The sequence below is a fragment of the Paramormyrops kingsleyae genome, chromosome 3 (genome assembly GCF_048594095.1).
Source record: "Paramormyrops kingsleyae isolate MSU_618 chromosome 3, PKINGS_0.4, whole genome shotgun sequence".
Lineage (NCBI taxonomy): Eukaryota > Metazoa > Chordata > Actinopteri > Osteoglossiformes > Mormyridae > Paramormyrops > Paramormyrops kingsleyae.
The window spans coordinates 12,468,334-12,578,158 of record NC_132799.1 but is presented as its reverse complement, the minus strand read 5'-3'; the positions used below and the strand labels follow the sequence as shown (position 1 = coordinate 12,578,158).

The 109,825-nt window shown below is 44.7% G+C and overlaps 7 protein-coding genes and 1 long non-coding RNA gene across 24 annotated transcripts; 4 read left to right on the top strand and 4 right to left on the bottom strand.

The window, feature by feature from the left end:
• Positions 1–774: 774 nt before the first annotated feature.
• Positions 775–16,420, bottom strand: rrp12 (ribosomal RNA processing 12 homolog). The gene is made up of 34 exons (XM_023824123.2): positions 15,917–16,420; positions 15,065–15,288; positions 14,890–14,973; positions 13,952–14,028; positions 13,719–13,824; positions 13,500–13,616; positions 13,220–13,358; positions 12,993–13,120; positions 11,757–11,855; positions 11,532–11,623; positions 11,321–11,432; positions 11,126–11,244; positions 10,443–10,557; positions 10,159–10,301; positions 9,896–10,017; positions 9,749–9,813; positions 9,450–9,612; positions 9,135–9,289; positions 8,947–9,014; positions 8,752–8,845; positions 8,512–8,670; positions 8,343–8,423; positions 8,127–8,232; positions 7,916–8,023; positions 4,520–4,677; positions 4,327–4,418; positions 3,957–4,115; positions 3,685–3,851; positions 3,236–3,346; positions 3,086–3,135; positions 2,799–2,871; positions 2,612–2,679; positions 2,404–2,486; positions 775–1,679 (listed from the first exon to the last, which is right to left on the bottom strand). Exons 1-34 carry the CDS (start codon positions 16,053–16,055, stop codon positions 1,577–1,579), a joined length of 3,879 nt encoding a protein of 1,292 aa, XP_023679891.2. The 5' UTR covers positions 16,056–16,420; the 3' UTR covers positions 775–1,576.
• Positions 16,421–16,629: 209 nt separating this feature from the next.
• LOC111850347 (ubiquitin domain-containing protein 1-like) lies at positions 16,630–24,499 on the bottom strand. 4 transcript variants are annotated; one of them, XM_023824134.2, is made up of 4 exons: positions 24,357–24,499; positions 23,667–23,798; positions 19,123–19,350; positions 16,630–18,544 (listed from the first exon to the last, which is right to left on the bottom strand). In XM_023824134.2, exons 2-4 carry the CDS (start codon positions 23,740–23,742, stop codon positions 18,162–18,164), a joined length of 687 nt encoding a protein of 228 aa, XP_023679902.1. In that variant the 5' UTR covers positions 23,743–23,798; positions 24,357–24,499; the 3' UTR covers positions 16,630–18,161. The 4 variants fall into 4 exon arrangements, with proteins under 4 accessions (XP_023679902.1, XP_072565727.1, XP_023679903.1 ...); XM_072709626.1 differs by lacking the exons at positions 23,667–23,798; positions 24,357–24,499 and adding an exon at positions 21,958–22,165; XM_023824135.2 differs by lacking the exons at positions 23,667–23,798; positions 24,357–24,499 and adding an exon at positions 21,727–21,938.
• On the top strand, positions 24,071–25,566 carry LOC140588180 (uncharacterized). The gene is made up of 3 exons (XR_011989481.1): positions 24,071–24,258; positions 24,422–24,549; positions 25,521–25,566. It is a non-coding gene; the product is annotated as an uncharacterized lncRNA (long non-coding RNA).
• A 1,493-nt stretch (positions 25,567–27,059) lies between these two features.
• zdhhc16a (zDHHC palmitoyltransferase 16a) lies at positions 27,060–35,358 on the bottom strand. 8 transcript variants are annotated; one of them, XM_023824128.1, is made up of 14 exons: positions 35,259–35,357; positions 34,998–35,053; positions 33,592–33,671; positions 32,867–32,941; positions 32,526–32,771; positions 32,254–32,448; positions 31,792–31,880; positions 31,632–31,660; positions 30,990–31,123; positions 30,461–30,556; positions 29,209–29,294; positions 28,893–29,016; positions 27,678–27,748; positions 27,060–27,598 (listed from the first exon to the last, which is right to left on the bottom strand). In XM_023824128.1, exons 5-14 carry the CDS (start codon positions 32,730–32,732, stop codon positions 27,496–27,498), a joined length of 1,134 nt encoding a protein of 377 aa, XP_023679896.1. In that variant the 5' UTR covers positions 32,733–32,771; positions 32,867–32,941; positions 33,592–33,671; positions 34,998–35,053; positions 35,259–35,357; the 3' UTR covers positions 27,060–27,495. The 8 variants fall into 8 exon arrangements, with proteins under 8 accessions (XP_023679896.1, XP_072565724.1, XP_023679900.1 ...); XM_072709623.1 differs by having other exon boundaries at positions 35,179–35,306; XM_023824132.2 differs by lacking the exon at positions 33,592–33,671 and having other exon boundaries at positions 32,867–32,904; positions 35,259–35,358.
• Positions 35,359–45,298: 9,940 nt separating this feature from the next.
• On the top strand, positions 45,299–47,375 carry LOC111850340 (uncharacterized). Of its 4 annotated transcripts, XM_023824113.1 has the most exons (8): positions 45,299–45,952; positions 46,311–46,381; positions 46,455–46,574; positions 46,697–46,752; positions 46,829–46,882; positions 46,955–47,020; positions 47,132–47,251; positions 47,344–47,375. In XM_023824113.1, the coding sequence occupies exons 1-8, from the start codon at positions 45,714–45,716 to the stop codon at positions 47,359–47,361; spliced, it is 744 nt and encodes a 247-aa protein (XP_023679881.1). In that variant the 5' UTR covers positions 45,299–45,713; the 3' UTR covers positions 47,362–47,375. The 4 variants fall into 4 exon arrangements, 2 of the variants coding, with proteins under 2 accessions (XP_023679881.1, XP_023679882.1); XR_011989480.1 differs by having other exon boundaries at positions 46,455–46,571; positions 46,958–47,020; positions 47,132–47,375; XM_023824114.2 differs by having other exon boundaries at positions 46,455–46,571; positions 47,132–47,375.
• LOC111850339 (phosphoglycerate mutase 1-like) lies at positions 47,367–55,261 on the bottom strand. Of its 4 annotated transcripts, none has more exons than XM_023824110.2 (5): positions 54,976–55,261; positions 53,869–54,143; positions 51,246–51,426; positions 50,948–51,143; positions 47,367–47,684 (listed from the first exon to the last, which is right to left on the bottom strand). In XM_023824110.2, exons 1-4 carry the CDS (start codon positions 55,112–55,114, stop codon positions 50,974–50,976), a joined length of 765 nt encoding a protein of 254 aa, XP_023679878.1. In that variant the 5' UTR covers positions 55,115–55,261; the 3' UTR covers positions 47,367–47,684; positions 50,948–50,973. The 4 variants fall into 4 exon arrangements, with proteins under 4 accessions (XP_023679878.1, XP_072565723.1, XP_023679879.1 ...); XM_072709622.1 differs by lacking the exon at positions 47,367–47,684 and adding an exon at positions 49,196–50,168; XM_023824111.2 differs by lacking the exon at positions 47,367–47,684 and adding an exon at positions 49,196–49,399.
• A 917-nt stretch (positions 55,262–56,178) lies between these two features.
• On the top strand, positions 56,179–62,858 carry LOC111850338 (phosphatidylinositol 4-kinase type 2-alpha). Its single transcript, XM_023824109.2, has 9 exons — positions 56,179–56,746; positions 58,209–58,409; positions 58,495–58,626; positions 58,742–58,895; positions 59,022–59,083; positions 59,345–59,444; positions 60,650–60,783; positions 60,915–60,974; positions 61,067–62,858. Exons 1-9 carry the CDS (start codon positions 56,408–56,410, stop codon positions 61,226–61,228), a joined length of 1,344 nt encoding a protein of 447 aa, XP_023679877.1. The 5' UTR covers positions 56,179–56,407; the 3' UTR covers positions 61,229–62,858.
• A 4,228-nt stretch (positions 62,859–67,086) lies between these two features.
• On the top strand, positions 67,087–68,655 carry LOC111850342 (MARVEL domain-containing protein 1-like). The gene has a single exon (XM_023824118.2). The coding sequence runs from the start codon at positions 67,513–67,515 to the stop codon at positions 68,035–68,037; it is 525 nt and encodes a 174-aa protein (XP_023679886.1). The 5' UTR covers positions 67,087–67,512; the 3' UTR covers positions 68,038–68,655.
• The last annotated feature ends 41,170 nt before the right edge of the window (positions 68,656–109,825 follow it).

The window sequence follows — 109,825 nt, the reverse complement described above, 5'->3', positions numbered from 1 at the left end:
GAAACTGAAACATGGTGTATGAGGTTGTCAATGAGTACTGGACTAGGACAAAAATCTGTCTGATAATTTAGCTATTAACTGGAAGAATACAAACTGGAGACGGATCTCCTAATACAGACGGATTAGCATCTGTGCCACATCCAGGACCATTCAGTGTAGCAGTCTGGTCGTTCTAATGCATACTGACAGGTACCCAGCCCCTTTGTTCCCTCTGATAATCATCGATCCTCCTCTGAATGCCTTAAACACTCCATGCCTGAATAGGTTCACATTTAAATGTGCTAGCAAGATCAGGGTATTGGGATAACCTTTAGGTCAGCTGTTCAAACCCAGATATGGGGACTCTTAAGCCAATCAGTTCTCTAATTAGTAATCTAATTAGAGAGCTGCAGTGAAAACCTGCATACTCAGCGGCCCTTTCTGGATAAGATTACCTCCCCTTGATCTAACGGGTCAAAATCAAAACAAGGTGCATTGCAATGTCTGACACCCAGCAAACTACAGCATATAAAATACAGGTATCCATTGACTTCCGCATTTGGAACCAGGACCACTTGTTGCAAGTCAATTTGGACATATCTCGTTATACAAGAGAGGCAAGACATTAAGGACAGTACTGTAATATATACACAGTACTGAAATAATAATGTACATATTAAACCACAACACTTAATAAAAAGAGACTGCACTTAAATTTCACAAAAAAATACAGCACAGATTGCACTAAAATCAAAAGATGCATGTGGTAGCAAACAGTGGGAGCTGAGGAAGAAGCAGTGGTGAAATACTTTATTGTACAATACAGCAAGTTTATTTTATATAATGAAATAGCACAGTACAGGTGCTTTATCTGTATGCTGTCTGCTTATAGTAGCTGTGCATTGTATATACATCACTGCATTCATACTGCATTACGAGCTTGATAAGGACAGTGGGTCATTATATGGCTGGCAGTCCTGCCCATTTTCCTGCACCTGTTACACTAAGTGATACACCCACTAATGTCCTATTACGTCCACTTTCAGGCATCTCTTGATCAGTGTATATTATTTAGACCTTGGACATAAATGCGATTGGACATTACTCGATAGGATGGATTAAGCCAACGGATACCTATATAAATATATACACTTACACTAATTATCTAATCCTGTGCAAGCCTGGAAAACATTAACCATCTACGTAAGTATTGCACATTGTGTAGAGAGTGTCCAATCTATATTAAAGCCAACTCGAAAGAAGTCAGACTTCAGTAAAGACTGTAAATTGGCAGCTGTAACATAAGCCGTAAATAATTACCAGATGAGTCATCCCCTTTCGGCAACATTTATTGATGTTCTTTCATGACACACAGAAGCTTTTTTTCAACTGTCAGCATCCGATCCAAACTGGATTCCCATTTCCTTCCTGTGGGATCCCACAGAAGACGGGCTGACCATCAGTCAACATGCCTTCAGCCGTGCAGGACAGGACCCTGTCCAGACCAAACCTCACGGTGCTGGTGTTGATAAAAATGTAAGGAACATGCAGCTGCAGCTCACACACAAACACACAGTCCACAGGGTCCAGAAAAAGGTCAGGCCTTCTTCTTCTTCTTCAGCTGACTCCGCCCAGACCGCGCCCCCTTCTGGGCACCTCGCACTATGCCTTTGAACTGGCCCTGCAGCTTGGCCCGTTTCCTGTCAAGAAGACCTCTGTCAATATGAGCACACAAGACCCACCCAGCCATAGAATACCACCAACCACAAACCCCAAACCTTGGGTGGCAGGTGAAGCCTGCTGGAAGAATTATAGGGATGAGCAAATGAAGCTTCATGAATGGTTTGCTGCATTTTTTGACCCCACTAGATGGTGCTCTTGGTTTGCTTTAGGGCAGGGGTCTCAAACTCCAGTCCTGGGGGGCCGCAGCCCTGTGTAGCTTAGTTCTTTCCCTGTTCCACCACAAATGATTCCGCTCAAAAGCTGTCTGGTAATTAGCACAAGGAGTTGAATCAGGTGTGTTAAATGAAGGTGAACCAAAAACTGTGTAGGGCTCCGGCCCCCCAGGACTGGAGTTTGAGACCCCTGCTTTAGGGCATGCTTTTATCCATTTATGAACACAGAGCACCATTTAGTGGGGTCAGAAAATACAGCAAATGGTTCATGAAGCTTCATTTGCACATCACTAGAGGATTACATTTTGCACCTAATCCAAAGACTGTGGATAAATTGCCTGCAAAAGCTTAGAAACACAACATTCTCCATGTGCCTCCCACAACAGTCAGAAACAACTTCAACACCTTCAATTCATAGCCTAACTGACAGCTGCCAAACTTTGAAACAGTTCAAAGTTTATTTATTTACTTTACTGAAACCAGAAAATCCTTAAACGTTGAGGCCAACATGGACAGGCGTCCATCATACCTGCGGTTCAGCTGGGCCTTTTTCAGAGGGACGTACGCATAGGGGTCACACTTGCCCTTCTTCGTGACGTCGCCTTTAGCTTTCTGAAACACGCCAAACACAAACTGTAAGATAAATGCAAGGGACACTGCTGTCCAGTGAAAACACTGAAGCTACCATCCAGGACCAGCAAATGGGGTTAGAGGACAGCAAACACCTCCAGTCTCACCTTGGCTTTGTACTCCCTGCCAAAGTTGTCCTTCCCAGATAAAGGTCGGTGGATCCCTGAGCCACCAGCTAAAAACGAGACCGTAAAACAAATGAGGGTCGAGCACAATGGATGCAAAAGAAACACTGACAGAGGAAGAGAGCAGCCAGAATGGGCCGGTAGCTGCCAGTTTGGTGGTTGTGTTTACCTTTATACTTCAGCTGCGGTTCCATTTCCTCATCAACGTCACCACTGCGAAATATCCTTTTCTGGGTCTTTTTCTGAAAAGAGTGAAGGACACGGACCTGAATACTGTCAGTGGCCATTTGTGCCACTCTGGGCTCTGCACCACACCTCTGCAGCCAAACAGCCCTTAAATGTTTATATCTTGTTAGTAGCATTAACAGGAAGTTGGGTGTACAACTCATTTATCCAGCATTACATATTTTTTGGCTTGCAAGTGGATTTTGGTGCCTCAGTGGTTTGCCGACTTACACTCTTGACCCCAGCTTCCTGCAGAATATCCTCCATTTCTCCATCACCACCTGCGGATGTGCATTTCACAGTCTGAGCAACTATGTTTCACAAACATGGCTGTGGTCTTTGCCATTGTTTACAGATTTACTTATAGAATCATGCAGTTACCATTCTTTTTATCACCATCATCCTCCTCTTCCTGAATGATCAGGCGTCCGTCTGATGTTGTTTTGAAGCCATGTTTGATCTTGGGGGCTTTTTGCAAATCTGGGTTTGTAGCTAAACCAAAAATGTAAAAGGCACAATCAGACAACATGTTTCAGATCAGAATAAAAACAACAGTGTAAATGCCAAAAACATATGTCAAAGGGTCTTAAATGTAAGCTCTGATTATTTGGTCTCCCCCTGATCTGTAGGTAAAAGCTAGACTAGATGGAGCTCTGTGTTCATAAAAGGGCTCAACGCAAACAAAGAGCTCCATCTAGTGGGGTCAAAAAATACAGCAAATGGTTCATGAAGCTTCATTTGCCCATCACTAGTAAAGGCCACCTCACAACAGTACTGCTGTTTTGTAAACAGGGGCTATGGCCCCTAGTGGCTGCACTAGGCATCCATACCTAGCACTCTCTGGGAGACTTTGGGATCCAGGAAGTTGAGGGGTTCGTCACCCTCGCCCTCCTTCAGCCAGGCCTGGCCTTTCTGCCTGACATTCTTTTTCTGTCCCTTCTTGGGCTTCTCATCCTCAGAATCCTCAGAGTCCGACTCTGCGAGAATCTCTTCAATGCTGAAGACGACATTAAGGCAGCATCCAGGTCAGATGATGGCCACGCCCATCAGTGAGTTAGCCCCGCCTCCATCACGTAGAGGTTCCGCCCCGTTTTGAACCAACCTCTCCCCTTTGGCCCGGGGTGTGTCCTCCTCACTGTCTGACCCCTCCTCCTCAGCCTTCTGCAGCAGTCGCCTCCTCTTAACCCGGGCCTCCGCCTTGCGTATGTTGGCCAGCACCTTGTGGTGCTCCACAGGCAACATGCTCCTCACCAGCTCGTACCTGAGCACAAACGCAAACACACACAGCTTCAGAGACCCCGCGGCATGCAGTGCTACTGATCACAGCACAAAACTTTCCAGACCAGTAAGACTAAAGAGCAGTAGTAGTGTAGGATACCAGCAGGGTCATGGCTACCTGTCTGCTATTCAGAACAGGAGTTTCTAATATAGTCCTTTTCTACAGCATCAGATGATGTGTCCTGTAACTTTACCCAAACTTGCGGATGAATTTGGTGAAAATGTTCTTTAGCTTCGTCCGGAAATGACGCCTGGTGTCGTCCTTGATGTTCCCAATTGCCTCCATCTGATAAGGTTGGAGAAGAAACAGCATGAGCCTGGTGGCCCTGGCACTGTGTGTGTGTGTGTGTGTGTGTGTGTGTGTCTCTGCCAGAGGGAGTGTCTTACCATAGTGGGCACGTGGCTGGCCAGGACCTTGACATCCATGATGAAGAGGATGACCTTGATGAAGCCCAGCGCTGCCTTCACTATCTCCCGGGTCCTGGAACCGAGCAGCAGGCAGACGTTGTGAAGCAGCTCCTCCATGACAGATACCTCCATGTTACCTGTGGAGCAGAGAACAGCCATTACACAGGATCTGGGCAGACGAGGACAGACAGACAGGACACAGGCAGGCAGAGAGACAGGACACAGGCAGGCAGAGAGACAGGACACAGGCAGGCAGGGAGACAGGACACAGGCAGGCAGAGAGACAGGACACAGGCAGGCAGGGAGACAGGACACAGGCAGGCAGGGAGACAGGACACAGGCAGGCAGAGAGACAGGACACAGGCAGGCAGAGAGACAGGACACAGGCAGGCAGGGAGACAGGACACAGGCAGGCAGGGAGACAGGACACAGGCAGGCAGAGAGACAGGACACAGGCAGGCAGGGAGACAGGACACAGGCAGGCAGGGAGACAGGACACAGGCAGGCAGAGAGACAGGACACAGGCAGGCAGAGAGACAGGACACAGGCAGGCAGGGAGACAGGACACAGGCAGGCAGGGAGACAGGACACAGGCAGGCAGAGAGACAGGACACAGGCAGGCAGAGAGACAGGACACAGGCAGGCAGGGAGACAGGACACAGGCAGGCAGGGAGACAGGACACAGGCAGGCAGGGAGACAGGACACAGGCAGGCAGAGAGACAGGACACAGGCAGGCAGGGAGACAGGACACAGGCAGGCAGGGAGACAGGACACAGGCAGGCAGAGAGACAGGACACAGGCAGGCAGAGAGACAGGACACAGGCAAGCAAAGAGACAGGACACAGGCAGGCAGAGAGACAGGACACAGGCAGGCAGAGAGACAGGACACAGGTAAGCAGAGAGACAGGACACAGGCAGGCAAAGAGACAGGACACAGGCAGGCAGAGAGACAGGACACAGGCAGGCAGAGAGACAGGACACAGGCAGGCAGAGAGACAGGACACAGGCAGGCAGAGAGACAGGACACAGGCAGGCAGAGAGACAGGACACAGGCAGGCAGAGAGACAGGACACAGGCAAGCAAAGAGACAGGACACAGGCAGGCAGAGAGACAGGACACAGGCAGGCAGAGAGACAGGACACAGGCAGGCAGAGAGACAGGACACAGGCAGGCAGAGAGACAGGACACAGGCAGGCAGAGAGACAGGACACAGGCAGGCAGAGAGACAGGACACAGGCAAGCAAAGAGACAGGACACAGGCAGGCAGAGAGACAGGACACAGGCAGGCAGAGAGACAGGACACAGGCAGGCAGAGAGACAGGACACAGGCAGGCAGAGAGACAGGACACAGGCAGGCAGAGAGACAGGACACAGGCAAGCAAAGAGACAGGACACAGGCAGGCAGAGAGACAGGACACAGGCAGGCAGAGAGACAGGACACAGGCAGGCAGAGAGACAGGACACAGGCAGGCAGAGACAGGACACAGGCAGGCAGAGAGACAGGACACAGGCAGGCAGAGAGACAGGACACAGGCAAGCAAAGAGACAGGACACAGGCAGGCAGAGAGACAGGACACAGGCAGGCAGAGAGACAGGACACAGGCAGGCAGAGAGACAGGACACAGGCAGGCAGGGAGACAGGACACAGGCAGGCAGAGAGACAGGACACAGGTAAGCAGAGAGACAGGACACAGGCAGGCAGAGAGACAGGACACAGGCAGGCAGAGAGACAGGACACAGGTAAGCAGGGAGACAGGACACAGGCAGGCAGAGAGACAGGACACAGGCAGGCAGAGAGACAGGACACAGGCAAGCAAAGAGACAGGACACAGGCAGGCAGAGAGACAGGACACAGGCAGGCAGAGAGACAGGACACAGGCAAGCAAAGAGACAGGACACAGGCAAGCAAAGAGACAGGACACAGGCAGGCAGAGAGACAGGACACAGGCAAGCAAAGAGACAGGACACAGGCAAGCAAAGAGACAGGACACAGGCAGGCAGAGAGACAGGACACAGGCAAGCAAAGAGACAGGACACAGGCAGGCAGAGAGACAGGACACAGGCAGGCAGAGAGACAGGACACAGGCAGGCAGAGAGACAGGACACAGGCAGGCAGGGAGACAGGACACAGGCAGGCAGAGAGACAGGACACAGGTAAGCAGAGAGACAGGACACAGGCAGGCAGAGAGACAGGACACAGGCAAGCAAAGAGACAGGACACAGGCAAGCAAAGAGACAGGACACAGGCAGGCAGAGAGACAGGACACAGGCAAGCAAAGAGACAGGACACAGGCAGGCAGAGAGACAGGACACAGGCAGGCAGAGAGACAGGACACAGGCAGGCAGAGAGACAGGACACAGGCAGGCAGAGAGACAGGACACAGGCAGGCAGAGAGACAGGACACAGGCAGGCAGAGAGACAGGACACAGGCAAGCAAAGAGACAGGACACAGGCAGGCAGAGAGACAGGACACAGGCAGGCAGAGAGACAGGACACAGGCAGGCAGAGAGACAGGACACAGGCAGGCAGGGAGACAGGACACAGGCAGGCAGAGAGACAGGACACAGGTAAGCAGAGAGACAGGACACAGGCAGGCAGAGAGACAGGACACAGGCAGGCAGAGAGACAGGACACAGGCAGGCAGAGAGACAGGACACAGGCAGGCAGGGAGACAGGACACAGGCAGGCAGAGAGACAGGACACAGGTAAGCAGAGAGACAGGACACAGGCAGGCAGAGAGACAGGACACAGGCAGGCAGAGAGACAGGACACAGGTAAGCAGGGAGACAGGACACAGGCAGGCAGAGAGACAGGACACAGGCAGGCAGAGAGACAGGACACAGGCAGGCAGGGAGACAGGACACAGGCAGGCAGAGAGACAGGACACAGGTAAGCAGAGAGACAGGACACAGGCAGGCAGAGAGACAGGACACAGGCAGGCAGAGAGACAGGACACAGGTAAGCAGGGAGACAGGACACAGGCAGGCAGAGAGACAGGACACAGGCAGGCAGAGAGACAGGACACAGGCAGGCAGGGAGACAGGACACAGGCAGGCAGAGAGACAGGACACAGGTAAGCAGAGAGACAGGACACAGGCAGGCAGAGAGACAGGACACAGGCAGGCAGAGAGACAGGACACAGGTAAGCAGAGAGACAGGACACAGGCAGGCAGAGAGACAGGACACAGGCAGGCAGAGAGACAGGACACAGGCAGGCAGAGAGACAGGACACAGGTAAGCAGAGAGACAGGACACAGGCAGGCAGAGAGACAGGACACAGGCAGGCAGAGAGACAGGAAACTGGCACAGACAGGCCGACAAAAGTGTCCCCCCTCCCTGACCACACAGCTACCCCACACTGTGCCCCCCTTACCATTAAACTCAAACACCAGTCGGGTCAGTGCCAGGACTGTGCAGCTGATCATGGTGACTGATCCTGTCAGGCCAGCGTAGACCAGACCCAGGTACTGCTGTATGGCCTCTGGGAGGGAAGCAGGCAGGGCAGAGAAACACGTCACATGACCTCATGTCAGCCAATACATACTGCAGCCTCACCGAGATGAGCCAGCACCATGCTGTTGTACCTTTAGAAGTATCGCAGAACTTAATGAAGAGCCGGCCGATCTCCACCAGCAGAGTGTAGGCATTCTTACGGGCCCCAACTGATACCTCCTTGGTGCAGATGATGACCTGAACAAAGGAGGACACAGAGTGGTGACTGATACAGCTGATATTACTGGACACAAGTCAAACATCTATGCTGTAACGATCCTGTGTCTGAACCCGGGGGGGGGACATACCTCGGGCAGGAGGGCAGCGATGAAGTCGCAATGCTCTGCGCTCAGCTGCTTCACTATGTGGATCAGGCACTTGAGTCTGGGCTGCAGGGGGTTAAAGAGCCAGCTCACATTTAAAAACAACCCCATCTGTCCTCCTCCAAAGCGTCCTCCTCCACCTTTGCAGGCTTACCCTCTTGGCGGGCGAGGCGGCGCTCTTCAGAGAATCCAACAGCGCCCTCTGTAGTTGTTCTAGGTTGGCCAGCACAAAGCTGCGGCAGGCCGCGCTGCTGCCGCCACACATCTCCTCCAGGACACGGTAGGCCTTCTTCTGCATCCCTGCCTCCTTACTCTGTGTGTGAAGAGGTGGACACATACATAGACAAATGCCCCTACAAAGAACACTACAAAAAAAACACTCAGAATGTCCTACCTCCAAATAGGGCCTGATGAGCTCATATGTGCTGCTCATTGTAGACTCGTCAACATAAGGCGCCATGACCACTACCAGGTCCATCACAGACAGCCTGAAGAAAGCACAGGTCTCCTTAACAGACAGTAACAGCTTGGATTGTGCTAAAGGTCGACACTCTAACCTCCTGTCAATTACCCCAGAAACTCCCATTACCTGGTGTATTCGGTGCTGTCGGGACTGACGACCTTCTCGCTGGCTTTCTGCAGAAATGCGTACACCATCTGCTGGCAGAAAGTGGCATTACAGCAGGGATACACATTCCAGGCTACTACTAGCCAAAAGGATGGCAAGCAGAAAGAAATGCCCAGAAAGCCTAAATCAAGGTGGATAGAGATGCTCACGGGCTGGTCAGCGATGGTCAGGAAGACCTTGATGGTCTCCAGGACAGCCATGCGGGGGGGCGCTGTCTCGCCTGGGGTGGGCTGTTGGCTGTACACGTTGAATAGAATTGGCAGGAAGTTCTTTGCAAAGTGAGCGACTTCGGCCTTTTCTTCCTCTGTAGGGAAAATGACCTCTGTTAAACATCACCATGAAGCTGGAAATCTACCATCTGCGACCAACAGAGGGCAGAGAGGTTAAGAACACGGACTGTAAACACCACAGCTCAATGTTAAACCAATAAGACCTGGATGAATGAAGCCCTTGCCCCCCCTCACCTGTGTGGCAGCTCTTGCTGATGAGGGTCCGCAGTGCCTGACACACGGTAGGCCGGATGTCGGGCCTCTCGTTGATAGCCATGCCCAGTGCCCTCGCCATGCCTCTGAAGGAGGGCACCAGGTCCGTGGGCTCGGTACAGAACCCAGGCAGCATGGTCCAAATCTACCACGAGAATGGACAATGGTCACGTGACTACTGCGGCCAGGCACAGAGCTCAGAACCGGACGTGTGATTGCCTTGTGATCACTGAACGGTGATTCTCAATGGATGGGAGTTCATTGAGAGTCCCAGACCTTACCTGCAGCTGCAGAGTCTGGTAGACTTTGGCCTCCAGTTTATGGTTGGCCTGTTCAAGCTCCTCAGCTTAAAAAAAAAAAAAGGGTATTCAGACACAAGCACTAACATGGCTAACGGCATATGACCGTCACGGCGTTGGCCAGCCCACCTCTCTGTCTGAGTGTGGCGGCCAGAGGCATGAAATAGGAGCTGAAGTAGGCCAGCTGGGTCCCTCTCACATGGTCACGGATCACAGGCACCAGCCAGCTCCGGGGAAAGTCCATGTTGTCGCTGAAACAGCCCAGAGGTAGGAAAAGGGCATCTTCATTCAAAAAACATGCATAAAAACTGCACATGACCAAAGACCTCCTGGAGAGGCTTTCAATGTGCTGTGCGGGACGCAGCCCTCTGACGCAGGCGACCCGGACTCACTCAGCGCCTGTGATCTGCAGGGGCGCAGCCCTCAGCACCACCTCTGGCCCCATGCTCTCCACAGCGCCCCCTACAGCCAGGTCCAGCTCCCCGCAGTAAGGGAAGCGAGGTGTGACCCGCAACTCACTCAGGGACTGCAGGCTCTGGTGAACGACACACGGGCATGAGAGTGTACAAATACACGTGTGCACGAGCACACACACACACACACACACACACACACACACACACACACACACACACACACACACACGAGAAAGAGAGAGATGGGGCTGGGTCATTACCTTTGCCATGATGGGATGTGCCTGTTTCCCAGCAACCCTGTAGAAGCACCCAAGAATCTGGAGAACAAACGGCCAGGAGGCATGGAAACGATAGCTGAGGCCCTCCTCCACCACGCTGAGGAGAAAAAGAGGCACGAAGCATGAGTGGGGGGGTCACAACGCGACCCCCCATTCCTAATGAAACACACAGGCTATAAGCAGTGGGCAGATATAAAATACAGTCTAGTTCCTCGTGTCCAATGCGGTTCTGGAGCCGGTGACAAGTTTTATCCCCAATCCGGAATTGGTTTCACGCGTTTCCACCATTATTTTTTGAAACCGGCAGAAATGCAGCTAGATTATCAAAAGGCACCAAATAGGAACCAGCCCAGCACCGGCTCCGTGTTGATGGAAATGAGGCACTGGACTCTTCAAGATGGAAGCCCAAATCATTAAACTGGAAGTTAAACCTGTCAAAAGCCTAGAGTGGAGGTACACATGTAGCATCCCTTAGAGCAGTGTTTCCCAACCCAGACCTCGGGGAACCCCAGACATTCCACATTTTTGCTCCCTCCCAGCTCCCAGCCAGTCAGCAACACCGAATACCTGGTACAGGTGCGCTGGGAGCTGAGAGGAAGCAAAAATGTGAAATGTCTGGGGTTCCCCGAGGTCTGGGTTGGGAAACACTGCCTTAGAGAAATTACCGGAACATCTTGCAGATGTAGGAGGCGTGACCAGTGGCGGAGGCGTGACCAGTGGCGGAGGCAGACGTAACAGAGCCAATATCCTCCATATACGGAGCGACACATTCCGTCAGCAGAGTCTATGGACGGAGAACAAGAGCATGTCACCCAGAGCACAGGCGGCACCAAACAGGGAGTAACTGAGCGTATGCTGACCTTCAGCATCTGCGTTGCCGTAGAGACGACCTGTGAATGAGGTGACAGGAGGCAGGACATGGCCGTGGAGAAGAGGCGGGGCAAGTGGCCTAAACACAGCTGGTTCTGCAAACTTCACAACAGAGAGAGAGACAGTTAACATCAAGATACAGAAATATAGACAGACCATTTTACGCTGGAACTTAAGGGTCATGGTGGACAGTCTGCTCACCTGCACAGGTGAATGTGGACCTTTTCCATAACAGTCAGCCAGGCCAGGAGAGGCTGGAGGTCATTCTCACTGGGAAGGTAATCATACAGGGCCTGGCAAAACACAGAGAATGCCAACTAGGTACTAGAATGCTTAACTGGTTACCCACAAAACCGGCGCAGAAAAAAACCCTAAAAAGTGTAAGAGTGTACTCCGAAAGCACCAATCTGATACTGCAGCGCTCACCGTGACGATCTGTCCGTTGAGCTCCGCCGTCATCGTTGAGGGGCGGGGCTTCCCACTGAAGAGGCTGTGGAAGGTCTGCATCGCTGCTGCTGTCACCAGCTTGAAGAGATAGGAGAGGGTAAATGATATGTGGGTGAAGGAGCAGGGGCATGGATATCCTGGCAGATTTACAGTGACCCTTGAATGTGTAAAATTATAAGGGGTGCGGGGTTACAGAATTTCTAGCAACACTCTTGGTAAGGACACAAAAGGCACTTTCACACTTCACTTCCCGAGCCTGGTCCCGGTTTACAAGTCCCTGGGCCGTCTAGACCGGGAACTTTGCAGCTTGTGGCCACTTTCGTGTGTCGCTCTCACACCACATAACAGGAACTGGGACCATTATGCTAAATAAGCATGGGAAGTGCAAAAAGCTCGTAGGTTAAACTTCACATGTAATTTTATACGAAACTACACTGCCACAACAAAAATGAGAGGATAAATAACTTTTGTTAGTTATTTGTCAATTATTGGCGGGATCGATTACTATCAAAATCAATATTTATATTTATATAATATATGATTCATATATATGATATATATATGAATATAATATATATGTTTATGATTCTTACTAAACCTGGCCAGCAGATCAATCTTTTGTATTCCACAGAATAAAAAATGATGTAACTTTATCCAGCTAATAAGCACTGGCACGATTCAACACAGGTACTAGCAATATCAGACAAAAGTAAATTTTCTGCATTTCATATGCAGAAATATAGAGACGCAAGCAAAAAAATATATATTAACTGACGCATTAAATGTAACTGAGGAACAGAAATTATTCCTTCTGCTCAATTTTTGCTCCCCTACTTCTCTTTTACCGCACTTCTGCATAACTTCCAAGTTAGCACTGGTGCTTGTGATCAATCAATCAGCAAGCTATCACTGTAAGCACCTCCCAGTAGTTTGCACTTCAATGAAAAGTACCTAGTCTGGAGCAGGTACTAAAAAAGGGGTTCCAGAACTGCCTCAGAGTAACTACAGTTGGGCCGAGTTCCTGTGGTGTGAACATGTCAAAAGTTCCTGGTTCCAGGAAAAAGTTCCTATGGTGTGAAAGGCCTAGAAACAGTCCTTCTGTGTACCAATGATAGATGGACGGGGAATACAGAATAAAAACAATGAAATAAAATAATAAAGACAAGTGCAGAAATGTGACATATGGCCAGGAGATGGCGGTGTAGGACCACTCACCACATGACTGAGCGTCATCACGCGGAGTAGCGTCTCACAGCACTGCTTCACAGCACTGACCGGAAGCCCAGTCACAATGTCCTTGAGCAGGCCCAGCACGTGCAGTGTAGTGGTGTCCTCTTTACTGCCTGATAAGACAACAAGACTCAACATAAGGCTGCGGCCCAAAAAAGTACTGCAGCCCAAACACAACAGGCTCGGAGCCCAACTCCCAGCACATCGCCCACCTCCTGCCTCCTCTATCTCTTTAACGCAGAACTTGGCCGTGTTCGTGGCCGCAGGGTGATGCGAGGGGGCGGAGTCTTTGAACAGGAAGTCACTCCCCTTCAGGATGGCACACACACCGTGCTGCGCAGCTTTACGCACCTGCACAAGGGAGAGGAGGCTCATTCTAGACAGAAGTATCATTCTTGAGGCTGTGCTTAGAATCAGCACGGTTCACTGACACTATGTTAAAAGTGCCCCGGTACCAGACCGGAGCATTATGGGAAATATGGGGACACTGGCCTTAGGTTTGGAGTGCACAGTGAAGCTCAGTAAACCGTGGTAGATGTGCATGGTGGAAGGATAAGCCCAGACGGAGAGGTCCTGTTTCCGCAGCAAGGTGGCCATACAGGACAGGACCTACATACGGACACACACAGGCCGACGCATCAGTACACCCGGGTCACAGCAAGCCGACCTTTCACATGAATCACCATGCTAGCCCCACCCAGGGACACATACCCAGCGCAGGGCTGAGGATGAATCTGCAGTAGTCTGGGAGGATATAACGTTCATGAAGGCCTTGGCTGTATCGGAAAACCTCTTCATCAGCACTGGACTCGGCACTCTGGGGAAGGACAGTCGTGAGAAAGTGGCAGGAGCTCCTAATGATTCTCAAATCCCTCTGGCGACACGGCGTCACACCATGAGCTCACTCCAGTGCGAAATTTCACAAAGCTCATGAGGATGCCCACCTTTTCAGGACCATGTTCAGCAGGTAGGCCACTGCAGCCAGAGACTCACTGGTCTCCACAGCCTCCAGGGTGGTCATCTGGCAGCACAGAGAAGCAAAAGGCTTGTTACACCACTGTAAAGCCTGAATTAAACGTCTTTGTCGAGTCTACGCTGTGACCCATACAAGTGGCCTATGCCATCGCGAGCATCTATACTTAAGCGTCGGTGTGTCTGTGTTGCTCAGCAATTACACGACCAAAACGCTAGGTGATATATATTTTTGGAAGATGCATTTATTGTCTTCCCTTCCTGCTATATATTTAATTGTTGAATCATGTAACTGAAAAAGGAAAAAAAACAAACATTTATAGAGTTCTGATTACATTTGTGATCCTCCGAACTTCCTATAGACAAATACGGAAAAATGATGAGCCACTACAAAGTCACTTTTTTGCATCTTCTAAAGTTACTATCTACTTTTTATTTTATTATTTTGTCTTGTAAAGTACAAATAAACTTAATTTAAGTAAGTGAAACTGGTGCTGCCATCCTGAGTGTTTTGCAGAGCTGCTGCTACGATGCCTGGGGTGAGTTATTTAATGCTATACAAATAATGCTTTTTATTTAATATTTTATGCTATATATTATTTAATATTTAATGCTACAAAAATTTAATTTAAGCATCATTATTCCCTCAACCATTCAAAAATGTAATGCTTCAGTTTCAATCAGCGATATAAGTACACCTGGATTGCACGCTTTCTTCAATCCCATAAAATAACAAACGCTACTAAGCAGACCAATTACAGTTCTTGCGGTCTGCATCACTGCTTTGGTGTAGAGTTCACAGCTATGCCGTACTTACAGCGTTGATTCACCAGACCCTGGGTGCTGTACCATCAGAGCCAAAGTACCCACAGCACATAAATGGAAAATCAGCGGGTACAAAAGCACTCACCAGAGCCGCAAAATACTCTGTCTCTGTTTCCTTCCCGCCCTGGGAACGGATAACCTCGGTGACTGCTGCCAGAACCGCACAAATCTGGGAGCCAGAAGACAGACACAAAGCCCAGCTGTTATGAGGGTCCCGTCACTCTCAGTTAGTGCTGATTTTCACTCGAATAGCCACAGACCTCCTTATGGGCCGCCGAGTTGGACTCCCAGAAACGTTGGACCTTGTGGAAGGTGAGGTTGGAACAGTCAGAAAGACCACTCAGGAAGGTCCCAGAGGTGCGCTCTGACAGACCTGGTTGTCCTATGGAGCAGGCATCTCCCAAGTCAGGCTCTGCCTTCTCCAGAGTTCCCGTCTGAAGCTCATTGTGGAGCTTAAGTGCATCCACAGTCAAATTGCTGTTTTCTGCAAAAACATCGAACCAGTTACGGAGTTAAATATCCAAACACATCACAATCTTTTTAATAGTGGTTTAAATGTGCACAAAAACAAATCCTTTGACAATACACGCAAATGACAACACGTCTATAGCGTTACGGAGGAACTTTCATTCCATATGACACGATCGATACTCAATATCACAAGCACAGATCTATGGGGAACGGGGGTTGGCCGAAAAAGAATTCAGCAAATAAAACTTACTTTATATTAGCACAAATGTCTCAGTGACACACTTAACATAAATACATCTAAAACAATGCTGACACACGAGACATATTACGTTTTGTTTTTCTCTGTTCCTTAGAAGAAACACATAAGGCTGTCGCGGTAAACGTTATTAATACGTTTCTTGATGGACGTAAATATTTTCCAAGCTTGTTACACAGTTATAATTAAATATAAGTATATTTTGAAACAGACATGTTGAACTTTTTTTTAATAGGTCAGGCTGAACGACAGCAACAACTATACAGAGAAACTCATAACGCAGGCAGCTTTCTGGGATCCGACCCCTTGCTGTGTACCCACTTGTGCGGCGCAGGCCCAGAGCACAGCGCTTTCCTCTAGAGCGCGTCCGTCTCCTTCAGCTTACCAGTCGGACGGCTAAAGAACCGGCTTCTCGCTGCCTGACGATGTCGGCTGATCTGCGGGTTGGAGTCGCTGCTGTGTCCCTTTTTCCATCGCTTCAGTTTCTGTGCGGTCCCAGACCGAAGTTTTCCGGATTTCACCATGATGCCTGGTGAAACTCGGATAGGTGAATGCTAGGATAACGGGGGAACAGCGCTGCGCGTGGACCATGCAGCCGGATTGTCGCGATGACTTTGACGTCACTGTGTGCCATATGCTGCCCTTTAATTCTCTGAGCCACACGGGGGCGCCACGTTATGTTTTTTTCTATCACGCCACACAGAACCTAAAGCGGACCGTGTGCCCCTTTTGTTAACAGACGATCATACAAAATTCTCAACAATTCACCGAGAACCAACAAATTTTACCGAAGGCCCCCCTCCACATCGCCCTTGGCCCCCTGCTGTGAGGTCCCTCCTACACAAGGAGCGCGTTTCCTTGCATCTACTTTTCGTCCTATTTTGTCTGTTCTTCTGGCTTAACTAGGTGAATTTCAAATTATTTTTAGGCGGCACAAATATTTAGAACGTGTGAAAATATTCAAATGTGGCCTAGCGCCTACAACACCGTAAATGGTAACAGGCCGTTAATAAAAGTACAATGTTATATTATAATAGTTTAAAACATGACTGAATCTGTTTAACATACATACTCACGTTCAAAAAACTACACATTAAATTTAGAAATAATCTTTTAATATTCCAGTTACATCCTTAAAGCATTCTAAACACACATGGTTGTATTCCTTTACATTTTGTCAAATGTCTGGAAACTGCCCATTGACCACCCTTTCACATCAAGGAAATAAAAGATCTACAATTTAAATTAAGCAATCTCTTTCCCTTAGTGGGTTTATCATAAAAAAGACACTACCTCAACACTTCATTCCACACACTGATGATAAAATCATGACCTTTAAGAGAAACATTTCGACACACTAACACAGGAATATGAAGTGATTATTTAATGTGAATTAAGCAGCAATGCAAATGTAGACTTAGTGTTCAGAAATGTGAAGACATGTATCGTTGTACCCACAGGACTGGACGGTTAAACAGAGGGACTCTACTTGTGGTCTGATATTCCACTTGGTTATTGAAGGATTTAATGAGACTGCTACATGCTTCAAATGTGCTATATGCTTACAGAACCACTATGTACAGTACTATTACATGACTTCAAAAATAATATCAAGTGCAATCTGTTCAAGGTATTAGGACTAGACTTGTAATGATTATGAATGTAGGTGGGCGGAAGTCCTTGACCTGCAATGCAGAGTCACGTGGAATCTGACGTACATTAATGTACATTAATGTACATTAATGTACATTAATGCCGATCTGCACACTCTACCATGTGCACTGACAGTTTTAAAGAAGTGCACTGTGAAGCTCACAGCAGAGGAAAGCAGAAGAGAACATCAGACAGTAATTCAGGAGATTCAGGGAAAACACAAGAAGTGTCACCGACACTTCATATAGATGGCTTGTCGTTTCAGCGGAATTACTGACTGCACTGGCGTGGTTTTGAAAGTGACTAATATCTCATAGATCTCCAAAGGCCAGGTGGCCCCAATGTTCCTTGATCCTTGGGGAATAGCAGCTAAGACATCGAGATATAAAACCATGGAGAACCGTGGAGAACTGTGGAGCAGAGAGGAGTGAATCCCCCAGAGCGACTGCATAGACATCCCTTCACTCATCTACCATACATCCCGAACCTGAATTGTTAGAGAAAGGGCTCAATAAGAAAAAGGCTTGGGAGTACTTTCTCCTTCCCTTCTTACACAGACAGTCGTGAACAACATCAGACTGCTCCAGCAGCCACCAGGAGTACATTCACATGCTTCCCTTTGAGATTAGCCAGCACCTGGGCCCCAGTGCTGCCTGCAGCCCACTGCCTCAGCCCTGGACTCCATCCGCTTCTCTGTCACCTGCTATTCTCTTGTTTTTGAACAAGCAGACACTTGGGGTATGCATCATAAATAAAATGGGAGGTCTCAGTACACACAGTCCCTGAGAGACTAAGGGGACAACTGGCCTGCATAGCGTGTGGGATTCCATCCCAGTGCAGTTTCTCAGAAAATTCCGAAGCAGTTTGCTTGTCCCTGGTAGCTCCACCATTTAACCTGTGCAATGTGCCCCCAAGAAAAAAGCACCACAGCCAGTCAGCCAGGAGGATCCCCCTAACCCAACCCAATCTACCCGAGCTCATTTGGGAACAGTGGGTTGGCTCACGATGACCTGGATAACAAAGTCCTTCTGAATCTTGGTGTCCTGCAGGCGAGTCTTGTCTGTGAGCAGTTTGCCCGAGAAGAACCAGCGCTGGTGAGCAACGCTGATGTCCTCCTGGGCCTGCAGAAGCTTCTTCAGCTGGCCAATGGTGTTGGCCATGCTGGCAGTGAGCCGCAGGTCCCGGCCTGTGGAGAGGCGCACCTTCAGCTGGAACTCCTTCTTGTGGGTGACCTGTGGCTCGGGCTGCTCCACCACTTCCTCCTCACAGCGCTCTGAGATCAAGTTGACAGGAGGCGCCAAGCAGTATGCTGGCAACTGGTAACGGTTACCCAGCTCATCGTAGCACTCGGAGAGAGACCCTACATGATGAACCGGCAAGACACAGGAGTTTAGCTTGGTATGGACATAAGGGATTATTAACCAATAGGGTTGTAAAATTCTGGGAATTTTCAAAGTTGGAAACTTTCCATGGGAAATATATGGGAATTAATGAGAATAAACTGGAAATCTGCAAAAATACAGGTTAGCCTATAAAAGGGAACTTAAATATAGTTGGAAAAAAATTGATGTCAAGTAAATAAAAGATCTACAATAGTGATATCATTGTGTAAACAAATGCTTCTGAGTAATTATGTGTGCATAAAACACTTAAAAATAAGCATCTGGATCAAGACACACTGCTAATAAGTCATATTCTATGTTTCATTATTCATAGTTTGCTTTCTTTGCCATATCTGACAGCCCGCACACAGTTCAATATTTCCAAAATTCCCCAGCTTAACTTTCCATAGAAAGTTTCAGGAAATTTACTGAATATTTCTGCCCCTTTGCAGCTCTACTTCTCATGGAAAGTTTCTGGAAAGTTTGTGCCCCTTTGCAATCCTATTAGCCAAACACATCATGTGAAAGCAAACTATGGGCTGACTCCGCTCCCTACCATGCGGCAGTGTGATGCTAGCTCCATCCACGATGGCCTGGGCCAGCTCGTGGTCATTGCTCTCCAGGGCTATCGCTGCCGCCCTCAGTGCATCCCAGATCTCCTTGCGGCCCTCGAAGGCCGGCGCCGTGTCCCAGAACTCATCCCGCTTGCTGCGCAGCTGGCCCTCAGTCATGGGGAACTCACTCTTCCATTTGGGCTTCTCCTTCTTCAGGGGCTCGTTGCGTCCTGTATGGAACCACAGCCAAGCAGTTTGGTCACCAGCAAACATACGGGCAGTCACAGGTGGAATCATAGCTAAGCAGTGACAGGACAGGAAAGCACAGGCCCTTTAATGCACCTGGATAAGGGGTAAGGGCTGAATGTTTGGGTGATGCTCATTCATTACTGGGGTGGACCCCGAGAAGGCGTTGCTCACGCTGTGCGAGCCTATAGCATCCTGTCTGGTGGCCAAGCTATGCATGCATTCATGGCTACATCATGCATTCCTGGCTACATCATGCATTCCCGACTATAGCATGCATTCCTGGTGAATGATGAACAAAGCTGCTGGTTTTGCAGTTATCTGGTCTTATATTTAGTGACTAATTCACACCTGGCACACAATGCCTTGAGAATTACAGTTATATAGCTGCTGACCCTGTAACCCATTTGGAGAATTTGGTGCAGTACTCAAGCTGTGCTGAGCCACCCCACTGTTTCAGATGATAGTCATTTACAACATATTAGTGATTATATTAAATATAGACTAAAACAGCTGATTATTGTAGGGCTAGTGTCAGTCACTATGTTCAGCTCCATTAATGAAGACTTTTTCAGTACATTCTAGTGATATTTAAGCTGATAATTAAATTACATCCTAAAAGACACAATAGTTTCCCTTCCTGTTATCTGAAACTCATTGATACTCTTGTGGTTACTTCTGACTAACGGAAAGCTCTACTCCCCCACAGCCCCACCCTCCAGCCCATGACAGGGAGCTCACTGTGTACAAACACTGGGCACGGTCTGCTCCACCCTCTCTAATCTCTGCTGCCATGGCAACCATCCATCCCAGGCATTGGTGAAAAAGACCTATTTATAGCACAGAAGATTACAGACAGTAATCAGGCACCACGGGATTTTCCACCATCTCCTAAAATGTCAAGGAATTCAGGGAAGGGCATGAAGCCACTGGAAGGAAGTGACTTTGTCTAGCTACTGAAAACCCAAAAAGCCAAGAGTGTTCCTCAGCCTGCACCTAGCAGACCAGACAAATACAGGCTTCTTCCCCTGAGCAGACCAGCCATCAATAAAGCACCTGCTAGTCCAGTCCCACAGATTACATTTTTTTAAGTCTGCAGGGAAAACACAGGCCATACACAAACTCACTAAACCATTGTTTCACAATCCATTCCTCGGAGACCCACAGGCAGTTCACATTTTTGCTCCCTCCCCAGGTCTTGGTAGGGAGCATAAATGTGGACCGGGTATGGGTCCCAGAGGACTGGGTTGGGAAACACTGCACTAAACTAACAAGTAAACATTACTCAGGCTGGGAGTGTGATGGAACACAGAACCAAATGATTCAAAAGGCATGTATGTATGTTTGTGTGCTCTTATTGCCATGGAAGCCATACTGAAAGGCCAATCAACACTCCTGAGTAACCTGATAAAATACCTGTCACCATGACGGAACAGGCTATTACGCTGAAGCTGACTATCGATGTGAAGGTAGCCTGCGCCTCCACAAACTCCTGCAGAAGCATCCAGTCATTCATGCATCACTAGGCCCCACCCAATCCATGGAGTTACCACATGCCTCCATCTCCTCAAGCAGCCACTCAGACAGCGAGCACTGCTATCGACACGCCACAAACAGCATCTACCATTAACTCTGTGTGTCTGAGACTCTTCTGCAGTCACGAAGCACAAATATCCCTTTTCTGTCACCGGCACGCATTGACCAACCAGCTTAACAGAGCTCTACTAAACCAGGGAAGAACCCCCACCGCTGGCACTGTTCACGTTTTTCTGACACCCTGATATACTTAGTCGAGTTAAAATAATGCAAATAAAAACAGGATAGTCGCTAACCAAGGAAAGTGAGAGGACTGCCAGGCCGGTTCTCATTGTAACTGAACGCAATTGTTTCTATTACGCAAAGAATCAGCCACAACCCAGCCATGGGCTCCCTGGTGACCCAGCCTAGCAAAGGCCACCCACCAAAGTCACTTCACATGCAAAGGGATGGAAGTTTCCATGTGCCCCGGGCGACACGGAAGAGCGTTCCGCCCCAAGGTTAAAGTTAAACAAACGGACACTCTGTCACTCAGCCCCTGGCTCTGACCCAGCAGACTGAGGAGATCTTTGAAGCTGCACTGTACATGCTACTCCACAATGAGCACCCCACCCAAACTGCACCAGCACGAGGGCCTGGAAGAGCTAGACAGACTGGAATACAGACTGCCCCAGCAAATGAAAGACCACAGAGCAAGCATGACTACTACAAGAGACCAGGTATCAATACCTTGGCCAGGTTATAGATCATCAGAATAACCAGCCTCAACTCCTAATGCGTCACACTTACCGACAAAGTAACACCACCAACACCAGATCACTTACTTTTCAGCACAACGCCAATGGTGGGACTGTAGCTCCCAGAATGGCTGACACCCATCACGATGTTCCGTAAGCAGGCAGCAGCTAAAATCCCAGTACTGCTGAAAGTGACATCCAACCGCTCCACTCCAACCACCAGGTTATAAAGCTGTCCTCACCCAAAATAAATTTACTGTAAACAGCTATTAAATCTGAAAATAGCTTACAGAGAATTCCCTGAACAGTAGGACATACCTTCTGGATCGAAGAAGTGGTAATGGTACCCTAACTCTCGGAACTACAGAGCTAGAACCCCACAATCACTCTTGCAAGTGTGCTTGAACCCAGTGACATTTGAAAAGAGGCCACAGAAATAGATCAATTTAAGCACCCGGCTGCACTGCCTATTCAGCAGACACAGTTAAACCTGCCTGCGCTTGGAGGAGCCCTGATCCCATTAGCCACACCTCAAACCAAGTGTCAAAAAAAAATCTCATGGTTGTAAAGCCTGGACACAGGTCATGGTGACCCTGAGCAAGCACTGTTCATTCACAACCAGGTTATATCAGCAAAGGAACACGGCGCACAGCAATGAGGAAAAAGGGGAATAATAATAAACAATAATGATTCCCCAAATCAAATGACATGTGGGAAACAGGGTATATAGTAGGTTTGAGTGGTATCTAATTATTCAAACTGTCAAATGGTATTGTGATGTTATTTTCAGAGGCAACACTATTCTGGTACGACGCAATCTTGGCAATAAAATTTGCTGATGGCGGGGATGGGGGGGGGGGGGGGGGTGTTGGGGCCTCAAATGATACATTTCAATTTATAGCTTTCAGATTTAAAGATACCACAAAATACCATATTACCTTCATACCACCCAATCAGAGTTTATACTCGGGCTGGGCAATTAATCAGATTTAAATTTTAATTGTGATTTTGGCTACCAAAGATTATTGTGCCGCATCTCTTTTTGCAATGATGTTGCCCTTTTGTCTTGTGTTAGAAATCCAGCACACACCTTTCCAGGCCCTTTTCTTCTCAGTTGAATTATATTTAAAGTTGAAAGTAATCCACTGTTAAAAAGACTTTAAAAAAAAAAAAAAAAAAAAATGCAATAAACGCATGATATTTCCAAGGTCAATGAGTAACCGTGATCTCAATATTGACAACAATCATGATTATGATTTTTGTCATAATTGAGCAGCTCTAGTTGCTAGGGATTTTCAAATTAAAGAGATTGTGGCTGCAGTTAATTTTATCCTGGTTTACATATCCAACTCTGATAGCCAAATTATGCAATATTATAATTATGAACTTTAGTAATGACTACTTCTCATAAACAGTACAAAGGGGAAAAAAACAATCCATCTTTTAAACACTTATCAACTACAGGGGTGGAGCCTATGCCCAGCAGCACAGGGCACAAGGCAGAGATGCACCCTGGGCATGATGCCAGTCTATTGTATACAGGGCACCTTCACACAATCAGTCAAACTCTATGTTACACAGTCTAAATGCATGTCACCGGACTACAGAAGGAAATCTGCACAATACAGGAAGATCATGGGCTTTAAAACCCCTAATCCGAGAGATGTTAGGCCACACCCACTGTGCTAGCTTACTTCTGGGGGAAAAAAACCAATGCAAGAAATATACCAGCCATCCAGCATGGTGAGCACCAGTTTTAGGTATATCAGAACGTAGTCATTCTTACTAGTGAAGACTGGTTAACAGTGTTAACAAAGAGGCATATACTGTAACATGTCAAGAGATCATGAGTACCATAACTTCAGTACCTTTAAATTCTGTGTGAAGGGACAGAACATCTAACTTACTTGGTAATTAACACAGAGGTTTCCTAATCTCACGGAGGGATGTGAACCCCCAACGGCAACACATAAGCCTGGAAAATTTACCACCAGGCCATCGACCTACGAGGCACGGCTGAAGCTTACCTCCCCCCTTCCTCCCATTTCTTCTACCGGTCCTGGATGATCTGTTCCCACCTTCTCTTCCAATACAACCTCCCATGGTTGTCAGATGAGGTGGATCCCAATCAGCATCTCAATCAGCCATGAAAGCCACACCTATTTCGGGTGATCAATCAGCCAGACCTTAAAATATTGTCATGAATCGCGCAAAGTGACACTGAACTACTTATACCTGCAGCCGACATAACAGCCAAGCCAGCAGATAATAAATAAAGCCACTTATTACCAGCACACGATTCTTACTTAGCTGACTTTTTTTCTAAACAAAAGATCAGCGATGCGGCTTCGTGTTGGTGGCTAATAATCTGTTTGCTGGCTAATTATTGCACTCCGGGGTGATGTACTTATTTCACTTGTGCACACAGCACGAACACAGCCGCTGCTGTCAGGTCGCGCGCTCTGTACATCAGCCGGCGGTCACATCTGCAGAGATGTGCGGGGGTGCAAAGCGCTGCGTAGGGGGCAAAGCTAACGTGCATTACACAGCTTATCGGCATCGTCAACCTAACTTTCGCCCTAACAGCTTTCTCGAGGATCTACCTTAATTCCCAAAAAGGTAGGTTAGCTGGAAAAGTTCGCCTTCCCGGAGACCGACATACGGCTCGCGGGCAGGCAGTCTGCTTCATGTTATTGTCCGCAAAATGTAATATGTACCTGGACGAGCGTAGAAGTCCATCTTTTGTGGGATTTTCACTCTTTCCCTGCTTCTCTCCATCCAGGCTCCCGTTCCTTTTCCTTCCTGGTGGGGGGGGGGGGCTTCGAAGCGCGCATGCGCAAGACCAGTCAAGGTGTTGACTACGGATCACCGACACAATTACGCACGTCATAGGGGGCACGTTTAGCACAGGTCAGTGTCACTTTAGCGCAATAACAAGTACAGGGTAAGCCGTTGCACAGTGCCGGACCCAGTTTGCATTTAGAACCACAAATGGTGAATTGTTTTAAAAAGGGCACCTCTAGCCAGGTTTTCGGTAGATTAAACTGCAAAATAGTGTTCCACTCCCATTTGCTCAGGAAGAATAATATAATATAAATGTATAAAAAGTTAATTTCACCACTTAGGGTGAAGATTATAGAGCATCACATGGACGTGGTATTCTATATAATTATTCACATGTAATTGTGTCGTAAAAAATACTTCAGAAAATAAGGGCTTCTTATGCGATGTCAGGCAAAGAAAAACTTTACACGTTATGTTATACTGTTCATTTCACTGTGATGAGAGACTGACAGGTGTTTGTTCCGTAAAACTGTACACGTTTGAATAACACAGGCAGGCATGCACACACACACACACAACTTCTTAATTTGTTTTTATACCATAAATCATTAACAGACCTATTGATTCAATTTGACTTTAAGGACTTATATGACCTGTCCCATGCATGGAGGTGTGTTAATCAGACAAGAGATAACCTGAAACCTTTCCTCCATAATCCTGACAAAAATTTCTCATGTCCAACTTTTTCCTGAGCTGCATGTAAACTAAGAATGAATTTTAGTCCTTTCACATGTATGGAATGTTATTACTGATCAACTGTCTGGATATACAGGGGTTAGACAATGAAACAAACACTGCCCAAAATAATGATCACACCTATATATAAGAGGCCTGGTGGCCAGTAACCAGAGACTGAAGGTTGAATTAGCAAAGCAGTAGCACAGCCTCACATAAAATATTGCAAATCCACACAACATTTGGGAGACATATCAGAGTTCAAATAGGACAAATTGTTGGTGTATCCGGGGTAATGTCGGCATGCCACCAGGAAGGATGGACCACATCCAACGGGCGTAACTGTGTGTTTACTTCCACAGATGCAAGAGGAAGCTGTCTGACAGGGAGGTCCGGGTACTAACCTGGTATGTATCCAAAACACAAAACAACAGCTGCCCAACTCGTTGCAGAATTAAATATGCACCTCATCACCCATTTCCACTAAAATTGTTTGTTGGGAACTCCACAGGGTCAGTATTCATGCTCAGGCTATAGCCAAACCTGGTCACTCGTGCCGATGCTAAACATCGGTTTCAATGGTGCCAGCAGTGCCATCTTGGACTGTGGACAATGTGAAACATGTATTGTTCTCTGATGAATCCACGTTCACCCTCTTTGGCACACCTGGGAGACGTAGTGGAAAAGCCCCCCAGAGACTTACCACCCAGACTGTTGCGTACCCAGAGTGCAGAACAGGGGTGGATCAGTGATGATTTGGACTGCAATATCATGGCATTCCCTAGGCCCACTACTTGTTCTAGATGGATGCGTCACAGCCAAGGACTACTGAACCATTCTGGAGGACCATGTTCACCCAGTGGTTCAAACATTGTACCCTGATGGTGGTTTCATGTATCAGGATGATAATGCACAAATACACACAGCAAGGCTGGTGACAGTAGTTTGATGAAAGTGGAGTTGAACATCTCACACATTCTGCACAGTCACTGGATCTGAACATTATTGAGCCACTTTGGGGTGTTTAGGAGGAGCAAGTCAGGAAACATTTTCCTCCACCAGCATCACGCAGCAACCTGGCCACTGTTCTGCAGGAGGAATGGCTCACAATCCCTCTGGCGGCTGTGCAGGACTTCTACCTGTCATTCTCAGAATGAACTGATGCTGTACTGGCCACAGAAGGAGGCCCAACACCATTCTAATAAATTATTATAGTCTAAACCCAGTAGTTTCATTGTCTGAATGGACTGAAGTATTGCTTAAGTGTCACAGGAGTGTGTACACTGCCCTCTGCTGGTCTATCCACACAAAACACGGATTCAGCAAATTCATAATCATAGACATGTAAATAACACCTGGTAAAGTTCTGATCCCACATTAATACTTATTGGAATGTTTGCCTGTGGAAGGTGGTAGTTCAGTTGGTGCTGTATTCAGTCTTGCATTGTTAGAAAGGCTACATTTCAATCCAAACTGGAGAATACCAAAGCTGTGATAAATGAGTATATGGTACCCATATGCAGCTTGTCCAGCAGCATAGGTGCCATTTGAGCGGCTGGCTGTCTACAGACAAGCTACTATTTCAAATAATCCTCCAGTTTCCATCAATTAGTTTAATATTTTTTACAAATACAGCAAAACTTCCCTGCTAATGATAAAAGTGTTTAAATAGGAGGCTGATCTGCTTCTACTAACACAGCAGATCAGATTCCCTGACCCCTTTAATATCTTACCCAATCATCGCCACCATCTGAAAGACACATTCTCATCTATACCCTGGGTCCTTTCTGAAGCCGCTTTGGAATATCTTAATCTTTTGTAGTGTATTCTGCTGGTGCCGTTTAATCCCTACATATGGGACTGTGCAGTACAAAAACAAAAAATATAACAGTGATAAAAAATTATGGAAAAAAACATTTAATTGGATCAAATACAGATCAAATACAAATAACCAGTGAAGAGAACAGTGCTCCTCATGTTCCTGCATGTGATCCTTTAATGTGCCAGTAGGAGGTGCCAACGCACCACAGTAAACAGTCACTCAGCCTCTTCTTCCTGATGACTAGGAAGCTCTTACCCACTCTCTGGCAAAGCCTCTTGGGAACTCAACGGCATGAAGCTCCCCACTAGGCCTCCAGCAAAGATGGAAGTAGACGGGTGATCAACGTCTACAGTGCTACGCATTTAGATGCGCAAGGAAAGCCCCACTCCTGAATGGAGGCCCACTGGTGCCCCTACTGGTGAGGCAAGGCAGTACAGGCTCTGCAGTTACTACCGTCTTCCCAAAGGCGATTCTGAAGGGCCAAAGAGCTGGGCATGTTTAGCACGTGTCTGTGCTCAGACCTCAATCGGGTCCTTCCTGTGCAGAGAGAGCTCCCAGGTGAGTCCATCGCCATATGGCGGGTGGCTGGAGGGCAGCAGTACACGTGTCAGCCAATGGCTGCAAGAGAGAACAGCGAGTCACTCACAGCACCTGGAACAGGCCTCCTTCCAGAGTTACTGAAGATACCGGGGCTCACCTCCTCTTCTCTACACCAAAGAACACCTTCCAGTTGGTCAGTCTGCCATAATTAAATGGATTTTTGAAAGCCTGTGGAGAAGCAACATAAACGTAGGTGTTTCTTAATATGTGTACTTGACCGTATTGTGTTCTCGTGTACCCATTTTACGTTATCTTACATTGCCAAAGACCAGTTCCAATACTGAAGAACAGAAGTACAGAGTATGGTAAAAATCCCCCAATGTCGTTCTTGCCCCATCCCAAATATCAAGGATACATCGGTTGCATCCTCGCCGAACGAGACCAATCCCATGATTCATTGTGGCCCAAATTCATTCCTGGAAGGCAAGCTAGCAAGACCGGTCTTGGTATTAAGAAACACCCACGGGTGCATTTCCCATGATGATACCTCTTAGCATCTTACGTAGACTCTAAAGATATAAGTTACGAAAGGCATTGCTTTTCCTATGTTTCCCAAACAGTCTCTTAAGAGACTGCTTAATGGAGAACTTCTTAAGTGTGACCTTAATAGGCACCAGAACACCGGATTGGTTGATTTCAATGGCTGGTGAATTGATTAGTCCCTCCTTGCAGCAACTGCTTGACTGCCGCATGAGAGAAAGTGGCGTTCTTTTTAAATAAAACGCTGCATGAATTCTTCAAAATACTGCATTAATCAGAACTGGGGAGAAGCTAAAAATAAAATGCAAAATTAACAAATTGAATCATCTAACTGTAAATAAGATTTTCGCCGACTAGGTTCACAAACCTGCCTCCCCTGATTGTAGTATCACCATTTTATTTTTGCTTCTTCTATAAAACACCTGCGTGCACCAATATGTGTGCATATCATTGATTTAGGGACAAGCAATGGTCCAATAGCAGAAAGAAAAGCTGCATTACTGTCTTAACATAAGAGAATGTACTGTGTGCTTCAGTATTGACTACTAAGGACTATTCCAGTGTGCTTTTTGGGGAAAATATATTAGATATATATATATATAAATGAACCAAAGTTCTGATATACTGTGACTTGGGCATATTTAGTGAGGTCTATGCATTCCAGGGGCATCAGAAATAGGGGAACGTCGGAACATTAAGAGACAACTTAAGGTAGAACTTAAGAATGACATAGCATTAAGGAGGTTTCGGGAAACGCACTCCATGTCTTTTCCTTTGGAAACGTGTATCGTGTATGTTTACAATAACTGTGAAACCCAGACACCTACCCTACCTTGCCATTTTTGTGCAAGCGTCGAATCTCTTTGTTGTTGATGTGCCTCTCGATGCTGGTCTCACCACGAGAGATCAGAATAGCATGCCACAGTGTGAGGCCCCCTAGGGCTAGCGCCACCGTACTGCAGGGAGGACAGATGACGAAAATTCACACACACACACACACACACACACACACAGCGTATTAAGATGTTGACAGTTCTCAGCAGTTGTATCTGTCTTATTTCTTGAACAATGAACTGCTTTAATTCCAACCTTTTCATTTAAGCTGTTTGTTTGCGTTGAATAAGCAGGATCTTGTAGAAATGACTCACCTTGTTAGCACCCACATATAAATGACGCTCTTGTGAAACATCCTGTCCTTAAAGGTAAAAGGTGGAGGTGGAGTCTTATGATAGCTCTAGAAAAATAAATAAGAATTATGCAGCCAATATACACAATTGTGTCTTCCCATATTTGGCCCGATGGACGCCTTTTGGAGCAGAACAGTCTGGGTGGTATATGGGTGTATAAGCTGGTGTTCCAGTGGACATAGTTAAGCCATTAAATGGAGAAATTTCAACAAGTAAAAAGGGACAAGTTTAAACTGATATCATTTTAAACCACGTACCAACTGAAGACTCTCTTCGACTGCATTAAAATGTATTTTTACCTGTTAGAAACCTGTTCAATATTTAGCCTATGCAATTTATATAATCATTCTATAACCTAGACTTCACAGGATTCATGAATCATTTTGTTCTGATATTTTGTCGTTTTACTTTACTAACACTGACTGATTACAGCACACCTGTGATCTACACGTACAAGTAAAAGTACATTAAAGGTAATGCGGATAACCAGCCTATACAGAGTGACAGCGACACTGAGAAACACAAACATACATTAAACGTTTACACTACTGGCAGTACAGGAGGAGTCTTCCTTTACTATAACTGTGATATAACTCTAAATAGTACTGGCAGTACAAAGTAAGGTCACCAAAGCGATCCAGTGTGTTCACTGGTTTCTGACGATGACATCCTGCCAAATCCAGAAAACAGGGCAGCCCTCACAACAGTGGACACATACTCCACATACCGACTCCTCCTAACACGCCATGGTGAACGTTTCCACATGGACACAGAATACAGGTCACGACCAGTGAGATGCAGAGGGGGTCACATTGACATAGACGGCAACTCAAAGCAGTCATACTTGGGGACGAACACATGCTTGGATGACCCCGAAATGCTGAATGACAGGGACAGCCTTCTGTCCAACATGGACAACATGGAACAGGCAAATAAAACAAACATGCAATTATCTCCATTTGGGATGACACCTTCACCTTCTCAAATAAAGATCATGTTTTTTTTTAAAAAAAAACAAAAAAAAAACACCAAATACAGGTATCCTATAAAAGCTTTCTTCCTATCTTTCCCCTCAACTTCATTTGGTCAAGCCAATTTAGGTGGACAGAATGGACAAGTGTAGTGGTGAGGTTGAGCAGATGAATCAAATTCTTCTGGAGTATAAACGCCGAATGGGATTACTGAGCAGTGGACTGCCGGGCCTCTGTAATACCTGCCCAGGTGCAGATCCAGGAGGTAGGATACCAAGAAGCCACCCAACCCCCGTCACAGGCACCCCCTGCGGCTCCACGTCCAAGCTCTTCAAGTGCTAGTGGCACAACGTGAACACAACGTAAAGAATCGTTTAACAGCAGCACTTTTAGGGATCTCTCAGTGCCGAGTGTGGACAGAGGGCGTTGTGATGCTACACTGCAAAGGAGATGAATGTGGAACTGCCTGTTTACATCTTAGCGCTCTAAGTTACCCAAGTAAAGCATTTCACAATCACACATCTAAGAATAGTTCAGCTAGGTGTATGTAGGAGTTGAATGCTGTCTAGACCGAAGTCTGTGAATGTGCAACTGAGTTTAAACCTGCTGAAGGGATGATGTTTTTGTGGTTGCTGTGATTAAGTTCCATAGTAGATGGTATTTAGCCTTGAAAAAGGCTTTTAGATTAGATGTACTTCATTGATCCCGGGTGTTTTTGAATCTCTAAGGTAAATCCACAGCTCTTCTCCACATCATGCTTAGTCAACTCACCTGTATGGCCCTGTAAGCATCCAAGAACAGGTGGCGTCCACTAATGCTGCAGTACATACAGCCCAGGGTCATGAAGAGGCAAAAGGAGAAGAAGTAGCGGTGGTTGAAGTGGCCCACGCAGTTGTTCAGCCAGGCTGAAAGTGTTGCGTTCAATTTAAGAAAGAAACAGGGAATCCCCTGGCAACAGTCTGTCCACATGATAGTTAATGGGAGCAGTGGAATGTGCATCTGGCGCTTTCTGACCAGCATTCTCCTGGTCTGTTCAAAATGGCACTATCTGTGTGAGTTACACTGCTTGTTATGTAGTTGAATTTTGACACCATGCAAGCAGCTAGGGCTATATTCACAGCAAAACCTGTGTTACATATAAAAGTTTATAATTATTAAAAAAATAAAACAACCTCAGAAAGTAACAACTTTATATACACAAACATAAATAATAGGATTAGCCGTTTAAATATGGTACCTGACATTGGTTTTATTTAAAAGAAAATCTAGAACCACCTCTGGTATTGCCTTGATAAAAACTTGACTGGAAGACAGATTTTTACACTGCTTGTACGGATGAAAGCAGGTAATGAAGTTATCAAGATTTGGTTGTTATTGTGAGCAAGCCTTTAAGCATTTCCAGGAAAAGGATACGGCAATGATGATCCATCTTCAGAATACATCTGTAGAAGAACGGGAATTTGACAAATTTGACCACATCTATACATACACACACACACACACATTAATCTTGCTTTTAACAACATGCTAACACTTCATTCTGTGGGTAAAATTACAGCAAAAATACAGCTACCTGTTGCAGATGCTGCAGTGGTGAGTTCTGGCTGGCTTTGGAATTATACACTTCTTGCAGACAGACACTGCTGGGATGTCAGATTTTACCTGAAAACATTGACATTTGCTTTTTTTAGCTACTGCTATTAATCCAAAGAGGTACAATTCAGAAAGCTTGGACCACCTGGAGGAAATTGGGTTAAGGGCTTTGCTCAAGGCCCAACAGTGAAATCACTCAGCTGATCTTTCAATCACAGGCACATCTGCCTACCCTGTAGAGCAGGGCTCTCCAACTCCAGTCCTGGAGAGCTTCTGCCAAGTAGGTTTTCTATACTACCTGGCTTCTGATGAGTCACACCTGTTCTCAGGTAAATACCAGGAACAGGTGTGGCTCATCAGAAGCCAAGTAGAATAGAAAACCTACTGTATTGTAGCTCTCCAGGACTGGAGTTGGAGTCCCCATGCAAAATTAATGTTATACCTGTGGAGGGTGCCCGGGGGATGTCTTTGTGGCCTTGTAGTAGTGGAAGACGATCATCACCAGGTTCCAGTGGCCATAGCAGATATGCCACACAATCCAGGCAATGGGGTAGGTGTCCAGCACCATGGGCAGAAGGCAGAAGTAGGCGATAATGAGGATGGAGCTGGTGAGAACCACCACCAGACACACAAAGACCTGGACCAAAGACGGGACAAAATTACAAACACAGAAACACGTGGATGGCAAAATGCGTGATTGAGGTCGACACTGACCATGCCAAACCAGCGAGTAAGATGGTCCACGATCCAAAACACAGGTTCAAAAAGGGAATCCATGACCACATCGGTGTTTGTGAGGGTGTTGAAGTACAGGGACCTGAGCACTAGCCTGCTGTAACTCCACAGATCCCGGAGGCCTGTAGGCAGCCTTAGCCGGCCTCGCCTGGGGCACAGCCGGAAGCAGCGCAGGAACAAGCGCATGGTGCTGGAGGACAGCAGTGTCAAGCGCTGAATTCCCCTCTGAAACAAACCAAATGCAGAATGTGGTTCTCCTTAAGATTTCATTACAACATGTAAAGCACCACGGTCTCAGGAACATGATCAAAATTTCTCACCTACAAGACAGCAGTGTCAAACCCCATGCCAAGGTAACCTAGAACCAAGTGCCGGTGGAGAAAAATCAACATTTCCTGAAAGGGAATATTAAATTGAGAATTATACAGATGCTTTCCTGGTTTGACTAGAATATAAGCAATTCTGTATATCTTCTCTGCTTTTTGTAAGCCTGTTAGGGTGCAAGGAAACGTGTTCCATATTATCACCTCAAACAGAATAAGAGCTCCAACAAAGTCAACATCATTTGAGTCAATATCCCAAAAGACTGAATCCTTTTGGCATAAAAAAGCTTTTTGATAAGATCCCCAAAAACTTTGGAGGATCTTTACCAGATATTGCTGGAGATACTGATTAGCTATATAAAGGCTGAGACAAGACAAAGAACCTGGGTCCCATTAGATTAAACACAGAGATGGGCAATTGGTGGCATAATATAGATGCATGCAAAATACTGTGTGCATTGTAGATGCCTGTTTCAGTCCCATAAGCCACAATATACGGAGCATTGAGGTAACTAGTTTTCCCTCCTATTTTTTTCAAGCCCTCCTGTATCTTAGCCAACATGGCCTCGACTCTCCTATCTGGAGCAAGCCGCTCAGACCTTGATGGGATTGTGGACTACACTGCTCTTCATCTGCCAGCTGGAAGCACATATGACTATCATCCAGCTCAAAGTGTCAGCAAATACTGGCTGGATCCAGGTCTCCAAATGGGGACACCATACAGATAGCTGTCCTGGGATGTTCCGTCACCAAGAGTGGAAGGGCTCAGACCCTCTGGGTCTTCTTCCCATCTTCCATCATACTGTGGGGGACGGAAGGACAAACCGCTGAGCAGTTTGTCAGACACACTGTAACCGACAACAAGCCACCATGCCGATCACTGCAGGTCACTTGGAAAACTACCTCCCACAATATATGAGGAATATACATGCTTCCTGACTCACAATCTATTTTTTTGCACAAAGATACTGGGATCTAGATAGTTGTAAAACCCATTCAGCCTTGCTGCCCTAGAAAAAGTACTTTTCTGTCCTGCAGTTTTTTTCCTGAAAACACCCAGAAAGCTTTTTCCGGATTAACGCAATAAGCCTCCAAAACACACAGGCCACTCCATCCAGCCATTACAGCACCAATGCCATCACTATTCTGCATTAATCTTCACAAAATCCTGACCAATCTCCCCTCTGTCGTCCATAAAAATGGACATCAGAGCTCAATGCACACCCTACAAGACAACAGGACCCATCTCAGTGCCAGAAAATGTGTTTAGTATGAAATTAATATTGGCAAACTGCAATATCAAGTGGACACGTTTATTCTACCGTCCACTTTTTTCACCATTTTTATTTTCAATATAATTTGAAATATTTCTTATTCCCCGAATTATCACGACTTTTTAAAGTAAATTTATAATACTTGAGTCTCATCTCTCTCCTTCCAAGGAATCTCGAATAGTTCACTGATATTTGGCTTTATAATAAATTATAGCTGTATTTATACATCAGAGTACCCACGATTTAACCTGGAATGAGCTCTGAGCCCTAAAACGATTGACTTATTGTTCATTTATCATATTAAAAAAAAAAATTAAAATTAGAAAACCAAAACACAGGCTATTAAGACAGTATAAGAGTTTGTTTCGGAATTCTATCACGAAGACGTAATTCCATACTGCCTGTAGAAAGCAGGTGGATTATTTTCTGCATCTCTTTTAATCAAACCATTCCAGCTGGTACTGACCTGACTGCCTGCATTCCTGTAAAACAATGGAATAAGGGTGTAACGCCTAGGAAAGACCTATATTCGTTGAATGGTGAGAGAAACAGCTACTTTCTCACTTTTTAGACTGCAAATCCTATCATACATGTTTTCCCATAACGATAGACTCACCATACGTAGATTTTTGATAAACGTTTTCCGAAGCACTGCATTAAAGAAAGATGCTTATATACATCACAAATCCCAGTATAGTTAAAAAGAAATAAGGTTGTCATTTTATATCTGATGCTTTGTGGAAAAAAATAGACTTCACTTCTCATCGTAACGATACCATCCGCTCAGGTCAATCGCCACTGTCAGTGATCAGACAGTTACTGTTCGGTGTAATACCGAGAGAAGAGGTACTCACTCGCTTCCGAGGGGACTCCGGCAGTCGGAAAGCAGCTGCTCAGGTCATGACAGTGCCTGTGAAGGGTTGCATCCAGCAGATTGCGACAAACAGTAATCAAAGACCGGCAGAAACCTCGATATTACAGTAAGGCGTATGTCCAAGCTACAATGTTTTGGACAAAATAAACAATTAAACCCACTTCTACTAAAATTCGTATTCTGGGGAGAAGAGTTCTGCTTCAATAAATAATAATACTATAAAACAAACCAAGGAACTAACCGTACTACACCATGCCAACACGATCAGCCCTGATCAGACGAGCAGACAAGGTGCAACGGGAAGTAACGTATGGGCGCAGGGGCTTCTGGGGAATGAAGTGCTGAACTTGCAGGCTATCCCACTAGAGCACATCTGTGAAGATGTGGTATGTCACCGTATGTGGTCGGCGACCAGTATGATTTAAACACGATATGCCGCAGCATATGAAAACATCAATGTAAATTCCTAGGGAATAGCGCCACTACTATATACTCATGCCATTAAGGTTATTGTTATAATAGGTGATCAGAATCATATCTATATGGCACTACATGTATGTGGGGAAGATAATGAAATAAGAATGCTTGCTTCTGTAACCGGGAACTGGGACTGATTTTGAATGAACTAGACAGGGGGTCTGAATTGATTTTTATTATGAAACAGGGAAGCTGTCAGCCTGATGTCTTAATTACTGACATTTGTCATTGACATGCGTCTCATGGAGAGCTAGATGGCGTAGGCGAAAAGAAGCATTCTAATGTAGGCTTACCTAGACTCGTACTTGTGCAAATGTTATTAAAGTACGATTTCATTTAATTTTCTTAAGGACAACTGTATCTGTCTGTTTACACTGTCGGCGATCCGCTGCCAACAAGCCTTTCTACGGTGTCACTCTTCGATTTTGTACTTTTGAATTCTTCGTATTTCCCAGTAATAGTTCTCTGTTACGTTGCAGTGAAACACTGGCTGCGCCCCAACCCTTGTAAAAAATAGTATAACAAAGTATATTAATAATGTGCTACAACTAAAAGTGTAATAAAAATATATTTTCTGAGTGTATTTTTTTCACTCATTTTGTATACTGTGTTTTAGTGTAATATCTATGGCTAAATGTAAATGTGCTTTAGTGTACTTAGGCATAACTGAATTAAAGTATACTTGTTTACTAGTACAGTTTGTTGTATTCTGTGTATATTTTAAAAAGTATATCAACGAAGTATATCAACGAACTTAAGCATACTTGAACTGAAGTATACTTGTTTGTAAGTGCAGTTTGTTGTGCATTTTTTTGTATATTTTTCAAAAATATATTTTAAAAAATGATTTTAAATATATTAAAGGATTTACCAGTCAAAAGTCTGGACACACCTACCCATAGAAACGGTTATTTGTACTATTCTCTGAATTTCAGAAGAATTATAAAAGACATCAAAACTATGAAATAACCAAAAAAGTATTAAACGAAATAACAGTAATTTGTTGGGGGCAGCTCTATGGTTGGAACTCCGAAGGCTGCTGGTTCAAATTCCTGGGTCGGCAAAGTGATGCCACCACAGGGCCCCTGAGCAAGGCCCTTAACCCCTGTGGCTCCAGGGACTGAGGTGGCCTCCTGGGGTACATTTCCAGTTGCCCTGAAGGAGATCCCACATGTACGCTGAGCACTCATTGGCGGCTTTTCTTTTACTCTCTGGTCAAACTCCTCCAAAACCATTTGTAATGGGTTTAGTTTAAGAAAGTGGGCCCAGTCATGTGACATGACACTATCACTCTCCTTTGTAGGTGGCTTACTGTGTCCAAACTTTTGACTGGTACTGTTTTTATTAATAATTATACTTGATGTTTCACAATATATTAACTAACATACTCTGTACCACAATATATTTTAAACTATGATTTTAACATATTAAGTAAATGTATTTCTATCCATGGGGCGGCATGGTGCTGCAGTGGTTGGCGCTGTTGCCTCACACCTCTGGGACCCGGCTTCAAGTCTCTGCTTGGGTTGCATGTGTGTGGAGTTTGCATGTTCTCCCCGTGTCGTCATGGGGTTTCCTCCGGGTACTCCGGTTTCCCCCCACAGTCCAAAGACATGCTGAGGCTGATTGGAGTTCCTAAATTGCCCTTAGGTGTGCGAGTGAATGGTGTGCGTGTGCCCTGCGATGGGCTGGCCCCCTGTCCAGGGTTGTTCCCTGCCTCGTGCCCATTGCTTCCGGGATAGGCTCCGGACCCCCCGCGACCCAGTAGGATAAGCGGGTTGGAAAACTTATCCATCTGGGAAGCTGGAGCCAATCCCCGCATCATCGGGCGAGAGGCGGAGTACACCCCGGGCAGGTCGCCAGTCCACCACAGAAATGTATTTCTAAAGTATACTTTTGAAGTTTCATTACAATGTACTGTACTGTAATGCACTGTTAAGATATAGCTTAAAAATTATGGGAGTAATGTACTTTTTACTTTTTAAATCTTACCATGCTATCAAAACATTTTAAAATATTTTAGAATTTTTATTACCTTGGTGTACCCGTGAAAATGTTTTCGCTGTTATCAAAATTCTATTTTACCCTGATGTGTACCTTTGGTTCTTGATCTTAACCAGTGTCAAACCTCCCTCTGAGTGTTCTTATTTCACTTCACCATATCTAACCCTAACCGTAACCCTGAGGGTACCGATCTGCACTAATACCTGTACGTTTTCGTTTAGTAAGGCAAAATGTTTCTTCCGATTTAGCCTTCCGTCCGCACTACCGAGGATCTTTTTCCCAGAAGTGGGAGAAATTTTTCAGCGCTATCCGACAACCAATCTTTCTGTAAATGCATTAGTGTGGACACTAATAAAGGTTAAAAAAAAATGTTACGCCTGCATCAGTAGGAAGAGAGTGAGACGTGTAGGGTCTACATTTCTGGATCATTTTGTTGTTGCTGTGATGGTTCATTTTATGTAGTCCAGTACTGTGATATTTCGCTTTTGTTAAATAAAATACGCGCATTTACTTTAAACACATGGTTGTAGGTGAGATTAAATCAACAGTCAATCTTTTATTAAAACAACTTTATTAGTAATCAAAGTCAAAATAAATTATTCAAAACATATACTTCGCCACTTATAGAATTATACAAATGACACATTGTGCTCGAGCTACAACAAACAAAATGTGTAAATAAAAGTATATATATATATATATACACATACATACATACACACACACACACACACACACACACACACACGAACACACACACACACACACACACATTAACACCCACTCATATGCAGACAAAAACAAAGTGGACGTTTGCGATACGTGTTATATCACAGCTGGAAGAGCAGCATGGAGGTGATACAGAAATTCAAATTTGCTATTTAATATTTTATGTCAAAGTACAAAGCACCGTGCTTATTAAAGACAAATGTGATGGAAAATTTACACAAATCATCATCTCCTCCCTAAGTTCAGATCCTTACCCGCAAAGAACTGAGTAAGACAGTTGCAGCGAAGGTCCTGCGTTTTGGAGGTTTGTTTTCCTTTGATGGAACTAATTCTTCAGTGAATTTGACTTGTTTTTACACAGACCTCAACAGACCTAGAATATGAGAACATAAGAAATTTACAAACGAGAGGGATGACAGCTCTTTTTGCACCCTCCAAAAGAGAAGGCTATGGTTGAAAGTAGGCTGACCACCTAATCCATGTCAGGGGGACACTATGAGCTAGGACAGGATTTGCAAACTACTATTTCAAATGAAAAGACCTGGATTAAACTTTAGCACTGAGTTCTTGCTGTGTGCTGATTGGTCAGTCTCCTATAATCATGCATGTGTCAATAATGTTAATGTGAAACAGCCGAATGAGTCTTTCAATCAAGGAAACAAACATGTAAAAGCACAAGAATAACTGAACTAATTAGCCAAACACAGGAGCCTTTTATTTTGAAGTTTCCAGTCAGGTGGTAGGTGGTATGTTTTTGTCTTAATATAGTTGCCAAATGTGGTGTAGACATGAAAAGTGGTAGAAGCAATTAAGATTCCTTCTGCGTCACCATTACGCAGTAGCTCCTTCAGTGATGTCCACCCTTCAGCTGCAGCATCAAAATCAGCAGAAAGAGTAAGAACACGCAGGTGATTCAAGTCAAGAAATAACTATCCAGGACACTATACCGAATTGAAGTGACACTGGGGCAATCACAGATCATACCCTATTCACCCAAAATTGTATGCTGTAGTGTTTGGGGCAGATCAGCCATACTGGAGGATTGAGTTCCAAAAAAAAAATGTTTGATCGTTTTTCAAGAACAATAATGTCCACTTTTGCTCAAGAGTTGGCCGTTGTGATTTTCAGAAAAGAAAGTCCTTTGGATCCTGAAAAGGTTAATGCACTCATCAGTATGTATGAATATGTTAAAGGAAAACTTCTGTATTTTTCAGTACACACTTTATGAAAATGTACTTCCCATTGTCTTGTAAATGTTTACCATAAGCCTATTTATTATTTTATTGTTGATCAAAATAAAGAGAAACATTGCATGTGTAGGATCACACATGCACATATCACAGGGCCTAAATTCCAGGTGGCCTGATGAGACAAGGCCGAGCCTGGTACGAGAGGCACCAAAGGGGGGTTACACACATAAACACACACACACAGATATCAAGGGAGGCCAGCACTCCAACTTTTATTGCCCAAAGATTTAGGGACCTACAGACAAGCAGAGTGGACTTCACGGACAGGGGTCCCTCGACTTGGCACACAACCCCCTCCCCATACATTCTGCCTTACATTTCACTCACCCAACAGACAAACACCCTAAAGGAAGTTTCATTTAAGTTTGGCTTTTGTATACCCTGTATATTGATTTACTCACGACTACTAGTCTCAATATACAGATAGGTTATGTTTGTATGTGTCCTTAGACAATCTCAGTGTTTTGTGTGCCACCCTTATAACCATGTTCACGGAGTATCACCTATTTCACCCCTTTGCACTTGAACACATATAAATTTAAATAAATAGATAGGTATAGCTACCATTGTATAGATGTTCTCATGGTTATACCAGAAGAATCTGGAAAGTGAATGTAACCAATGTGTCCTAACTAGAGTCTTCTTTGTTAAAACCCCCCTTCTCTTCCAACATTCCTTTGTGGTCCTTATCTGATCTTGGTGGACGGTTACCAAGTTTCTTTGTTTCTACCATGCTATGTTAAAAGAACTGAATTAAGGTGTATTTTATCCATTCTGGAGAAGATGAATTGGCATAAGCCACACCAAACAAAATATGTTGTTTCCAGATGTGCAACTTATATTGATATTACTACAAACTAACGGCCACGCCTATCTATGGATAAGATGTGCTGTTTGTAATATGAATATTTGATGTAATATCTGCACAAAGTGTAACATCTGTTGAGGTGCAACCCAAAACACCTGTATCCTATACTGATGTGAATGAGTCACATAGATGAAATAATTAATTGTTTAATCAATTAATGCAGATGGTATGAGGTATGTACCTGTGAAGCTGGTATGGCATGTTTGGTATCAAACTGATTGTTAATCACCCCTGATTCCGAATCTGGTCAGTGATTACCATAAAAGTGGATGTATCAAAAGTTATAACAGCTTAATGAAAATCATCAGTAAAGGTAGAATCAGGCGGGCCATAAATCCCAAAAGGACTGATACAGACCCCCTTGGGGTCTGTATCAGCCATTGGGCCAGGAGTCGAATTCCTGGTCATCCCTATTCATGAACTTTAGACCATAAAAATCTAGCACCTCAGAACAAAGGTGCGCAGAGAACAACCAGCAGCAGCGCAGAGAACACCCAGCAGCCGTACAGAAAAGACCATCATCCCGGGAGACGAGAAGCCCACCAGAAACCCTCCGGTGAAGGCCCAGCTGAACAGAGAACAGCACCCAAGACAAAGCCTCACCAGGAGAGAGAATCCAAAGGGGCTCCACTCCACTGCTTCAAACGCCGCGCCTTCCTGAGTGCCATCGGCTCAGCAGCTCTGCCATCCACTGCCAAGACCCCCCCCCCCACTCTTCAACCAAGTAAACCAACTTCCTTTCATTCTTACAACTTAAGCTGTTCTGTTAACCTGCTATAAGACTTTAGGGTTGTGTTTCCACAAACTGTGCTTGCTTTGCAGAACAGTATTTCCCATTTAAGGTTATTCATTTAAATCCGGTCATTGCATTTTCATAATTACATTGTTTGTTTTATTCCGTTATTTCGTGTTTGTTGTTGTGTTAGGTGTAATGTCTGTCTTATGTTAGTTGTAGTGTTAGCTAGGAATAAATGCATGTCTTTTACACAACTTTAGCCTCCGTCATTGAGTGTCTCATAATAAGTTCCTGCCTTTGTGCAATCTTGCTACACGCTCTGAACCTCAAACTCGCCTGAAACATCACCAAGCTCTCTCTCATCGGCTGTGAGGGGGGCTTCGCTACCCATTGTTCACATTACCTGGTGACGCAGCTCGGTGGACGAGCCTTCTAACCCAGGTTACTAAGTGATACTGGTAATTAGTGAATGCCATTTAAGTCTCACATTAACAGACTCACGGGGATACCGCAAAAGAGTTTGGAGGAGCCGACCATTCGGCATAACAATTGATTAATAATCGGCATTAAATAATAATTAATTAAACTTTAATTAATTCAAACATATTGGTGGAGAATATTAAAATTTATTTGAGCTATTAATTCCTACACATGCTTAAATGATCTGTTTGGACTGTAAAATCCTTATGATTCAAAGATGTGTTCACTAGAAGTTTTGAAATAAATAATTGTAAATGATGGGAAACAACAATTTTGATAATCCTGAACTTTAAATTTAAACCAGTTAAATATGTAATTTATGAGGGATAGTTTTTCTAAATGAATCAGTTCATTCAGATCCTGAATCCTCAGATTCAACTCCTCAACTGGTCATTAAAAATCTTTTGGCATAGATCACGTATCATCAAGCCTTCACTTTTATTGAGAGTTGTTTCAACATCATTGCTGATTACTTCTGTACCAATTACCATTTTGTTTTCCAGACACAATTTCCTGGTATATCTCCATCAGAAATCAGGACCACCTTAAGACGCAACAATGAAGGCTACTGTAAGAGCACAATGAAGCCTGGTGCTGATAAAGATGCCTGTTTGAGTGAGACAGAGTGTAACTGGATAAGGAAGGACATCGGGCAGGGATGACACACAGACATGGAATACAAGACAACAAACAAAAATTGAGATTAAGGTAAACAAAACTACAGGCAGAAGGTTCTTGAAGGTCCAGAGAGGGAGTATGATGGTTAAATTAGGTTAGATATGTTAGTTCAGTGACCGTTAATTCATTGATGTTATGCTTGTTATACCCAGTAAAAATTTCTGTGTTAAACAGCTAAAGTGTTTATTGGGTTCTTACAGTATTCATTTGAAACCAGTTGCACTCATAAACACTGTAGGTGTTCATTCAACACTGGGGGTTAAATATGTAATTTATGATATACATTGGACAATTAATTAAGTAACTGGAACAAAGTTCTAAAAATTAGAAGGGATTCCACAATTTTGGCCACTACTGTAATTAAAATCACCACGGTAATTTTAATGCACTGTTATTTTAATAAACAAGCACAAAAGTTATGAATATTCCCAACATCTTATTTTTCAGGTGTATACATGCAGTGAATGTCCTTGGCTAGTGAGTCTGTTCATAGCTGACAGCTGGTTAACGTAACCATCATCCAGTAGGAAAAATTTGCCAGCAGCATACAGACAAATAGGGAGCACTCTGTGTTGTACATTATAATTTTGACAAAAAAAGACCATGAATTTGATGAGTGATTAAGTTTATCATGACACATTAACATACTATTTATGTCTTCTAGTGTACTGAAGTACTCAAGCATTACTATTAGAAATACACGGTTTAAAAGTATGGTTTGAGCACATTTCTTATAAATACATCTTGTATGAATAATAGCATACTCCTGTCCTATTTAAGTCATGTAAGTGCATTTTTAGAAGTCTTTCAGTGACCTTAAAATGTAACACACAGGTTGTATTTAAATATATACCTTTTTAACATATCACAGTGTTTTGAAGAGTGCTACAACTACACATTTAATATTCCTTAAGTACAAAGTGTCCCAAAATAACACACTAAAGTAGCACTTAGTGTATTTATATTACATTTTAGAATACTTCTACTTAAATATACTTAAGTTCAAGTAAGTTGCTCCAAAACAGTGTATTTAGTACACACTAAAGAGTAATTAAAATGTGGACTTTTTTTTAAAAGAAAGTACACTTTAGTACACTTTTTGCACAAGGGGTGGACAAATGCGCTATGATAATACAGTGTGTTATTTGTTTAGGATTTCCAGGTGTGTTTTTAAGGCTCTGAAAAAATAATGTATTCAGTTCGCGATATATTAATATGATTAATGCCCCACCCCCGCTATTTTCTTTTTTAGTTGTGTTTATTTAATGTAATATTTTATTTAATGCTCATTCTTTTTTGTTCTGAGATGGTGGATTTTCGTATGGTTATCTACTAATTTGTTGTATGTGGTATTGTAGTAAATATGTGATTTGTGGAGACCCAGCTATGGTGACGTCTTATGACGTATGACGCCAAGTGCGTATATGTACGTATGAGTCTGTGCGCGGGGATTCATTGAAAACAATGGGACAAACATGATATCTGAATAGGCAAAGAGACACGCTACAACTATGCTGTCAGCTGTCTTGGTTACACTTGTCCTTCGCTGTATCTTAGGCTGTGTAAGCATTCTTTATACTCCTTTGCGCTCTTACATTGAAACTTCTTTGAAAGTATATTTGGCTCTGATAAACCCGGCTGACTTTTTTTTTTTGAGGATTTGGTTATTTTTAATCAATCTCCCTGTTACTAAAATACATGCCGCATGTTTTTTTTTTTTTATTTAACCCGGCTGACTTCCTCGTGTTAGATGTAAACATTAGTGTCACATTCGCGGTGCATTGTGGTCTATGTACTTCCATGTGGTATTTGCAAAAGTGTGGATAAAGTGCACGTCAAGCGCGCTGCACTTGGCTTATTCGAGGAACGGGACACCCTTGAATACTTGCGCACATGAACGCTGCCAAGTGGGAGAAATGAGACAAAGCCACTATTATCCCTGTTGCGATCCATACTTACGTGATTGGGTGATCGTTGCACACGGCACGCTTTTATGTGCACGCGCTGGAGAAGTAATCATGGCTTCAGTAAGAAAGCCTGGCTAGACATAGATTGCTTATAGGCAGCGTCATGATAGCGTTTATCTCGGATTGCATTTATGTGGTTTTGTTAAGCTGAAGCTTATATTCTATCCTTAACTTTGGTAACCTGTCTCGTGATACAGGCTCCCGGTCTGGTGGAAGACCATTGACATACGCATGCGCAGTCCGCGACAGTCGCCCTCCTCGGACTAATGCATTACTGGAAGTTCTTATGTACACCAGAGTTCTCCCGGACCATAAAGACAGGCGAAAAAAGTATGGACTAGGCTTTAAAGTTTGCATTAAATATTTTCCCCACAATATGATTACACACACACACACACACACGCTGCTATATAATATATATTTACTATTTACCATGGGGGGTATTTTTCTGGTCTAAACAAAGGTAACCTCAGTTTTATAAAAATCTGTGAATGCAATCAAAAAACTGACATTGCCGAAATCTGGTATTCTGTTTGGTTACTTATATGGTTAAGATTAGGGCAAGGTAAGGGAAAGTGTTGTAATAGTTAGGATTAGGGTTATGCCCATAGAAATGAATGGAGAGTCCCGACAAAGATGTGTACAAGTTGAATATTAACACTTTGTGTGTTTGTGTGTGCGCGTGCGCGTGTGTGAGTGTTTCAGGGAGTGAGAGTGATGGATACAGGAATATTAAATGGGTTTTGAACGGTGACATTCATTTAATACTGAATCGTAAAAAAGGGTAATGAATAAAAAGACCAAGAATAATGAATGGAACAAAACCCACAAAGCACTTTTTACAGCGAAATGATCGTGCATATTATTGGAAAATAAAACAGTTACTGATATTTTCATAATGACAAAACTGTACATACCCGATCCGCTGCCAGCACGCCTTCTATGCTTTGGCTGCGGCCACGGCGTTGCACTTCGCCTTAGTAATCATTCTAAGTTCTTCGTATTTCTCCATTCATTGTTCCTCTGCCGAAAAATATGTAGCCCTATTGCGGTCCCTGCTTACGCGATTGGCTGATCTTTGCACACGGCACGCTTTTATGTGCACGCGCTCGGGAAGTAATCTTGGTTTCAGTAAGAAAACCTGGCTCGACATAGATTGTTGGTAGTCAGCGTCGTGATATCGTTTATTTAGGATTACGTTTGTTTGGTTTTGTTGAATCTTAAATTAGGTTCCAACACCGGATTTGTTAAACCGGTTTCGTGAAATGGGTCTCTTGTTGAGTAAGTAATCCCGTTTTACTATCTAAAATCGGTGCTATTTCCGTTCCAGAAACCGAGATCAGAATAAGCGTCGCTCAATTACCTTGACAACTAATGCTCTGAACAAAACCTATTCGAGAGCAGAGACGTGTATCACGAAACTCGTTTAACAAACTCAGGGTTTCAACTAAGTTTCAGTTTAACAAATCCAAATAATGGATGTGGCGCGGGCGAGCAACACTCTGTTATGACTCAGGCTTTGTTACTTCCTGAGCATGCGAACTTAAAAACGTGGTGTGTGCGAGAATCAGACAATCACGTAAGTATGGACCGCAATAGGGCTCCATATTTTTCGGTAGAGGAACAGCGCATTATATTGGAAAAATATGAAGAATTTAGAGGGACATTTAAAGCCAAGAGCAACACCGTGGGTGCCGCCAAAGCAAGGAAGGCGTGCTGGCAGCGGATCGCTGACAGCGTAAATGCGTATGTACAGTTTGTCTTTATGAACATGTCATGAATTGTTTTGCTTTACAATCATGTGCATGACTATTTCGCTGTAACAAGTGCTTTGTGGTTTTATTAATTGATCGTTGTCGTTTTATTTATAGTCATTTTTATTATTGAATATTAAATGAACTTGTCACCCTTCAGTACCCATTAAATATTCCTTTTATCCACCACACGCTCATTCAAACACCCGGATTATTTTAAATGGCCATTTCATCAATTGCTGAATGCTTTTGTATCTGTGTCAAGGATTTAATGTATGCCAGTGTAGACTATATGTGTGCAGATGACACTGCAAGAAGTTCCTATTTTTGAGGAAACAATTTTATTCCAGTTACAGTGCAAATGGTGTGAAGAGAACTTGGACACAAGTTAAAACAAAATATAAAAATATTGTCCAGACTGGTGAGTATTTTGCATCACCTTATTTTTATGGAGACTTTATTTAATGTAAACTAAGAAGTTGCATTATTTGCAGCCAACAGAAAGCGGGGCTCTGTAAAGCAGAGAGGAGGGGGACCGCTGCAGAATATTCTGGTGGAGGAGCTGACCCTCTCGAATAATGAGGGTAGCCCATTGATAACAGGGTTCCAAGGTAGTAAGTGCTGTGATCCAGCTATTCTGCCCTCCACAGTGTCCATTAGTACTGGGAGTGCTTATTTTCTCTCTCTCACTGCTTTGATGCTACTACCTATGACTGACTACATATCTCATTTGCAGTGGATGGGACTTCCAAATACCTAGAACTGCACGCCACCATGGAGAACCACCCTGAGGTAAGTATCAAAACATTTTACAGTCACAGGCCATCACAGGTTTCACAGTTCTGATTCTCCCCCCCCCCCCTTCCAGGCAACAAAGATTGATGAAGAAAGCTTATCCATCTGCTCTGAGATAAAAACAGAGGTAAATAATTTTGCATTACTCATAGTGAATTTGTATGGGCAGTGTTTTCACTTGTATTCTACTTTTTTGCAGCAGGAAGTTAACCCAGTGTCATCTCCACATGCTGGGCCCTCTGTATCAGCCCCAACATCAAGAATGGTAAAGTAGCTACAAATTTGACATACATTAATGTATTGGTACAGGGCCATCTTTTGGAACATGTGTGTTTGATATGATTCAGTATAGTGATAAGTACATTGTTTTTATCAGATGGAATCGGAGAGTGTGAAGACCCTTTACAAGAGGACCTTGGAACTGGATATCATATATAAAGAACTTTTAATAAAAAAAGTCAAGCTTGAAATTGAGAGGCTTGAAGATGAAAAACAGGTAGGTATATATGGCTAATACACTGAATTTTTCCTCAAAGAATACTTATAAAAATAAAGAATCGACATAATGTTTTTTTTCTCCCTCCCCAGCAAAGACAAAATCAATAAAATACTTTTCTTCACGTGTTTGTTTTATTTAACTGGATAACTATGTGATGATGGAATCTGCCATCTGGGTTAATTATGGGGGCAACATCATTGTAACAGGACAGTGCCTCTCCTTCCTTATAGTAGCTATACCGTAGAGCACGACTCATGCTCCCAGAGTCTCTGATGCCTGATCCAGGGCCTCTCACAGCCCATAGAGGCACTGAGTCCTTGACTTCAGTCGGCCAAAGGTCATTTAAGTTCTGACCCTCGCTTTCCTGTGGGCTGCGCTGAAGGGACCTTGACCTCTCTTCTCAGGCTCAGGGAAGGAGTTCATCAATAACCTAGACAGAGGTAACGTGACATCAAAATTTGTAACCATACACATAGGGTTACAAAACATCTGAAATGACAGAATTATATAAAGGACATTAGTGGATGACAAGTAGTAGAAATCACAATGTCAAAAATGTAGTGCTGTATGTCAAATAATTCATTGGTCTATTGTTTTGAATACTATATTACACTAACTGCAGCAAATTTGATTTGACCTATTTATAAAAAGATGCCACAATATATGCACACTAAGGCTATGAAAGGACGTCTGATTAATAAAAACTGCCCTATGCTGATGTGTTTAGGTTGTGAATACAATCTGTTGGAGCAATCACTTGTGGGAAGCATAAGAATAAATTGTATGGAGATCTTGACATATATGTTGACTAGATGCTGCAGACTGTAGTGAACGAAGAGGTTAATTGCATCTTCCATTGAGTGATTTGCTCTGTGTATGAACTGCAGAGGGTCAAGGGGGGACTCTGTGATGGACTTGAGATAGACCAGCATCAGACATTCACTGGTTTTCATTGAGGTCAGAGCAACTGGCCTATAGTCAGTTAAGTGATCTTGGCTTAGGATCTGAGACAATTGTAGCAACCTTAAAACAGTCTGGCACCCTGCATGCATGCAGGGAGTTATTGAAGATCCCAGTAAAAATTGGAGTATTCAGATCTGTGTGGTGTTTTAAAGTGCCATACAGGCCTGCTGGGCATGAGAAGAGGGAGGGGGATGGTTGCGGGGTGGTTTGGGGGTGCACTGGCTGTTCCAGAATTGGGTGTGAGGAGGAGTCATTGGTTTCTGTCAGCCATGTGAGGTGAAATGGTGGTTACTGATTGTCAAACCGATAGTAAAACTCGTCAAGCTGGTTGGCCAAGGTTAGGGAGGGGGAGGCTTGAAGGCTGTTCAGCTCGAAGTTAGTAAGTTTCTGCAAAGAGCTCCAGAAGACCTGGCTGTTATCAGAGAAGTCTCTCTAGCCATTTCTTGTATGCATCTTTGAAATCCTTGATTGCTTTGCTGAACTGCAGTTTTGCATTTCTGTATTCTACAAATTATCGAGCTAAGCAACAATTCCTGCTTTGTGATACAGGCCCCTGTTCTCCAACAGCTTTAGTGCAGAGCATTAGTTTCTATGGTAACTGAGTCACACTCATTTTGATCTCGGTTTCTGAAGCAGAAATTGCAGTTCTGAGCTACTTACTTGGAATTATTCAAAAAACCCTCTTTCTGTAATACCTCCCAGGTGTTTGAAAAATGTCATGTGACCACAATAATAAGGCCTTTATTGCAAGGTTGAGTCAATTCAGAGATAGGATTGTTAACCAATAGTCATAGGACACTATTATATCTAAATTACTTATCTTTGCTTGTCTGTGTACTGAGAGACAACCCATGCAAACATAGGAAGAACATGCAAAATCCATAAACACACACACCCAGTGCAGGAATTGAGCTGAGAAAACTGGAGAGGTAAAGCCACAATGTTACCACACACAAAACAAGGCACATTAAACTGTGATATTTCCTCATTATATTTATTTATATATTTGGACAAAAGGTTAACCTTTAAACAGAGTGATGCTGACAGATTGCTGGTGGAAAGGTAAAGTGACCTCTCACTGGAAGGGTGTGCACTGAACAGCCCCCAACCTCATGCACACATAGGCAGGTGATAACAGTAGCTGCACAGCTGGAGAGCCAGACTTCCAAAATCACTGTAAAGCTTAAAAAAGGCAGTGTGGAATCAGTAAAAAAAAGGCCAGGTCTCAGAATTAGCACTAGAAAACAAGGACAGTATCAGTACTCTCATATATTCCTGACACGGGCTTTAACATTATACCATTTCATTTAGCCTTGGTTTACAAAAGCCAGGGTTCCCGCTGCCGCTCGTCACTCTCGCCATTGACGAAAACGGAACCCATGGTGACGAAGAAAAACGGCATCAAATCGTCACTCTGGCGAATTCAATTTTCAAATGACGAATTTTGAATTTTTGAAAAGTCGAATTTCATTTTTTCCCAATTTTCAACCGTAGCACACGTAGGGCATAATCAAAACTGGCCCGGCGCCCCGGACACACGAACGTCAATCATCCATGTCAAATGAGCATGGGCCGTTTTAAAAGTAGCAAATGTTATCGATCAGTGTGGGGACATTCTAAAACGCTTAATGTGAAAATGCTTAATGTGGTTTAATGTACCAAGACAGCCACCAAAAATCACTATATTTCTCACACATATATCTGGTCATAAACACTTTCACCTGACAAGAAATCTAAACCGAAATGCTAAGAATAAGGACTTTATACTACGTTAAGCGGTTTCCCCTCCATTGACGCCCATTATAAGGAAAAGGTTTAATGATTAATTTATTAAGAAGCGGCGAGAGAGTGACTAAAAAAAACTGATGCTGAAAAAAAGTGAAGAATTTGATTAGTAGAAGCAAAAATACAAAGAAAAGTGAAGAATTGAAATCAAACTCCAGGGGGAACCCTGAAAAGCAATACGGACAGGTATAAATTACTCTACTAAAAAGGCAAATCCTTACTGTCTTCTTGGTACTTTAATACAGACACATCTTTAAAAGTTGTACCCCCTGTAAATACAGCAAGAGCAGCATCAATATGACGCTCATTAAGTTAATCAGAGAAGCCCCTGTATAAAACTCGTCTGTGTGTTTGGAGGGGGGGGGGGGGCATGATTTTTCCATAGCTCTGAATGAAGGCCTCAACTTATAACGAGAGCACTGTCCTTTTCATTGTCATGTTCTGGAATGTAAAGCAGCTGCCAGCATGCTCGTGACGCCGAACAGGACTTCTCTATGCAACATCACCCAATCCCTCTTAGAATCTTTGGAATCACACAGCACCCTTCACTTGTCCTCTGGTAGTTATGACAGCTGTCGCCAAGACAGCAGAAGAGTCAGTGTAAGAATGAGGTTTTGCTCCCGACGGAGTTACAGGTTGCGTTAACATCAGTTCTGTCATTGTCAATAACCAAATTGATAAATACAAATACATCACCGTAATATCACGAGAAGCTAAAACTAAAACTAGAGGGTGTAGTAGGTAACTGAAGAACAACTAGCATTCCTCTGTACCTTCAGATATGGTGCGCTAGATGCAAGCAGGGCTAAGTTCCTTTGAGCATATACAGTTTAATGATTACATTATCTGTATCCTGCGTTAAGCCTGGTGATGCATGGGCTGTAAATGGGACTGCGTGAGCCTCTTTAAAAGCTGTGCAACACACAACACAGCCACCTTCTTCACCTGTTTCCTCCCACAGCCAAGCAGATCTACTTCTTAGCCTTTCCCTGGGCTGCCACGGCCTCCATAGCCTTGCGGACGGTCTCCTCGTCTCCCAGGAACTGCATGGGCTTGATGGGCTTCAGGTTCTTGTCCAGCTCATAGACGATGGGGATTCCAGTGGGCAGATTGAGGTTCATGATGGCCTCATCTGTCATGTCTGCAGACAAAAGGCCAGCCTCCATTATGCATCATGGGTATTAATTGGTTTCATCTGTATTAAGATACTAGACAGTAGTGGTGTGACAAGTAGAATACACACCCTCCAGATGTTTCACGATTCCTCTCAGGCTGTTCCCGTGGGCTGCAATCAGCACCTTTTTGCCCTCCTTGATCTGAGGCACAATTTCCTCATTCCAGAAGGGCAGAGCACGGGCAATGGTATCTTTGAGGCTCTCGCAGATGGGTAGCTGGTCCTTGCTCAGGTCACGATAGCGACGGTCCTGCAGACACCACACATATACAGAGAGAATGGAAGAAAGAAATGTGATTATTTCATCCAATGTGGTAACTGTGTCAAGCATGTTTAGTAGACTATGTCTGAACTGACAACTTACACAGGTGTTTATACAAGAGCCATAATAGTCCAGGAGGGAGTGGGTGTACAATTTCACAGATAAATGGACAGTTCTTCTGTTCTTTGGTCGTAGGTTGTAAGCATGTCCCCACAACCTAGTGTTTACTCTTGGAAAGACTGCATTCTGCATTTTGGCCACAATGTGGTAGCAGTGATCCATTTTTAATTCACTAGCAAAAGGCCACTTTGTATTTATGTTCATTCATTCCTCCTTATTTATTTACACTACAAGTCTGGACAAGCCAAGCTGCCTAGAAAGGAGAATGATAGTGTCACATCACATGACCTGGCCACCGAACCTATATACAATAGAAATCATTTTGGAGGAGTTTGACCACAGAGTGAAGGAAAAGCAGCCAATGAGTGCTCAAGCATGTATGTAGGACCTCCTTCCGGACAGCAGGAAAAGCATCCCAGGATGTCACCTCATGAAGCTGGCGTAGAGGAAAAAGTAGGGTCAACCAGTCCATGGAGAAATTGGGGATAAGGGGCATGCTCAAATGGTGGGATCACTCTGCCCACCATAGGATTTCAACCAGCATACAAGTTACAACCTACAGCGTTGCCGCCATTCCCAACAAATTCTTATTTTTTTTGTTTAAGTACACAGAGAATAGCACAAACAGCACAGTGAGTGGCTCTGCAGGCTTAGTCCCTGTGATCAGAAGATTGTCGGTGTGAGCCCTGATCTCAGAAGGATGGTCACATGTCCGTGGGCCCTTGAGCAAAGCCCGTTACCCCCAGCCCCAGGGGCACCGCACATTGGCTGACCCTACACTGTGGCCCCCAAGCTATGGGGAGAGAAGAATTCCAATATATTTGTGCAAATGGCAAATAAAGAATTATTATTATTATGAAAATACACCTTTCTATGGGTAGGTATGTCCAAACCTTTGCTATTATTTTATTTTTACTTTTATTCTTTAATTTGTTCCCCCCTTAGTATTTAACGTCCAGTGTTTACTGATCAACTGTTGTTGTTCTAGCCGTTTGCGCCAAAGGATTGCGATTTCATTTAATGTGTGTGAAATGGCAATAAAGTGACTTCAACCGCACACCCACAAAGACCGCAAGTGGGATTTGAACCACCAAACCTCGTGGAATGAGGCAACAATGCTACCTAAAGAGTCTCCATGTCAGATATACATCTGCTAGAGAACTGAGAGAGCGCTGGATGACAGTCCAAGCTACAAAGATGGTCCGCCTTCAGGCCTGTTATCTTCAGATTCCAGTTGTCCTCATCAGACCAAGCTCTTAAATCAAAAGTAACTGATCTTTTGAATTGCACTTTGATACTTCAAATTATTTATCACATAATAACCCAGCAATGCACCACCAAACCCACGGATATTGGAAAATGCGGCCAAAGATATATTGAAGAAACATGACGCTTCAATATGTCAGTCTGTGGTGGCTGCTGGTCAGGAAGGAGGGCCGCACTCCTCTGCTTGGGGAATGAAATGGGAACAAATGCATCCACAACAATGGGATGGGGTCGGATCCATACAAACATGTGCAGGTCTGTCACTGGTGATGATTCATGCATGCACACAACCCATACATATGGGAGGTATTTTCTGCAAAAAATAAAATTAAAATGAAAATGATAAAAAAATACAATATCCACTTTGCCATTTAGTTTCCAGTCTGTGTGCAAAAAATCCTGCAAAAATTAAAATGAAATAGCACCATTTGCATTTTAATTTTCCACTCAGATGTGAAAAATTTAAAAATAAAATTAAAACCCCTTTTTGTCTTTTCATTCTCCAATTTGACCTTTCATTTCCTACTTTGCCTTTTCAAGTTCACTACATGTAAATATATGTTAATCGGAGCGGGGCGGTGGGCGGAGCTACGGATCACCACTGCGCTTCTCAGTGCGTTACTGCGTTTGCCGATTCCGTTGTCTTCGTGTTTCTTGGCCGTGGTCAACCTTGTCGCTCGAACTAATGGCAAAGTCACAAGTGGCTTAAGTTAGCTACTTATCTGCAGCTTCTAATTCGTAGCGTCTTATTTCGGGGCTTAAGTTACTTCCAGCTTCCTTATAGGGTAGTGTTCGCAGCTGCACATGCTGTACAGTTTTTAGTTAAGACATTTTGAAAATACGAAATTAAATATTATGTCGTGCGATATAATGGCAGGTAGGCCTATACCATTGTAATTGTAATGTATTTTCTTTTTATCATTTTCCTTTTATTTTTTGCAAAAAATACCTCTCATACATACCTGGCTGGGCCACATATCCCATGATGCCAATGATGTTCCCTGGCCTCTGGTGGGAGTAACGTGTCTACGAGGCAGGCAGTACCTGGCTGATTGCAGAGTACAAGTCGTGCTCGGCATCCATGGGGGGCGGGGGGATGTCATACGAACGCCTCCAGACCTTGACCTGTGCCTCGCCATGCCGGGCTGCAGTCTCGGCCTTATTGAGCCCCGTCAGGCCGCCGTAATGTCGCTCATTCAGCCGCCAGGTCCGGTGCACCGGCAGCCACATCTGGTCGATGCCGTCCAGCACGAGCCAAAGTGTGCGTATGGCCCTCTGCAGCACCGAGGTATAGCACACATCGAACTCGAAACCGGAATCTACGATGGGGCGAAGAGAATAGCAGCCAGAAATCTGAGTCAGGAAAAACTACTGCTCATCAGTTATAAACCTGTAATTGCAAAAAGCCTGAACTCAGTACACGCCTCTATTTTTATTATACTGAGCTACTAAATCAGTCTTTCCAAAGCTGTTGACATATGCGTTATTCACGCAAGGATCTAACAGCAGTCAGCACCATACATTTGGCTTTGTGGAACATTTTTGTGAATATTATTAAGTGGGGAAAAACGCAACACGTTCTGAGCGGCACGTCCACATGTGACGGCGTGATTTGGGCGGTCTGTAACCAAACTGCAAATTAGCATAAGCAGGCTTTGATTTGTCTAAACTGGGAGGAACGTCGGCCCCAACAAGATATGATTGGAGGCGGGAACTTGTCAAATAGCTCTCCTTAAATCAATTCATGTTACTAACAGAAAATGGCTTACCAAAAATAACGTTATTGCAAATAATTCTGTTTCATTTTACAATGCCAACTAACAGGCTACAAACAAAAGTGAATCAAAAACTTTTAGGAAAAAATGACACCCTTTCTAAAACCTACAAGTTTATGCTGATGCTGCAACTTTCATATATTAGACAGATGGCTAATAATACATCATAAAGTGATATGATCAGTCTAATTCTGCGCATGAAAGGATTTCGCAGTGATGGATCTAGCTGATGTACAGTAACTGACAAGCTCCAATCGCAGCCTTTCATCACTCATAACGACAGCGCGCAGCCCAGAAGGCGAGACCATTCATTTTACGACTGGCAACAAGTTAAATAACACCAAAACAAACAACGCTGCTATGTGAAGTACAGCACCTTTGAGAGCCTGGCCGCCTCGTTTCGCCTCCTGGACCCCAGCTTCGCTCAAATCTGCGTCGAACCAACCGCAGAACCTGTTCTCCTGATTCCAGCAGCTTTCTCCGTGACGAATCAGCACCAATCTGTACGCTGCCATTCTTTGACTTTTAACTGGAAGTGATTAGAAATCGCTTTTGTTAAATACCGTCTTAGCTGCCGTAGCGTCTTACTACCAGTTTGGATTCTCTACACTGAGTTCACCCACTGAATACGCAGAATTCATTATACAGTGAATCACCAGTAAGTGCACGTCATATGTGAACCTCCGTTACCGTAAATATTAGTGTTGGGGGCGATTTCTTATTCTGCAGCAAAATATGTTCAATTATCTTGCAATAATTTGGGATATTTCTTTTTACAAAGGGGCTGTGGAAATGGGTTGATTTAAGGGGAGAGTCATTTCCATAAGTAACACGACTAAATATTACTAATTTATGGGTCAAGGTTAAAATGGATCTAAAACTTAGCAAATCATATTTGGATTATATTAATAGGTCACACAACAGGCCATGCTGAAACTCCTGTTAACGTCTTGACAGGTATAACCCTGGTACGTGCTATTACATTTTCTAACTCTGAACAGGAACGCATCAGCAACTCCTCCAGAAGCCTTCTGAATCAGCATTCTTGGTGAGATGCTGTAGTGGTGTCAAAGGCGAGGAGTACACTGCAGCAGTCCAGGGACCCACGGTGCTGACCAGGTGCAGTCAGGCTGCCTGTCTGCAGGGTGATGTCACGGTGATGCAGGCAGACACTTCGAAAGGCCCGGTAATGATGTTAATCAGATGGAGGGGGTACACATGCAGAGGAAGTTATAATTTACTATATATCTATCGATATATATATAGTAATATACTATATGTCTGCTCAAATGTATATGTAGTATTGTATAGTTTCTCTATGATACGTCGATTTTTACTTTGCAGACATACAAGTCAAAATTTTATTGCACTGAGTTTTATTTACACTATCTTGTCGCTAACGCGTAAAAATAAGCGCTTTATACATCTAGCCAAAGATGAAGTAATGACATAGAATTATCATTTTATATACAAGTCTTAAAAGTCGCAAGAATATAATTTAGGATACGAGAAAGCACTCCCCCTAAAGGAAAAAAAGCCTGTGCATATTGCACATTAAGAACATGAATTTGACTTCGATTTATAGAGGCGGAGTTTGAGGAGGCGACAGCCAATGACAGCAGGCTCTGGGCTGACGTAATCGGCAGTGGCGAGTTGTATCTTCGGTAGTAGGAGGGCTTTGGTCCGGAAGCTGACAGTCAGCTGCTCTATTTGCTGAGACTCGTTGCAAGTTAGGTCACTGATTAGAGTTAGGTTGTTATTCCCCATACAGGAAGTCCGAGTTTCACCCCGTCATAGCTTTGTTTATTATGGACGAAACCAGTCCGCTCGTTTCCCCACTCAGGGATGCCACAGATTTCAGCTACTGTCCCACAGAGCCTAGCAGTCCCCGAAGCGTGTTTGGCGGGGCGCCGGGCTCGGTGGTACGTGTACCGGCTGGAAGCCCTGGACGCAGCCGTGAACGACAGCCGCTGCTGGAGCGGGACAGGGGAGGCTCTCCGCGGGATGCGCACAGAAATGACTTCCCGGAGGATCCAGAGTTTAGGGACATAATCCGGAGAGCGGAGCGAGCCATCGAGGAGGGAGTCTTCCCAGAAAGGATCTACCAGGGATCCAGCGGGAGCTATTTCGTTAAAGATTCACATGGGGTAGGTAACAGCGCAACAACTAACTTTAATCATGACGCTTTCATCTTGTGTCATTTACATATTCAAATGATTGCGTTGATTGCATGGCATAGAGTAGGTTCGGACGGGTCTGGCGCAGCCGAGGCCTGAACGCTATGGCGCTCAGAGCCGGCGATGCTGGGGCAAGTATTACTGGAGTTACGAAACACCCCTGCTTCAAGCGCTTCCTTAAGTGTTTTCGTGAATGTGCCTGGGATTGTATTGTCACCGATATATACCCGGTATGGGACTCTATTTTGAGCCCAGGACGACTTGGGGTCACTGCTACCGCATCCTTAGACCGGTGTCTGGGTCTGCAGCCTAGGATAGGGTCACATGTTGCTGGTGGTGTTCACATCTGTGTCTTGCTTTCGAATTGTCATAAGTACAGAAAAACTTAACAATACAAACAAATGAAACGGTATGTTGTGACTTCTTCCTCCTTTCCATAAATTTTATAAGCCGAACAAAATCGCGTTTTATTTATTTGTCGCAGTATTTGAATGTTAGTCCTCTCAATAATCCATTGTTTGTCTGCATGGTAATGAGCGCCCTAATGGGATTAGATGAGAGTGCAGCACGTTGTACATTACTGAGACTAAGCCCTTCATTAATTCTCTGGAGGGCCCCAGTGCCCTCAAGATCTGGCCAAAAGAGGGGAATGAATACATACAGGTTTGCAAAGCAGTGCAAGTGCTACACACTTTTCAGTAACTTGTGTGTTTTCTGTGGTGTTCTGTTCGTGTGTGTGGGTCGGGGGGTGCAGAAGGATAGCTAGGCAGCCTAATTTGAAGAAAGTATGGCATCTAGTGTCTACTATGTCACTTTGGAGCAGAGCCTGTTTGGTGTAAGGACAGCCGTTTCCTACAATGCTGACCTGTCTGTGAAACCTAACAGACTCCCTCTCTGGAAGGGCCACACAGTGGGAAGTGGACAGCTACTTCCTTCAGAGTCTTCATGTATAGTCAGATAGGCCATGTAATGATGCAAACATAAACATATTATATACAAAAAATGCTAAGTTAAATTAGTGTTAGGATGGATTACAGAGCAGATCTTACGCAGTCATGTGAGGAAGGTTTAGGCAATCTTACTTCTGTAATGAGTTTCCAGCCATTGCTGTTCCTCCTTTGGCCCATGAGGCTGTATCGGGGTTTGATGGTTTTGTGTTGCCATCTCTTAGGTCCGTCCATTAAAACCACACTGCATGTGTCACCTTCACATGGTGTGAGGCGTTTCTGCTGTCATTCTGTGACTATTGATTCAAGCTAGTTTCCAGCTAGCTTTTGATATTCTTTGAACATAATTAATGATTTGCTTCCAAAGTACTCACTTTCTAAAAGGTGTCCTTGCTGCAGAATGTTGATGTCTGTTCACGCGGCCGGTTCCTGATGTTTCAGCCCTGCCTGTTGCTCTCTGGCTCACCGTCCACCTGCCTTTGCAGAAAATCATCGGCGTGTTCAAGCCCAAGAACGAGGAGCCGTACGGACAGCTGAACCCCAAGTGGACCAAGTGGCTGCAGAAGCTTTGCTGCCCCTGTTGTTTTGGGAGGGACTGTCTGGTGCTGAACCAGGGCTACCTGTCTGAGGCAGGGGCCAGCCTGGTGGACCAGAAGCTTGAGCTCAACATTGTGCCCAAGACCAAGGTACAGCATGACGAGGAGTTTGCCTGTGAGAATGGTGCAGGTGACCACGCCAACCATCAGTCCCTGTGACCTTTGTACTCTGCAGGTGGTCTACCTGGCAAGCGAGACCTTCAACTACAGTGCCATCGACAGAGTCAAGTCCCGGGGTAAGAAACTGGCCCTGGAGAAGGTGCCAAAGGTTGGTCAGCGATTCCACCGGATAGGTCTCCCACCCAAGGTAAGCACCCAGGCCTAGCTCCACCCGAATCTAAATGAATTTCTGTGATTTCCATATTGGTTTACACTTGCACAGTGCTTATAGTTGGTGTGTGTTGTGCTGGTGCCTTCTACAGGTAGGGTCGTTTCAGTTGTTTGTAGAAGGGTACAAAGATGCCGACTTCTGGCTGCGGCGATTTGAGGCAGAACCTCTCCCAGAGAACACTAATCGACAGCTCCAGCTGCAGTTTGAGAGGCTGGTGGTTTTAGATTACATCATCAGAAACACGGGTAAGGGGGCAGTGTGTCCTTGAGTGCAGGGGCAGGGAGGTGAGGGGAGGGTCAAGCTGTGCATAGATCACATATGAGGTAAAACATGTCTTTGTGTTAAACACCACACCTTTGTGTTCCTGACAGATCGAGGGAATGACAACTGGCTGTTAAAATATGACTGTCCCATGGACACTGGGGGAGCTAGAGTAAGTTGTTGGGGGGGGGATCTACCCTGTAATGATGAAGCAAACTCGGAATTGAAGGTCTTATGACTCCTGTCGTGGAGACTGAGTCAGACTGTACTCTGGAAAGTGCATGTGTGACTTGATGTTGTAATGGATCTTCCTTAGGCTACAGTGTAATGGGTTTTTCATGGGTTGCAAAGTGTCTGTGTTGGCAGAGGACCTGGGAACCTCCCTTCCTCTTTCGGCCCCTGCCATGGATCCTTCCTCTCTCTCCCTGGCCAGGATACTGACTGGGTTCTCGTGAAGGAGCCTGTCATTAAGCTAGCCGCTATAGACAACGGTCTGGCCTTCCCTCTCAAGCATCCCGACTCGTGGAGAGCCTGTAAGTACAGGCGCCCTTCTGAACCGTCTGGATTACGTGCTGTCGCTCCTGCGAGCAGCTCTTTGTTTTCAGCCACGTCAGCTGCCTTGTTGCCTACACTAGGGATGGAATTTTAAATCCTGCACCTGCAATATTTTGTCCCAGTCCCTCCCGCTCCTGCAGAACTTTTGTCATATTTTGTCCTGCTCCCGCCCACAACGGAAATGTACGTTTCGATCACTGTGCTTATTTTCAGAGTAAGATGAGACAAACCTGTAGCCACAACAAATAGGCAATATTTAACGTTTAACAGTAAAAACAGCTTTCATATAAAAGTAGGCTAGTCATACATATAGGCATATGTTTGCAATAACAGGTCGTAGATATGCACAAACAATATCCATGCATCTTTGTTTAATTTTAATTGTGTTCCCGTTTCCTGTCTGCAACATCAATTTTTTTTTTCTGCACGCCATTTCCGCCTAGTACGACTTCTGGCCGCGATTCCCGCCGCACAGCAGCGTAGCGTGTGTACTCCCAGCATCCTAGTTCTTTGTATTTGCATATACGTTTAAAATGATGTCAAATAACGACTTACGAACATTTCAAGTTACGAAAGGCTGTTCGGAACGTAACTCATTTGTAAGTAGAGGAGCGTCTGTAATTGTAGTATTATTATTATTATTTAAGATTCTCATCTTTTAAAAGATTTTCGTGCTGGCTCTGCCACCATTAGCCAGGTGCTCATGAGTGTAATGAGGGACTTTCAAAATGTTAACATTCTTCCGAAAGTTCTGGAATAGGCTGGCTGTGTACAACCAAATTAGGCATAGAAGCCTTTTTAAATTAATTTTTTTTAAATTATTATTCGGTGAGATTTTTGATGTAACTCTTTGTTCATGAACAGGAATTACTCTATGATAAAATAACAAGCATAGAGTATTTGAGCAATATTTATTTATTTTTGCGGTCTACCACGAGTCATTTTTATTCTCAGGCTCCTACAGACATATCGGTCACTTCCTGCCCACTTACGCATTCAGAAATGAAAATTTGTCACGTGTCGCACTGTATTTCTGCACGTCCCAAGGGGATGCAGACCTCTAGCTTACACTATGCCTGATCGTGCTGCGTACACCCCTTTGACAGGCAGCGAAGGCTTCAAAACATGTACAGTTTCATATTGGTGCTGGCATTTAGAGGAAGAACACCTTCTCTGCCAACAGATCCATTTTACTGGGCCTGGTTGGCACAAGCAAAGGTACCCTTTTCACAAGAAATCAAGGAGCTCGTCTTACCCAAGCTGTCTGATCCTAATTTTATTAAGGACCTAGAGGAAGACTTGTATGAGCTGTTCAAGGTGAGCAGTGTTTTTTTTATGTCATTTACAGATGCAGGTAGTTTACAGTCCTGTTTTCCACTCCTTGAACTTTATTGACTTTGCACGCTCTTTCTTGTACTCTCTTGCGCTCTCTCTCCCTCGCTTCACAGAAGGACCCAGGCTTCGACCGGGGACAGTTCCACAAGCAGGCTGCGGTTATGCGAGGACAGGTGAGACACCGGCTGTGCTCGCCAGTGGGCTTCTGTGTCTGTGTTGTGGGTTGTGAGTTTGAAACCCGCCTTCATGCTGTCCTCTCTTCCAGATCCTCAACCTAAGTCAGGCGCTCAAGGACGGCAAGACCCCCCTGCAGCTGGTGCAGTTGCCGCCGGTCATTGTGGAGACGGCACGGGCGCCGCAGCGAGCCAACAGCGAGTCCTACACCCAGAGCTTCCAGAGCCGCCGGCCCTTTTTCACCTGGTGGTAGAGCAGCGAGGGCCGGGGCAGGGGTGCGGGCAAAGCCCCTCCATCTTAGCCTCCTGGAAGGGAAAGGAGTGAGGCATTTAACAGGGAAGCTTCCCTTCTCCCCTCAGCTGGCATCCTGACGGACAGCGTGTCAGACCGATTGACCTTCTTACGCTCTTTTCTGTGCCTTCTGCTGTCTATTAGTGGGGGGGGGGGCAACTCTGAGGAATGTCCTCCTCTGAGGTTTATGTTTTCATTCCACTCTCGCCGCACACGCATCACGCCCTGCCCTGCGTTGTACACGACATGTTTACATTCCCAACCTCCTGGGCTGCTAAGCCGCACGTCTAGCATCAGGCTTTTTCCAGAAGGAAATGGGGAGGGTTTTGGAAAGGGGGGGGGGGGGGCATCAGGGATGGCGAACCTTGTGGAGGAGAGCCCAGTGGAGCCTCCAGATGCCAAACACCTTGATGTCCACTGCTAGGTTCCTACCTTCAGTGCCAGTGGAGCCTTCAGCCTGTCCCATCCAGCCTTTTAATAGATTGGTGACAGACATGGCTGTGAGGTCCTGACAGGAGCCGATCGACAGTTTTTAGGCTGCTTTTAACGGCATACAAGGTACTATGTAATGTCAGTGAACTACGCAACTGCAGATCCTAGACTTATTGGTTACTGTTGATATAGCAGATACAGCTGGTAGTTGTTTAAAAAAAAGTTCTAGCTTTTATTTTAGATGATTACGGGGGTTCATCTGAAAGTTAGTCATTGGCTGATTCTATATGACCACATCACTGCTCTCCGGATGCTAGTTAGGTAGCAGTTTGGGCTAGGAATCACAGCCTTTTTTCTTCCGAAGGATTAAACCGCGAAGACCGAAACTGCAAGGCTTCAATCAGAAACGCCTTCAGGTGTCTTCGGTGTCAGTGAGCTGTTCGTGTTTCCTTTTATACTCGGTTTCCAAAACATTTGCCTTCATGAATTGTCACTGCGCTTGTAGCTAACGTGGCATGTGGGACCAGAGGCCCGGAACCACAAGCACCCCCGTGGCCGTCAGCTGCCCTGCGCCTGTTTCTGCTGAGGGGGGTCTCTACTGTCACTAACAGCCTGCATGCCTGCCTTCTGCTTCCTGTGTGAGATGCGGTGCCACGTGCTGGGACCTACGGCTGGTCCCCGGGCTTAATGAGGATGACTCCCACCGTTGTGTCACCGGCCTTGTGCTGTTCAGGGCAGATGTGTTTGAGGGGCTTTGCTGGGGCGGGATGGGACGGGTGGTGGTGTTCCTGCAGTGAATTTCCTTTCCCGGATCTGCTTCTCATGGACTGTGAGCAAAGGACAGAGCATGTGCATGTACCTAGTGATGTAAGGCAGCACTGGGGATTGTGGGTTTCCAGCAAATGTACAATACTGGGCTGAAAATGCGCTTCTATAAGCGGAATAGTTCGTTTTGGGGGGGGGGGGGGGGGGGTGATCTCCCTTATCTCCAGATGAAAGTGTGCAGTTTGGGCAAATGGAGAGCATTTTGTACCCATATTTACTGCTGTAGCTACCAAAACTGACCTACATGTATTCTGACAATGCACTGTATAATTTAATGTAATATATTAAATGAAAAATATGTTTAAAGTACGGAATACACCGAGGAGGACCTCTGACTCCTGACTTCAGTGTCTTATCTTAATGGGGGGCATTTAAATGGAAATTTCCTCAGTTTTCCACCTTTGAGCTGGAGCTCTGCTTTAACTGCTTATGTGTCATTTCTTAACCAATCATAGCTCATTCCAGTGTAACAAAGGGAAGCTGTAGGCCAAGGTTCCAGTAGGTTACAGTCATATTCCAAAGATAAGCAGGGACAGGCCTGGGCTGGCTTTCTGGCATACCGGGCATGGGCTTGTGGTCTGGCAAAATGTATCATTAGGGACCCCCCCCCACTTGACACATTTCATCATGGGGGATCAACCCTCCCCACTTTATAAGCAAAATTCACCCAGGAAAGATATGTAATTTCAGTTTAACCCAGGGGGTATTTCCACAGTACAGTGGAACCTTGGAACTGGAACGCCTCTTAACTTGACCTTCTTGGGCGTTGAACAAGTATATTGATTTTTTTTCGACTTGTACCTCAACTGAAATCTTGGAACTTGACTGTTTCTGCTTTAGCTTGAATGGGTCGAGACACGTCTTATCATTAGGTAGCTAGGTAGAAAGGCAATCGTTTGGGGTTAAATTCATTTATATTATTTCTTATGGGGAAATGCGACTTGGACCTCGACCAAATCGCAACTCGACGGCCTTCTGGAACAAATTAAATTCGTGTTCCAAGGTACCACTGCAGTTTATTTTTTCAGCCACTAGAGGGAGATGCGTGATTACGAGCATCTATAAATGTGTGCCCATTGCTAAAGGCAACATTGTAAAACTCCAACAGAAGGTTTTTTGAGAAATAAGACTACAAGCCCAGCTGAGAATATCATCCCATCATACCATGGAAGTACACACTGTGAACTTCTGAATTTGTTTTAGTACGATGATTTTTCTGTGATGCATTACACTCATTTAACTCACAGTCCAAGCCTCAATGAAGATACCGAAAAGATTTTACAACTCAAGCAAAAAAGATGAAATAATACAGAACACTCACATAATATAATTACACATTTATAACAGAATTTGAATTTAGTCAAAAACACCCAATTTCTTGTGTTTTTGGACAAAAAAACTGGGGCAGCAGCAAATGTCATGCCTTGTACACATGTAATTATAAAATGTACGTATAAAGCTGTGTTTCCAAAAAGCCTAGCCTTCTCCAGCCCCTTCTGTCTCGATGTCCTTCATCTGGGCTTCCAGCTGATTAACACTTACATGTGACCCACCCATGACAGGAGTTAAGGATACAACTAATCTAGCTAACTGTGCCCATGGGAAATCACAGCCTAGAGGAAGTATCTAATGGCTCCTTACAGTACATATCCTGGTCAAGTCTAATCTTAGTGCTATAACCTAGCAAAAGAGCTCTCCTCCACAATACTGTACTGAAGAGAGAAAAAATTGTACCGTACTATAGTCTCTCAGTTTGAGAATATATCTGCAGGACATTCTGGGTCAGCTGACACCAGGTAGCCAATCAGGGTAGGATAAGGTGAAGGTAACAGTCTTGGTTTCTGCTGCTGCCCTGATTGGTGGTTCCAGCTTGGTGCCAAAGTGAAGTCTCCAGCAGCTCTGACCCTGAGTCTCCTTCAGTCTCTGATGTGCCCTCATCATTGGTAGCACCCCCACAGCTGGCTGCCTGCCCCATCTCCTCATCCTCCTCTTCGTCTGACCTGCTTGCTGACCCCTCATCAATCCTGCAGATGCAGATCATTAGATAATATTACAACAACATTCTGAAACTTCTTAGATGTCACTAGATGAAATTAAAAGCAAGAAACGACCAATCTGAGACATTTCTCCACTACTGTGCAAAGTGTTAAGCCCTGTCCTAGGGTTGGTATCACTGTGGCATGACTAGTGCTTCTCTTACCTGAGGTGACCAAATGCATGAAGCCACCTGGACACGGCACAGTGTGGCTCCTCCACCTTCAGCCTCCTCTTGCAGCTGTGTGCCCGGAGCCCCCAGAGAGCACTGGCCAGCTCTGGCCGGCCGCAGAGGCTCCACACAAGCCGAGCACGCCTCTCCGCATCCCGGTCGCCCGATGTGTGGAACAGCCGCTGAAGCTGCCGTAGGTCAACCCCTCGGAAGATGTCCCCGGATCCGGCCTTGCGGTAGCACTGCCGATGGGCTGCAGGCCAAGACTGGGAGGGGCCAGTGATAGCACCTGGCTTTACAGAGACCTTCATCTTGCACTGACTTCTGCTCTGTTGCTAATATTCTTTTCACGCTCCACAAAGGGACTCAGCTTCTGGCCCTGCAATCAAACAACAGATCAACAACTCATGATGAAAGATTTATCCCTGCTAAGCCGGCGGAGGCACAGCAATATCTCAAACGGAGCCAGGACGGTCCAGCCCCTTTCCTTCAAATTGTCGTGCAGTTTATGGGTCATCATCCGCCCAAATGCGAGGGAGAGGGGCTCATTTTTGAGCTTGATACAGGGTAATTAAGAAAGTACCCAGAATATCACGTCTAGAACAGTATAATTTTAATTCTCTGAAAACGGTAATGTGAAAATAAATAATCTTAGAAATGACCGGTCTGTCTATCTAGCATTAACTTGCGTTTTCACTTTTCATGAACATTTTGTTATATTTTGTCAAGCTTACAGATTGTAATAGTCACTAAAACCATCAACATCACGCAGATACACTCACGCTCAATGCTGCACACCAAAGCGAGACAAGACAGAACAGCGTTGTGCCCATTCCATATTCAAATAGTAATTTTAACACACACATGTTGGACATCGCTGAAACACACAACGAGATAAGTATTTTCTCACCTTTAGCTGCCGAAAAATGCGCTTAAATGTTCTCTGCACAGTATATGTCTTTACACAGCCACTCCGCTACAGACCACTCCGAACGACTTGTAGAAACTGCACGGAGTTTCATATTTTTGGTTCAACTGTTGCTACGTAACCAATAATAGATAGACACTGCCATAATCCCCGCCTACAATCGTACATTGATGTTTGTCTAACCTATCAGAATTACCAGGAGGCGTCGCCTCAGAAATGGGACAGCTTGGCCACGTAGTTTATAAACATGCGGTCCGTTGACGTCAATGGTCGGAGCCCCGAGGACTGGTTTCGCTAATTAATCACGCTTGGTATTCCGAACCCGCTAGTGTGATGCACAGCAATAAGAATGCGTGCATGCTATGGGATTATGCTTTTCTTTTTTATTTTTCAGTTCCTGCCAGCCTGACGTGGGTTTTATTAACTGAGTTGCCTGAGGTGTGCCATAGCCTATATCGGTCTTGATATTTTGATTAAAATGATTCACATGTAGTAATTAAGTACACACTTATTGTCTCACGGTAAATAGCACAAACAAGTTTTGGGATAAATGTACAGGTAGTGTTCTATGTACGAGAAAAGTAGGAAATATATAAATGTAGTATGTGTTCTCAGTGCGTCCTAATTTATTTTTGTGATCTAGGTTCTGTCTTAGATTTGTCTTAAGATTTTGCTTGTTTATCTTTAAAATTTGTCAGAAAATGTAGATTCTAAATTGGCATGTTTAAATGCGAGTTAGACTTATTATCACACCCAACCCCCAGGAATTATAGGTACTATTTAGTTGTAGGGCACATGCACAGAGAACTGCAGTATTCACTGTGCATTTAATCTGACATAAATATGTCTTGCGAGGGCGTCACGGTTTGTTAGTAATGCCATCAAATATGAGATGCACGTCAAGCAGTCAAACCGAGTTTCCTGTCACTCCTGTGTGCTTTCGCGTGGGGTCTCTGTTGGGTTTTGTAATACGTTTTTTTTGGTTTTGTATGGACTGTTTTTTTAAATCATCGGCTTTGAAGTGTTGCATGTTGGGTCAGGGTTTGCAAATAGCTTGGTATTGCAGAAACACGTCCTAAAGTTTTCTGTCACACGAAGGGTGTAAACAGCTCTGGGACTCCATTGCTGTTTGTGTCTCTGTAATACAAAATCAATTTAATAATCTGGCTGCTTTTTACACATTTGTCTAATATAGTTTATTATAACAAAAATACACAAGTGGCCAAAATTGTGAAAAAACCTTGCATTTTTTGGAATTATGCTTTAAAAAGTTCTATAGGAAACTGGAGCAACAGTTGAAGTTCTGCAATCTTGAAAGATTGGATGTGTTTCTGCAGTTTTTGGCAGCTAGTGTACTGAGTTGTTGATCTGTGTAAATTTCTTAAAAATGAGTAAATGTGCCAAGTAAAATAAAGACATCGGTCTTGTTCTTTCCTTGCACTTACATTCTTTAAATTGTGGAAATTATGTTTTTTGCTACCTTTATAAAGAATCCCTGTCATTAGAAATCTGTGTTTATTTGTTGAGTTGTTGGAGTTGTTGGCCTGGGATTAATGTTTAAACTGTAGAGAGGGGAGCAACGGCAGAGGACAAACTGCTACTGGGGCAGATTCCAGCTGACAGTCTCTCACGAATGCACACACATAGAGCAGAGGATGGAAGAGGAGGAGGAGGAAAAGGCTTTGGGTTTCAGACCGCCCCCCAACTTCCCTCCTCCCTGTGCGAGAAGTGGACGAGAGGGAAGGGTCTTTCTAAAGCTGCGGCCGAGGAAACGGAAGAGACGAAAAAGAGAGAAGTCGCCCCAAAGCCTTCATTTCTTTTGGTCGCTGCTGTTTGGAGACCAGCCTAGTGCCTCATGGGAAGAGGAGCATCAGGAGAGCACAAAGGCATGCCCCCCCAGCCACCACAGGTCAGGAAGAGATATTTGGAGTTCTTCAAGAGCTTCTATGGGGTTCTGAGAGTGCTGCAGATCCTACTGGGCGCCGGGCTGTGGGCCACCATCGCTGCCAACAAGTACGAAGGCGCCATCCACTTTGTGCTCTTCGTGGCTGTGCTCTTCTGGCTCCTGACGCTAGCGCTGTTTTTCCTCACGCTGCTGGGCAAGCAGGACCTGGTGCCCCTGGTGGGGGGGGAGCGCTGGCTGGTCACCAACGCGCTGCACGATCTGGTGGCCACTCTGCTCTACCTGGCCGCCATTGGAATCATGATCTCCAAGACGCAGGAGAAGACGTTCTGCACGCTGGAACACTACCAGCACTCCTGTCCTTATTGGGTGTACCTCACCGCCTCCGTCTTCTGCTGCCTGTGTGCTGCCGCTTATCTGCTGTCAGCCGTCTACGGCTGGTGCAGGAAGTGCCTGGGCGAGCAGACTGTGGTCTGAACTCCTGAATCAAGCACACAGGATGGGGGGAGGGGTGCCGCTGGCCAACTCTGAAAACCTGACACGAATGAAGGGACGGAAAGAAGACATTGTGTGTAGCCTTTCACAGCTGGCCTCTGGAGACAGGGGAGAGCAGATCTTTGCAGGGCAGACTTTACAGGTTAGTTGGCACTTCTGTAATATTTAAAGACATGTACATTAATAGCACATGCATTTCATACAAGTTTTATTTTATGTCTTTATTTTTGTTGTTTTTTTTTTCTTTTTGCTTACACTGCGAATTATACAATACTTTTAGAAGGATTGTTAAAAAGTAATTAGCTACTAAACCTGAAACGATGGCCATGTAAGAACAAAGTGAGTTTGTCTGTCTTGTCAGCTGACCATCCTCATCTTGTGTTGGTTTTCTAACTCAAGGTGAGCTCATGGCCCCAGAGGGTGATGTCATCATTTTGTAAATGTTTGTCTGACTGTGTTTATGAGGAGAAATAGCACCCTTGTAACCCTAATCATGAAAAAACACTATGCTTTGTTGGATGTGTCAGTGGTTATTTTGTATTTAAGAGTGTTTTCTAATGTAAACGTAGGACAAGTATTACAATAAAATACGTTACTGCACTTATGCTGCCTTCTGACTTTTTGCTGTAGTATTTTTCCATCAGCAGAATCGGTAAATGCAGAGCGTGTCTGGACAATGTCCTGGGCAGAAACATGTGGAGAACATGGTCCTTAAATTATCCCCTTCACATTTGGCACTGTCAGGCTGCATACTGGTCCCACATCCTCTAGAGGGCACTTCTCACTGCTTCAGACCAAGGGTCAAAGCAAAGTGTTCTGTTGGAACATGACATGTGTGAATACTGCATCCTCTCAATACAGAATTTTAGGAGGAATATCTCTTCTCTGCGTATGAAGCATGGCAAAGCGGCCTGGCTCCCCAGCTGTGGACACCACCTTGTCCCATTACAACCACCTCAGTACACCCAAGAACAGCTTCTGGACTCCCTGCAGACCTCTGTGGCACCTTAAACCTGTCATTTCAGGCCCCAAATGGGTCTGTTAAGCTAATGTTCAACAGACGCATCACATGTACATAGATTAAACATTTTTGAGGTGCAGTTTTTCCTCAGAGAAATTATAAAGATCACTTTACACAGCTGATGATTTTGAATTTGCCAGTATTTGATGTCGTGTAAATGTGTGTATAATAAACATCATGTAAATGTGTGTATAATATCTGCCTCTGAACAAAAATATCCACCTGCAATGTTAAGGCCATTTTTGTAACCCCTGAAAAAACAGGAATGTCATTTCACAAACTGCATCCTATATGGCCTTGTGTTTAATGTAGTTCCAGTTTACAGAATAGTGATCATAAGATGTCCCCTGGCTCCCAAAGAGAGCCACAGTCAGGTAGTGCCGGTGTCCCTTCTCTTGTCGTTGGCTGTCGCTACCCGGCAGCATGGTCCTGCCCATTTCTCACTGGACATTTCTGGCTCTTGATGTCCAATGCCTTCTGTCAGTTCATGGGAGTTTTACTTGCACAGAAATATTCTGAGGACAGAAGGAGAAATGATTGGTCCAGAGAGATAATCAATTAGATTGTAGGGGAATTGGGTCCAAACAACTGGAGGAGATGGGACCAACCAATAAGATAACTTGGGCCTGCCTCCTCTAGTTGCTTAGACCCAAATCCTCTACAATCTGATTGGTTAGCTCTCGGAACCAATAATTTTTCGTTCCTCCCTCAGAACATTTTTGTGTTAGTAAAACTCCTGCAAGCCATCTGTCAACATCAATGTGTGAGATGCTGTCTAGCAGTCTTTGGGGCCCACTGATGACACAAACCTGCTCGTCAGTCACATATAGTGTTCCATCTATGGTATTTGCTGGTTAAAATGGCTTGCCTGTTTTTGAGTTGATATTCAGTGCGATTCTTATGGTTTTCCAAGAAGCTATTGGAGCCACATTTGGAAGGGACCAAAATAAGTTAACTGCATACCGTTGTAATGACGTTACTAAGCAACATGATGGGAGATTTCAGCATGTCTTCAGGGCTTTGCAGAAAGCTGGAGAAAATTGTAGGGTGGAGCATCAGCAGAATGATAAGGACTCAGGGAGCGCTGCAGAAAGGACAGAAATTCACTGGGCAAACAGTTGATGGGCCCTGGTTTGGTGGCATTGCTGCATTCCTAAACATTTCCTGCTAATAAAGCACAGGGCTGAAAACAGTTTTTCACTATGCAGGCCCTCTGACACCATGACGGCAATCTCTGTGAATGAATAAAGTCTGTGTTTCCACAGGAGTGATTCAGAAACTCAGAATGATCCATGAGGACATGGAAACCATAAATCATTTAAAAAAATGTTTGAATGAAGGATTTATTAAAACTGGCTGAGGAATACGCATATTTTAAGGCCTTATTGGACACATGATGCATGTGTTTGTATGTGTGGATCTTATGGGAGAATGCTTTATGTCATCTCTATCCAAATAAAATCACATATGTGGACTTTTTAATGATTGTGACTTTTAACTATAGATGGAATATGCCCATTCACCTCTGTCTACTGATAGAATTTGGCATATAATTGACCAAAGTGACCAAGATGTTTTAAGAAATCTTCTGTTTAACTAGTTTATTTATATTTGTAATGGTTAACATTTGTATTCATCCATCCATTTTCTGTAATCATTTTCCTGATAACAATACTGTACACAAACATTCCTCATCGATAGAATAATACAAAAATTCACAAGCTTCCTATGCGTGTATAATGTCAATATATTAATAGCAGGACCAATCCTAGTCAATGTGGCAGCATAATCACCTGTCCTATTCAGAGTCATGGGGGGATCTGGAACCTATGGGCACAAGACAGGGAACAACGCAGGATGGGACACCAACCCAGAACACACTCACACCCCTATGAACAATTTGGTAACTCCAAGTTCACCTCAGCATATTTTTGGAATGGGGGGGGGGGGAACCAAAGTAGCTGGAGGAAACCCCATGACAACATGGGGAGAACATGAAAACTCTACACATATGGAGCCATGCCAGAGGCTCAAACCCTAGTCCCAGAGGGGGGAGGCGACAGGGCTAACCACTGCACCACCATGATGTACCCACATTTGTCTTCATGATGGTCATTTGTAATTTGTATGGATTGCTTCATATAACCAATTTTAACAACTTGTCATCGATGACATAACAGCTAGCTAACTAACGTAATTGACAGAATATAAAGCAAGATGAATTTGTATCTTGTTGACACCGACATATTTGCCTCATTGACAATAATCCACCGCCAAAAGTCCATTTAAATCGTTAGACCGTTCACTAACCACTTTCTTAAGCAGAGGTGGAAAGTTCAGGTTCAGAAAGTACAAATCCAGACCAAGATTGAGTATACAGTCACAGTCACAAAGGACTCAACTGGTTGGTTGAAAAATCTTGGTCTGAATTTGTACTTTCTGAACCTGAATTTTCCACCTGTGGTGTTATGAAATGCATTTTTTTCACAACATAATGGTTGTTTTTTATTGGGCTGCAACGATATACAACTGTTCTGCGACATGTACTTCACTGTTTTCCCATTTTCCTCCTGCCAGAGTCCTGTACAGCATGTGTGACTGAGAGCTGAATAGTCATAAAAAAGTGAAAAAATTTGTAGTCACTGTGGGGTCCATTCAGGTGTCTGGTGGCTGGGGGACAGGGTGGCTTGCATCCCTTGCCTGCAGCTCCGTATGGGAACATTCACATGGTCGCCACAGATCCTGCTGTCAGATGTCACAAAAACACATAGCTTTCCGAGGGCCTGCAAACCACACTGTCTCTCCACAATGCTGAAGTGTACATTCCTCTGCGTGTTCGGAGAGTGCGGATGTGGGTGTGGAAATGGATGCAGGGACAGACTGCCCCCTGAGGTGAAATGACTTAAAGACATGTGGGCTCTTCCAGCACTAATGTTCAACAGCTGCCTAGCACAGCAGGGTGTAACTTGAATGCTTCTGTCCGCGTCCATAAATTGACTGGCAGCAGGATACACAGGTTACACAAATGCCTGTTCATGATGTGTGAAATTAATCTTGGAAAAATGATCTTCCAAAATGTGTGTGTGTGTGTGTGTTTGTGTTCGTGTGGAGCAGAAAGGACACAGCCGCAGTTATTAGTGGTCAGACATCACGGGGCTGGCCACGTGTCTGCACGCCGATCTCTCAGACACACCCTCAGAGAGGTCTGGGGTCTGCATACTGCAGCCTTGTGTCAAGACACGATCAGCAGTTACAAAATCAGTTACAGCCTTCATATCAAACACATGTACTCGTTTACCTTGAAAAATGCAGCTTGTTGTCCCTGTGGACAGCACAGTCGTAAAAAATGTCTGATATTTGCGATGACAAATTCTTTCATGGTATGGTTTTAAAATTTTAATCCAAGAGACTTTTTCCAGCTAACATGTAACTTTGTATTTTTCAGTTGAACCAGGTCAGTTTGACACAAAAATATTAATAGTGTTTTCAGACACAGCATTAGAGCTGGTTCTCAGGGGAAGTTATGTCACTTCCTGTCTATTCCAGGCTGAATTGGTGCTCTGTTCTAGCCCTGTGTGGCAATGGGATATATTGTATGTGTGTGTGTGTGTGTGTTAGGCTATATATAGAGCTATGGAAATACCAACGCTTTCTTTTACAGCCAGCCCATAGCAGATGGTAACCATGTCATTAGCCATATCGGCTTATTGCCAAACAGTCTGGTTTAAACAGGGCCTCTTTGTGCACAAAGAAGTGTTTACCATTCATAGTCTCCATAGAAACAGCCATGCTATCTGTTTCTCTATCTCCATCAACCCTGCTCAAGAACAGAGTGTAATTTTCCCCAATTCCTTCTTCCCTGGGCTTCAAAGCAAACTAAGCCTTAGGGAGCGTTTAATGAAATGCATACTGTTGGAGTCGTTGATGACAGCTAGAGATTTTTTTCTGTAGTTCTGAAAAGGAGCCATAAAGTACTACTATGCCACAACAGATACTTTACACTTAAAAGAAAATTAATGTATTATGGTCTGTCGTATTCACTTTTTAAACAGTTACTCAGAAACTGATAAGGTTACAGTCATACAAGATAGCAGGTGTGACATTATGAACTATTTGTCTATTTCTCATTTGTATACCCTCGATAAATTTCTGCTTGTTGAACTGGCATAGATTTGGATGTCATGAAAGTGCTCTCCTCTAATACGTGTAGACAGCGGGATCACAGCTTTCCAGATGGTGTGGTGAAGATGATGCACATATTGATGATGTGTAATCAGGGGCACATCTTGAGGGAAACACACATGGTGGCCTAGACACAGTCCCCATGTCCCTCTATCAACCATATTGTTTCTGTGTGGCCAGTGGGGTTATTTTGAACTGTTTGCAGACCATACTGTTTCCTAACACACACATCCTCTCAGTCACCATCATTAGAACATGAAAGAACACCTGTGGCTTTGATGTGCATTCCTGACAGAGTACCATTTATGTGGTCGCACTAGGGGAGTCCATAACACCTTTCCTACATTAAGAGGAGACTTCAACAGACCACCAAGTAGGCCCGGCGCCACGAGGGGGCGTAAGGGGGCGTCGCCCCCTCAGAGGGATAATTCCGCCCCCTCTCTTAAAATAAGCCCTAATTGAACTTTTTGGTACAAAGGGCGAGATTGGTTGATATATTCTGTTGAAGCAGACTCTGCGTTTTGTTTTCCATGTTGAAAATATGGAGGGAGCGACTTCGCGTTCACAACTTTGGGTTTTAGCAACTGGAAGCATGCTACAGAAGGGTTTAACAGACATGCTAATAGTAAAGAATATCAAACATGCGTAGCTTTTTGCGATGTTCTACAGGCAGTGAGATTTCAACTCTGGTTAATTCCGATCAGCTCTCTCAAAACCGCCTGTATTTCTCTGCCATTGTAGACGTTATTGAATTCCTTGTCTCAAACGAATTGCCATTGAGGGGATCCATCGATTCGGTTGATAACCGAGATCAAGCGGGAAGTGGACTTTTTCTGTCTTTGATTACATTTTGAGACAGAACGAACAGCTTGCCTGGACTTATAGTACAGTTCCGAAAAAACGCTAGGTACACTTCACATGACATACAAAACCAAATGATTGAACTGATGAGTACGATCGTAACAGAGGAAATTGTAAAAGATGTCGGCGAGTCATGGTTTACAATTAAAGTGGATGTAACAAAGGATCCTACTGGCCACGAGAATGTCTCAATTGTAATCCGTTATGTGGACCAGAAATGCAATGTAAAAGAGCGACTGTTGTCATTGTTGACCACTGACAATTAAGTGTGACGCCATGTCACTCACTGATTTAGTGCTTGAAGAACTGTCAAATGTCGGTCTCCACACAAGCAAAATACTAAGTCAGTGTTATGATTGTGCCAGTGTGACGTCTGGGAGGGACGGAGGTGTACAGAAACGTATTCAGAATAAGTTAAATAGACAGATCCCGCATATTCATTGTTTTAATCATCAGCTTCACCTAGTGGCCATTTCATCAGAAAGCGCAGTTGAAGACCTGTTTTGACGTCTGCAGTACACTATATAAATTCCTAAGAAAGCCTACTGTATCTGCACAATATAAAGGAGAAAAAGAGGCTGTTGGAACAAAGGTGGACTGGACACTTTGATACTGTATCTGTGATTCAGAAATCTCACATAACACTTGTGGAATTTTTGACAGACATTGGGACCACAAGAGCAAGTGCTGATGTGAAAATTGAGGCTCTTGGAATACACAGGGCCATTACAGAACCAACCTTCAAATTCCTGGCCTGTGTCATGCACAAAGTTTTAAGTCTGATGGATCCAGCCAACAAGATGCTGCAGGCTGAACACGTAGACCTTATTACAGCAATTCAGCTCATTAAAAGTGCTTGTGTTTGCATTGAAAATTTAAGATCTGACAAAGAATTTGCTAAATTGTAGACTGACAGTTTTGGTGATTGTGAGGTTCCTTCTTCTCCAAAACGACAGTGCCGGGCACCCAAGGCGCTACAACAGTACGTGGTAGATGAACCTCTTAGTCAGAAAGAGCAGAACATTAAACAAGAATGCGAAAGGCTGTTTTATGCCATTATCGACTCTATTTTGGGGGAGATAGCTGTGCGTTTTAGCGAACGCAATCATAAATACGTGGACGCATTGAGTGCATTAGATCCTGGTGGTGGGAATTTTCTGGATATCAGGAAAATTAAACCATTAATGGATTTAACACAAACCAAAATGGTTGAGTTGCAGTTTACTGTTGCGCGTCAGTTTTTCGAAAGCCGGTGCACATGCCAGGCTGGTGAGAAATTAACGCTAGGACAGCTTTTATCTAATTACACCAGCGTTTTTGATGCCATGCCTGTGGTTCTTACTGCATTCAAACTTGCACTGACATTTGGAGCTTCAACTGCGGTGTGCGAGAATTCTTTCTCTACGTTAAAGAATGTCTTTTCTGAGCACAGGCGTAGTATGCTGCACAAGCGAAAATCTAATCTGATCAAGCTGGCTTTTGAGAGTGACCTGTGCAAAAAGTTTAAAGGCGAATGGAAGGATACTCTTCTGAGGAGATTTAACTCATCCGCAAATCGAAGACTTCAACTGTATTGAGGTATGGTATCGAGAAATATGCGCCCCCCTTGCTTTATGTTTAATGTTAAACATCGCTGCTGTGCCATGTTGTTTGGAACGTACGTTTAGGGTTTGTTAAACGGTAGCGTGTTTGTGTGTGTGATCAAACAGTTATTATCATGTAGAACTAACAATCATACAATGTGCATATTTTGGGAGTTAAATCTCCGACCCCTCTCTGCATTTCATTTGCCCCCCAACTTGTTTTCCGCTGGTCCCGGGTCTGCCACCAAGTGCTAAGTGGCCTGCTTTGAACTGTTAGCTGGTCTTCCAATTAAAATAAGTGAAATATCAGCTTGATACATCTGATTTCTCAGGAGTACTGTTGCCACCCGTCCAGGATTTTCTGGGCCCACCCTGGATTTTGGTAATCCATCCTGGGTAAAAAAAGAAATTCATTCCAGGAATCTGAGCCTTTTGTATGTATGCGTTAACGACACTCCCATATTCAGAAAGAGCTATAGCCAATTAATAGAAAGAGATACTGTGTTTTTTCAGGTAGTGAAGTACGCTCAAATAATGTACTGTCTTCAGCCAATCAAACAATATTATGACAAGGCACACTCTATACACACACTGCATAATCTGTGATGACCGCAGCATCACACATTGCCACCATGTTCAAGGATTAGGTTGGTAAAACAAACTGAAGTTACATTGTAAATGGGTGGCAAAACAGACAAGGGGGACAATGACCAGCTACAAAATAAATATCCAGATAAAAAATGAAACATCTTACATCGTACTACAAAGTATAGAATAGAATAGAATAGAATATGCTATTATATTGTTGAGCAAATAATCAATTATCAACGTATTCAAATTTCTAGAGATTAGACTGCCATGTATAATTATAATTTCCCTTTCAAACAGACCGAAATACACCTTTGAAATGATGTCACTATGTCTAATAGTTTGCATCAATGATATCCCTCCAATGGGCTCACCACCTGTAGGAGGGGCCATAGGGGTCGGGTTCAGTGCATGTTGGGCAGTGGCCAAAGGTGGGGACCTTGGTGGCCCGATCCTCGGCTGCAGAAGCTAGCTTTAGGGACATGGAATGTCACCTCTCTGACGGAGAAGGAGCCTGAGCTGGTGCGCGAGGTTGTGAAGTTCCGACTAGATATAGTCGAGCTCACCTCGACGCACGGCTTGGGCTATGGAACCAGTCTCCTGTTCCACTCTGGAGTTGCTCGCGGGGAGAGGCGCCGAGCAGGCATGGGCATACTTATTGCCCCCTGGCTGGGTGCCTGTACATTGGGGTTTACCGCAGTGGACGAGAGGGTAGGACGGGTCCTGACTGTTGTTTGTGCTTATGCGCCAAGCGGCAGTTCAGAATACCCACCCTTTTTGGAGTCCTTGGAAGGGGTGTTGGAGAGCACTACTCCTGGGGACTCTCTTGTTCTGCTGGGGGACTTCAATGCTCATGTGGGCAATGACAGTGAGACCTGGAGTGGCATGATTGGGAGGAATGGCCCCCGATCTAAACCCGAGCGGTGTTTTGTTATTGGACTTCTGTGTTCGTCAGGGATTGTCCATAATGAACATGTTCAAGCATAAAGGTGTCCATATGTGCACCTGGCACCAGGACACCCTAGGCCGCAGTTCGATGATCGACTTTTTAGTCGTGTCATCGGACTTGCGGGCACATGTCTTGGACACTCGGGTGAAGAGAGGGGCGGAGCAGTCAACTGATCACTACCTGGTAGTGGGTTGGCTGTGTTGGTGGGGGAGGAAGCCGACTAGGCCTAGCAGGCCCAAGCGTATTGTGAGGGTCTGCTGAGAATGTCTGGCGGAATCCCCTGTCAGGAGGAGCTTCAACTCCTACCTCCGGCAGAGCTTCTCCCATGTCCGGGGGAGGCGGGGGACATTGAGTCCGAATGTTCCATGCCTCCATTGTGGAGGTGGCTGACCAGAGCTGTGGCTGTAAGGTGGTTGGTGCCTGTTGCGGCTGCAATCCCCGAACCCGCTGGGTGACATCAGTGGTCAGGGATGCCGTCAAGCTGAAGAAGGAGACCTATTGGGCCTTTTTAGCCTGTGGGACTCCAGAGGTAGCTGACAGGTACCGGTGGGCCAAGCAGAATGTGGCTTCGGCAGTCGCCGAGACAAAAACTCGGGTGTGGGAGGAGTTTGGCGAGGCCATGGAAAACGACTACCGGGCAGCTTCGAGGAGATTCTAGTCCACCATCTGGCGGCTCAGATCAGGAAAGCGGTGCAGCATCAGCACTGTTTATGGTGGGGATGGGGCGCTGCTGACCTCAACCCGGGACGTTTTGGGTTGGTGGAGGGAATACTTTGAAGACCTTCTCAATCCCACCGACATGCCTTCCAACATGGAAGCAGAGTCTGGGGACTTTGGAGTGGAGAGTGGACTCCCCTATCTCTGGGGTGGAGGTCGCTGAGGTGGATAAAAAGCTCCTCAGTGGCCGGGCCCCAGGGGTGGATGAGATCCGCCCAGAGTTCCTTAAGGCTCTGGATGCTGTGGGGATGTCCTGGTTGACACGCATCTGCAGTATCGTGTGGACATCGGGGGCAGTGCCTCTGGACTGGCAGACCGGGTGGTGGTCCCCCTCTTTTAGAAGGGGGACCAGATGGTGTGCTCTGATTCTGTGATTCTGTTCATAGCTTTTATGGACAGAATTTCTAGGCACAGCCAGGGCGTTGAGGGTGTCTGGTTTGGTGACGTCAGGATTAGGTCTCTGATTTTTGCAGATGATGTGGTTCTGTTGGTTTCATCGGACTGTGACCTTCGGCTCTCACTGGGACAGTTCGCAGCCGAGTGTGAAGCGGCTGGGATGAGAATCAGCAATTCCAAATCCGAGACCATGGTCCTCAGCCGGAAAAGGGTGGAATGCTCTCTCCGGGTCGGGGAAGGGGTCCTCCCCCAAGTGGAGGAGTTTAAGTTTCTTGGGGTCTTGGAACGGGAGATCAACAGGCGGATCAGTGCGGCGTATAAACACACACACACACACACACACATACTTAACATTTTAAGAAAAAGCCATGTGTGACATGTCATGAGCATTTTTATTAAAACAGTATGCTCAAAATGAAATGCAAATAAAAACTTAAAAATTGTTTTGCGAGCTAGTAGTTTGAGACCTCTGCACTAGAAGCAGTGATTGTCAAATTAGAAACATCCTGGTGGAATACGCTGAATGGTGCCATCTAGTGTAAAAGAAACAGCTACACAGGCGACTCCTGTATAAGAATGTATAGTACAGGAATGTACAGTAATCCTCTCATTAGAATATAACAATAAGGGCTGTAGCTGGGATTTCTGTGCCCGTGACAAAATGTCTCCTGGGGCCTTTAGTGAATGGGGAAGGGGAGGTTCTGCCACTGTAGATTTTGCTGAGCACTGATGGTACATTTTGGGGCTCCTTACTGTGATGTGCCCCCTGAATCTGGCATGGTATCCATGTCCTTCTTATGTTCCTGATAACAATACTATACACAAATGTTCCTCGTCAATAGAATAATACAAAAATTCACAAGTTTTCTATGCGTGTGTAATGCCAATGTATTATCAGCAGGACCAATCCTAGTTGATATGGCAGCATAATCACCTGTCCTATTCAGGCTCGTGGGGGGTCCGGAGCCTATCCTGGGGGCTAAGAGACCAAGGCAGGGAAGCCAGGACTCTTCCAAAACTTCTGGCTGGGGTCCTGCACATGGCAGCCTGGGTTATGTGTTCCACAGCAACAATAACACTGGGCTGCCCGCAGACGTGCCCGTCTGTAAATCGGTGTAGTGCACTCGGATATCGGCCGATGCCGATATCTTAAAAAATGCTAAATATTGGCCTGATATATCGGCCGGCCGATATATCGGTCGACCTCTACTCCATACCCATGGAACACTGGTCCCAGAGGTGCGGGGTGGGTGGGGATTGGTGCCCCAATTTCATTTTTATTTAGTTTAGTTTATTTAAAGCTTCCCTTTAATGTGCAGATAGCAAGATCTCTACTGTAGTGATACTGTAGTCCATAATCAACAGTGGGGAAGATGTTGAGGCCCTGAGCTCCTGGTCTCCACACAGGTTGTGGCGCACGCTGCTGACTGTATGCACATTATGGAGCAGTAGCCAAGGGTGGCAGCACTGTGTCAGGGGGCTGCATCTGCAGCTCCTCTGATTATGAGCTGGTCCCGGTCCTGTAACGGCCACCTTTCCCAGCCCAGTATACTCATACCAAGCAGGTCCTCCCTAAAGCTGCACTCACAGCCAGCACCATAAGCAAACATCACCTTGTGGGCAGTGAGATAAAGCCACACTGCCCAATATTGCTGCTGTCCACAGTGGATTTTTCTGTTCCTCATCAGGCCCCACACCGCACACCACGCCAAGCAGCTGTCTAGGCCGCCTTCTCCCAGCCGCTCTGTTCCTACCTTCCAGGAGGTTCTGAAGGCACTTCTTCCTGTCTGAGACCTCCACGAGGAAGTGTCCTGGCTGGAAGTTTGCCTGACCGAGGAATAATGTGAAGGATGGCGATAGGCTGTTATTTAAGTCTGTATGCCTAGCGATGAACGTTTTTAAAATGGCATTTTATTAAGTATTTTAAATACACAGAATACAATCTCTCAATCTATTTTGTTTCAAATTAGAATTTTTTCCGTCCAGCAAAATACAAATTACAAAATGTTCTAAAGGAAATGAATACGCATTTTTAATGAATTTAACTGAAATAATGCCCATTCTCAGAACACAGAACGTGCTACTTCTTGACAGTATCGTCGTTCAAGTTCTTTCGATAGATGGACCTTAGCCAAGTTTTCTGTAGCCTTCCGGCAGCTCTTCGGTCTCTTTGCCTTGATTTGTACGATCAGAAGGTATACAGAAGAAACTTAGATTCGGGATTTTCTTGCTGCTGTTGTCACTCGCACCCTGGTAAAATGGCCGCCGCCTCGTTTTCATTTATGCGTACCTTGGACAATGACGTCAGCTTAATACGACCCATTGTGCTGTAACTAATACAGGGCGGTTTATTGAATACTGTATTTCCTGTATATGCGCGTTGATTTTTCTGGCGACGTAAAATTAAATAACATCGTTAACATGGTGATATTTTTTTAATCCGGCCCATTAAGTTTTATAAAGAAAGTGCTTGGCTATTTTTCAGCTGCATTCCTGTACGAGATCGAAACTAGGTAATTTGTACTTTTATCTACCCTATCTGAGCCCAGTGGCCCGCGAGTCACGCAAGACATTATTCTTGCTCGATGGCGACTGCATGTGAAGAAGTGTGAGACCGGGGCAGAGAGAGAGGCAGCATTAGACTTGCTCCCTAAGAATAACACGTACTCCGTGATAGGGAGATGGCTTGGGTTTAAGCTGATGGATTTAGAGCAAACTGCGGCGATTTGTAATGAATGCACAAAGAATGCAGCTACCAGATCTGCTAGCACAACTAATCAGTTCCACTATGGAAGTAAATCAATATCAAAAGTCACCGTGTAATGTAAAGGCGGCATAAAAATAGCCGGTTAAAAGAAACCTGTGTAACATGCATCCATAATGCTGACAACACATAGGCCTATATGTTAATCACACGCATCATTTGATGTGAGAGAAAGATCCGAAGTATGTAGAAGAGGTTCCTGAAAGTCCTATGTACAATAAGAGTTAGTATTAGAAATCCACGGAAAAGTGACAGGTCAATTTATTCTAAAAAATCAAATGCGACTACTCCAGGATCTTGTGTTATGTAATATAAGCTAACATGAACAAACTCTTTCCCTTCAAAAATAAATCTGTTAAACTGATTAAGTTGACACTCCATGTACCAAATCAACATTAACATATATGCAGTAAATGTAAAGGCAGTTGAAAAATACATGCATGGTTTCATATTGTAATATTCCCCGATTAATACTCACAGAGAACTTGATAGCGCGGGGTTGTTTAGAACTATTGAAGGGGTTCTGAAACTCAGAAATCAGTGAAGTGATTACTCTCACTCACATCAAACTTATAAAGACAATGCCTCATTTTTCAGCACTCCTAGACATCCCCATTGCCTTCAATATTTTTCTTGAAATCTAAATATGACAGGAATTCCTCACTAATATAAATCACTAACAATATTTAGTGAGACAAGTTGTGCCTAGGTGCTTTGGGGGGGGGGGGGGGGGGGCAGTTTCGTGCGATGTCCAGTGCTTCAGAAGTTATAATGTGGTTTATAGGTGCTGTTATTGGCTGGGTTTAAGCACCACTGCCAGCACCGGTCAATCCTATAGGCGGCTGCCTAGGGCACCACTTTCTGAGGGATCGCTGACTCGCCACCATTTCCCTTCGCCTCAAACGGGAGGCACCGACGGTGATGCCTGCTTAGGGCCCCACTTTGGTTAGGACTGGTACTGATATTTATATTTATTACTAACATTACTATCTGGTCGGAAATTATATGGGGGGGGGGGATCTAGAATTTGATTCTCTAAAATTTTGGTCGCTACTGTTGCACAGTGTACTCAACAGCATCGCTGCTCTGAATACACTTCAGTTGCGGATACTGAGTCTGTACATCGTTTGTCCACTAGGTGACACTGTGGGGCTGCAGGCTGCAGACTAGGGCCCAATCCCAAACTATACCCTCGACACTCCGCCTTCATTTCGAGTCACACTCCCGCCGAGTCACCCTCACAACACGCCCTATGCACTTAAACTGAAGGAAACTGTCACAAGAAAGATTTGAGACAGACTTGCCCTCGCAGCGCCTTTTTACAGTCTTCTTTACCGGAAAGAGGAAATGCATTACGTAGTGATTTGACGAAATGGATCCATCAAGAAGCTGTATTGTATTTTCTTTAATGACATATATCAGTTATTTTAAAAAAGCACAAAGTTTATCTAATGCGAAAAGACGACGGCTACGTCGTCTTATTGCACTGAGCAATTTTAAGTATGTACACATGTCATATTGACGATTGTACAATTTCTACCATGCGTGTAAACTTAATAAGTTTACACGCATAAAACATTACGCATTACTTCTGTACCAAATACCAGATCCAGATCAGTAGAGGAAAAAACAGGCAAATATGAAACATAAATTGTTATTGCTGGTGTGATGTTGATCGAGTTTGCGTACGAATGTTTCTTCCCGTGGTTTCTAGTTTGAAAAGTACACAAAATCTCTCGTAATCGGATCACGATAAAATCTATCTGTACTGACCAGCTATAAATAACTGCTTTCCTAATTTTTTTTCTGCAGCGATGAATTATAACATGTAACATAGACTTTCTATATGTATTTCACAGTGCTGTTAGAATCCAATTATTAAATTATCGCGCTGCTCTGTTTCCTGTGCGCTAGGAATTGTGGGATATGGAAGTGGTAGTGGAATCGCGCGAGCCACCATCGTTGCTGACTCGCTAAAGGAGGGCATAATCGACCACTCCCCCTTAGCCCTTGCTGCTTTGAGACACACTTCAACATGGCGACGGGTCTCGGGAACGCGCAAACGAAGGCGGAGTGGTGAGGCGGAGTGTGTAGGGACCAGTTTGGGATTGGGCCTAGGTGTATGCACCGTGAGTGTTCCAGTTCCCCACGGTAGTGATACTTTTAAAGTGTTTCATTCAATTGGGGCCTGCATTTAACATTATTTTTTTACTCTACTATGGCACTCTTGTAAAAATAAAAAAGCTGGTAGCTAATGTACTACAGGTCACCTCTTGAATGTCTATACTTGGGTTTAAACTACTCTGTTCATTAAAAACAATAAGAAAAATACAAAAGATCAGATTATTTAGTCAGAAAGTTACTTTGTAGAAGCGGTCATCAGTGACTCGGCGAGGGCGAGCAAAGCAAATCAAGCAATATAAATACTGTAAGCGATCGTGTTTTGCGAGTCATGGTTTTAATAAAGACAGGCACGCTCTTTGAAAAATCACTTTATCGCTACCACAATTGCAGAGACAACTAACTGTGGCACTGACAGAGAAGCCGACAATTCTCACAACACTCACCATCAGGCTAAACGTTAACACAAACACACGCATACCATGGTAAAACATGACATTACAACACTCACAGCACCACGTTGCAAAGCCTACTACAACATAATTACACGTATACACATTAAATCACAGATTATTTGCAACCAACAGTGAGGTGAGAGGCATGCCAGTATGCAAATTATCACGTCTCTGCTAACCAGCACACACTGGACTCACATTGCCCCCACCTGAGCGGTCAGTTGTCCCAGGCCCTGCCCAGGTCCACTGCAAAGTTCTGCAGATGCTGTGAAGGCTGTTGTTGCTGCTGAGGCACGTCATGGTCCTCAAAATCCCCACCATACCTTCCTCTCCTGGTGTGTCTTTGTCCTTTGCAGCTGCAGGGGGGTCACGTCGGGCTGGGGGGGCGCGATATGGTGCCAGGAGATTCCTGTGCAAGACCACAGCCTGTGTCAACAGCTACAGCTAGCACCAGTCTCTGTCCAGGCTGCCAGAGCTGGTGCAGCAGCCCAACACACTCCTCAGAGGCCCTCCCACTATGAGTAGAGGGCTTCTGATTGAGTGCGGTGACCTCCCTCCCTGCCTGCAGCTAACCACTGACTCAGGCCAGCACTGGGTCTTTTGCCTGCTACACAGCCACAGGCGATCAATGGTCTCTAGTCCTTCGCTACCGGTGCCTTCCTGTGCTGCCACTGCTGCAACGCATCTCTGGCTGCGCTCCTCAGTGAGGCGGCAGTAGTGGCAGTCACCCATCTTGCAGGGGCAATGAGAGAGGGTGTCTGCATTGACACGCAATACCTGCCTGGCCAATGCTATACCTCAAGGAGCCTCCAGCCAGCATCCCAGCTGTCTCTTGGGCTTATGGAGGTTTAGTTCATGCCTGGAATTGCTATCCACAGAGGTACTGGCAGAAATGGCAACAGGCTCGTTCGACTCCTTGTAGTTTGGGGCATTCAGCTGAAGTACACTATCACTCTTTCTCCTTGAAGCCCCGCCCGAGTCAACACTGAACCGAGTCCCTAGTTATTGCTGTCTGTGTTGCTAATGGAGGGTAGTGCCAGGTTGGGGTATAGCAGCAATGGGGCCTTGGTGAGTGCAGTCCTCAGATGATTAAAGGTGGTGGCACGGTCTTTGGTCCACCTGAACGGTGTGTCAGGGGGGCAGCTTGGCAGTGCTGGTGAAGTCTTGTAAAAAACTGTGGACACTTTGCTGGGTTAGCCAGTCTTTTAACATAGACTTCCCCGGTGCGACCCAGGAGCTCTTCCAATGGTTGAGGTGCAAGCCAGAGTTTTGGTTGGCAGCAAAGAGAGTGTGCAAGTTGTTGAGCGCTTCATTGAAGTCAGTAGTGCGGGTGAGCAGATTGCCCAGGTAGGTGATGAACTGGCTGCGTGGGACGTGGGCCGACACACACCCCATTGATCTATTGAAAGTGATAAGAACAACTGGAAGTGATATTTACCTTGATTGATGGTGAACACAATCTTGGATCGGGCATCTGGGGCCAGTCGACCTACTAACGGCCATTTCGGAGGTCTAAGGAGCTAAACCACGTCGACCTGGCAATGTATTCCAGTGTGTCATCGATCCGAGGCATCGGGAATGAGTCCTTCCGCGCCTCATTTTCCTGACCAGGACTGCAGGTGCAGCATGTGGACTTTCCAACGGCTGAGGCCCGAAACACCAGCCATGGTGTGTGTGTTGCCAAATGGCTGCGGCGCAGATCCATGCATTTGTCCACGCGGCCCGCATCGCTGCTGCAGTGCTGCTACCGCAAGCCCTGTCTTTTTACAATGAGTTTACCTTTAATAATGACCATCAATAATAGCATGTTAGAACATACCGTAAAGTTGACCAGTTTTAACCAGCAAGCAGTCGTGTTATTTTTGTTTACACTCACTCAGAGTGAGAAATAGCAGACCTGAAAACTATTGCTCGCTTTACCTAATGTTCTGTTAACTTATCGACTATATAATATAATTATAGTCTACACTGGGGTTTCTGCTTGGACAATTTAGTATTCATAGCCTCCACTTTCTCCTTTAATAGCAATTGCCAAAATGGTTAAAATAATTAATATTTATATTTTTCATGCCTATTATATATAGCCTAGACATAGTGAAAGGTGTCAGTTATGTAATTTTTCTGGTATGATGTCAGTAGGATTATCAAAAGATCTTTTAACTGTCTATTTTTGCTGAGATTCACTTACCGCGCTTCGAATCTCTAGATTAGGCGCCGCTACGGCGAGGCGTGAGCCGCGTGTCTCACGCAGTCACTGTGGCTGCTCCAATCTGTTAACATGGGCGGCGAAATCAATACTTTCTGCAGCAGCGACACTCACGCCCCGCATCTGGTGTGTCCCGGGCCTCAAACCACTGCCTAGTGCTTAGCAAGCACCAGCTGGTCAGGTTGCAGACGGATGTGTTGGACATTTCTAGTGCTCATGTGACGTTGGACAAGTGTGGTGGGGCTGCATTGGTCGTCTTGAGAGCGCCTCTAACAGAGTCCTCCCCTGGCACCGCTGCCCAGCTGTCAGGCCCTATGCCATCTGCCTGCACTGGACTGCCCACACCATCTCCCAGAAGGGTTTTACCATCATGCTGTTGCCCTTGCACTGTGGGGTGAGGTGATCCCTTTGGCCGCAGTCCGCTGTGTGTCTGTCGATTCTGCTGCTGGCCACCATTGCTGAGTGATGCCAGCAATGTACCGTGCTGTGGTTTTTTTCTGTGTTTATCTGAATAAACTTGTATTTAAATAACTCAGGCCTCTGATCACATTAATGTGCCTCCTGGCAGCAGGTGTAGTGGACAGAAATGGGCTTCTAGTAGGACAACGGGACTGGGAGGTGATACTGGGTTTAGACAGAGGGCATTTGGTGTGAAGGTGAGGTCCCCGTTCCAGGTTATGTTGAAAAGAAGAAGAGAAAAGCTCTATTCCTGGATCTTTCTGGCAGGCATATGCAGGGGAGGGCAGTGCTGAAGGTTCAAAAGATTGAAAGCGCCCCCCTTCTGAGGTTCTAAGTGGTCCTTTTCAATAACTGACGATCACAAAAACATTTATCAAGGGGGATTAGGTCGAGCACATGGTCCTTGAGAAGTCTATGCATGCCACTAGTTTGTGGTCTTGCTGGATGCTGATTACTGATTTCATTTCCCCAGTCTTTTGTTTGTGTTTTTGCTACGGTAAATGCAGGGATTTGGATGAGAGAAGGCTTTGATTGTGCAGGGAGCAGAGCAGCGTGTCAGCTTGCAGTCCCGATATCAGCAGTTCTCACTGAACACTGGTCCTTCATTAAACACTGAAGTCCATAAAACTTTGAACCAGACTCCTGTACTGGGGAGCACCACTTATGTGTGCAGATTTAAGGGCGTACTGGAAGACTGGGGGGTTATCGGGTCATTAAGGATATAATTATGAGAAACAACTATAGGTTCAGCCTGTCGAAAAATGTTTGTTCCAAACTGACTATTTGTGGCAGTGCTCATTGTAAACCTGCTATTGCCCTATTGTAAATCAGCAGAAAATTGTTATTTTAACTAGGAACCGATTCCTTGATGTTTTCTCAGCTAAATCTTCTTTGTAATCTTGCCTGTTATTTAATGAATATTGTTTTTTCTGCCACATGACGCTGATGCCAGTGAAATGCTTTCTTTATGAATGAAGGAATGATGGCAGCTAGAATCAGTTCCTCTCAGTTTGGTTCGATTCTAGATCCTTCACGCCTTGCAGTCATGCAGCATAAACTTTACCAGCCCCTTTTCCTCTGAGCGATCAGGTGATACGCTGCTTGCTGACGGACCGTTTTCTAAGCAGTAATAAGTGGCAACAGTAGACTGTCGAGTCAGACATTTACTCTCTCTGTTGTCTGGAGGGTCACCGCCGTACGTGACTAACGGTGCTAAACAAGCTGTCCGATACCAAGACCTGAGTGAGGGTTTGACAGTAGTTGTTTTATCGACAGTAACATAGGAAATAGGCAGAAACACACGTGAGTAGTTATCAGAAAGTTAGGGTTACAGTCTTTCCGGTGTGGGACTAATGTGTTTGTGGAAGGCTGAGTCTACACACATAACTGATCTCCTGTTAGTCCTGGATATATTGGTGATGATTCTCTATATGCATTGTATCCAGACTCATAATTCCCACAATGAGAGTGAGTGTTAATTATTGAAATATAAATATATAACATGGTCTCTTCGATTTCAGTGCTGAGTAATTTTCCCAAGTTCTCTCCGAGACTGCATTTCTCACAAGCCCCGGCAATATATGCCCTGCATAATATACTTTGGCTCATTTCTTCGCATTTTTGTTTCAGTTTGTTGTACATGCCGGCTCTGTGTTTTCCTGAGGTCCTGTGCTTTCGTGTGACTTCTGTTGCCATTGTACGCACCGCGTGTAACCTGTGCTTTTGAGGTGGGTGGATTTGCCATCCTATGACAGCAGTTACACCGAGTTGATTTCATTGATCTTTCCTGTTTCTCTGGGGCTCTCAGGGTCTTTGAGAGGAAAACGGCACACGCTGCCTGAATCTCCCTTTGAGCTCTGCTTCACCAAATGCCCTCTGGGTGCCCGGGAGGGGTCTCCTGCCGGGGTTTCCTTTCAGTCCCGTCGGTTGATTCTCCACACAATAAGCCGAAAAGTCTTTACAAACGAAACAACAAATTTATAACGATAAAAGTTTAATTTGCCATCGTACAAGTACAGGGACAAAGGAGTTCTTTAGTTTTCGCACGTCACATTTTACTCACATATACAGGTGAGAGAGTGAAGTTTTTCTTGGCTGATCCCGATGTTGGCTATTTTTTCAGGATCCTGGAGCAGTTCTGGGAGTTACATACAGTATGGAAACATATTTAGCAGATGCTGTTGTCCAAAGCACTGTACAAGCGAGGCAGATAGCACATTGCAAAAACACTGTACATGCTGTCACGGAGTCAACTAGGTATAAGTACAGCTAGGCTGAGCTTCCAATGGATGGTCAGGTGTATGCAGTACTGGAGCAGGAGCTGCAGAACAAATTCTAGTGTTCTAAGGTTTAAAGCCTTTTTAGTGCATTTTCTAATAGCAAAACACGTGAGTGTTTAAAGGCAGGTGAAGTTTACAGTTGAGTATTAGAACAGAGCGAGTGGCTTGTAACTGGACTGATGTTTTCCTACAGAGCTAAAGGCGTTGTGTTTGGTTAGCAGGATTATGGCTGGAACCAGAAGGGTTAGGTATTTCTAAACTGGTGAAAGAAACGTTCTTCTAAGCTGGTTGAACAGCTTATGATGGGTATGTTTTCACATGTTGGTTTAACTTTTTAGCTGGTCATACCACCATGACCAACTGGTGACCCACCCAGCTAAACCATCAAAGACCAGCAAGAGCTGGGACATGATCATCTAAGACCATCTTAGACCATCTGTGACCATCTTAGAACCAGTTAAAACCAATTGAAACTAGCTACCAGCATACGCTGGTTGTTAGCTGTTTTTTAAGCAGGGCTTGGATATCTTTTCTTTCATTTTCTAATTAAGCCTCACAAGTTTTCTAAGGTCATTCCTGAGGAAGCATTCTCTTTGTAAGCTGCATCCGCATTGTTTCCAGAGAGACTATGGGATGTCTTAAATTCCCATACAAGCAGGACAGATGTTGGTACGCTAGGCTGTAAGGAGTATCCTATTCTCATTATCAAAATGGAAAGGTCCAAACAACCCAGGGATGGATCGGTGAACATTGTGTTTCTAACAGTGCTCTGGCATCCGAGAAAGCCGGGAGTGTGATGATCGATAATTCACTTCGATGGGATCAATAGAGACAGGTTTGTGAATCTCCACCTCTGAAAACTTGTAGTACAAAGGAGTTGTTTGCTAGCATTTCTGTCCTTGGATGCAAAGGCCAGGGATGTTCCCAGAATCAGAGCGGCCATGGGTGAAGTCGAACAAATCATTTAGCTGGACTGGAGTTTGCTCTTCATTTGCAGAATTCATTTATCATTGTGCTCACAGGGAGACAGAGACAGATTCCCGGGTGCAAAGGGCTCAGAAAACTGTTTGAATGTACTCTGTAGCAGCAGGAAAGTGGTGTGGTAGGAGGGGGTCTGCCGGCTGGCTGTCCTGCCAGAACTACTGACAAGAGCGTGGATGGCGACACTGTGAGGAGCTTAAGCCAATAAATCCAGTCCCCTAAGCCCAGAGCCGCGGCTCACTGTATCTGTGCATGGCAGATAACTATGGATTCTCAGAGGCTGCCATTCCCAAGTCATCATATACCCTCATAAATCCAGGCATGGCTTTGAAGGTCATGCGGATACTCTGGACCAGCCTCCTCCTTGGACTGAGGATATGGCCAAGTGGAGCACTGCGATCATAGGGTCATGTGGGCGGGGATGAGGTGGTATACCAAGATTGATGGGCAGGGACGTGCAGAGGGAGGGGCCTGGGGTACACCTGCCCCTTTTGCTCAAATAATTGACCCTTTTTGAGGTCCTTTTCAATGGCCAATTTAGCAAACTGCAACCCAGTTGAATTCTGTTTTGGATTGCCGAGCGAAACACTCCCCCCTCCCTGAGCACCTGCCCCTCGAAAAGTCTCTTCCTGCCCAGGCTGCTGTGTTCACAGTGATGTCATAATGCTAATGTTGCTATTGACCCCCCCCCCCCCCCCCCCCGGTGAAGAGAAATGCTTTGCATACTCTGGACTCATGTGTTACCCATGCAGGGTTGGTGCCAGTACAAATCTAATGGGTGGGTCCAAGATTTTCACAGGGCGGGGGCACACACAGGGGCTGGCGGCTGTAAATGTTGTTGATTGGGGGGGGTGGGATAAGCAGATAATCCATAGACATGTCCCTGGGAGAGACCAGGCTTGGGGGTGTTTGGGGGGACACAATGACTTTGGGGCAGCATGGCCCACAAATGCTCCCCCCCCCCCATACCCACATTAACGCAGGTGGGAGAGACATCCTCCTTCAGAGGACACATGTCACCAGGCATCTATTCAGAAGGTGCGGAGTGCAGACAAATCGTACAGTTTGTCGTTACGATAATTTCAGTTTCAGCTGAATGTGGAGAACTGCAGCTGTACTTCTCAATTCGAGTGGAGTAGTTCCCTAATGGTCTGCGGCAGTGCCGAGTTACTGTCAGTTAGCTGGATTTCTGCTTCTTACAGTAAGAAAAAAGAAAAAATCAATGGAGTTCTTTTAAAATACCATGGGGTGGTGCAGCTGTAGCTGTGGTCCAGGCCGCTGTCACTGCTCGTCACTGGGTGGCAGGTGTATGTTCAATTCCATTGTATTACATTCCGAATTATGCATAAACAAGGACAGATTTCAGATGATCTTCGCTTGTCAAAATTCCATTTGAACCTAATGAGAACCTGTCTACTTCTGTAAGGTTTCTCCGTTTGTGAGGAAAGGTTTTTTTCCTTCTCAGTCGAATGATAATTTTAGTAATGTGTCAGATGAGTAATGGAGACATTAAATGAGCACCATATACAATGCTTATTAAAATAATTAGCTTTTTAATGATATTAGTGTAATACAGAAAAATGACACCATAGTAATCAGAGTATAATCAGCGTCAGAACACTGTGCTTCTCTTTCAAATTTAGTTACAAATTTTAAATTGTAAATTGCACAGCCCATTATAACCATAAATGTCTATCACCATATGTAGCTTAAATAAGCATAGGGAGTTATAGGGTTGGTTTTTCAGTTAGGGATTAAGGTGTCATATTTGATACTCCCTACTCAAAAATTTCGCACAGAGGCCATAAACCTCTGAGTTAGGCAAGTGAGTGCATTGGCATTCATCAAGTGAGTATAAACAACACTCGTGCTGATTTATTTTTAGGCAGTATAATTATTTTGAAATTATGCTGAAAAATAGCAACTGTGAACGAGTTCTGCTTATTTTGGAAACACGAAGCAAAGAGGTTACGCATTGAAAAGTCTCCCGGATGCATCCGGGCAGAAAAAAGTAAAGAAAATCAAAGGTGAAATGTAAAGACAGGGGAAATGACTAAGTAAAGTGGGTCTTTTGATCAGGAAGTAGAAATGAATGAAATGCAGTCAATGAGCGACCAGATGAACTATAAATTTGAATTCATAGCATCTCGGGCAAAAGGGACTGGGAATAAAACCTTATCTATGAAATGCAGCTCTCAAACACTCTCAAAAAGAATAAATAAAATAAGTGATGTTTATTTTAGCCTTCATTTTTGACTTTTCCTCTGGAGGAATTAGCATCCTCATGCTGCAGAATAGCTGGGCTCATTGTGCCACTTGAAGATGTTTAATAACTTCACTCGAAGCTGGCTGCATTTCTTAAACATAAGCAAGGGATAATCATAGAACGAGAGGCTCAAATTGGCCTACAGCTGTGTAACCCTGATCACCCTGGAGACATACTACCTTGTGGTTATTTTAGCAAAGAATGAATGAAGAATGGATGCTTTAAGCTTCACTGCAGAAGCAAGGGCTGTTGGGAGAGACACTTTTGATACATAGTAGCAGAGAATGAAGAGTTCCTTAAAGTTTTCATACCATAAAAGTCTGTTCTTTAAAATTCTGGTTTCTTGAAGGTAAGGTTCCTTAATGTTCTGGTTCTGTAATGTCCTGGTTTCTTAAAGGTCTAGTTCCTTAAAGTTTGGTTCCTTCAAGTTTTGGTTCCATAAAGTTCTGGTATCTTAAAGGTCTATTTCCATGAAGTTCTGGTTCCTCATTGTTCTGGTTCCTTAACATTTCCTCATTTCCGCAGGCTGGCCCAAAGGCTAGTTCCCTGTCGCAGCTGCCAGACGGCTGTTCATCAGCCTATTGGGCGCGGCTCGTCCAGATGATTCGTCATTTGTCTCCCTGCTCGCCACAATTAATCTCATTACCCTTACTAATGAAACAGCTGGGAAACATATTGCCCGCTACAATATTTTGTGTCCTGAGCATGTGCTCATTTTGACGAAGACCACATGTCAACCTGACAGACTTTGATCTCAGTGGAGTGTAAAGGACAGGAAGCTGAGAGTGGCTCTTTTTCAGCCCACGTCTCTCTCTGCCTGTCTGAGATCCTTATTTACCCTCTTATCCTATCAGGAACCTCACGCCCTAACTGAAAGAGTGCAAGGGCACCACTGAATTTAGGGGTGTTTTCCAAGGTCGCCTGCCTATGAATTCTGAGATCCAGTATATGTAGTCCTGTTCCATAGAAACTCTTCCGAGGGGTATTCTGTGCCAAGCAGCCACTGAGAGAGAATCGTGATTGATTCATTTTCTTGCAGGGAACAAGCAGAACCTAAATATGGATGAGTTTATTTGTCATGCTTTATGCCAGGGATTGGTGTTTAAAGTTGGCCCCCAGAAGCATTTTGCTGCAGTGCTTTTTTACGAATCCTCCTGCCAGTAAATAATGCGGCCTTACTCCACGATGCTCACATGAATGCCAAACAGACAAGGAACGTCTTGTGACTGTGATGGGTCATGGTCAATGTTTTTTTCCGGAGTTTGCTTTATATATGCTTTATTCATGTATAAATTAAACAATAGGTACATCCAAAGTATTATAAATGCGTTTTCAAAGAATAGCTGATGGTGGTGAGGTATGTGTGAGTGTGTGTGTGGGGGGGTGAAGTTGTTGAAACTGTGCAGATTGAAGACTCATGGAGTAGGTGGAGCGGTCCAGTATGCCTTGGGTTCTCCCTGTACGAAAGGTCAAAGGTCAACAGATTGCAAACCCAGGGCCCAACTTATGTGCAAGCTGTGACTCTGCATTCCCCGGTGAAAGTTTATTTCCTGTGCTAACAAATCTGCAAATCTGCAGGAGAATCAGCAGTGGACTCCCAGCTGCCAAGGCAGCGCTTTATAGCTGGATGTGAACCCAAGAAAAGGGCAGCCAGGTGCAGGGGTGACACGTGGGGCGAGGTGAGCATGCAGCGTCTGCTTTTATGGATTCCAGAAAAGGGCTTGCAGTTCTGCAGGTATGCCCATCAGTCATATCCTGCACAAAATCTCCGGGCAAATTAGTCATATTAGCATATCTTCATTACACCAATGCCCTTTCATTAGTCTACTGGCAGAAAACCAGCTTAATCTGCCTCATTCGGTGGCTGCTTCATGACACTGCGGATGCTGTCGTCAAGCTGCTCCTGATTTGTGGAAACAGTGATTTTTCTCTGGACTTTTCCATCGGCTGCCAGCAGGGGGCTTGATGCTGCTGGTGTCTGGGGTTTCCTTCTGCAAACTGTACTGGGCGCCGGTGAACAAGATCTCCCTGGTATCCTGTTTACTCAGGCTCATCCTGAGCGGGGGCCCTCAGCGTGTCGCTGGGGTGACCTTTACCCTCCCTCAGATACCGTGGTCCTGGAGAACGGGTTTTGTCTGCATTCATCATCCCAATGGAACCACGTAGTGCCAATCAGCCCGTTCTAATGAGACCCGGTTCACGCGACCTCACCGGGTATGTAAAAGAAAAAAAAAAATCCACCTCACACTTGGGCGAGACAAATTAACGTCAGAGTTGCTCTGGTTTTTTTTTAAGATCCTTGCTTGTCCTTCCCTATGCAAGATGACAGACAGGCTTATGACCTGGTAGGTCCTGCTCAGAGCTGAGCTGCTTCATTAAGTGAAGATAGAAAAGGATTCGGAGAGGCCGCCTCCCCTTAAAGCCAGACTCTGAGTGTGACACGGTAAATTGGGCATGCAGGGTGTCGGGGACTCAAGGTGAGGAAGCCCAACCAGTCATTCATCCAGAAAGATATATCTGTAAAAAATATATAGTAAATACATTTACAGTAAATTATTATTACACATTGATATAAGTTACCAAATTGTCCGTAGGAGTGAATTTGTATGTGTATGTTATTTTGATGTTCTGGAGATCTTTTTCTTGGTTCTCACAAGGGGAAATTCAATTTTAAAAGAATCTGTGACTGCAATCAAAAAACTAAAAATGCCAAATGGCTTGTATTTTGTTTGGTTACTTATGGTTAACGTTAGGACTGTGTTTCATGGTTAATGTAAGAAATGTAAGAAAATGAATAGTGTTTCCCCCATAGAGATGAATGGAGAGTCTCTACAAAGATGTAATTACAAACCTGTGTGTGTGTGTGTGTGTGTGTTTGCCCTGCAATGGGCTGGTGCCCCATCTTGGGACCCCTGCTACCCTGCATAGGACAAGCTGATATATGAAGTGGATGGATGGATGGATGGATGAACTTAATATATTCAAACATCATTTTCATCTGACCATAACTGAAACTGCGTCCTCTACACCTCCAGTAAAGTGGCCTATGTAGCTGGGAACATGGCCTCTGTCGTCTCAGGTCAAACCCCAGCTAGGGAAGTCACCCATTAAGCTGAGCCATGTGGCTGAGGGTCCACCACCCCCATCCAAACCCTGCAGGCATCACAATACAAAGCAGATAGCCAGTGCTAAAGTCTGCCAATCAAAAAAATATGCTTGTGCCCTGCAATCTGTTACAGACACACTTTTCTGAGTCCTTTTATCGGTGAGATAAAAAGTGTCCAGCTGATTAAAGCTCTCTAAAAGCAAATTTGTATTGATGTCTCTAGCTGGCTCACTCATTCGGATAAGGACTGCTGCTCATTAAGATTTCATCAGTGTCAATAATGCCGAAATGTTTGTGTGTAGTTGCTAAAACAGCAATTTGATGTTTATACTTAATGAGTGAGGTGGTGACGTTGAAGCCCTTGATGTCAGTGATATATCAGAGTGAGAGTCGCGTGGGGCAGGAGTCAGACAGGAATTTATGGTTTATTATGGTTCGATGTAGCATAGGAACAGGGTGACCAAGCGTGAAAATGATGATGCCAGACGGAACTCAAGTGGGAATTCTGAGTGCTGGCGTTTTAAATGTAGTGCTGGCTATTGGACAGATTAAAACACAACATATCATATAATATTTTCATGAAAGATGGAACTAACACAACCATCTTGGTCAGTTGACTATTTTCTAAAATAACATTCTATTGCAGAAAAAATAGTTTGCCAAAGTGCTTGGAATCTGCTCAGTTACCTTTTTGACTATCGGGTGATTGAGTAGGATACTGGTTAGCCCTTTATTTTACAAGCAAAAAATGATCATATGTATAGTACATTGTATAATTAAATTTAATCATCTTTAAGTCATATTGTTTGGTGTTTTAAAACCTTATTGCCATCTTCTCACAGAGATACTAGCAAAGCCGTCATACACTGGGCTATATTTCCACTGCCAGATGCAGTGCAGTCGTGGTCACATATCTGTGGTCGTAAAGTTGATCAGTCATAAGTCACATAAGGTGTAAGTCGATGATGACCTGTATATCGGTAAATAGGCCCAGAATGATCATGTCCACATTTATTAGTCTTCACAATTTTGAATAAGTTGAGGACTGGGAATTAATGTTATCAAGGCCAAACTGATGCCAGTCCAGTGGAGAGAGTGTGAGGGTTAGGGGAACAGGGCAATGGGCAGGAGGGGGGCATCAGGCTGAGAATGAACTAAATGTACAGAGACTCTGCTTGAGATGTTCAACTTTCTAAACTATCTTTATAGATGCCAGCTAAGTGTTGGGTTCACAAGTTAAATTGAGACTTTGGTTTCTTAACATAAGAAAACTGATTACATTGGAAAGATGAATTAAAGCTGCAGCTTAACTGCAATCAGTCGGGTAGCAGCTGCTTTATATCTACCAGGCCCTTAATCAGAATTAAATAAATATGATTTAAAACCCTATAAAGAAGTGTCATTTCATAGTATGTGCAGTTAAAATAGACACAGTTTATTTTAAACAGCAATTCTGCTTCTTATGTTTGCCTTTGAAATGAAAGGGAATTAAATGAATGTTATTTTAACCAGCAAGCAAAGGTCATTGCTGTATGGTACTAATTACTCAGAGTAGCCGGCTTATTGATTAAGAGCAGTGCATAGAGTGAGTATACGGTTTATGAGAGCTAATCAGGTTCCAGATCCAAGGACATGTGACCTCTCCAGGCGGGCAGGCAGGGAGGCACATCCATCACACAGTGCGCTCACACACCGGGAGGTGCTGATGCATACAGTGAACACCTCTTCACACATGCCTGCGCAGCACTCACACACCACTGGGGCTGGGTGGCAAGCTTTCAGCACCTTCTTCTGCATGTGTTCTCCAGCCTGTCGGCAGTGAGGAATGCAGTCTGTAGAAACGCTGCTCTGGGGATTAAGGGTGGACGTTTGAGGAAGTATATGATGTGTTATGAGCTTAGAAGAGCTGGAGACAAGATCCACTTACGCTCTGCAGGAGCCGCAGATGGACAGTGCTGGCAGTATTGTTAAACTATCCACATACAGGTATGGCATGAAATTCCATTCCCCCAGGGTCACGGTGTAACATACAAACAGCAAATAACAAGGGGATGATTCATAGTAGTTCAAACTTCAAAACATAGAACAGTGCAAAACAAGGGGGTTAAATAATAAGGTAAAGTTCATGGTGTTGCACTTATCGGCCAATGGGTGGCAGTGTTGCAAGCATGTATGTGGGTAAGTGGGCATAGTGTGAACCTTGTCCTTCCGGAGGGCAATGGAGGAAGATGTACAACAGTGGCAATAATGAAATGACTCCTGCAAATGCGAATTTAACTAAGTAACATCCATTAGGTTAACATGCATGGTATGATGTAAAAGCAGTTCATGGCACATGGCACTACAAAGGGAAAATGTATGTGCTATAGCAAACCAAGAATGCCGTACTTAATACTGGGCCTCCTCCACAGGTACATATCCTGCATTAATTAAGCAAATGACTTCCCAGCCAGGCTGAGGTCATGCGTATAAATAATGGCTAGACCCATAACTACAGATTGTGTGGCCATCGAAGAACTTGACCAAAAGCTTTGCTTGCAGATATTTCACGAGCAGTAGTGTAGGTGACATCAGCGGGGACCTGTCGATGTGTATTGACTTGGAGTGCCGGTCAAAAGAGATACATGGCTTCGATCTGATATGCGGCAGTCATTCTGATACCAAAACATCTGCTGAAGGTTCCACTGATTAACAATGATGTGCTTAGATGAATCACATTCACCGAGTTCTCTACATATAGATGTGTTTAGCAGTCACCTAAAGAACTGCATGGTTCTAAAAGACAGCAGAGAGGGGTTCTGGTGGTCTATGGAAGCTGTGTGGTTCTCGTGGTCTTTGTTTCAGTCTATGGTAGATAATATGAATCACATTCATCGAGTTCTCTACATATAGATGTGTTTAGCAGTCACCTAAAGAACTGCATGGTTCTAAAAGACAGCAGAGAGGGGTTCTGGTGGTCTATGGAAGCTGTGTGGTTCTCGTGGTCTTTGTTTCAGTCTATGGTAGATAATATGAATCACATTCATCGAGTTCTCTACATATAGATGTATTTAGCAGTGACCTAAAGAACTGTATGGTTCTAAAAGACAGCAGAGAGGGGTTCTGGTGGTCTAGGGAAGCTGTGTGGTTTTGGTGGTCTAGAAAGGTCGTGCGGTTCTGGTGGTCTAGGGAAGCTATGTGGTTCTAGTGGTCTAGGGAAGCTGTGCGGCTCTGGTGGTCTAGGGTAGCTGTGTGGTTCTAGTGGTCTTTGTAAATAATATGGGTTTGATCTGCTTGCCTTTGACAGAAGAGCTGTTGTGAAGAAGGTTCATTTTCTGTGGAAATATTCCCTGAAGCAAAAGTTATTTCAGAATAGCTCTCCAAGTAACATGTTAAACACCAAAAAAACAAAACATTTCTTTAAACACAATTTTGGTGAACTTCTTGTTGTTTTTAGGTAAGACCATATGCCCACATTATTATGATGATTTGCTCTATTTCAAAATGAAAATCTTTTAAGATAGCAACGCATACATCCATCTTGGATAGACTCAGCTGCTGATTTAATGTGTTACATTAGCATGATAGGTTTTCTGTGTTACTTAATTGATTTCATTGATTGTGCGCCATGTTGTTAATTTTTCTCTGATTGTCTGATTAAAGTAGGTACTTCACTTGCTGAAAAGAAATGTCATTCACTATAATTGTGCTGGAATATTTCTGGATACGTCAGGTGTCCCTGCCACCAGGGGACCAGATCAGGTTCAAATTTACATCATTTGATTGAACTGAGGATAATTCAATTTTAGCCCATGGTTCAAAAAGTTTGAATTTGGGTTGATTTGCTATTCCATGGGTTCTAGAGATGCTCACCACAATCCCTTGATCTTAGCCCCTCTTAGCCTCCCGAGATCTTTTGCTCTTCAGAACAGATAAAGAGACAGTATGGTGATCACTCCATCCTGAAGAACCCCATAAATCTCAGGTGATTCTCACCCTCAGGGATGCTGTTTGGCTTGCTTTCTTTCTATGCACTTCTCTCTTTCACATGTGCTTCAGGGATGGGCAGGGTCGTCAACTTGTTCAGCTGGCTGGAGTTAGATTTTCATTTTGGGGCAAATGAAAGCATGCACATGCATTTACATGTATACACAGTTTTATTACTTTGTAAATAGCCTGTATGGTTTGCTAACTACCCCAATGCTTTTGATGTAGCTTATTTTAGGTTTGTAATGGAATAATATAGGTTTGCCGTATGATTTCTTACGTGAACATGAGAGTCTGAAAGCATGAGTGTCACGCCAGTGTGAAAGAGTTGGCAACCCTGGATGGGTACCTTACTTTTACATAAATGCTCTTCAGAACACAAACATATTATTCATGCTTTCTTTCAGCCTTTCATGAAGAATCGACAATGACAGATTAATATTAGGTAGCTGCTATCTGCAGACCACTGGAGTAGTGTGATGAGGATAAGGTTGTGGCTAACATGAGAAGCTAACTGTGAAATAGTGTCAGTAGGCCTGCGTGTCTGGGACCAGGCTGCGTGTCTCATTTTCAGCCAGGTCATGTTCCAGTAACACTGCCAGGCCTTGATGTCCACCCTCTACTGTGGCCCAGCCATGACCCAATGTCATGTGATTTTTGCACTTTCCTCCCGTTCTCTTTATTTTTTCCACCGTCCACCATCCCCAAGTAAAACCCCAGCTCCATTTTCCCCACCTGTGCCGCATGATTTATTTCACTGTCCTCTCCAGTGTGGTTCTCAAAGTCCCAAGCTCATGTGATTCAGATGGACTTTTGCTTTGCTGCGAACATTAGTACTGCTAGAGCGAGAGACAGGGTGATTCCACGTGCCTGTAAAGTGAGAGGGCAATAAGCCTGCAAATTATTATGATCCAGTGAAGACTTCATCAGCTGTTGAACATCCCTCACACAAATATTATTGTAAATCTATTTCCAGCTGCCATTTTGACCTATCTAGAATAAAAAGAGAATTAAGCCAGTGTCTCTGGGTTAAGGCAGTTAAAGGCGCTAATCTTTTTTCACTGCAAAGAAGCTTATGTACTGCAGGGTTTGAACTGTTGTTACAGACATTTGCTTAGCATAAAATCATAAAATAGCTTTTCAAGGCAAAGAGCCTTAAACCAAGTGAAATGGGAAGTGATAAACAATGTGAGTTCTGGGTGCATAAACCAGATCCAGTTGGTTTAACATCATCCAACCCAACAAAGAAATCATGAAGAGGATTTTTTTTTATCTGTATGTAGTATTTACCTTTGATTTATTTAGCATATGCTTTTGTCCAAAGAAACATGCAAACATTTTTTTTCGTTTTCAGAAAGCAAGGTCAAACAATCCCTGGAGCACTTGGGTGTTAAGGGCCTGTCTAGAAGGTTCCATGATGACATCACTCCATTGACCCTGGGCTTTGAACCAGCAACCTTCTGCTCACATATGTAATATCTTAACCCATCAAGCCACATTCAAATACTTTTTCTGGGTTTGCTTTGCAGGTTTAAGAAAACCACCTCAAACTGTTACAAACCAGTCAATTTGCGCCTGTTTGTATTTTGTAATATAGATTTATGGGACTGATTTATTTGTTTAGCAGCATTTTGAGAGCCAGTGTGAGGGCAGAGGAGTCAAGCCTCTTAGATTTACAGCCCAGGACCAGTGCATGCTGGGAAGGCCCATAGGCTGTGTCTGTTGGCTGAGTAAGTCACAGATTCCCACCGATTTGCCAGGGGATGTGCCCATTTTTATGGACCCCCCCGCCCCCACTCCCCCCATAGCTGCATGACAAGGATATGTGAGCTTTGACCTGACACAAACTCTGTGGCAATTCTCATTACAGCTTCTCTCTGGAGGGGTCTCTTCAAATCACTCTGCTTACATAATTAATCATAAATAAATTCATTAATAAAATACTAACTGATTAGTGCTGTGATGTATATATGCTTTTGGACATGTACGAATCTTTGGTAACCTCTGACTTAACAGAGGGATTGTGTAATGTAGGTCATGATAATATATAGATTATAGCTCTATATGTAATATAGAAAATATAGGCTGGAAAACAGGCAGTATCTGGGATGGTGGTGCATGATGGACACCAAGGTTCTGTCTTCCAGATCCCCTTACTTGTGCTGGCAGGTATGAATACGCTTCCTCTGGTTTTCAGATCAAAAAGTCCACCCCATTGCTGAGATTTACTAAATGCTCGAGTCGTATAAAAGGACTCAGCTAGATGCACACTCTTTGCGCTGAGGAATTTATCTCTCCAGGATCTAATAGCTGCTGTTAAATGCAGAATATCAATATTCATTTTGGCACAATCGTTATTTCCTGTAGCAGATGATGCCGATGTGAGCATGCTCAGTGGGGTCACTTCAGTTTGGTCACTGCAGGAGACCGGAGTTCCTTCCTGGTAGCCTATGGAGTCTGATTGCCTCAGGTGACCAGGGCTGTACAACTGTGGTGGTTTGTGTGCCCGGCAGGGATTGTGGGTATCTGTGTGTGTGTCTGTGTGTGTCAAGCAGCTGGTGCTCTCTACACAATGTGCTGCATGGATGAAATCTCTGGTCTCCTCCATGGACCGCGGGAATGATCAGGGGTACCTCGGCAGGCCTAGCCAGGATTACAGGGGTGCATGAACCAGAACTGAATCACGCAGCCTCAAAGCTAAGTCACAAACCAAGCCGACGCCTCCTAGATCTGCCAAAACCCAGTTTCACCCCACTGCACCCCCATGCTCCACATTCAAAATAAAAGTCTCTTGCAAAGTAAATGACTGAACTCATGTTGGAGCACTAAGCCTGTGGGGGCACACTGCTCTAGCACCTGGCTATTTTCCGTGAAGGATTCGAAGTGTTCTCCTCTTTTAATGTTCCAAGTCCCTAATTTAGATAATCATGCAAAATGTACTGAGCGGGACCCCCCTGGCAAGTAAGATGTACCCGTCAGTCATATCCCAACCCCCCTTTTCGAGCACTTGACCCTCAAAAAGTCTGTGCATATCACCACACTTCACATTCACTGGCCCTCACGGATCTTAGCATCCTCCTCTCCCCAGGGCCCCCCTGGTATTTTCTGACTCCCTGACCTTCAGAGAGCAGCCCCCGCCCTCCCCCCCCCCTGCACGCAGCAGGACTCAGAAAGCATATCTCTAACCGAAGGCCTATTGACAGGACTGCCGCCTTTAATAGGAGTTATAATGGAGCCCCTAAGACCTCAAGTCAATGAAATGTGCTGTTCTCTCTTCATTGCTGAGAGGCCCTTGTCAGCATGGAAGGAAATTAAATGTTTGATTGCATGGCTGGGAGAGGCTGTTTATGGCTTGAGTAAAGAGGGGGAAGGAGAGTAGGAGCGGACTCCTCACAGGCTGACCAGACATAAATCACTCGCGCTCGGATGCCTTGATGCACTTCCTGGGCTTGTAGGATTTGTCTTGGACAGTGTTGTCATCTTCTGAAGTCACTGCGGATTGAGACTGAGGTTTGTCTTCTTCACTTGGCAAGAGTGCAGCTTCATTTTATGCAAGCAATTTAAATGTAATTAAAATTTATGAAAAAAAATCCATGTGTATTTTCATTTATTCAAATTAATTAAACAAATGGTAATTTATGTTGTTCCTCACACGCCTTGTAAATTTAGTTTTAATCTGACGGCACACAGATAAGCCAGGTCTCATTTCTGCTTCCAAAAGCCCAAATCAGATTTGCAGCATCTTGTGAAGCCTGGGATCTAAAGTGGACCGAGGATCAGGTCTCTGCAGAGCTGAGTATTTCCTCATACTGGTTTTGTGTAACTTGGCTCTGTACTCTGACTCCGCTGGAGTATTAAGTCAGCTGGGGTGTCATATTTACCTGCCTCCCAAGGGTATGACTGGTTGGAGACACCAGGTTTTCTGTGAGGATTATATGCTGGTCCCCAGCCCCTCCCACCTCCAAGGGGCCCATGTGACTGCTGTGACTGACAGCTGGGGCATTAGGCATGATAAATGATCAACAGGGGCTCTGACACTTCACTGACATCTGTCTGTGGGAGCCACCCGGGGGCAGGATAAATATGGATCTGACAGGCTGCAAGCTCTCTGCATCAGGGGACTGGGGAACGGGGGAACAGTGATGGGTGGGGCACAGCAGTCACATGACTGGCTCATGGGAGTTTTACTTACAAAAAAATGTTCTGAGGGCAGAAGGGAAAATGATTGGTACAGAAAGATAATCAATCAGATTACAGAGGAGGTGGGTCCAACCAAGTAGAGGATGCAGGACCAAGACAGCAGATTGCTTGGTCCCACCTCCTCTACAATCTGATTGGTTATCTCTCTCAATCAATTTTTCCTTCTGCCCTCAGATCATTTTTGTGTAAATAAAACTCGCATGAGCACATGACTGGCACTTTCCAGATGTAGCCAAATTAGGCCAGGTTTACCAAAGAGTCAGACCACCCACATGCAATGAGCGGTTCTAATAAGACCAGGTTCTCCTTAGGTCCCGCTGTGCTCACTTCAGTAATAAGAATTTAATCAGAGCACACGTTCATTTCCATTTACCACAACCACCTCGTGCTTAGTGCTAGCCCGACAGCTGGAGCAGAAATGATGAATAAGATCTGCGTTATGTATGCGCCATGCCTAAAAAAGTGAGTTTTTCAATTACATCTACTGTTTTGTGCACCCTGCAGCCTTTGCATATGGAAGGTGAAGACAGGCGGGGGATCAAGGGCAGAGCATGCGCAGACTGTATAAGACAATGCGCTCCATTGGGAAACAACAGATTAGCTGCGTGGATCCATACCAATAAATAACCATATGAGATAAATGTCAGGAGCTGCTGCAGTGAGCTGAGGCCACCAGCAGGGGTCCTGCACCACACAGGTGCTGGCAGCTCCACGGTGATCTTTGAAGCTGTAAAGGCACTGGACCTGTAAGCAGGTTCCTACTGCACTGTGGGCGGTTGGTCCACCCTGTGCTGGTTAGTCAGAACCTGTAGCTCAGCATCCAGTCTCTGATCACACCTCGCTGGTCCGGCAATGAACATGAGCTCAGCGCCGATGGGGGAGGCGGGAAAACAAAGGCACATAAAAACTGTCACCCTGTTCTTTCCTCCTTCTGTCTTTTTCCTCCTATTCTCTGCCAGCTCATTTGTTTGCCAGTTCATTGCGGTTGCAGCAGTGCCCATAATTAGCTTTGGAGGCCGGCATGAATTTGCACTTTGCCGCGGTTTCCTGGAGGAAAGGTGTGTGGCCTGGACTGGATCCTCCTTTGATGAAATGCTTATATTGTCAACTGACTTTTACGAGTTTCTCAAAGGTGTTTAAAAGTTCTACCGCAATGTGCTCCATCACTCCTAACCTATGCCCCGATTCTCATAAGAGCCTGCAAAGCACTCTGGGTAAACCTTTATTGCCTCATCGAGTATTGCATACTTTTTGCATTTGCCATGTGGTTCTTATTAAAAACAGGTGTGTATTGGCTTTTGTCTATGAAAATTCAGTTTTCAAAATGACACATATGGTTGCAATGTCTGCTCCCTTTATGAATGTAATCATTTGCATTTCCTAGAAGAAAGAGGAGCTCTGTTCTTTATTTTGTGGTATGAAATCTCTTTACAAGCACGTCATGTAATCAAATTCAATTCCATGCATGCATCTCTGCAGAGTTCAGGTCCAGAGAGTATAAGTCCAGACCAAGATTTTGTTTCAACCTACCAGCAGAGTACTTTCTGACTGTGACTCTTTATATTCACCTGGTTGGTTGAAACAAAATATTGGTCTGGACTTTTACCCTCTGGACCTGAACAGCCCATCTCAGCATCTGTGCAGGATACATGGTGCCCTAACAGTTTCTGAAAAATTGTGTCCCAAAGGGGACTGATGGGATAGTTAAAGTCAACTGTGGTTACTCACTGTGTTCTAGCCCACTACAACTAACTCACAGTAGCGTAATAGTGCTTTAGGGAAACCATTCATATCAAATGCTCACCCGGTTAATAGTCATATCCCAGGCTGACCTTGGACACTGCTGTCAACTGAATAAATCATTTAGTTGTGCTTGTGAGGGATGTTGCAGTACAAAGTCTGTCTGACAGTGGTTGTTGTTATGATTAACATGGATTTCATTTAAAATGGATGATGGATGGATGGATGAATGGATGGATGGATTAAAAGAAGCAGAAGATAAGTGAGTGCCTTGAGTTTTCTATAGATGTCACCAAACTGCAAAATTGCTGAAAGAGGTAAAAAAAATAATTCAGGGGCTATTTTTAATACTCTGCAGTGCACTGATGTCGAATCAATTGGATTAAATGTTTAAGGGAACTGAGTTGAATTATTGACTCTCCAAATGCAAATAATGCACTGCCAGGATGTGTGTGTGTTTCTGAGAGTTTAAGAACAGCTTTTGTACAAATAAAAATTTCCTACTAAAATATTCTGTTGATTGTATTAATTCATAATGCTGTTTATCGAAGGATTTATAGCATAATCTTCCCTGCATGCAGTAAGTCTGCAAAGTGCGTTAAATCACGACTGCCCTCTTTGCAGTTAGTAGGAACAAACCTGCCGTGCGTGACTTAAGTTTGTACAGTATAGTTTTCAGTGCTGTCTCATGCGGGAGGAGTTCACAGCAGGGCCTGGGCAGGAGCACAGGGCCTTCAGCAGAGGAGCAGAGCCGCTGAGGCAGAGAGGGTCTGTGTGACCCTCGAGGTTCTGGCTGAGTGCTGTTTAACCCGCTCACCGCGAGGCCCCCTGGAGGTCGTTTCTGGCCAGTGTCACATGACTCGGTGGCAGCCAGTCTGGGCATTAAGCCCATCAGTGCAGCACACGGAAGGGCAGGGGAGGCATGAGGGACACGGGGATGAATGTAGGTCATTCCACGGTGTGTCTGAGTCTGTGGAGCCTCCAGCTCCTTGGGAATGCCAGTAACCCACACATCCCACCTGTCCATTTCAGGGACATGGATGAGAGACAACTGGGAGGGGGGTGCTTGTCATACCATATACTGCGGAATTGAAATTTAAAAGGACCCCCCCCCCCCCCCAGGCCAACTTTACAGTAAAATACTGGAAGAGCAATTCTTTCTAAAATACCATATACCATAGTGTAATGTCTGGTCAGTACCGGCCAAGCCTAGTACTTATTAGGGGAGGGGGTGTTTCAGTGCCAGCAGTACAATTTGCCAATTAGGGGGGTAGTGTGGGTGGCGGGGGGGTAGTGCTAGCAGGGGGGTGGAGGGAGATGCTGGTGGTAACATTTGCCAACTGGGGTAGAGGATGGTGATAATATTTACTGACTGGGTGGAGCAGGGATCCAGCGGTAAAACCTCTTGCTGGAATGACAGAATTCTGGGACAAAGGTATTGAGGGGTACTAGGGCCCTGGGTGGAGGTAGATCAGAGGTGTGCAGGCAGCGCTTTGGTTCGGAGGGTGGGGGGGGGGGGGTTTACGTTCCAAAGCTGTTTACAAAAATATCTCTCTAGTCAGTTTTTCTCTTACACTGCACAGGATTATGGGGCAGGGTGTTATCTTCTTGTTTTATTCTCTGAATGTGGGTGTGGCTGAATGGATGGTCTGCTAGATGCGGGTGTGACACAGATGGACAGAAAGTGTGAGATGTTTCATTAGAGCGTCAGTGAAGCCAGCCCTGAGCAGGTTTCGGAAGGAGACTATGGGGATACTTCAGTGTTGCTCTCTATTCCCTTCTGGGTTTGGTGCTTCAGCCATTGGTAAATTCTTCCGGTAATTCCCTTGGCATTCCTGGCCCAAACCCTGTTACCAGAGGGCCAGCAGGTGCGGTTGGATGTTTTACCGAAAGACATGAGGGAAGCATGAGCTGCCGTTTGCCCACGGGACACGGTGGACCTCCTCTCTTCTCGTGGGATGCTCCTGCTAGCCATGTGCTTTCGTAACTGTTACTTAAAATTGTTCAGTAATTACACAGCTGCACATTAACTGTGTGTGTCACATTTATAAGCCTGTCACTATTTTATTTAAACATGTTTCGAAAGACTGGAGGAAATGCAGAGAATGACTGTTAATTCAGCTGTTTTATTATATTTGGTGCCTGCCTCTAAAAAAGGGGTCTGTAGCAACTGTTACTGTGGGCGATGTAAACTCTTGATAATTGCATTATGGTTGTAAACCCGTGTCCTCAAACATACATCCAAAGTTTCAAAAGAACAAACATGCTGTGGTTTGACCTTCAACAAATAATAAGCCTAGTTTCATCAGTTACTGAAATTCAGGCTGTTAGGCATGTACTGCAAACAGTATGTGTTTGATCAACATCAGCACTAAATTCAGTGTGGGAGGATGGAATCCGAGGCTGTGCTTAACATCCTAAATTAAACAGACTAAAGGTAAAAAGTATAACAGGAAAAATGTATAGTACACCACGAGTCTCATTTTCTGTCCTCTTTCATCACTTGTGTGTGCAAGATGCTCATGGGAGTTTTACTTCTGAGGGCAGAAAGAAAAATGATTGGTTCAGAGAGATAACCAATCAGATTGTAGAGGAGGTGTGTCCAAGCCACTATATCATATGTCTCTGTCCTGCCTCCTCTAGTCTATAATTTTTTGTTCTGCCCTTAGGACATTTTTGTGTAAGTAAAGCTCCCACAAGATAGAGCCTTCTGTTTTTTTTTGGGGGGGGGGGGGGGGTTCATTTGTGCTTCAAATGAATGCCATCTGTCTGAGAAATCAAGGTCTGCATTGCAGACCTTTGTAGAAAATCAGCTCATCATCCACTGACATAACTATACATAAATAGGTATAACTATATCTGCAAGGAGGCAGTGGTGTCCCTGCGAGGAAAATGAGATGCCCTTTAAGTGTTCATTATGCTTCATGTTGCTTATTCATCTCCTGCTGGAACCTGTAGAGGTTACGGATTAGGGGAGCAGAAATGCGGAGGGAGACACATACAGCTATGATTTCTGCTAAATGAGGGTAAAACGTTGCCTGAGATGCTGGTGGACCAGAAGGTGCAGGAGCCTTACATTGGTCTAACCTGGACTGTTTACCTTTAGAAGCTCGTTATCGTGCTTTTGCTGTTATGGATGTTGCATCGTATAAAGACGCAGAAAAATAAAATGACATGAAATCGATTTCATAATATTAAACGAATGTGATCACCTGAAAGGTACATGAGCTCAGTGAAATTGGAAGCGAATGCATGTGAGTGGGGAGAAACAGCAGCGATGAGAGTAAAGTAGTGGCTCCTGCAATCAAAACGCTTCTTCAGAACAGACCGTTTTTTTAAGCTGCTTCTATTTTTAAATGCTCATGTGAACATTTGCAGCTGTGCTGTTCTATTTCAGACTTTGGATTATACTATTGAATCATGGACAACTAGAGCTAAAACACCCTTGTTATCTGAAGGGATATTTTTTCGGTAAAAACTGTTTAGGCACCTGTAGATTATATACTGACAGCAGTGAGTCTGATAGGGCTCATATACATCTGCACTTACTGCCATCGTGTGTTGCATTGTACGTCTCATTGTGTTCTGAAGACTCCTTTGAGAAAAGCAAAGACCGGTGCTTCTTTTGACTCGATCCCAGCTTTTCCACTTTCACAGTTTGGAGACTTTAAAAGATTAATATTACGAAAAGCGTTTCATTTCGAGCCAAGAATTTGGGAGCAGTTTGCATTTTCCAAGTGATGTTTTTTTCATTTTCAGCAAGTACGCAGTTTGGATGGATGCTCTTGCACTATTTTTGCACACCCCATGGTGGCAGCGTCTAGCATCCCCCCCCCAATGGGCCTGGTTCTGTAATGGAAATGTGTGGAGAAGTGTGAGCATCTCCAGAGCAGGCCATCTCAACAGTGACCACACTGGCCCATCAGAACCAGAGGAACCTGCTCCCCTGGGCAGTTGTACCAGACACAGGCAGCTTCTGGCCATACCTGAACACATGGCCCATCTTCAGACAGAATATTTTCTAGCCTCTTTACAGTTTAATTCGAATGAAATTGTAGCCTGAGGCAGGTCTGCATGACCTTCCCCAAATGAACCAAAAAAGGACAGCTGGAGGGTTTTTTATTTTTAAACAAAGATGTTATGGTTTTCCACAGAGCACAAAAACACATTAAAACCTCCTTTGAACCTAAAGAAAACACTACAGACTCCCAGGATGGGGCTGTCGCTCTCAGGATAGCAGGTAAATGTGGCCACCCTTCACAAATCACAGCTGCTTCAGCCAAGCCACCGAGCGCTCGTACTTGACAGATTTTGAAGCACAAGTTTAATATATTTTCATCCATTAGAGGAAGACGCTGGGCGTTTGACGTCAGCGATGTGAGATGATGTCAGGATACATTTTTCAGAATCTGTGAAGACACCATTTCTGGAGACAAAATTTGAGTTTGAGAGAGAAAATACATATCACCTGTCATGCCCCGTCCTCATGAGAGTGCCGGCTCATCAGTGGCGAGCGGAACCACATGCTCCGCCCCTTTAAAACCCCTCCCGTACCTCACATTCAATGTGAGGTATTGTTGATCCTAATGCTACTTACAGAGTGTGCTTCCTCTGTCTCCTGTCCAGCCCTGAACCTTCCTGCCTGCCCAGTTCCCGCGCCTCTCCGATTCTTGATCCAGATCCTGCTCCCACCTGACCTTCCTGGTGTGTCTTCCTCCTGTCTCATGCCATGCCCGTAGGACTGACCACCAGGCTACCGAACCCACCTGCTCTGTGACCCCGACTCCGACCTTGCTCGCCAACTCTGATTCTGTTTGTGAGGATACCAGAATAATGCCCTGTGTCCTCGCATCTTTGGGTTCCTGTGCGTTGTATCTTTCACATTACCGAGTGTCTGGACAGTGCATTCCAGCAATGTCAGCCTAGACAT

Excerpts from the sequence above, each read along its gene's own strand:
- rrp12 (XM_023824123.2), bottom strand. The coding sequence starts at position 16,055 with ATGGTGAAATCCGGAAAACTTCGGTCTGGGACCGCACAGAAACTGAAG. Across the intron at positions 14,974-15,064 it reads ACTCGGCGGCCCATAAGGAG|ATTTGTGCGGTTCTGGCAGC; the intron begins GTCTGTGGCTAT and ends TCTGGCTCCCAG. Across the intron at positions 9,613-9,748 it reads ACCAGACTCTGCAGCTGCAG|ATTTGGACCATGCTGCCTGG; the intron begins GTAAGGTCTGGG and ends TTCTCGTGGTAG.
- LOC111850347 (XM_023824134.2), bottom strand. The coding sequence starts at position 23,742 with ATGGGAGGTTGTATTGGAAGAGAAGGTGGGAACAGATCATCCAGGACC. Across the intron at positions 19,351-23,666 it reads AAATGGGAGGAAGGGGGGAG|GACGCAACGAGCCCCTGAAG; the intron begins GTAAGCTTCAGC and ends GGTTCCATACAG. Across the intron at positions 18,545-19,122 it reads TAGCATCACACTGCCGCATG|GGTCTCTCTCCGAGTGCTAC; the intron begins GTAGGGAGCGGA and ends TTCATCATGTAG.
- zdhhc16a (XM_023824132.2), bottom strand. The coding sequence starts at position 32,732 with ATGCGCTTGTTCCTGCGCTGCTTCCGGCTGTGCCCCAGGCGAGGCCGG. Across the intron at positions 32,449-32,525 it reads TTACTCGCTGGTTTGGCATG|GTCTTTGTGTGTCTGGTGGT; the intron begins GTCAGTGTCGAC and ends TCTTTGGTCCAG. Across the intron at positions 29,017-29,208 it reads TATATGTGGGTGCTAACAAG|TACGGTGGCGCTAGCCCTAG; the intron begins GTGAGTCATTTC and ends TCCTCCCTGCAG.
- LOC111850340 (XM_023824113.1), top strand. The coding sequence starts at position 45,714 with ATGACTCAGGCTTTGTTACTTCCTGAGCATGCGAACTTAAAAACGTGG. Across the intron at positions 45,953-46,310 it reads ATCGCTGACAGCGTAAATGC|TTACAGTGCAAATGGTGTGA; the intron begins GTATGTACAGTT and ends ATTTTATTCCAG. Across the intron at positions 46,382-46,454 it reads TAAAAATATTGTCCAGACTG|CCAACAGAAAGCGGGGCTCT; the intron begins GTGAGTATTTTG and ends CATTATTTGCAG.
- LOC111850339 (XM_023824110.2), bottom strand. The coding sequence starts at position 55,114 with ATGGCAGCGTACAGATTGGTGCTGATTCGTCACGGAGAAAGCTGCTGG. Across the intron at positions 51,427-53,868 it reads TGTACTCTGCAATCAGCCAG|GACCGTCGCTATCGTGACCT; the intron begins GTACTGCCTGCC and ends TGGTGTCTGCAG. Across the intron at positions 51,144-51,245 it reads AATCGTGAAACATCTGGAGG|ACATGACAGATGAGGCCATC; the intron begins GTGTGTATTCTA and ends TTTTGTCTGCAG.
- LOC111850338 (XM_023824109.2), top strand. The coding sequence starts at position 56,408 with ATGGACGAAACCAGTCCGCTCGTTTCCCCACTCAGGGATGCCACAGAT. Across the intron at positions 58,627-58,741 it reads GGATAGGTCTCCCACCCAAG|GTAGGGTCGTTTCAGTTGTT; the intron begins GTAAGCACCCAG and ends TGCCTTCTACAG. Across the intron at positions 60,784-60,914 it reads ACTTGTATGAGCTGTTCAAG|AAGGACCCAGGCTTCGACCG; the intron begins GTGAGCAGTGTT and ends CTCGCTTCACAG.
- LOC111850342 (XM_023824118.2), top strand. The coding sequence starts at position 67,513 with ATGGGAAGAGGAGCATCAGGAGAGCACAAAGGCATGCCCCCCCAGCCA.